At 43.2% G+C, this 102154-nt stretch overlaps 8 protein-coding genes and 3 non-coding genes across 29 annotated transcripts; 6 read left to right on the top strand and 5 right to left on the bottom strand.

The window, feature by feature from the left end:
- Window positions 1-6694: 6694 nt before the first annotated feature.
- Window positions 6695-34209, top strand: per2 (period circadian clock 2). 9 transcript variants are annotated; one of them, XM_047589236.1, is made up of 24 exons: window positions 6695-6839; window positions 12878-13438; window positions 19359-19451; window positions 19616-19770; window positions 20265-20386; window positions 20504-20705; window positions 21076-21127; window positions 21651-21793; window positions 21960-22038; window positions 22148-22254; window positions 22344-22497; window positions 22610-22721; window positions 22998-23135; window positions 23585-23675; window positions 23790-23970; window positions 24118-24242; window positions 24422-24628; window positions 25892-26155; window positions 27042-27955; window positions 28294-28410; window positions 30054-30291; window positions 30602-30809; window positions 32085-32235; window positions 32322-34209. In XM_047589236.1, the coding sequence occupies exons 2-24, from the start codon at window positions 12990-12992 to the stop codon at window positions 32526-32528; spliced, it is 4509 nt and encodes a 1502-aa protein (XP_047445192.1). In that variant the 5' UTR covers window positions 6695-6839; window positions 12878-12989; the 3' UTR covers window positions 32529-34209. The 9 variants fall into 9 exon arrangements, with proteins under 9 accessions (XP_047445192.1, XP_047445195.1, XP_047445193.1 ...); XM_047589239.1 differs by having other exon boundaries at window positions 23787-23970; window positions 30054-30285; window positions 30602-30728; XM_047589237.1 differs by having other exon boundaries at window positions 23787-23970; window positions 30054-30285.
- Window positions 34210-35758: 1549 nt separating this feature from the next.
- LOC125010809 (transcription cofactor HES-6-like) lies at window positions 35759-38019 on the bottom strand. The gene is made up of 4 exons (XM_047589645.1): window positions 37361-38019; window positions 37179-37265; window positions 36971-37052; window positions 35759-36643 (listed from the first exon to the last, which is right to left on the bottom strand). The coding sequence occupies exons 1-4, from the start codon at window positions 37433-37435 to the stop codon at window positions 36228-36230; spliced, it is 660 nt and encodes a 219-aa protein (XP_047445601.1). The 5' UTR covers window positions 37436-38019; the 3' UTR covers window positions 35759-36227.
- Window positions 38020-38866: 847 nt separating this feature from the next.
- On the top strand, window positions 38867-43498 carry itm2cb (integral membrane protein 2Cb). The gene is made up of 6 exons (XM_047590439.1): window positions 38867-39097; window positions 40749-40886; window positions 40993-41184; window positions 41282-41392; window positions 41554-41704; window positions 42335-43498. Exons 1-6 carry the CDS (start codon window positions 39011-39013, stop codon window positions 42424-42426), a joined length of 771 nt encoding a protein of 256 aa, XP_047446395.1. The 5' UTR covers window positions 38867-39010; the 3' UTR covers window positions 42427-43498.
- Window positions 43499-44012: 514 nt separating this feature from the next.
- LOC125011295 (G-protein coupled receptor 55) lies at window positions 44013-48730 on the bottom strand. The gene is made up of 3 exons (XM_047590438.1): window positions 48611-48730; window positions 47028-47760; window positions 44013-45962 (listed from the first exon to the last, which is right to left on the bottom strand). Exons 1-3 carry the CDS (start codon window positions 48622-48624, stop codon window positions 45762-45764), a joined length of 948 nt encoding a protein of 315 aa, XP_047446394.1. The 5' UTR covers window positions 48625-48730; the 3' UTR covers window positions 44013-45761.
- Window positions 48731-50614: 1884 nt separating this feature from the next.
- Window positions 50615-57617, bottom strand: snorc (secondary ossification center associated regulator of chondrocyte maturation). The gene is made up of 3 exons (XM_047588618.1): window positions 57071-57617; window positions 51695-51862; window positions 50615-51598 (listed from the first exon to the last, which is right to left on the bottom strand). Exons 1-3 carry the CDS (start codon window positions 57144-57146, stop codon window positions 51489-51491), a joined length of 354 nt encoding a protein of 117 aa, XP_047444574.1. The 5' UTR covers window positions 57147-57617; the 3' UTR covers window positions 50615-51488.
- A 2028-nt stretch (window positions 57618-59645) lies between these two features.
- On the bottom strand, window positions 59646-75232 carry gigyf2 (GRB10 interacting GYF protein 2). 8 transcript variants are annotated; one of them, XM_047590102.1, is made up of 30 exons: window positions 75111-75232; window positions 73178-73229; window positions 72838-72994; window positions 72656-72751; window positions 72334-72442; window positions 71561-71666; window positions 71413-71453; window positions 71284-71316; window positions 70964-71140; window positions 68797-69008; window positions 68520-68667; window positions 67417-67479; window positions 66243-66482; window positions 65980-66149; window positions 65546-65693; window positions 65281-65447; window positions 64963-65060; window positions 64711-64839; window positions 64445-64575; window positions 64239-64339; window positions 63935-64075; window positions 63677-63835; window positions 63349-63597; window positions 63137-63259; window positions 62776-63057; window positions 62287-62489; window positions 61963-62114; window positions 61639-61853; window positions 60325-60466; window positions 59646-60233 (listed from the first exon to the last, which is right to left on the bottom strand). In XM_047590102.1, exons 2-30 carry the CDS (start codon window positions 73213-73215, stop codon window positions 60166-60168), a joined length of 4098 nt encoding a protein of 1365 aa, XP_047446058.1. In that variant the 5' UTR covers window positions 73216-73229; window positions 75111-75232; the 3' UTR covers window positions 59646-60165. The 8 variants fall into 8 exon arrangements, with proteins under 8 accessions (XP_047446058.1, XP_047446056.1, XP_047446057.1 ...); XM_047590100.1 differs by having other exon boundaries at window positions 59647-60233; window positions 71284-71319; XM_047590101.1 differs by having other exon boundaries at window positions 59647-60233; window positions 64963-65057; window positions 71284-71319; window positions 75111-75231.
- An 891-nt stretch (window positions 75233-76123) lies between these two features.
- On the top strand, window positions 76124-76195 carry trnap-agg. The gene has a single exon. It is a non-coding gene; the product is annotated as a tRNA-Pro (tRNA).
- Window positions 76196-76641: 446 nt separating this feature from the next.
- trnaw-cca lies at window positions 76642-76713 on the bottom strand. Its single transcript has one exon. It is a non-coding gene; the product is annotated as a tRNA-Trp (tRNA).
- A 389-nt stretch (window positions 76714-77102) lies between these two features.
- On the top strand, window positions 77103-77174 carry trnag-ucc. The gene has a single exon. It is a non-coding gene; the product is annotated as a tRNA-Gly (tRNA).
- Window positions 77175-77664: 490 nt separating this feature from the next.
- Window positions 77665-83086, top strand: kncn (kinocilin). 4 transcript variants are annotated; one of them, XM_047590111.1, is made up of 6 exons: window positions 77665-78003; window positions 78124-78536; window positions 80089-80157; window positions 80244-80315; window positions 81680-81773; window positions 82802-83086. In XM_047590111.1, the coding sequence occupies exons 2-6, from the start codon at window positions 78383-78385 to the stop codon at window positions 82869-82871; spliced, it is 459 nt and encodes a 152-aa protein (XP_047446067.1). In that variant the 5' UTR covers window positions 77665-78003; window positions 78124-78382; the 3' UTR covers window positions 82872-83086. The 4 variants fall into 4 exon arrangements, with proteins under 4 accessions (XP_047446067.1, XP_047446066.1, XP_047446069.1 ...); XM_047590110.1 differs by having other exon boundaries at window positions 77665-78536; XM_047590112.1 differs by having other exon boundaries at window positions 77670-78530.
- A 1352-nt stretch (window positions 83087-84438) lies between these two features.
- On the top strand, window positions 84439-88666 carry tmem275a (transmembrane protein 275a). The gene is made up of 2 exons (XM_047589566.1): window positions 84439-85179; window positions 86085-88666. The coding sequence occupies exon 2, from the start codon at window positions 86118-86120 to the stop codon at window positions 86730-86732; it is 615 nt and encodes a 204-aa protein (XP_047445522.1). The 5' UTR covers window positions 84439-85179; window positions 86085-86117; the 3' UTR covers window positions 86733-88666.
- Window positions 88667-102154: the final 13488 nt, after the last annotated feature.

Below are 102154 nucleotides of genomic sequence, written 5' to 3'. Positions count from 1 at the left end.
TCTTTTGACATTTTGTCCTTCTGAAGTGTTTTCTCGGATTTAAGACTAGCTCGCTCATTTCCCTGTTGGGTTAATTTATGGTGTTTTTCCACATTCAAACGCGTTCTGTTCTGCTTTTACAGCCAGAAGTAATGACCCACAGTCCTGTTATATGTTCGGTATAATTAGTAAGTGAAGGTGAACTGAACGTCTCTGCCCCTGAGTGCCTTCAAGCGCTGTGATGCAGATCACAGTGTCATTCAGAATTACTTGAGCGTTGCTAGGGGAGAAACATTGTTTGGTGCGTTTGAGTCACATGTGACGTTATCGTACTTCCTCTTCTTTTTTTTTTGACAGCGGTGTATTTTAAACTTTGCCACTTCAAATCAAACAGTACTTTGGGAAGGGAAGAGTGTAAGGTATGTGTAGAATAACTCATAGTTGTCGTCTCAAATAATTAACAAAGCGTATACTACAGGCAACACAACCAAGTAATCTTGAACCTCTTCACTCTGATTATTGGGGGTTGTGCGTCTCCATTGCGCTCAAACCTGAGTTAATGTTTGTGTCTTCGCTTTTAATGCCCTCACGCGTCTGGTGATGAACGGCAATGAATCACTAGTGTCGCCACGTGTAATGTCAGTGTTATCGAAACTAGCAATAATGTAGAAATAATAATCGTCAGCTGATGTTTTTCTTCTAATATCTAGTATCTGGAGGACGCCTGAGATGGAAAACAAATATTGTGGGAGATGGAAGCATTCTATCCCATGGTGCTGCTAATACACCGTATGAGGCCCCGATGAGCCTCGTATCTCTGCTGGTGACGTTGTTCATTCTGCTACTACTGTAGAAATAGCACCACTTTATGTTACTGAGTGGGAGGAAGACTTCAGGCAATCTCTTCCTGTGGGAATGTAGTGTATGCTTCTTTCTCCCGAGGCACAACCTCAGCATCATTTTTTTTTTTTTTTTTTGGTGGAATAATAATTGAGTTTGACCACAAGCTATATAATTTGTGTTAAGATCACAATGTCCAGCATGCAGTTTATATGGCTGTGAACTGGGACACCAGTCCTCTGGTATTCTGCCTGGAAAAAGGAAGGACGCCTTTGCTTGTTTTTTCAGAAATGCCTCCAAAGTAATGTGAGTCAGAGGGGGACATGATTTCTCCATTTTGTCAGTTTAATAGCGGGACGCCCAGCAACCAGGCAGGTGATTGATGACCAAGATTATATCCACATATTGCCTTTTATTACGCCTTTATAGGGCAAGCAACCACATTTGGTGCCTTCGGCACACATTTTAAATTGCATCCCTGCGTCTCTGACTGAGGTCAAGAAGCATGTGGTTTTCATTCGGCCAATCAGAGAAGATCAAGGAAACATTCTCAGGTCAAATATAACTGCTTTATCAGGTGCTATGAAGAAGTGGCCTAATGTTGTCTGATGTGATAACGTGAATGTTGAGAAGTGCCTGATTCAGCACTTTTATTCTAATGGTCTAAATTCATGTTTACATTTGTTAATCACATAAGGTCAAGTATCCACATATGGCAAATTAATTCATCTTGATTGTCTACATGAAAATTTAAATATATATATATATTTAAATGAGTAAAGGTAAATAAGTTGTATTTTGCCCTACAAATACACTCTAGGGCAATTTGGTTGAATTTCCAAGTATTTTAGTGAGTGACCTTTGAAGGGTTAAGCGTATAAAACTCTATGTGATCATTCTCAACAATAGTAGCACTCAGACCAGAGGGTCTGCATGAAGACTGGCAGCCTTGATGTATGTTGGGTGGTGGATAAGATAAGATTTGTATTCCAACTTTAGAAAAACTAGTACATTTATCTTTCAACATAGTCCTCTCCAACAAGTCCAACATTTACACACTGTGTCTGGATCACAAGTATCCAAAAAGCCCATTGGTCACCATTGAGTATCATTCGTTACCCTAACCAGTGTCTCCAGTAACGTCCTCACACTGTCATAGTATGGACTTTTGACTATTATTGTGCCTTGATCTTGTGGTTTCAGTACATCTGAAATCCTGTTTGGTTTCTTTGTGTATCCTGTTTTTTTTTACTAAGCTTCTTCCCTGCTTTTCTTCCTGTGTCGTCCCCCTCTCATTAGTCTCCACCTGTGTCTTGTCACCCTCTCTGCCCATGTGTATATATATTGTCCTGCCTTTCCTTTTTTTGTTGTATTTTTCCCTGTGCTGTTACCTTTCCCCGTGGAGTTACCCCTGCTGTTGTTTTTTAAGCTTTTCAGTCCAGTAAGTGAGTTTTTATCTAGCTTTTGATTTTTAGTCCTCACTGGTTGTTTTTTTTAATCTGTTTTTTGGATTACCTTGTCATCCCTGCAGTGTCTTTTGTTCCTGCTCTTTCAAGTTGCAAATTTAATTTGCTTAGCTTTTCCTACATATTACGACACATCTCATCCCTCCTCGAGTGAGAAGTCCTAGAAGCAGAGGTAGCAGGCGTCTGCACTAAGAATCAAGTTCAGTTCCTCAGGTAGTGCTGACTTATGATTTTAATCACCCAAAAATACAAGTATCCCAGGACTTATTAGCTTGTACCTGCTTGCATAATAACTTAGCTACTTGGGCCCTCTATGTAACACTATCTCCATAGCTAATTTCCTCCATCTCTACCTTAGACCATGAACTTATCAGCCCTCGTATGTTTGCCCTTTGTGTGTGCTATCAAGTTTAATCAAAGCTTTTATTTGACAAGCTAACCAAAGCGGATGCAGTTTAGTACAACGGCCCTGCAATAAATCATAGTACTGACGAACTGTACTGCGTTGGACAAGACTTATGCCACATCTGCGCCACAGGAACTACTAACACATAGCCCACTGTGTGAAAAGCTGCAGTTGGTGAGAAAGGCATTTCTTTGTCCATGTCTCTCAGAGAAGAGACATGGACAAGAACAAGAACAGAAAACAGAAAATTCAGAAAAGAACAGAAAATTCTCCCTCCATCTGCCACCTACACACCATCAACTCAGACCTCCTCTCTCTTTTCTGCGTTGCAGGGATTGCAATAAAAGTAGAAGTAATTCCAACATTTTTTTTTTTCTCTCCAACATGTAGTGCTTCGTTTCAGTCGCCACTGAAACCACTTATTTTCCATAAATTCACGTGATCGTTACACCACTCAGTGCAAGCGACTTCTCCAGCCCTAATTGGCTCACTGATTACCGCCTTCAGCATGCAGAGTGGTACTAGTGATACTGATGGTCGTATGCGGGAGCTGTCTGTGACTCAATCCTCCCCCTCATACCGGGAATGCCCTTCTTTTCATGGGCCCTCAGGCCTTCATAACTACATGTATTTCGGAGCTGATTTGCGTCACTCTCACAATTTTGCTTTCAGGCACCAAATAAGGGAAGTGCTTATACCGCATCACGATGTCTCATCATTACCGTTTGTCGGCCATCAGTGGTTTACATGGATACTATTAATTCCCCTACAGTCGCATATCAGGATGCCTGCGTCAGTGATTGCGCAGAGATCAGTTTTTAGCCTTGTTACTCGTGGCACTGTCTATCTATCTATCTATCTATCTATCTATCTATCTATCTATCTATCTATGGATGTGGATATAATTTTGGTCATATCTGAATCCATCCATCCACTGAGGGAAAGTTCTTATGGCGCCATGTTGTCACAATATCTATCCACATATACAGTCACAGACCTGTCTATGCACATTTGAAGCTATACATATTCTTTTTTGTCACAAATCTATCTTTTGCTTTATCTTAATATTCCACATGAATGTGCGAACGTAGGGAAGAGGATATGACTGGGGTGTGTGGTGGGAATCTAAAAATATGTGCATCCCTCTCGTTTTTGAGGCTACGCATGTTTGGCATCCTCACCCGCTTTCTCACCCTTTCTCGCGTTGGCTCAGCCTGAAGCAGAGCATAAGACAAGCAGCACCAGTCAAGCCCGTCTAGGTGTTTCTGCCATCTGCTGCTCCGTTCTCTATGCTGGAAACTTTTCTTCCGCTTATCCTCGCTAGGTTTGCGGTGCTTGCTGGAGCCCATCCCAGCTGTCATCAAGCGAGAGGCGGCGTACACAAGTTTTTGTGAGATGTGTTTGTTAAAAAAGAAAAATATGTATATATATAAATACACTGACTGAGGCTTCAGGTGTTGTTCCTTGGATCTGTTGGAGCTACTCTCCCAGTTTGGGGGTCACTGTCCCCAGTGCTCCTACTACCATGGGGAACACGCTCGCCTTAACCTTCCACATCCGTTCCAACTGTTCTTTCAACCCTCTGTACTTCTCAACCTGTTTGTGTTCCTTCTTTCTGACGTTGGTGTCAGCTGGTTTCGCCACAGTTATCAACACCACCCTCTTCTGCTCTTTGTCCACCCCTGCTATGTCCGGTTGGTTAGCCAGGACCTGTTTGTGAGTCTGGAAGCTGAAGTCCCCTGTTGTTCTCAACCATCTTTTGTGGTGTGGCCCATTGGGACTTCTAGTCTGAACACTATCCCAGCCACTTGGTTGTTCCTCTCCATGATCCGGCTAGCATCTTACACCCTGCTACTACGTGCTGGACTCTCTCAGGGACATCTTTGCACAGCCTGCACCTTGGGTCAGAGCTACTTTCAGTCCAGTGTTTTCCAGCCCTTGGTAGATTTTCTTGATATCAGTCACTTCTTCTGGTTTTGAATTGAACAGAGAGGCCTGTCTGGATTGGGGTTAAGGGTGTCTCCCTGCATCTGTGTGGACTTCCACCAACTACTCCTGTTTTCTCACGGAAACAGGATAATTGGAGACATTTAATTGCCTATTCGATAAACCAACAACCTGTCCAGGTTGAGCTGGGCTATTCTCACAGGATAAGTGGGGTTTGAGTCACAATAGGCAGCGGTATTAACAGTATGTATCTTAATTTGTCATGAAGAACTATGGCCATGTTTACTTTGTTGCCCTGGAAATTCAAATATTGCATATCAGCAATAATCCCAGACCTACCAAAAAGTAGATTAGGACTGACCGTAAAGACGAAATGACAGAAATACGAATAAAGTCATTTCATCATATTTTGGTCTACTCTGTTCTGGGCTCAGTGTCAACTATGCAAGTATTTACTGAAGCATTCAGTTCAAGTGTCCACTTGAACCCTTGCACACACTCCCAGTAAATCAAAAAGCCCTTAAAAATGCTTGGTGACATTAAGAAGACGAGAGAAGTGCTCAAAGCAGATGTTCCCCACACAGCATTTAAAACGTTTTTGCAAATGTAGGACAGGAATAAACAGAAATCAGTCTGATCCAGTAAGGTTTATTGACCATATGTATATTCCACATACAAGGCTCTCTGCGTCTACCCCACCTAAGTGAGCACATTTGGAGCATTGCGTCGCCATGCAGGGGGTCCTGGGAGCAGATTGCATGGATTTAGGTAGTTCATTGAAATCAGTGGTCTCACAGTCCTAAAGCTGCTTCTCTAACCACTAGTCAACAGTTCAACCTAATAATATAATGCAAGCACACACCAAAACGATATTTGGCATATATCAAAATATTTAATTTTAGACTGTACTGTAATTCGAGTAAACTTGTCTTGAGCAACCAAGCCTTTGATGCCAAACAGTCATGTGTCTAAATCCAGCCACTAGGGGGACAGCCAGGCTTGTGGGAAATATCCCACTGCTGCAGGGACCGATGTTTCTGGAAACTGCGTAGAGTCTGTCCCATACAGCAGCTTGATGGCTTTCCTTCTGATTATCCATGACCATTCAGTATCTGTTCTTGTTTATTTTAAATGTGATTTTCGGCATTAATAGAAATTTCATTGGGAAAAAAAAAATGCAAAAGAAATGTAGATGCGCTTTAAATGTGCTCACGTGCTTTAACTTTATTGCTTCTTGTCCACACGTCACTCAGTGTCATCAGGAGACATAAAAGACAAATCACTGCAATAGACAGTGCAATAGACGTCAAACATCATAAAGACTTGTCTTTAATCATCAGCAAAATTAAGGGTCCTAAAAGAGATTAAGTGGTCCCCACCATCACCCAGTGTGGGATGTCACCCTGTAAGTAATGTAGAACTGAAGCTGAAACAACCTGCATGCAAAGTGCCAAGTACTGATTTACCCTTGCCTTTCTGCCTGACCTTGCATTTGGTGTATTACATCTTTTCGTAGCTTCTAAATGTCATTGCGACATCGCCGCACATATTTTATATAAGGGTGACTGGGTTACAAATATTAGATAACCGCCGTGATTAAAGACACCTTTGGTTATATCACTTTTTTTTTATGAGTTTCGCGCTCACACGAATGGCTGCGCACTAAAAGGTTCACCCACATTGGTCATACGCACACTTGTATAAGCGTTTAGATAAGAGCCTGCCGTGCCGAGCCGGGCCGAGCCAACCATCGTCGCTGCTTCATTCACCGGCAGCTGCGTCGTAGTGATTTGCTCTCGCCTCTCTCACGCCGGCAGTAGCCGTGGGTTTCCACGTGAAAGCCATGCCCTCCTTATGTAAAAGGATTGACAGCGTTGCGCGCCAACCACGGTGCGGAGCGGCGGTGTGTGTGTCCGCTCCGCGAACGCCATTGGCCCGGAGCGCCGTGACGTCGAGAACGACACCTCTCCGAGTCAATGGGCGCAGGGCAGGGGGCGTGGCTTGGGGAGGAGCTGGAAATGAGGGCACCGGCTGTGCTGGAGATCCAGGGTAGAGAGTACCTCTCTGAGTGAACGGGACAGAGCCGACTGTGGGACCAGAACCCAGCAGGGTGACATTCGTTTCACCGCGAACAGCTCCAGCAGCCACGTTTTGCTTCACGAAGACGCAGCGACCAGCGGAGGATCTTGCCTTTCTGTGAGGTCGGTACAGTTTAATTTTTTGTTGTTGTTGAGCCGTAACGCGCTGTACCCTTGTTGCATTTGATGAGTTAAATGAGTGTGTGATAACAAGCCATGCTCTACTTAATGTAAAAATACTACACGGTCAAGAGGCGTGAAAGTTGCGTAACTGTGGTACCGTGAGGGGTCTCTCGGTCCCAGTCAGCAGACTTTCCAGCCAGACATCGACCATGCCCACCGGACGGCTGCCCCACCAGCGAGGAAATAACCTCATTATCCCGTAACCTGACATACTACAGAGGACAGTGCGGCCAGGGGAACTTTATGTAAGGCGGGTTAATGCAGTGTAACCGATAGATGCGCAGCAGGGCTGAGCTGACAGTGCGCTCGGTGTGGATGTCAGAATCGCCCATTGTAGACGTGCTTTCTGGTCTCACTGTCACATGAAAACTCCGGCATACCGCCTTACATAAAGAGTGCACTGCAGCAGCAGCAGCAGCACATGGCTGAAGTTCACATGCCGTTCCTATTAGGGAATATGATGTGAGCTAAGGTTTTCTCCGAGGAGACCGTGGTCGTGTTGTGTAAGGATACTTGTCCTTGCTGAAGGGGGGGAAAACCGAAGCTTGTGAAAGATGATTTGCCTTTTGAAACCATTCACTGTAATGAGTGCTGTGTCTGCGAAACTATGGAAAGATCCCACACTCAGCTGCTTTTGTGCAGCTTTGTGATACTGATCTTTTTTCTTTTTTTTTTTTAATTCAAACAATGAGTGTTTGTTGGTAGTTAGGAGGCAATTTGATGAGATAATGAAGTGACTGCTGGCTTTGACTTTGTGTAAAAGAGAATTTAACTCAGCCATGAAATAAGTATTGAATTTAAAAAGTAATAAAATAAACATGGGGCTCGTATTGAGTATTTAATACTGAAGCGGGATCCAGTGTGTGAAAGACATGCAGCGTAGCAACTGCTAGTCTGATTGGACCATCCACATTCAGCCTGTCCAGTGAGACTGGAAAGGGAGGAGAAAGAATGACTGACGCACATACGGCTGCTATGGGAGGAATCATTAAGACCTGTTTATCTTACAGTTGAAATCAACCGAAAAGTTGGCATCTGTACAACTTTCCCTGCCCACATTGCAACATGGAAGAGTGGAAAAGCTAGCAAATGACTTGTTTCCTACTTAAAACTGGCCAAATGTGCATTCAGGGACTGGATTGCTGCTCTCAAGGCCTGTCACTTCACACAAGAGAGTCTAGCGCATTATGTACTTTCTAAAATTCTTAACAGCAGTATTTCAGCTTGTAAAGGTGCCAGAGCACTTAAGTTGTGTCTGGACACTCGCTCGAAGTATTTTTCCCCATTTTTCTGGTTGGACTCTGGTGATAAAGGAACTCAAGACAAAAATGAGTAGAGACTTAGATAGCCTTGGCAGGTGGAGTGTAGGGTGCAGCCATTACAGACGTTTAAAGTAATTGAGAACAGATGTAGGTCAGCGAATGAGGAAACGAGCCTGCAGAGCAACTTCAGTCAAGTCTGCACGCGAAAGGACTCCCCGCACGTAACTACTGCCCTCAGGGTTCGATTAAAGACAATGTTTGAGACGTGATAATCACGTTTTTGTATATAAAAAGTCTGCATATGTTCCATGGAGGAAAAATGTTTCAGAAAAGTAAAAAGTATTGTCTCGATTGCTAAGGAGATATCCAAGTTTTCTAACCGTACTTTTGTCAGTGTGCAAGTTTGCTGGTGAACAACATCTGCTTGCAGAAATGTGCAGAACTCATTCCTGTGGCAACACCATGGTGCCATGAGAACTTCCCCTCAGAACCGCTCCGTTCGCTCTGCAATCAGTGCTTTATTGTGTTAGTTTGTGTAAAATAATATTTCAACACGAATGCCTCCAACATGATGCGCTGTTATACAACTGCAGCTACACCAGCATAGTTGTATAAGATGTGCTGAGATGGTGTATTAGGTAACGTGATCAGAGCTCCGTTATGTGCATATTTTAACGTCATGTGAAGGACAATGAGAATGTTTTATAATGATGCGGTAGTAGCCTAAAGCATGAATGTGTAATTTCCTCTGGAAAAGATTAATCACATGAAGAGTGGAAAGAGTTGGTAGGACTTAGAACTTTTTGATTCCATAGACTTTGAATGGGATGTTAGAGACTAAAGGCTGGGAGTAATGAGTACTTTTATATATTGTCACATTCATTATTAATTATATTATTAATGTATTGTTCAGTTTGCAGTGAAAGCATCAGAAAGTTGGGCAACATTAACAAAGTAATTTAATGAGTTAATGTCCTATTTGGGGGAAAAAAAGCATGTCTAGTAGTAGCACTGATTGAGAAACACTTGAAAATGAGACAAAAGTCATTTGCAAATAAAACACAAGATGTACTTCCAGTCTAGTAAAACCGTGACAGTGAGTGCTTTTCACAGCAGACCTGGGGTGAAGCCCTAGGACACTGAACAAATGCAATCAGAGCTTAGTTTCCCACCTTGATTGCAACCTTGGCTGTAATGGCTTTAATCGACGTCCGAATGAAAAGGTGGCTCCTTTCAACATCCCCACCAATTCAGAAAGGCCAAGCAAGCACCATGTTCCCAATAGTGCAGAACAAACCTTTGATTGCGTTAAAATGACTGAAGTGGTTCATGAAGGATAAAATATATAACCTGTAATTGTGTTAGGTTTGCCATCGTGCCTTGTTAGCCACCTGCTCCTCCGAGTAGAATGTAACTGCTCCTGCTTCCCAGCCTCCAGGCCGTGTGCACTTTGGCAGGAATAGCCTGCGGTGTTTAAAGACCATGCAAAGTCAGTGAGGGTTTATAACTACGAATGCACAAATGTCACATGTGGGAGAAAAGTGTGCGTCAGTGTGCCTGGAAGTCAACTGTAGTTTTAAACGGAGACTGGCTTCTTTGTGGGAACACATGCAACCCGCACCACTCTCTCCAGTCAATGCAACAAGATGGAATAGATTTAGTTAATGGCAGGAAAAAGAATAATCTCGAAAGCTGAATTGCCCTCATGTGACCCTCGCTGCGTCTGGACATTTATAGACTCTTATCAGAGACAGTAAACGGGTGGTTTGCAGTGGATAAATGCTCACCGCACGCCACCGTCAGTGGCTTTCTTTGTGCTCTGTTTGTAGACCATTAAGCAAGTAAAAAAAAAATGAGTTCTCTATTTTGAGTACAAAAAAAAAAAGCATGATCTGGTAAACTTTTTGGTGTCGTTAGAGTCAATATTTGGACATCTCAGTGCTGGAACACCATCCAATGTGTACATTTCGAAACAGCCTACACACGTCTATTTTTGCCTCTTCTAATCTGTCCACCTCATCTCTTTTAAGGACATGTTTGACAGTGTGGAGCTGCTCTAATGATATAGGCGCATGCACTCATACCATTTATTTAAAGTATAATGCCAGCAGTGGCAGATTATTTGTCAGAGTAGAGGAGGACGTATAAATCTGTCTGCACCCACCCTGTCCCTCACCATCCACCTCTCTGTATATTTTACAACCCCATTTTCTGGTCAGAACTAGTTTTAATTTATTGGTCCAAGAGCTTTGGCGTGATAAGGATTGAAGAGGTGAATGCCCGGGAGGTTGTTGTAACTAGGGTGAACTCTTGGACTCATCAGACACATTGTCAATGGGCTCTTTAACTTTGTACCAGACTTTGAGTTGGCGGGTGTTGATTCTGCAGCACCACCTGCCAGAAAACTTGTCAGGTTTTTTTTTAATATATATATATACATATACTTCAAAAGAAATCTGAGCTGAGCTCACGTGCTGCTCTTTGAACAGAAGACGAGTCATTGCCAAACTCACCGGACAAGTATGGCTTACCTAACAAACTACAATACCCCCGTTGCTCGCCTCTTGATTGTCGGACTTATATGGCTATATGGTGACTGAGTTCCCACGTTGACGCTAAAAAGCAGCCCACCTTGCCGCTGGCTAGTGATAAGCAGAGACGAGACTGAGAACTCGTGGCTTTGTGCCATCTGAAGAAGCTAACCGTTTTGTGAATTATTAATGTAAATAGGTTACTGGGCTTCATTTTAGTTGGGTAAAGTAATTACTACGGCGTCATGTTACGTAAGTCAAAGGCCACTTTGATTTGGAGCTGAGACCGGTTATAGCTGGGTTTCTCACGTGTGTGTGCTGAAGGTTTCGGGTTCAGTGATAAGCCTTTTTTAATGCAAAGTCTGGACGTCAGAATTAATTTGTCACCCTGGACCCGGAGCCTCGTTCAGCTGCCCACTTTTGTACCCATTTCTAAAAATTTCTGCCTCTGTGAATCTTTTTATTCAGTTTATGTGTTTTGAGCTTAATCTCGCTCGAAAATAGCCAAGTGTCAGATCTGTCTGTGCCTGTTCAGTGATTGTTAGTTCAGTCTGCATAATTTGGCCATGTTCTTTTTTTGTATTTATAATGAGAAATGCTGAATGAGACAGTGAAAGGAAAGGTACGAGGTAAGAAGCTGTGCTGAACTTATTAGGAGCGCTGTAAAGAGAGTGAAAGTTGGGGCTGTATGACTGGACCAATATTAATGTGCATTACAATGCCTCAAAGTTTTCCTAATAAGGAGCGACAATTAATAAAAACATATAAGCATAAGTTCATCAAGCCCATTCTCTCTGCTGGCAAGTATCTGCTGCCTATCCTACTTGACATTCGTACACACCAAACACACGCAGTCTAATCCCAACACATCACCCGTAGATCCCTTGACAACGAACACAAGCGTCACTGAAGAGAATACCTACGCACATTAGCCCGTGCGTGCATAGACTTGACACCGAAAACTCGGCGAAGTGTGACACACCTCCTCCACAGAGCCCAGGTGAATTAGGGATGGCACAGAATTGGGTGTCTGAAGTAAATAGGCATTCTTCGTTGCATGGCTGAGTGAAAGCCTTGCCTGCTACCAGTCAATTTATCCCTGGAAAACAGACAGGCTGAAGGTATGTATCATACGTACAAAGTGCACAGGCCCCTGAAAGAGTTCAAAACATATTACCATGCTACAACAACCATAGCTTCATATTGTTATAGACCAAAGACGTACATACATTAGTTACTTAGGCATGCTTGTTGTATTTTCGAGCTTCTTTTCTCTGAGATCCCTTTGAGAAACAGTTCCTGAAATGTAAATCTCCATAGGTGGCCTCAGGAACTGTTTTAGCTTCTTTTCCTGAACCTGGTTACCTCCTAGTTTTCATTGTTTATTCCAAACACAGATACTGTTGGTGTATCTATTAAATGCAGAGGTGGTTCCACCCAACGTTGTTTTGGAATCTGGCATTCATATGCCATCATTACCTGAGGTGACGCTGGGTAAATGCAGGGCGAAGGCCGCATCACGTGCCTACTTCAAACCACAGAAAACTTGGCTTAGCTCCACACGGTTGGCTAGCAACCTACTGTGGCCTTCAGATAACACACAGCTAGTGTTTTATGTGCTCCAGGTTGAATGATCCTTTGATGAAGGGATGGAAGGCTCAGGTGGGACAGACCTGCTGCTCTTAAAGGCCTCAGCGTCTGTGCCAGAGAAGCTTTTTATTGTACATCAGAGAAGCATCAACAGGGCTCTTCAGAGGCCAGGGGTTAAACTCTGCAGTGTGCTCTGATATCACACCAGGCAAAAGACCAAAAGACATAAGGCAGCCTTTTGAAGATGGACTGGTGCAGCACTGATTCATGTCTATCAAAGATTTGTTTTCCAATCTGTGTGCATGTTGTGTGTGCGATTGTGTTTAGATGTGTTAAAGAATGACATTGATGTATTTGCATGCTTTACATATACTTTGCAATACTGCTTTTCCAGAAGTACAAGGGTAGTTTCCTGTCCTTCACGCCTGTCAAATTATCCCGCAGCCTTGGGGCAGCCAGCAGGGTGGCCGCCACGGCATGTGTCATATGTCTACCCAGTCATATTTTCCTAAATGTTTAAACCATGTTTATTTTTAGGGCTAGTAAAGAGCTACGATTATTTCATCACTAACATATATAATCTCCTTCTCCACAGATCAGCCTGCATCCTCTTTGATTCCCTCTGGCGTCACCCTTGTAAAATGGGGTGATTGTGTTCATTCATCTTTCAACTAATTTACCTGGAATAAGCCTAAGGTTCAACCCTGATGTCAGAAGATTCAGACTCCAAGCCCTACTGCTTCGCAGAGCTGGAGGACCAGAATGGAGCCTCGGGGTGCAGACCGTCCACCTCGTGCAGCTCCATCCCAAGGGGGGCCTCGGGGTGCAGCTCCATGGCACAGCTCCACCGGATGGGTGGCTACAGCCAAGGAGGGCCTGACCTAGGCCTGCCCTCCGAGGGCAGCGACAGCAGCGGCCAGGACCCTCCCGCCTCGTCGCACAAGCTTCGCAAGAATGCTCGCTCCAGATCGCTCCCTGAGGAGGATGTGGAGATGAAGAGCAGCGGGTCCAGTGGGAGTGGGACTGAATCACACGGCAACGAGAGCCACGGCAATGAGAGCCACGGAAATGAGAGTCACGGCCATGGGTCGTTGGGCAGCTCCAATGGCAACAGCAAAGACTCAGCACTCCTGGAATCATCAGAGAGCAACAAGAGGTCAGTGGTGCTTTTTAGTGGGTTGCCTTTTTTTTCAAACATTTCAAGTTCATTGAGGCAGACTGCAGATTTCCTGTGTAAATAATGAGATATCATGTCCTCAGCCACAATGTGGTTATAATGAATACAGCTAATTGAATGGATGTGTTTGTCATCATCGGATGCTGAGAGATGAATGCGCCAAGGTTTCACCGATGGTCATCAAGCTCTCGGCCAGATTTGAAATGCAAATGAACTTGCTTTGTCGGTTCTGTCCGGCCATGAGAGATTCAGCCCAAAATTAAAAATACGAGCGGAGAATGGGTGGAATAATAGCTTTTAAATATCGTTCAATAGCCGAGCACTTCCTGCAAGCATCGCCGAAGTGCACCTGTCCATCAGGCAAATTATGATTCACCGAACATCATTTGTTTTAACCTCAATCTTGTTATCACTCCCTAAACTAATTCTCATGCCAAATCAACATTACACAAGTGAGTCAGGTTGTGCTTCTGGTGGGAGCAGCTGGTTGGTTTTGGCTCTTGGTAACCTGCTGGAACAAACTGTTTGTGTCTTCATCTGGGTGGCAGTCTGAACATGATCCGATTTGTATGTAGGACAAATAAAACTTGTTTGGACTGTTGCGTTCATATTATCTGTTGGATCTCCGTGCTTCTAAAGGCATGGCAGACTTCAAAACAAAACCATATCACGCACTCACATGCTCTCAGATCTGAGTGGTTGCTGTTTGATATAAAGCAGTAGATATTTCGGCAGGAATGTCAAACACTTTTTGTTCAAACTCGAATGTAAGAGTCGCCTGCTTTTAATCATGCTATAGTCATGTCTTTTTGTTGATTTGACTATAATGGTCATTTTTTTTTGCTATTTTCTGAAATGTAATTGGAAAATGAAGTCAACCTTTACACAGAATGTATTTTACAGCGCCGGCATGTGACTGGCGGCGTATCTGTTGATCAGCATCACAGATTATCAGACATCATAAGACTCTATTCCGACTGCAGTCACTTACTGAGGAGATAAGGTGCCCTCACTTTTTACTCGAGTTAGAGTCGGTGGTGGGTTTTCTGTCCGTTTCTGACCTTAAACATTAACTGTAGTTCATGGAGCCAGATATTCGACTCTAGTACACTTGGATTACATCACATTGAGCCTGCTGTACAAATTTGTTTAGAGTTACTATGGACAGTATTTATAAAGTAAACCGCAGAGTGTTCCCAATGATCATTTGTCACGCCAGCATGTGAACTCTACCACAGAGGTACGAGCGTAAAACAATTCGAAAACCTCCACAAAGTGTCCCGACGTGCTTAAAGTACAACTAAAGTAGCTTCAGACAGCAATGCAGTCTGCCCAGGAAACGGCCTGAGTATAGGAAAAAGGCAAAAAAAGACTGCAGTTCCCATTAGAGAACCTGAATTGATGTCATCCGGAAGACTGGAGGCTTGACTCTCTAAATGCCAGACGGATGGTGTCATGCTCTCCACCTCCTTGTAATCGCCATGGCAATGCAATGTTTGGGCTCTGTTTATCAGTGGGTGGACCTAGAGTTGTGTGCTTTGACGTCATTCGCTCGGCTCTGCCCCACTTGATCTTTTCAGTCTGGATTTTTTTTTTTTGAACCACTCCTTCATCCTGTCTCTACTCTCACGCACACCAGCTCGCTCTCTCATTTGCTGACTGCGTGGCTTTAATTGCCTGTCCGTGTCCGCTCGCCTCTCTGCCCTCCCTCTATTCAGTTGAACTTCTAACCTTTTGTACTCACTTTTTTTTTTTATAAACCGCTCCCTTAGCACATCTGTTTCTCCGTCTTCCTTTCTCTCCGTTTTTTCTCCATTCTCTTCCAAATTTATGCCGAGACACTTGCCGTTTGTGATTCACCAACATATTAACATATTTAATTTTATCAAGCCACTTTACACTGCTTCCTCCTCTAGTAACGACTCCATTTCATTCATCTGCGGCTCTCGGTCGTGCATTTGTAAGTGGCGAGAGAATGTGGTTGCGTTAGCGTAAGAGCAATGTAGGCCAATGAAGCTCTCAAAGAAACAGTCCCACATTCTGAAGTGCGGTTGATTGCCCCCAGTTCTACAGTCACATGGGGAGATTTCTATCAGATTCTTTCTCTTGATAGTACAGAAAGAGGCTCGTGACCGCACTAAGATGAAGCTAGGAGGAAATGTCACGCTTTTACAACACTGACAATGTGGAAACGCTAGACAAATGCGTAGACACCGACCCAGAAAAAAAAAACATGAAGTAAAGTTTTAATTTGTTTAAAGTTCCAGCTGACATTTTGACTCTGCACCGCAGAAGGAACTGACCTACCTTACTGCTGTGCTGTTATGTCAATTACGTTCTTTTCCTGAACATGTCAAGTATGAAATATGTCCTTTGTTGCAGGTAAACCATTAATAATAATAATAAAAAAAAGGCTAAAGTTGAGCTGCTGCATTCTCACGTTTCCTGGACAATGCAACGTCGTAAACTTATAAACCGGTTTCCTCGTCAGTCAGTTTTATGGGAAGTGACAAGGTCATAGCCACTGTGTTAAACACACATTTTCCCTCTGTTTCCTTGAGAGGCCTAACTTGAGGAAACTGAATAAGGTTTGGAAGACGCTACCGCAGGTCCCCAGCTGTCACCAGACAATAACTCACGCCTGAGACTTGTCTTTGAGACCAGTTTTGTTGTTTTTACTGATTCTTTTTTGCACAATAATCTGTTTTTTTTTTCTATCTTGCACTAACTATCTCACCATCCACATCTACTATCTTAGCAGTTATATTCCAATTTTTTTAAGCATTTCTTTTATTCAAAGCCCACACTCTATATACTGACTGTGGTTATATTCAAGTTTGATATTGTCTTTTATTGTTTTTTGTACTTCTTACCTAATTCTGCACTACTGTGACAAGGTCATTTCCCATAAGTAGGATAAATAAACATTGTCTTATGTGTACTGGGTCAGTCCTATAAGCCTTATTTAGTTTCCTTAATTTAAGCTACTTAAAGAAAACAAGGAAAAGTGTGTGTTTAAGTATTAAAATGATGAAGCTACTTCTGGGTCAGCATTTGGTCGAGGGGGTTTTTGTTCTCCGATAAGACCAGATGTGAGCCATTTGACCTTCATGCTAAATGCCATCTTTGATGCAATCCAAACTCTGCATGAAATGAACGACAACATCCATACATGAAGCGTGCTGATTGCAGCATCATGCTGAGGGATCATTGCACCAGGTTCAGGAAACGCTGATTAATTAGTAAAATTACCTCAATCAAATCCTGCTGCAGTCTTAAAAAGAAGTTTGAGTCAGATGAGCATTTGTCGTCCGTCTCCATTTACCTAATATTAGATGAGACTTTGGCCTGACCTGAAAACCGCTGCTGTCCTCGGACAGTTTAAACTCTGAACGTTACATTGTGGAGTTGTGTCATGTAAACTGATAACTCGGCACATTTTACAGAATTAGGTCGTGTTTCGAGAGGAATTTGGGAAGGTTTTGTCTCTGGTCATTTAAGCCTATTATTTATAACAGCGTGTATCTGAAAGATGAGTCAGTGTTTTTTGAGTGCAGAGAGTGCTGAGTGTAGCTCGTAGGATGCATCGTGTACTCGCTAACTTGAGCTGAGCTGTGGATTTTTATGCAAGTCCGAGCGCTTAGTTACACTGCAGAGAGTGCGCACAATTGTGCAAAGTGACTTTTGATTAAAAAAACATTTATAGAGCTGTTGACCAAACTGAGTATTTGCATATCTTGTTAATTATTCACTTTCTCTTGGTTCACTGGCAGTTGTGCAGCTCATTCGTAGTCACCACGCAGAATGGAAAAACACACCAGATTTAAAGCCAGTTGGAGCTCTCCTCCGCCTCATCTATATCCAGTTAATTCCCGGCTATTCACATCCTCATTCATGTTATACGCAATGGGACACAGCCAGTTAGTGGAAGACTTCTAATTAAACAAGACCACCTTGCCCTGATCTTCACCTCGTGTCCCTGCTGCGCAGGATAGAAACTAAAAGAGAGACTCGTCTCTCCCGTCTGAGCGCTCTCTTTTCTTAACTTGTTTCCACGACTCACAGACTTACTACCTGCACTAACTAACCGAATTAGCCTACTCAAAACTAATACAGGTTTAGATGTCCAGGCTAAAACAAGACGTTGCATTCCTGTGTCCTGGATACTACTTTTTATAGAACTAGACACCTACTGGTGGTGGCTATATCTAAGGATGGTCTCTATTCTTAGCCTGGTAAGGAGGTTATACATAGTAACCTCAGTTGTAGCTCAGGTGATCCAGTTTCTCAGACAGCTGTTAATAGTCTTAAGGTAAGCTGGCCCTCTAACACAGTGCAGTGAAGTAGGGTCATACACTTAAGATTTCTAGTTCCTAGCTTGAAATTGAACGGGCAGGTTTTTTTTTTAATTAGTTATTTCCTGATGCCTAGATGAGCTCATCCTCAAAAAAATCTATTCTCCATTCTATGCAGAATATTAAAATCAGTCACCTGTTTGACTTGATCTTTCACTTTTAACTGAGTTTTTCTGTGCACTCAGATCTGAAACTCAGATTTCACCCCGTGTCACACAGCTTGGGGCTTTTCCAATTAAATTCAATTAAAAGCGTGTTTTCCTCAGTCCTCCCTATGTGCAATTTATTCCACATTCCCTAATAATTTACATCGACTAACTCAAAATCTGAGCAAATTCTGATATGATGATCACATCTCTGGTTTTGCTGTTGGACTCTAAATGTCAATAAAACCAGGATCTTGAGTGCATCTAGTATAAAACGAAGCTTGTGCCTCTAAAGGATGACTAAGTTAACCTGCTGTGATAAGCCGTTTCTAAGTGTCACACATTATTACATGCTCAGTCTGTCTAAAACCAGCTGTTGCAGTTTGGGGAACTGAGGGCTATGTTTAATGGAATTAGAGACCCACCTGTGCTTAGGGAGGCTATTTGTAAAGGTGCTTCCTATTCTCGGCCAGGTAAGCTTGTTATATATAGAGTAAGCCGTCTTGTAGTGAGTCACTTTTGTTGACTTCAGTGTATTAGTGCAATGTTAAGCTAGTAGGTTAACACCTTGGGTCACACACACACTACCTTGAGATATATGCGGGCCTTCCACATGAGGCGAACTAACTTCAGCGTGTTTCCACAGTCAAGTTAAAAATACTCACTCCAGGTCCGCTGAGTAGTTTTTTTTCCAGGACTATCTAAGTAATCGCTAAGCTTGGCAGGCAGAGGTGCTCTGTACCTAAGTTTGGGACAGTGGGTGGTTGTCATGGTGGTGGCCATCATAACATCGTAAGGTCATCATGGCAACTAAGCACAGTGAGGCTGACGGAGTCTGCGTTATATCAAATACAAGGTCAAACTACTGCGTTTAAAATAAACTCTACATGGACATATTATCTAAAATAAACATGTTCTCATTTATTTCTAGTATATTGACTTTAGATAAAATTGAGCAGCTCTCTCCAAAAGTGTATCATTGACTATACAGTAGATTTTATATTTGCTGTGTCACAGCACCAAAAAAGAAACTGTTTTAGTTACTGCAGCACCCAGTTGAGTTCTGGCCCTTTAATCCTTGCGTTTTTGTTGCTTTCCTGCTGCACACCCCTGGAGCAGCACATACTTGTTAAGTCTTCAGAGGGGTGAGACTGACCTCAGGTCAGGAGGACTGTGCCTTTTGTAGCCCTGCTCCCCATTTATTCCTACCCTTGAGCACCATGAATGAAAGATGTGAGAATTGTGCTTCAGATATAAAAGTTATTATTACTTGATGACGAAGGACCCTCATCCTTTGCTTTGTGTCCACTTTTGCCATAATTGAAGACTTCCTGTTGCTCGTGCTGTTTCGTTAATGTTCAATCAGTAATGTAAAACCGTTCTCCTTTTCCTTCACAGCTCCAACTCCCACAGCCCGTCTCCTCCGAGCAGCTCCAACGCCTTCAGTCTGCTCAGCTCCGAGCAGGACAACCCTTCAACCAGCGGCTGCAGGTTAGTGCCCTGGACGCCTTGCAGAATGACCCAAGTCTCGAAACATTGGCCCTCGTTCAAAATTAACTTTCTTTTACTTGAATTGCTTTTTGAGAGGTCGTCTCCTGGTTTTCCCTCCCGCACCGTCTGACTTTCTGCTGTGTGTGCGATTGTCCGACTTGCAGTAGTCAGGAATCAGCCAAAGCCAAGACCCAGAAGGAGGTGATTAAAACTCTGAAAGAGCTGAAGCTTCACCTGCCTGCTGAGAAGAAACACAATAACAAGGCTACCACATTGAACACCCTCAAGTACGCCCTGCGATGTGTGAAGCAGGTGGAAGGTGTGTAGAGCCCTTAAGCATCCGACTTCTCTGTGTGTCTCTTTTGTGTCGCTCCCAATTTCCTAAAAATGCGTTCTATTTTTGGGGTTTATTCTTTTTTTTGCCCCCTTTAAACGGTGCTTATTTTCACAATTCACTCTACATTCATGAGTAAATGTGTGACTTTAATTATTACTCCTTCATGAGAAGAAAGAAAAACATTCCTCTGAGCATGAGGGAACATTTTGTTGGCAGTTCTGTTGGTGATTGTGTGTAAATGCTTCATTCAATCCAGACTAAATGTTTACACATGGGAATGGGCGGGCAGAGGTCTAGACTCCTTTCTGTGGTTGTTAGAAAATGTGACGTATTTTAGCAAAGACTTAGAAAAATGTCTGTGACGTAAGTATAAATTTTATTGGAATGCTTACTCATCATTGTTGTTGTCATTAAAATGTCACTTTCCATCTGTTCTGTATGATATTTTGACAACATCACTATCTTCTTTCCTGCAGCCAATGAGGAGTATTACCAGCTGCTGATGATCAATGACAGCCAGCCTTCAGGCCTGGATGTATCTTCTTATACAATAGAGGAAATAGACAGCATCACTTCTGAATACACCCTTAAAAACAATGTAAGACGCTGGGTTGGCCTTAAAATAATACTGATATGTCACTTCTGTTCCTCCTTTTGTCAGAGTGGATGAAGGAAGGGTCTCAACAGCTGGGCTTTGTCTGTGTTTCTTCCACAGGACATTTTCGCAGTAGCGGTGTCTCTAATCACAGGGAGGATAGTCTACATTTCTGACCAGGCTGCCTCCATCCTCAACTGCAAAAGAGACGTGTTCAAGAACTCCAAGTTTGTGGAGTTCCTGACGCCGCAGGATGTCAGCGTGTTCTACAGCTTCACGACGCCTTATCGCCTGCCCTCATGGAGCATGTGCACAGGAGCAGGTACGCAACAAACCGCACGTGTTATTTGTCACACTTTTTCCCGAAATCAGTGGCGAGCTCCTTCGTTTTAGAGACGATGAGGTCGAGGAAACTTAAAAAACTGCAGCCTTCCAGGTATAGACTGAAAAGCAGCAGGGAAGGTGGACAACCTTGTGGGGAGACCAAGGTTTTAGACATAACAGCATTTACATTTACACAATTTACTACAACCTGCTGTGTCCTCTCAGTCGAGAAGTTTAAGAACGAGGCTAAAAGCTGGTCAAAATAAGAAGCGAGCCTCTCGATTAGATTATGAGGCTGCATTCTATTAAAAGCCGCTCGGCCGGATCGTGTTGCTTTTGAATTTTGAACATCTCTTTTCCCATTTCAGAGTCATCCCCGCCTGACTGCATACAGGAGAAGTCCTTCTTCTGCCGTATCAGGTGCGTGGGTGCCGGTTAAAATGCAGCGTTGGGCCATCTGCCGCTCGTACCTGTTTCTAGTTTGTATTCATGCTGTCATTCCAGCCTAGGTGCTTTTCAATTAGTTGGTGACATCACATGCGTATAAACTGTAATGAGATGCTTTTTCCAGGCCAGTGTTTTACATTTATACATGCAGACAAATTTACTCATTAAAACATATTGCATTAGTCAGACTGCTCGGTTGCATGTATTATTCTTTAGTTTGAATAAATCTCTTACGAGTCACCTGATGTAAAACAAACACATCTTCTCATCGTTACTCCTGATATACGCAACTCCACACAGAGCAACAGAAGTTTCATTCCACATGATCGTATACAGTCATTGTTGAACAGATATGGTTGGGAAAGTAGCTTCATAGCGCCCCCATGTGTTCAGAATCTGAAACCTAAAATCCACAGACTTTGAGAGTATTGCTGCATATTTGAATGAAATATGAATGAAATGGTTAATCTAATCTCTCCCTCTAACTGATATCCAGCGGTGGTAAGGACTGTGAGGGTGACCTGCAGTACTACCCGTTCCGCATGACGCCTTATCTGATGAAAGTCCAGGACACGGTGCATGCTGAGGACCAGTTCTGCTGCCTCCTCCTGGCTGAGAGGGTTCTCTCCGGTTATGACGGTAAGAGCGTGTTATGTTATGAATTTGGTTGTTTAACATCGCACCGGCTTGTTCAGTATAAGTTTCCAGTCTGTTGCTTATATTGGGGAAAAGATAAAGAATTTATAGTTTTATTTTGGACAACATTCAGCTGATTAATAATATTTTTACACTGAATTCCTCACAGCACCTAGAATTCCAACGGACAAGCGCATCTTCACGACCACGCACACTCCGAGTTGTGTGTTCCAGGATGTGGATGAGAGGTAAACCATTGATTTCATCTGCTACCGACTCTACTCTAGAATCTCTAAGGTCGATACAGCTGCTGTTGTTGTCCGTTGCTAACCTGCGGAGATGCTTTGTTTGACTCAGGGCGGTTCCTCTTCTGGGGTACCTCCCTCAGGACCTGATTGGTACCCCCGTTCTCCTCCACTTGCATCCCAATGACCGCCCCATCATGCTGGCCATCCACAGAAAGAGTGAGTCCACAGAACCACACGGATAAAAGATCAATGTCCTCAGCCGTCTGCCGTGATCTGACTGTTTTCTATTTGTGTGCTCTCTACAGTCCTTCAATATGCAGGGCAACCATTTGACCACTCGTCCATCCGCTTCTGCGCGCGAAACGGAGAGTACATCATCCTGGACACCAGCTGGTCCAGTTTCGTCAACCCGTGGAGCCGCAAGGTCTCCTTTGTTATTGGGAGACATAAAGTCCGAATGTGAGTATTGCTCTTTTAATGGCTAGTGTTTGACTGAATTCTATTCTTATTTTTTCGTAAGGTTGCAAAGCTGTTTGGTGGATCTTAATTTGCTGATGCGTTTGTCTACAAGGGGCCCTGTGAATGAGGACGTTTTTTCTCCGGCCTCCACTATCAGCGAGATGAAGACCATGGACTCTGACATCCAGGAGATTACTGAGCAGATACATCGACTCCTTCTGCAGGTGAGTGGGGATCAACAAAAAAAACAAATGCAGGATTTATTAAATCGGTTAAAGAAAAGATGCAAGGGATGGTTTGTACCGTTAAAACAACACAAGTGAACAAGCTAAGTAGGACAAAGCCACCTTGAGTCACTCGAGATTCAAACAAAACTGAAGATCTAACAAAGAAAGCAGAGCAAACCTTGGGTTGTTTTATTCAGTTCTTCTTCTCTGCCCTGTGACGACATCTCTTCATCGCCACATTTTTATCCTCTTTGTCTCTTTATCTGTGTCCAGCCGGTTCATAACAGCGGCTCCAGTGGCTACGGTAGCCTGAACAACGACCACCACCTGGGCATGACCTCCTCCAACGAGAGCCTCAACAACGGCAAAATGCAACAAGAGGAAGAGCAAGTCAGCCACAAGGCCAGACCTGTGAGTTAACACGAATACTTAGACCATGTTCATCATGGTATTGTGCACTACATGTAAATGTATCCATGACATGCCAGCGAAGATGCAAAGTGAATTACTAAGTGTTCGATGCTTCTGTTTTCCACTGACTGCTACGTGAGTGTTCATTATATAGAGATTGATCAATCTGTGTAGCTATGATTTACCTTACTTTGGATATTCTACTTCAGCCTCAGAGGCCTTGCTCAGACCTGGTTGTTTAAGCTTAAAGAACACGTGTGAACACAGCCAGGACACATTGAGGATACATTTGAGATGTTAGACCACACTTGGATGTGACCTGGGTCCTATTAGACCGTGACCTGGGCCACCTATTCAACAGATGAATTTTGCCTTGTTTGGTTTCATGTCACTTCAGATGTCAATAAAGTCAAGTCTTTGTTAACATTATACTGACTCTTGTTCCTCAGCGAACCTTCCAGGAAATCTGTAAGGGAATTCATCTCCAGAAGAGCCAGGAGCAGCAGATGGCTAAACTAGACAACAGAAAAAGCAGTGGCAGTAAGTCTGACTTATAATTATCAATGCGTGCATGGAAGAAGTAGTAAGACAGCTGACGTGTGACTAAATTATCTTCCTGCACTCGGACCCTAACTCATGACCTCTCTCCAGTAGAGTCTGCACAGAAGAGCCTAGCGGTGGTGAGGCCCAAAGACCCGGCCGCTCTTTTCAACTGGAAGGAGACCGGCTCCGCTGTAGAGAACAGTAGAGGCTCTTTCCAGGAGGAGCTGGGCGTCGGTGACCAGACTGGCTCGTACTCGTACCAGCAGATCAGTTGTCTGGACAGCGTTATCAGGTACACAGATAGAGGCTGAAATGATCAGGCACGGGGAAGAATCCACACTCATAACCGCTTCTATTTGAGTTTTTTTTCTACAGAATAACAATGTCTGGTCGTAAAATTGAAGGAAGTGATCAGTGATGTTACTGGTGATTCCCGTAGGTACTTGGAGAGCTGTAATGTTCCCATCACCATGAAGAGGAAGTGTCAGTCTTCCTCTAACACCACGTCCTCTAACTCCGACGAGGACAAGCAGAAAGGAGCCAGCAGCATGCAGGTCACTGAAGGTATGTGACATCTCTTCCCTTCTTACAATATAAGGACACTTGACTTACCTCACGGTCACGTTGTCGCACAGAGCTACGGCCGTCTAAGGCGCCTTCACAGTCTTCCAATCAAACTTCTCTCTCACACTCTAAAATGCCACTTCCTTGTCAGTAGCTCTTGTTCTCTGTTCTCTTGGCAGAACCAGCCTTGTTGAAGAATCAGTCTGGTCTCTCCGCTTTGGATGATCAAGGCAAAAAGTCCAGTGACGCGGCCACAGCGGTAGTGGGCACTTCGCTGCCCCTACCTGTACCAAACAAACCAGAAAGTGTGGTGTCCATAACCAGCCAGTGTAGCTACAGTAGCACCATAGTGCATGTTGGGGACAAGAAACCTCAGCCCGAGTCAGGTACAGTGACGTGAAAAAGTGTCTACCTCCAACCAGGTTGCCTCTATTATTGCGTATTTATTATACTGAACCTTGACACGTTTTCAGAACAATGGTATTATTTGTTATCCATTTAAATGTTGTTTAACATATGAGCAGAGGGCACCAGTTTAACAGCAACACATTCGTTAACTGTAACGTTTTCGTCTGTAAGCACAGGGTCAGGTTTCCTGTCATTTTCATCACTGCTACCTTTTTGTTGTCTCAAGCTACTCAGTGTGAAATATATCCAATAATAGAAGAAATCAGCAAAGAGGCAAATGTTTTCTCACAGCACCGTAAATGCAACCTACAGCCTGTGTTCACACTTCTTTCTGTGTGTCCGTGTGTGTCAGTGTATGTGGTCTGCCAGTGGGTGCCTGGCGGCATGTATCGCAAGCTCACAAAAAGTCCACTCTTGCCACCAAGTTTCAGTTTGACTCGGTGCGAGCAACCATTGACAATTTTCACAAGTCAAGCAACAAATAAAGTGAAGTGAAGTCTTATCTAAGGACTTTTCTGTCCATCCACTTCGCTAGAATACACTTATTTTAAAAATAACACAGCAAAGTTAATGGCTGCACGTACATTTGCAGATCAGATAAATAATAATCCAAATCTCACATAGCTGAATCTCATTTATTGCGTTGCCACGGCCCCATATCTGCATATTCATTGGCTAACATGACGTAGCTACTTGTTCTATTTAGTGAAGATCAAGGGAGCTCGATCAGTCGTGAAGAGTGACACTGACGCAGCGGCCCTTTCTACATTGGAGCATTTAAATTGTCTTGCAGATTTGCAGCACAGCATTTTGACAGGGGTGAACCCAAAACACGACAAACAGACGTAATTGCACATGAAATAGATACAAACAGAAGTACAACTTTGTTTTAGGGACAGCAATAATTGCTACATCTAGTGAGCGAGTCAGACTCCAGGCCATGTATACAACTCCATGTATAACTGTTGTAGTACAATGTCTAACAGTGCAATTGTTTCACAGTCTTACCTTTCAACCACTGGTGTTCCACAACTGGCCTTATCTTGTGTGACTCTTTGAAAGTTTCTTCCTTTTTATCTGTCAAACCATTTTTAATACAACCTGTCCATGTTGTGAGTCCCGACAGTGCTTAGTGTGCATTGCTTTTCCCATCTTCACTGCTAATGGTTAACAGTGTTTTAAATTAAACTCCTTTTGTGGGACTGTATGCTGACACTGTTTCCCCGCTGTCATTCATGCAGAGATCATAGAGGACGTGCCAGGCGCAGGGGAGACGGCGGAACCCAGCCAGATCCCCACAGCTCCTCCCAGTTCTGTTTCGCCTCCCAGTCAGGAGAGAGAGCCCTACAAAAGACTGGGGCTGACCAAGCAGGTTTTAGCAGCCCACACGCAGAAGGAGGAACAGGCCTTCCTGTGCCGCTTCAGGGAGCTCCGCGGACACTCGGCCCTCAAGGAAAACTGCTCTCAGTACTTGGAGCGCCAGCGAGAACAGTTCACCAGCGATGGTAATGCTAACTAGCTGCCACCGTAGCGACACATCGTAACAGTTATTATGATTTATAGCAACTGTAACTCTGGACTCATCAGGTGCATTTGTAAGATTTGGGGACGTGGCAATATAACCCAAAAAAGACGCAATCTGGGAAAACACAAAATGCCAGACATTTGTTTTTAATTAAAATTTTCAGTAAACACAAAACGTACTAAGGTTTTTATTTTAATATCAATGTAACAGTTTTACATCCAAATTTAAGAAGTTTAAATGAGTAATTTCTATTTTTTATGTTACTCCTTTTACACAGTTTGCAGCAAAACAATTCCCTCTAACGTTTTTATGCCATTTTGTTTTAACAAACGTTCCCTAGAGGGTTAGCGACCCCTATGGGCTCTGTGGGGGTATTGCAGGACATTTTTTTTTATATATATTTTTTAAAATTTTCCCCCTCAAGTTTACAACTATCCTAATGTTGCATGTTTGAAATAAGAAAAATAATATTTGAACCTATGTATTATTTAAACAGTTTAATATGGAATACAAAATGATGATGATGATGATCATAATAATATATATAGCATTAGGCCGAGTTTAATTCAGAACAAATATAGAAGGTAGGGGGTCCCAACTTAATCTCTAGATCAGTTTGGGGGTCCTGGGCCTGAAAAAAATTGAAGACCTAGAGGTTAAACTTATCCTGTTTTATTCAAGCAATTTTTCAGATTTTCAGAGTATCCCATTAACTTGTGGACCAATGCATGGTCCAGACTCCTAGTTTAGGATCCACCTGGTCAGATTTTGTTGTTTCAATGTTGCCTTGACTCCAGTTCCCTAAATAAGAACATTTTCAGATTGAAAAGTTAATCAATAGTTTTTTTTCCATCTTGAACCCCCAGGGACACCTGCTGCTCGACCCAGCAAACAGAGCGGACAGGGTGCGGAGCCGACCACGAGGCGAGGAACGCGGAATAGGAAGACCAAGTCAAAGCGAGTGAAGAAGATTGAGTCCTCAGACAGCACAGTGTCCCAACACAGACAGCAACAGCTGCGGCCTCCTCTTCTAAACCACGGCCTTAACCAGACATCCTGGTCTCCCTCTGAAACATCGCAATCCGCCTTTCCCATGGCTTATCCTGCCGTCATGTCAGGCTACCCCCTCCAGGTTTACCCCAGCCCCGCAGCCAGCTCCGTAGCTCCCCGCACAGACGCCACCCTGCAAAGCTTTCCTGACAACCAGTGTCCGCAAGCACCCGTCTGCCCCCCGCCCATCCAGGCACCTCCCTTCGGCGCCCCCATGGTCACCCCCGTTGTGGCTCTCGTGATGCCCAACTACCTGTACCCTCTGATGGGCCCAGGGCCACAACCACCACATCCTGTGTACCAGGCAGACACTGGGGGTTTCCCCACCCAAACCCAGCACTGTGCTCAGGCTACGTTTCCAGGCCTGGGACCCTTCGCCCCTTTACCCGCCTTCAACGGTCACAATCAGTTCAACGGCCAGAGCCACTTAATTCCTCAAGCAGGCTACTTGACTCCTTCTTTCTACTTTCCTCCAACCACGGAGACCCCGAAGGCCCCAGTGGAGGGCCAGTCCCGCTCCTCAACACCACAGTCTGGAATAGCTGGCGGCCAAGCGTCCCCGCCCTTGTTCCAGTCCCGCTGCAGCTCGCCTCTCAACCTGCTGGAGCTGGAGCTTTCCGTGGACAGACAGGACAGCACAGCGATGTCTTCGGTGGGACAAGGGAATAATACGACTGAGAGGGAGAAAGGAGCGAGTCTCAACCAGGCCAAGGAGAGGGAGCTGAAACAGGTAAACACACTTCTTTTGTTGGTGCTGTTTTTGTCCTCTCACGTCCTCCCCGAGTCTCCCACTGCCTCTGACCGATAAGCTTCACCTGTTGCCTTCTTAAAGTGTCTGCATAAAATGTCAATGCGTGAGAAGTGTGAACCGGCGTAGATGTAGGCGGCGGCCCTGGAGATGTCTCAACCTTCTGGGATTGCATCCAGAATATTCACAATACTCAACTGCTGCACTTGTTTGCTACTGTATTTCTATGCCATGTGTAAAATCAAGTCAGTCAAGACTCGTCAGATGAAATGTGGCCCGGGGTGTTAACACATGATGTTATTATCCCTTACACCCTTTAGCCATCTCTCAATCTCCTTGGTCCACCTGGACCCTTGTATTTCGAGGTCACGTCCTGTGTCTGTGAGCGTTTGTCTTGGGATAAAGTGTGCTCTAGGCTGAGGGCTTACACCAAAGAGGTAGGCGAATCATCCGAAAACCGCACTTTTCAAATCCCATTCCTCCCCGATACCATGTCGACTGTAACCGTTCCCTTTTGTTCCCTCTCATGACCTATGATTTATATTTTTTGTAACCTGCACTTTCTTTATCTATCAAGTAGAAAGTGTGACATTGATTTTAAGAAAGCACGAGACGTAGAAATTTTAAAAGCGATATAATGTGACAATGGAAACAAGTTACATGTCTAGTTGCTTAATTATTACAGCATGTGAGTATCCACACATGCAGTCACACATGTGGTCTTTGAATCACCCGATTTTCTGTGTTAATTGGTCATAAAAAATCATCTGATCTTCATCTAAGTCACAAGTACGGACTAACACAATGTTAAGATAATAATAAATAATCACAATCCTTCTAGTGTTTGCTGAATGCAACTTTTAAACATTCACAGTGCTAGAAGAAAAACTACGTGAAGCATTGGGTTCACACCTCCTTTTGCAACAGTAGCCTAAAACAACTGCTTTCTTCAGCTCGGCCAGATTCACAACATGTCCGGTGTAAGTGGCTCTCCGCGGTATCTTTGTTTATGGTTTGGACTCCGACTGGAACACAGAAGACTGAAGTTTTTCAAGCAGATTTAATTTGTTATTTAGCTTCCAGCTACCACTGAGCTTCAGCTGGACAGCCACCCTGATGTTATCCTGTAAGACACCACGATAAACGTTTTCTCCTCAGTGATGGCACGTTGTCCAGATCCAGATCCAGATCCAGATCCAGATCCAGATCCAGCCATACTTTCACGCCGGCACACAATGTTCCCTCAGTCCAACAAAGTAGTTTTAGCGTCCATGTGCTGTTGAGCACAGTTCAACCACACAGCAACGTGTCTGAGCAGCCTCCTGTCCCGTCATGGACACCGCTTCTCATCAGTGACCTGTGTTTAGTAAATGCTGAGTGTTTTTTTAAAGTCAAAGTAACTAACTCACATCTTGTTTGACTGACTGGTCTCTAGTTTGGTTTTGTGGATGTTCCACTACACTGTGAAGGTTTTAATGATGTCTTCAATATTACCTAGAAAATACGATGATTTGTCTCCTATTTAATAAAATAGATTGTGTTAGTTCATTAATGTAACTTAGGTGAAGATCTGACCATACGTTAAGAGAAATTTAGATTCATCAAAACATAAACTCACTTACTTCACTTTCTTATTTTGCCACGTCACGTACACGCTCACTCACTGATTTTGCATGCAGGACTGAAGCTTTGTTAGTAGACACATATTTTAGCGTCACATGTAGTGAAGTTGCCTTGGACTAAGATGTGACCAGGAGGAATTTGCAGCTCTCTCCTGTTGCACATAATGCTTGAAGTTTTAATCACTTGCACGAGGATTAGGATCGCTGTTGTGTATCTAATCCAGCCACAGTGGTCACGGTGCTTACGGGCCAGGTGATTGCTGAGATGGACCATTTTCATTATCAAGCACAAATACACTCCAAGCTGAGTGTGTAAATTCAGAAACAGTCGGTGATACACCTGCGCCTGACTGTCCCGTAAAGATGCAGCAGATGAAGGGCGTGCTACAGCGTGAGGGCCAGAGCTACGTAGTCAAGCTCCACTTTAATGGTGCCGCTTGATATTTGTGTTTTTGCAGACAAGCTCACGCGGTGACGGCAACAACAGCGATGCCAACTCCTCGTCCAGCGACATGTTGGACATTATCCTCCAGGAAGACTCCTGTTCAGGCACCGGCTCAGCCACCTCAGGGTCCATGGGCTCGGGGTCCAACGGCTGTGGAACTTCAGCCAGCGGGACGTCGAACAGCGGGACCTCTAAGAGCAGGACATCGGCCAGCGGGACATCAGCCAGCGGGACATCAGGAAGTGGTACAGGTCTGCACACAAAGCTTCAACATCTTATGGAGATCATTAGCTGTTGTGTTACAGTAGCTGTATGGGAAACTCGTGTGTCCATCTTAATATTTATATGTGTTGACGTTTAACAAGGTAGCACTTGTTTATAGTCACTGATGTACCAATGAAAAGCTCTGAATTGAAAGTGTCCATGTTGGATATTCACTACTGTACCATTTCACTATTTTTATTATTGTGATTGTACATAGAGATACTTATGTCTTCTACCATTTAAAATGTCTGTAGCTCCAGTAGTTAACTTATAATACTGTTCTCTGGCTCTCCTCAGGAAGCAACAACAGTAGTAACTACTTCGGCAGCGTGGACTCATCTCAGAACAGCCAGAAGGTCAAAGGTCACTTAAGCGGCAGTGACGAAAGGCCCGTGGAGATGGAGCAGAGTGAACACTTCATCAAGTATGTACTGCAGGACCCGCTGTGGCTGCTCATGGCCGACACAGATGACAAGGTCATGATGACCTATGAGCTGCCCTCGCGGTGAGTGGGAGGACCAGTGAGGAGTAGGGTAGTGGCCCTGTAGACATGTCGTTTGATAGTTTATCAACCTCCTGTTTGTTATGGAAGGTAAATGGTAAACGCTGCAGTCAGCCAAACTGTCCTCTACTCCTCAATATCAGACTGGTTTCCTGCTTGTAGTCAATAAAAGTGTGTGTGTGCAGCTAGATGACCGAAAACACAAATTGTATTCATTTTTTCTAAACCTCCTGAGACCCTACGTCCTCATATTGGGACATTAAATTTTAGGTTTTATTGCAGCTTATTCTGCTTAATTTGAACCCATTGTCCTCAGTAGTGGACACTTTAGTCTGCCATCTAGTGGTAGCAAAGAGTCAATGCACTACTCCGTAAAAACATGACAGCGATTCATTCTACACATGGTCACAGTAAAAGTAGACAAGGAAAAAAAAAACATTAAATTCTATGGTTAAAACGTATTTGTTTATGCTAGTTTGATATGACCCGCAAATTTTCAATAACAACGAGCTACAACCTCGTTAATTAGCAAGTACTCGTTTGAGGACGTTGGGACTTTTTGGGAATTGTTCACAATTCTGGTTTTGCTCAGTCGTGTACATGTTTTAAAATAAACTTTTTTATTTTTTGTCACACATTAGGTGACTTCATTATAACTAATCCCAATATAACTTCCTTCTTATGTCATGTCATCGAGTTGTCGTTACCTATAGGTTATTATTCTGTTGTGTCACTGGTCTCAAATGAGTTTGACACCTCTGGCCTTTCTGCCTCCTGGCTGCACAGACATCTAAAGCGTTTCAAAACTGTCTATGAGCTGCAGACATTGTTTGCTCGGCTAACTACACCAGTAAGCCCGGTTTACTTCTGTTACATGAGACCACCAGTAATTTCTGTAATGTGTAGCTACTGTCCAGTGAGATTTTGTTAAACTTTGTTTCCTTCCAGTTGTCTTGTCTCATCTGTGCTTTCGATTTTTATTTGCGCTCAATGTCTGTAAACAGGAATAAGTGTACCGTGCATGCTTGTAGTGAGGTGTGTATGGCCACTAGATGGCACACTCACATTAACACAGTGGGTTTGTGGAGCCTGCCACTGAAAGAAAATTACTTATACGACTCTAGAACAGCTGTAGTAACTTCAGCAGCTCAAGAAAACGAAAAGATTTAAAGTTTATCCAGTTATTTTATTTGCAAAAAAAAATGTAACATGATCACATTAGTCAGTTTAGACCATTTACTGACTGTGATGTGTCTGTGTGTTTGCTTGTTTCTGCAGTGACATCCAGAGGGTGCTCAGAGAGGACAAAGAGAAGCTGAGGCTGATGCAGAAGAACCAGCCACGCTTTTCAGAGGAGCAGAAGAAAGAGCTGATCGAGGTCCACCCCTGGATCAAGAAGGGAGGTTTACCCAAAGCCATAGACGTCAAGGTACGATGAAATGTCTATTTCAGCTGGACACATGCTGCTCCTTCTCCCACCCTGGAGCCTCATTTATACCTGTGTGTGTTTGCCAGGTGTGCTCCTGCTGTGACGGCGCGCCAGAAGCAGCAGCCGCGGCGGCGGCGGCAGCGGGTGAGGATCACCCAGACCTGAGCCTGGGTGATGCGGAGTCAGGAGTCAGCTGCCTGCAGAGGCCCAGAGAGGAGCAATCAAACGCTGGCGCCATCTCTTGTCACGGCTCTTCTCTTAGCTCCACCCAGATGCAACCAGCGAGGCAATAAACTCATTTTCATAGTGACTTTTGTACCCTGCTCTGCAGAACTCCGAGGAGCAACCTTTTGAAGAATGTGAATATATTTGGTGGACATCAAAAAACATTTTTATTTTATTGTTGTTGCTTGGGAATTGCTGGGCTCTGTGACTGTGTATGTTTGTTCATTTGGAGCATCTGGTAATGCGTGACACTTTTTTGAGTTTTATGCACTGACTGTAAAATGCTGAGCCCAACGAGAGAAGTACAGAAGGATGCACAGAAGAGGTCAAACAAACACCTGTGTGCTGCACACAGCTTTTTCACTTGCCAGGAAGTGGCTCAGTGGTGTACTAACTGTTGCGGTTAATGAATGAATTCAGTATTTGATGACGCTTCCTCAGTTACAACAACACTGAACTACGTCAGCATGTGGTGAGAACAGGTGGAAGTTGGCCTCTGTCGTTTTTACACACATCAAGCAAATGAGCACAAGTGCACTTTGTGGACTGTACTGGAAGAAAAGGAAGTTACATATGAAACTCCCTATTCACCGAAATTCATTTCAAGTGATGCAGAATAGTCACGGGGAGAAAAGCGACAACGGGTGAAGATTCCCACTGCCTAGATCACCATCTGTGAGGAGCACATCCAAATTACAACAATACTTCATCAAAGGCCCTGCATTCAAAATGTTATAATAAAGCATAATATATATGTATATATATTTATTATTGGGCCCATTTGCAGAGAGTTACTTGGAGAAAATGTGGAGAAAATGAAAGTATAATGTAGCACAAGAAAGAAGAATTCTTACAGATCCTTACATATGATGAGGGTGGTGAAAATACCTGAAGCTGCACAGAGCAAACGTTGATTTGAGAATATGTAACTTTTAAACTACCTTCTGTGTGTCATTTGGTGCTGTGTCTGACATTTTACCTTTATGTTTTTGGTTTGGTTTCTCACAAACTGCAGTGTTTGTTTCAGCTGTGAAACATTTATTTCTTAGATGCCTCGCGTTTAAAGACATTTTATTTACATATGTTTCATAGCTTGTTTTAATGCATGTAACAGTCATTGTGTCTGAGCATATATATATATATATATATAAATATAAATCTATTTTTACATAAAATAATTTAATAAATAAAAAAAACAGGCCACTTAATTTGTGGGAGGGAAATCTAGCTTAAAGGGGACCAAGAGACTTCATATTTGCTGTAAATACTATTTTGTGTAATTTTCTTTAATATATTTCTTACCACAGACTGGAGGATAGCAAAGCTCTGAGTCGATGGTGGTTGACGTTCTATGAAGTGAGGACAGTTTTGATGTTTCCCCCCATGGTTTAAAGTGTCCCACATTACACTCCACGTGGCCTGATGTTGCTCTCGTAAATATGGAGCATCCTGATCATCAGGACTGAAGCTCATTACCGTTCAGAACAAACGTGGTCACTTCAGACTGATTTTAGGGTTATTGCACTGGTATAAAGCAGCTCAGGCAGATGACAGGTGGCTGCGTGGAGAGATTTCCTTCACTTTGAAGTTCATGCTGTAATCTGAGAGGAAACAAGTCTGCGTCTCTTTATCATCTGCAGACACACACTGACGTAATGCACCTTTATTTTATTTTATTTTATTGTTCCCTTTTTTATTTTTAATGGAGGAGATTATTATTTTTCTCTAAATAAAATGTTGCCCACTCTACAGCGAAGCGTGCGTCTTCTTTGCCTGCAGGTTCTTTTTGGTTGCATGAGCGCGTGTGTTGCAGCTGCTGTCAGGTTCAGCGGGACTCCTCAGAGACTGCTGCGGTTTGATGTCTGACACATAGGAGTCGCGGTTTACTTTGCAGGATGAGCAAAAAAAATAAAAAATTTTTACATATGAGCTCTAGAGATGTTAAAAAAAATATATAATAATAATAAAAAAAATGGAGGTATAATAAGAGCCACTGCCGATGAAACACTCGTGACTTGATGCAAATAGCTGTCCGTCCGAGCCCTGGAGTCTTCTCTGCAGATCAAAGCGACTCTCTTCCCTCCGAAGATTAACACCTTCAGACTTTTTTTTTTTTTTTTTTTTTTTTTTTTTTTACAAGCTGATGTGTGAAATCTTACCAACTGCCCTCCTGGGGCGCCCATTTACACCTCTGGAGATCCGGTATAGTCACAGAGACCCGGACAGAGAGCGGACTGAATCAAGTTCAGCGTCTTCGATTCATTTACTTTTTCCTTTCCGTCTTTCTTTAGTAAAGTAACGCTACAACGTAAAATGTGCATAATGACCCCCCCTTTCAAGTTCGTATTGAAAGTTTATATGAATCATCACATGTAAACTGTATTTGGTTTCAATGTAAACTTTCCTTTTAAATTATAAGTATTGAGTAGCATATACATATATAATAGTCAATTTGGTCTTAATTGTATAAAGTAAATGTGAGGACATAGACTACTAAACTAGAAACGCCTACCTAATTAATTACTTTGTAATATTATACCTGTTAAATAGGAAGAATCTCTTCTTTAATCATGGGGTCTCTGTATTAATCTTTTTCTTGTCATTTCACCAGAGGTCTCTCTTTAAGTGGGGGGTGGAGGGGGTGTTAAGACTCTGGACAGTGTGAGAACTGACACTTGGGACATCACAGGAACACCAGAGGAGACATTTGACTATAGATGGATTAAGACTGGCTTCAGGATTGCTGTCTTTTCTCATTCATGACGGTGCAGAGGCAGAACCGTGTCTGTGGCTCTCACCAGGACCACAGAGGATGCGTCTGAGGACGCAGACGAAAGCTCAGACTGAGGCCACATCTGCTACTGTAAAGACTGCACGGATAAATCATAAACATACGTATACAGCCAGGAACACCACACTTTATGGCGAAATACTATAGATAGCTGATCTTTTTATACAAATCTAAACTACGGTGGCTTCATTTGTGAAGAGCCTTGAGTCATGACTGGGCAAGTTGTGTTCCATGTGTTATTTAAAAAGTACCATTATAAGAGCCATTTGTGGAGTTCTCTGGCAGGTCTATATAAGGAGTGAGCGGATTACTCATTTCACACCTCACACATGCCTACGATGTGTTAAGATCTTGGAGGGAGAGAGTGTACACAAATGGTCCACAAATGCAGAGTAATAAGTAATATCTTGGAAACAGCCGTAGGTGGGTGGTTAGTGGGTTCCTTGTGTGTGTGAAATGTGGCCTTTTTAAAGCGTCTGTTGCACAAATAGAATTTTAAAACAGGTAATTTGTTAAAAAGATATTTATTGAAAAGTTGAATACGATGAGGTAGCCTACTTATGGTCACTTGACATGTATAAATACAAAGATGTCCTAAATAGGAAATAATTTACACACAGCTTACATTGCATCTCTAGAGGGGCAGCTATTCTCTATGCAGCCCGGTTATATTCAACAAGTACATACAAGTACATATTTACATATGCATTTACTCCCTTCACTGAAGGCCAACACACTAACGACTGTAGACCGTGCAGGTCACTGACCTCTGCAAAAAAAGATTTAATTACAATTTTTTTATTTATTATTAAATAGTTCCAGGATATGTTTACAAAGAGCTTCTCAGAGGCCTTTCAACAAGTTTAAAGTTGTCATCTCAGCAGTGTTTTGTCATGTACTGAAAGGTCTATCCCACACACACATCCTAACACAAACCATCTACTAGTTTAAAACAGCCTACTCCCTTTGAAAGGCTCTACCACGGCCTCCACACTAACTTGGAGTAATTTAAACATGGCAGCACATCTTGGCTGTCTCCCTCCTCCGAAGAGAAAACCTGGCTCTGCTCCGAGTCTGTGTCATCCAGGTCAGAGCACAGGTCATCTGCGGAGGACGTGGTGGGCGCCGGGGACACCAGGGCCGTGTACATGCTCTCGGGAAGCGGCCAGGTGCTGCTACATCCGGGGTAGTCTGCCACCGTGTCCGGCAGCATCACCCGGAGCCGGTCCTCGTCGTTCAGGGGCATGCTCTCCAGGAGGTGGTTCAGCAGCTCCGCGGCCACCGTGGGGTCTATCCCCGGACAGCTGGACACAAACGTGTGCACGTCGTGCATACACTGGATGTAGCCGGCGGCGAATCGCTCACAGGCTTCACGGTTCACAGCGTCCACTTCTGAGGGAAGACACAACATGACACGACCGTTAGCCTGGACCTCCGTACACACGCCGGTCCCTCTGCTCTGATTGGCTGAGCCGCGGACGAACGACACCTGTGACCGCGGTGCAGCTGATCACAATATTAATATTAATCCGCAGTAAACAGTTATAAACAAACAATCGGTTTAAAAAGAACTATATTTCTGTGCGGAATAATGATTTTAGGAGTTGCCAATTAGAAAAACAGTTAACTTTTACTTTACTTTTGGTGAACAAGTCAAGTAAATACACAGTAAAGAGTTTGTAGTAGGTAGAGTGTAAAACGTTTATAAGTAGTATTTACCTTGAGCACGGTTTTGCAGGACGCTTTCCACTCGCTTCACTGTCATCTCCAGCACTTCAGCGTTCTCCATCTTTGATTGTAACTGCAGCGGGTGACCAGAGAAACAAATCCCCGAAAACGTGAGAAACGCGAGTTAATCTAAACACAGGCTAGCTAAAGTAAGCTACGTCGGCTTCAAGAGTAGCGTTAATTAAGCACAGCATCTTACTTCTGCGTCCGCGATGAGAACTCTGAGTTCTTGTAAACTTTCATTGATGCGAGCCCTCCTCTTCTTCTCCACCAGAGGTTTCCTCATCTGCCAGCCAAACAGTAAGGACAATGGAGTCACTGTGCCGTATAAGTGGGAACATGCCTAAACTCCGGCGTTGAGTGCTCCACCCGGGCTCTTACCTTTCTGTCAGACGTGACCCCGCTGCCGCTTTCGCCCCTGTCCAGTCCGTCGGTGTCGTTTGGGACGGGGGCCATGTTGAGGTTGAGGTTTATGTGTTTTAAGGTTGGTGTGTGATTTCCAGAGAGCCGTTACAGCCCGTCGGTGGGACAGATGGCCGGGCTGTTAATGCTCCTCCGAGGGGGCACGTACGGGGCTTTTAAATCGGCTCATTTACATGTCAATAGAAGGAGCTGGCCTGCAGACATCGAGAGCGCGCAATGCTCGCACCCCCTTAAACATCAGCGGGTTATAGGTTTGTTGCCTTCTGTCCCAATTTGTAGACTTGAGCCAAAATGGTGCCCGGATAATTTCACCTACTTCCATATTAATCAGTATAATAAGAGTGGATGCGATAAAACATTAATCCTGCCAGATACATAACACAGCCTTTTAAGAGAGTGCTCACCGCTACACACCAATTCTCACATTAGATCATTAGTTATTTGGGCCTATTTGTTGCTTGATTGTGAACCATCAGGCCACTGATCCATTCTTGTAAGACAAACTAATGTGAATTGGATGGTATGGGCCATTCGACAAGCACATCACTCTCAGGAGTAATGATTGTAAAGACTCTATGGGCTCCCATTATTTTGATTTTATTCTGTTGTAGTAAGATATTTTCAAAAAAGTGCTTATTTTATTATGTATTGTCCACTGAGGTGACCTCTGTTGTCTAAATATAACTCTGTAGGCTGTAGTGAGTCACATATGGACACTCTTATGATTCTTCACATATGGAGACCAGAGCTGTGTACAGTACATCTGTGGAAAACCCTCCTGTGTTGATTTGCATATATATAAATATATATATTCAGTAGGACACTGGTGATAGACTTGAGATGTAATTTCAGCATTTTATGCGTCACATTAGGCCAGTTTTGTGAAAGATACTTATGTCTGCAAATTTTAATTATAGCCCTAAAATGCCACTTTATATCGTCATATATATTTATTTAATATAGATAAATTACATGGTGTAACAATACAACTAATTGAATATCTGAATATTAACGTTATTATCATTATTATTAATATTATTACCATCAGAATTGTTATTATTTTTAACATAATTATTATTAGCATTATTATTATGTTACCTATTGATAACTTTATTGCAATATAATAGCTGGCTAAACATCACTACATTTCCGGATGATAGTGTTGGGAACATGGTGAAGAGAAGAGGAGATTCAGCTTTAAATAAAATACGGAAAACACTACCATATCGGGTGCTTGTCTTCAAAATAAGAGCTTCTTCTGTTCTAATAGTCACAAAAGGCGCATAATATTGCATGCTTTGAGGCTAAACGGCTTTACATATTTGATATATATTGTCTTTAAGCCAATCGCCGAACAAACGGTGGATCTTATTTTAGATTTAAGCGTTTTATCCCGTTATGGACTTTTACTTTGACAGCGGCGAGGCGGCTTTTCCCCTGGTCCCACACGGTGCTCGTTCGTCAGAGAAGACGCTCTTCTGAGGTCACCGAGCACCGGGGGCGACACTCATCCGCCGCTATATAATCTTCCCGGTGCGGTGGATGAGACCAGCTCACTGAACCAGACTCAGCAGAGACACAGCAAATACACACTCATCCAAAGCAAACATGGTGAAGATCACTTTTCAGCAAGTGTCGGCGCAGAAGCCCGAAAAAGACAAGGATGCGGACAAGATCATTATACCTCAGGCTCACGTGAGTTTGCACCTTTTGTCCTTCTTTTGTGTCATTTGTCTTGTGCTTCGGTGTAGCATGACCATACTATAATGTTGCACCGGGCTATAGATAAGAGTTTAGTTGTGATTTATTTGTGCACACATCGCCGTGTGATAAGATTTACTGTCCATTTGTTGATATGTATCTTTATATGTAAACAAAGGGTTGCACATGCAGTACTACACTGGTCTTGTGCTTATTATTACTACTACTGGGTGAAATCTTAAAGTTTATAGCCATGCTTTTGCATTTACTATAGAATATTATTTCTAAGCAGCTACAAATAATGTGCAGTAATTACATCATAGTAAGTCATAGAGCCAGTATCACAGCAGTCTGGAGGATGTTGACATTACGTCACCTTGTTTAGTTGCCCCTAGGACACGTAGTGCAGGTACCTTACAGTTTAGCACTTTAAACATTAAAGTGTGCACATGTACGCCAAACATTTTCACAATGTAGGTGCGCAAATACCCGCATCCCCCCCCCCCATATTTTTGTCTTTGATAAGAGACCAGTTGTCATGTAGGGTTACTGCACCAGTCAGCAACGTCACCGGGTGTTATACCACGTGAATCCTGCAGGGATTGTGTTGAAAGAGCTGTTTTTATGTGAAGGGCAGTTTAGCAGTGTCATGCTCTCTCAAGATGAGCTCGCAATAAGAGGATAGATAGATAGATAGATAGATAGATAGATAGATAGATAGATAGATAGATAGATAGATAGATAGATAGTCCATGTTATGTATGGGTTGGTTCTGAGAATTGCTGAGGATATCAGGTTTGTTGCTTTAAGTTTTCTAAGCCTATTTTGTGGGCTACATCCCAGGAGTTTAACATAATTAGGTATCTGGCACACACGCAGGGTGGTGTGTCTGAGCCCCATCCTTTTTTTTTACCCAGCTCACTGCACACAGTGAATACGCTTAATGACGCATCCAGCGCTTTCATCAGCACACAACTTCACCCGTTTTTTTTTTCTTCACGTCAACACAAGTGCAGCGCATGATGTCAAGGGCTGTGTGGATTTTGATTGGCTGCCAGGCTGGGCGTCAGAGCCAGCGCGTGTAGATCTATTAATACGTCCCCCTCTGCTGAGGGACTCCTGTTCCACGCAATTGTTCCTTTTTTTTGCCGCCCACCGTGTGGAGCTAAGACTTAATATCTGCAAATATGGAGCGTGGAGGTAAGCCCCTATTAATAGACTCAGACGGCCACGTGCCAGCGTCGTCGTCAGAGCCTGACACAATCTGTTCTCCCTGCTTCCGCTCTCCATGGCAACAGTAGTAGGGAGAGGCAGCAGATTGACTGAGAGACTGTGGGCGGGCATCTGGCTTGCCTCATTCCTCGTCCATCCTACGTCTACCAGATCTCCTCGCCTGACTAAAGACTTGGCAGACCTGTCCGAATTGATTCTTTTACAGTTTGTGCTTTCGAATAGGAAAAGTGTGACAGTATCAGGGGACATCGCGTCCACTGATGCTCCATTATGGAAACTAATGCTCACTTCCAGTTAACATTGAAGACCTTTTGAGTGTCCATTAACTTAGTAACCAGAGACGCATTAAAAGGTTTTGCAGCAGTGGACTGAACTGCTCTCTAACCAATGTTCTTTTCTTTTCTTTCTACAGGATCAGCTGGTTCATCCTGTCAGGCCCAAGAAGCCTTTTCCAGTGGGCCTGTGCTGCCTCACCTTCGGCCTGGTGGTTTTCATGTCAGGACTGGTGCTGGCCTCTATCTACGTCTATCGCTACTACTTTATACCTCAGGTTAGTCGACTTCACAACTCTTTTTCTTTTACCGCACGTGGTTGAAGATGAGGTGAAACCCGCAGAAACTGTCACACGCTAACTCGGCCCCGTTGCGTCACATTAGCAGATCCCAGAGGACAGCTTGTTCCATTGCCGGGTCATCTACGAGGACTCGGTGTACGCTCCTCTGAGGGGGCGGCAAGAGCTGGAGGAGAACGTTGGCATCTACCTCGATGACAACTACGAACAGATCAGCGTGCCCGTGCCTCATTTTGGAGGCAGCGACCCTGCTGATATCATCCACGACTTTCAGAGGGTAGGTTTTATGTGCTCATTGTTTCTCCTGAATTGTATTCTGCTTGTTAGAGTATTATTTCATTAGGGCTCAACACTATTCCTTTACGTTTCTCCAGGGCCTCACAGCGTACCACGACATTTCCTTGGACAAATGCTACATCACCGAGCTCAACACAACCCTGGTGATGCCTCCACGGAATCTGTGGGAGCTGCTCGTCAATGTCAAGGTGAGACACTCGACGTCACCGGTGCAACCGTGGCGAACGCATTGTGAGAGATGAATGGCTGTCTGAGAGAGTGAAGGACAGCGCGTTCCCATCTTCCCGTTGGCAGCGTTCCTCCCACAGACAGATCAGCCGAGTGATTCATTTGTGTGTCTTTGCCACAGAGAGGGACGTACCTTCCTCAGACTTACATCATCCAGGAGGAGATGGTGGTGACGGGGAGGGTGAGGAACATGAGGCAGCTGGGCCCCTTCATCCACCGGCTCTGTTACGGCAAAGAAACCTACCGCCTCAGACGCCGCAACCAGCGCCAACGTGAGTGATCGCACCCGCTTCCCTTTCGCAGCCAAATATAAAGTGATAATATGCTGGGTCACTTCCGCCTATCTGTCACGCTGTTTCACACCGACTCTTATGAGATGTTGAGTCATGTGACGTGTGCTGGGTCCGTGTGATCGCTCTCTCTCTCTGTTTCTGAGGAGGGAGCGGTTCCTCCAGTGAATCACAGGGAATCCAGTTTTTTTAGATTTGGCGTGTAGGAGCAAAGCGAGACTGACCATATAGAAAGTGATCAGGACCAAATAGGGCCTTCCTCGTCTGTAGTGTAAAATTCTCCCACAACAGAGTTTTTATGTCGGTGTGTGCGTGGGTAGTCTGGGAACTTCCTGCTGCGTGAGTCACTCGTAGTGCATCGGACACATCCACACACTGTGGAGGAGGCAGCGAAGCGCATCAGAGATATCGGCGCTGCCGCTGCCGATGATTGGTTAGAGAGCTTTAGAAATGATGCAACAAACTTCCCCCCCGTGTACATATAAGGGCGTGAGTTGCGGGGATCACCGCCGCTGATTCAAAATGGCAGCAGCAGCAGCAGATACGACTCAGCCTCCAGTTTCGGTATTGAACAGATTTTTTCTAAATGCATCCTCACTTCTTCTCTTCCAGGTATCGAGAGGCGTGAGACGAAGAAGTGCCACAGCATCCGTCACTTTGAGAACACATTTGTGGTCGAGACTGTCATCTGCGACAGGTTCTAAAATCTGAGGCGGAAATCACAGCCATCCAACACTGAAGCCAATTTCAAACCATACCTCTTGAATTCCTTAGGCGTTAAACTGCACTTTAAGAGCAAGTACTTGTCCAGCAGATTTAGTTTCTGTTTGTTTTTTCGTCCGAAACTTGCGAACGCTCTTTGATTGTTCTCGTCCTTTTTTATTCAAACTGTCTGTGTATTTAGACGTTCTAGATGTGTTGGGATATACCTGTAGCTTGTCACGTCGTGCAGAACATTTGTGTCAGTTCGTCACATTGACATCTGATGACTTGATTTAGAATTGTATTTATTTGTTTATTTATTTATTTATTAGTAAGTCAGTGCTCTGTGGTTGATTTTAAGGATACCTGGAAGCTGCTTGTGCCGTGCACACATGTTTGTCTCTTGTTTTTTTTTGATTTTAGTTTGAATGTCACAAAATGGCAAAACATACCTCATGTAGTTAAGACGTTTCTTTGCTGGTTTGTATCATTAATGAATGGTGTAAATATCTTTGATTGTTCCTAAGCAATATATAATGTAAATTCTTCTTAATTTCATATTGTTACATGCATAGATTTTTATCTAAAATCGACTTGTTTTGTGATCAGTCATTTCTTTACGGCTTGTTTCCTTTGGTATCACACTTTACTACTCCTTGGATTTAAACGGCTTTAGACTGTAACCAGTAGCAGTGCTTCAGAGGGACAGAAGGAACCAAAGTCTGCCGTCAGTGATGCTATGTGAAGAGTTATGGGTTTATAAAACATTCAGAACGAATGCCAGATCACTGTAGATGATATCAAAGGCGCCAACTCATTTTGTCCTGCTCTTCCTCCTCTTCATTCGGATTTGCCTGTTGTCTTTAGCTCTTGTCATTATGATCTATACAATGTTAATTCATTACAACTTAAGAGAAAAAGAAGAAGAAGAAGAAGAAGAGATAAATTTGCTGGGTTGTCTTTCTACTGGAGCAAACCGAGAGAGATCTCAGACGTGCTCATATTTCATTGTCCCGGATACTTCGCTGTACAGTCGATTTTTCTTGCTGCTTTAAGAATAAAGGATCAAACTTTTCTCGTCTTTTGCGTGCTCTTCGGTGTCAGATAAGCGTTCGCTAATCAGTCTGCAATTTATGGGTTAGATACATTTTCTAAACAGTTCTGTTGAGGAAACAAGACTTCCTGTGAACTTCCCCACAGACAGGATTAACATGACTGGAACAAATGGTTTCAGTCTTTATCAGTATCAGTGGATGACTTTTGTTTTAACAGAAAAAAAAATAAACTAAACTGCATGGTCATGACAAGTCACACGAGTCACAAGATGAGTTACGGTCTGTTTCAGTTTAAACCTGAGGAGGGAGATTTGTCAACAAAATTGATGTCATGCAGGTTTAGGCAGGTTGACAAAGCACAATGTGTAATTCTTTAAAATCCTACAGAAGTCGAACCGATCGACCCAAATACAGTAACAGTATCCTGCTGTGAAGGGATTTCCCCCCGATGAATGTGTGTTTGAATTATCTTGTTTTTGTCTTAACAGGAAAAAGCAGAACCTGCAAACCGTGTGAGTCAGACCAAGACGCTCTGCGGCTTCATACATTTAATTTAAAACATGGAATACTTCTACAGAAACGGAAGTAATGCAAAAAAACAAACAAACAACAACAAAAAAAAAACAAAAACAGGACTGAGCACACCAAAAACTAAAACCAAAAGAGGAGAGTAATTAATGCAGAAGGAAAGCTCTGAGACACAAGTAATGCAAGAAAATCAGGAAATGACAGTTTCACATCTTGATCCTGGATTTTAGAAAATAGCTTTTCAGTGAATCGATAAAATAATAAAAAACAACACAAATGTGCAGTATATCCCACAATGGAGCGACGGCCTGACAGACTCCCTCTCCTCTTACCACGAATAACCGTTCCACATGAGTAATATGAGGCCGTTGGCAGCCTACTTAACTTTCCATTCTGGGTTTATGTGTGACTGTATTCACACCAATCTAATGTCTCCTGTGAATATACTGATATCAGAACTGCCCCCGTGGCACACGAGCCCCCGGCCGGCCTCCATTAACAGCTTAATTCTGTTTTTAATACCGTTATTGCACATTTAAGGCTTAAAGTGAAAATTCACATTCACATATATCAGGGCCGACAACATGTCACTTATGTACACTGGAATAAAAGAAACGAACAAAATCATTTGATCAGTCCATTGGATCGGTAGGACTGTTAGCGGACATCACAGGAAAAGTATTGGAAAAATTTAAAGTATAATCCTCCTTCATGTTCACCTCGGAGTGAAAAATAAGAAGAAAATATTCAAAAGCTAAACAAGAAAACTATATATATATGTATGCATATAAAAATAAAAAAAACTAAATAACCTGTCAGAATACCCAGATGGGTTGGCTCATGTATAACTCAGTATTTACAGTTACTTATTAATCAGTGATAGAGTTACTTCTGTTACGAGAAAGTCAGCGCAACGGGCAGGCAAAAGATACGTCAATACCTCAGAATGAATAAATAAAAAATGTTTAACGCATCACTTAAGGTTTCTAAGCATCTGTTGTTAAGGTACAAATTGTGAATTATGAATTAGTAATTCTTTGACAGCATCCGTGAGCTTCGGCGTGCAGCTGGTCGCCGTGCGCGTGTTTTATCCGTGTACCGCATAAGGAACCATGGAAATTTATTTTTGAGTCAATATGAAAGTTGTGACATTATATACTTGCTCAAATTGTTTTCATCTGTTCATTAATTCCAAGTTGACTTTTTGTGTAAATGTGAGTCTTGTTCTATGTTAGAGTTATAATTAGCCTCAACTAACTCTTGGACTTATGTAAGGAGCTTGTGTGACGGTAAATGATCGTCTAATTTAATTCTTGACCTTTTTGTGATTATGAATGACTCGTAAGGTACCGTACCGCCTTGTCAGTTTCTTGCTCAGTGTAAATTTACAGGCCTGAACGACCTGCGAGCACTTGGAGCTAAATCTCCCTTATGTTACTTTAAAAACGTGTCACACTGTGGCTTGTCGGTGGAATTTTCTCGCAGCCTGCATGTTGGGTGTCAACTCTCTGAGGTTAAGCTGGTATCTACAGGCTTCCTGCAGCTGGACCAGATCAGGTACACTAGCAGTCTGCTCGGTGGTTAATTGAGTTTGCACTGTGGCCTGGTTTGTTTCCCCCTCTTTATCATCGCCTGCTCTGGCTCTACGTTTTGAGTGTCCTGCTAAAACAGGAAGACGGCACATTTTGTTTTCACCACCGCGGGGCCTCAGGGGACAAGTTATATCTTAACTAGAGCTGCCTTCATCCTGCAGATCACACCTCTGAGGTGCTGAACGTGGGTCTCCTCGTCAGTGACATCCTGATGTTGTTTCGGGTGTTCCTCACTTCTTTGGCGATGAAGTAGTAGCACAGGGCGTCCAGGCAGCAGGTGATGTTGGACAGGCACATAGTGACCTGTAAGAAGAGGCTGATGCTGGTGAGGGCGCTGCAGTTCTCAATCACACCCTGGTGCACCTGGAAGTCAAAAACCCGTCAACATGTATTAGAACAAGTCTGCTACCAGAGACAACAAGACAGCGTGCAGGTCCTTATCGGGCCTGCGGTGTGTGTTAGGTTTACATTTATGCCCTGTAATTCTGTATTTCTTCTAAAAACTAGACAAACCAGACATCTGACATCATATCCACTGGTGTCAGCACTATCAGTACCTACAGCGGAAGATAAGCCGTCTGACACCCTGCGTTGCTTTCACATGTGGTGACGAGCAGACGCCAGTGCATCTACTTGATATCAGTGGTTATTAAATTTTTTTTTGTATTCATCACCTCTGGCACGTCAAGCGTGCGTTTCAGTATTTCATTTACATTCGTGACTGAAACAAAGCAGCAGCGGCCACATTAAAATTAAAATGAAGTCATAAAACTTGAGGCTTCCTTCGCACGTATATTATATTACACATATATATATATATATTTATTTTGATTTTATTTATTTTTTTTAATGAGACCTGTGCAAAGAAATTCTAATAATTCTCATAAAATACTTTGAATATTTTGAGCCGTTGGTTTTTCATTCTTCTCACCGCAACCAGCTAATATACAAATATATCAGTATTTCATAAAATCCTGGTAATGGTCTGTCCCATTACGCAAGGAGTTATAAAAATTGAGCGATTTCTTTAGTTTAGAGCAAGGGGCTCTCATAAGAAATCACAGCTCACGCATTCATTTGAGCAAAGTGGTTCCTCGAGTTCTTGAGGAACCAGTTTTCGTTGTTATAGACTTCTAGTTGAACTGGAGTGATTTTCTTCTGTGGTAAATAGTTTGTTTGGTGTAGATTATATGTTGCTCATTTCAGACTGAATTACTTAATTAAAGTATTTGATCTTGAAGCGAAACTCAGTGGACGACGAGTAATTTAACCCGTCGACCCATATTTGCACGACTACCTTCGTCGTCGGCAGGAGATGATTTGATCTAAAGCCACATAATGGACCTTGGGGTGAGATGAATTTGTCACATACAGTTGCTGTTCACCCTTTCATTCTTTATGTGTAAAAGTTTACTGCATTCTTCTCACCAGGAACTGCAGGAAGATGGCAAAGTGGCTCGGGGTGAAAGGCACCAGGAAGGCGCTCAGACTGCTGTAGATGATCTTCGTGCAGGCCATGCTCTGTGGGCTGTGCCTCCCAGACTTTTGCAGCGCGTAGATGGTGTGAACGGAAAAGAAAATCACCATTAGTGCAGGCACCAAGAAGCCAAACACCTGCAGAGGGATGATCACCCCAGGTCTCCAGCCGTCCTTTGAAAACTCGTGGAAGCAGTGGAAGTCTTGCTGGGTGTCCCGCCCGACTCTGTTCATGATGAAGAAAACTACCGTGATCATCAGCACCCAGACCACGATGCAGGTCCCCAGAGCCGCTTTGACCGAACGTATCTGCTTGGCTCTGAACGGGTGACATATAGCCACCCACCTATCCCCAGCTATGCACATGATGGTGTAGATGCTGCCATAGATAGCCACAAAATACAGGCCTTCCAAGACCGAGCACAGCTGCTGCTTGTTGGCCGACCACTTGTGATTCGTGGCGTGCATTTTGAAGGGGAGAGGGAGGAGGAGAATCATATCCATAAGAGCTAAGCTGGTCATGTAGATGGTCGACTCAGTCCACTTTCGCAGAAAGAAGCAGAACACCAACAGCGCCGTGCCATTGAGAAACAGTCCAGCGCTGAAGATAGGAACGTAGATGATCAGCTCCATGTATCTCATGGTTTTGTCCACCATGTCAAACGAACAGTTTGTCATGTTGGCACTGCGGGGAGGGAAAAAAAAAACATTTTTTTTTTGATTGCAACAGCTCTGCCAAGATTTCAAAGTAAAGTTGCGAAAGTGTCTGTGAAATGAAAGCGCCTTTCCTGTCATTACTGTTCGTTCCCACACTATAATGTATGAATGTATGTATGAAACGTCACCGACACATGCCACCTGAAACCTCTCAGTCGTGTGGGAGACGAGAGCTTGTTATCGCTGCACAGGCCGCGAATACCATGAGAAAATTTGAAAATGACATATATATTACCTGAAAACTAAACCAGAAACACTTTTGTGACAGATTTGGCTCAATGCACCGAATGAGCCTTTTTCAGTCAAAGTGCTCTGCAGCCGTCAAATGTCAGCTTGTGAAAGAGAAACGAAGTTTGAGAGCGACTGCTATTTTTGAGGAGTGAAAAGTGTGCTAGGGCAAAGGCCTGAAAATATATCTGTGATGTCTGTGGCTGTGCAGTGAGAAGATTATCTACATCACGTTAAAAGCGAGATAACCTGCTGCTTTATCATCGCTGTAGAAGTGAGTCATGCTGGTGTTTAGGATCAAGACAGTTTCCCAATAAAGTAATCTCCCATGCTGCAAAAAGAATTGAATCATTTGCAAAACTTGTTTATTAAACTATGTTTATTCTGCAAGTATATCTTATAATTTTAAGGGTAAATCTCTCTGGTAATTTATTAATTTTAACCCAAATAAATAAATAAATAAACTCCAAACAACCCACATTTAACCGCAACACTTCATAAACTAAAACTTTATAAAATGTCCTCCTTGGCTCTGTTTTGTATCAGGTATCGTGTACAACGAAACATATAAAACGCTGCGTTGCTCTTACCTTGTGCCAGCCATGCTTTCAAATTTTCAGTGTATCCGTCTGACTGTCAGCACTGTGCCAGACGCAGTTCTGCTTTTGTACCTTTTGTTGTTTCATCACCACTTCCTGAGTCATGCCACACACCATGCATGTGTGTTCAGTTGTGCGTTGTAGCTTAAAATCAAAGCAAAGCTGAGCTTGCCCACCGGGTCTCAGCCTCCAACGCCCTCATGTAACAGTGAGAAACACGAGCATGAGCATCTCAAACTGAGGCTAAGTAATAATGTTTGTGAGTTCTGCTTCTTTAAAAAAAAAAAAAAAAAAAAAATGTGAAGAGAAATTCCAGTGAAATTAATGTGCTATTAATGCTCAAACGTGATCATCTTCCGTTTGTGTAATTGTAAACTGAGTCAACTGCTGCTTGGACCAAACAGGGTATTTAAAGATGCTCCTTTGACATTATCAGAGTCAGTTGCAGCTGCATTAATCTCAAGATAAATAAGAGAATAACTGCTTTTCTGAGTTAAGTCAGACATCATTATTCTTTAGCATGCTAGCAAATTAGCCATGCTCAGAGCGGTTAAAGCTGAGGGCGACGTCAGTAGTTGTTTGGTGGCACTAGATTAAAAACTTAATGAATGGACTGTCAGAGTGGTTCATCCCGAGGAGAACACGAACATCTTGGACGTACTGGTTTAGACTCACAGCTAACTGACTTCATGTCACCCTGAAGGGGGCATTAGAGGAAACGCGAGAGGACCTTCAGATTGACCATAATTTCTCCTTTGAACGCAACAGCCGTGTTGTGAAATAGCTCAGACTTAAACCAAGGCGGTGAACCAACCCACTGACCAACAGACCGATATTGTCCTCCCAGGCCCCGCGAGGCAGCGTTAGCTGGAAGCTAACGATATAAGGTAAATATCTAAATGATACACAACCCGGGTAAATATGAAATCCAGTCGAGGAATCTGCAGTGTTTTCTCACACCGCAAGTCTGTCAAGAGTGTTTGTGTTTGTGGTTTTTGTTTCCTCGGACTGGAATTTCCATCACTATAAAAACAACCAACAACATATAGACAGAGCTCTCACCGCAGCCGGCTAGGGCCTGCTTATTTTTTTTTAAATACAAATATAAAATAAAAAAAAAATAAAGGAGGACTGAGGTTGAAACAAATAACAGGCTGTGTGATTTTTATCTTTGTATCGACTTTCTACCTTTGACACCACCGACCAGTTTGTTTACAGCGTTGAACCACTTGCCAGGCATGACGAATCCAGTTCTGTGATTTCTGTACTTGGGCTGCTTCTTGTAGGAGTACCAGTTTGAGTCTCTATGAATCAAATAGAAAGACCGAACCAAGAGTTCAAAGAATGACTTTCTTTCAAGCCTGTGAGAAGTAGCAGAAGCTGATTTACACTGTGATTATGGCTGAGGATTTCCTGGTTTCAGCTGCTGAGATGGCTTCACTGAATTTAGAGTGTGAGAATGGGTACGGAGGTGAGATGAAAGCTTTAATTCGCTCTCAATAGCCCGTCAGACGAACTAATGGAAACCAATTGGAATTAATGAGAAAAGATCAAGGAGATGAAAAATGCTTTTTTTTGTGTGTGTGCTGCAAATACAAAGGAAGCTGCTCGGCACACTGCCACCTGCTGCTGGGAGAGAAGTGAGGCTGGAGGTCTGCATTGTACAGGTACAGCATGTCAAAATGCACCCTTTTACAAGCATTGTTTAGTTTTGTTCTTTACATTTCAGAGGCACGTCAGTAAAATAAATCGATTACAGTTCTGTTGTACAAATGTGGTTGTGATTTGATGTACTGTCAAGCTAGAGAGAGTGAAAGTTTTATTTTGTTCATACTTGGTGAAGTCGTGCCTTTGTTAATTTTATCTCCGAGTTTCGCACCACAGACCATGTAGCAGCTCTGTGCTAACTAGCAAAAACAACAAAGAGATGGTTATAGGAACACGGATACTCACCGTTAATTAGGTCATGCGCTCAAAAACACAACAGAGTCCAAGAAATTTGGCATCTGATTTATTTATTTGTTCAAATTGACATTGACCGTGGCAACTTCCAGCTGTAGGGCTGTGGACTCTGGGAGTGGGCAGAAAAAAAGCTGAATAATTCTGCTGAGATTTTCCTTACACACAAAAAAAAAAGAAATTAAAAAAAAATTACAAATACCGAATTGAGTGCAAACACACATTCATCCCAGGGTCTGCCTTCGTATTTGCTCTGCAGTTACAAACAGCTGCTGTTGACATTCTTTGAGGAAGCCTCTATACAAATGTTCTCTTCTTATTTTGACTCTACAAATGTTTGTTAATGGTGTGATACAAACTGGCACGGGGACGGCGCTGAGGGGCTGCTTCAGGGACGATTCTAGCGCCATGTGAAATCGTTTGTAAAAGACAGAGTGTACCTCTGTCGCTGGCACACACACACTTCCTGTAAAAGTAAAAGCAAAAGCATGTAGGATGGAAGAGAAGGTAGAGGGAAACAAACAGCCCACAAACAATTTTTTATAGCTCACATGACCTTAAAAGCAGACAGAAAAAAGCAGAGCAAAACTCAAATGGCATGCAGCGATTACACTGGAAGAGCCAGCCAGTTTCTAAGATTATTTCTTCTTTTTGACTTCTTTGAAAAGTTGAGCGACAATTCGAGCGTTTACACGAGTAAATCCGTAAAGAGTCAGTTGAGGGACCTGCCACAGTTTTCAGCATCTACAGCAAAGCAAAGAGACATGACTCATCTTTCAGGGATGAGGAGGAGGGGAGTTTGGATTTGACAGACTGAGATTAAAAGCTAAACACACACACACACATACACAATTCACACACATGCATACATACGCACATTCACACACACACACATTGAGGTGAATTCACTCTAGGAGGCGGTAAACTTCCTCAGTGTGATGACGATGAGGGCCAGGAGGACAGACGCCCCCAGGAAGACGGCTATAACTATGGCTGTGATGGCCCCCGGCCCCAGGACACCTGAGGACACACACACACACAAACACAATCGTTTAAGGATAGTTTTAATAAATGTATAGAACATTAGATGGTTCATAAGAGCTAGATGGTTTTTACCTTCCTCCTCGTCCAAGGGCTGGGAGTGTGTGGTGTCCTCGTAGTCGTAGGTGAAGGTTTGCTCCGTCGTGTCCGGGAAAGGCTCTTTGGTGGTGACTTCGCCGGGCGGCTCTCCGGACATGGTGTCCTGGTTGTCCCTCGTTGTCGAGACGGGGTCTCCAACTGTCTCTGTAGAAGAAGAAAATGAGTTTGTTTTTGGCCAACCTAGGAAGCACAGACATAAAACCCTTTCATCTGTGTAGTGGCTCCGAGTGCCTGTAGTTGGAGGATCGGCTTGCTTGTTTTCTCAGGGCGGTCATTTCGCCGAAGAGGCGCTTTGCTAATGGGCCTGTTTGTCTTTTCTCTGGACACTGAGGTCTTGAGGATGCGGAGCTGCAATGCAAAGGCCCTTCTGTAGCGACTCCAACAGCCTCTCTCTTGTCTCCCCAGCTCAGGTTCAAGCATAAGGACGTACTTGTGGGAGATGGACATTCTGTCCGTTCGAGCTGCTCATTTCTGTTTTCCACAAGTGTCCGAGCAAACTTCAATCGAGACAAACAGCGCGTAGGAGTGACCTCTCAGCTGCTTCATCATCTGTTCTCTTTCCAGCTCAAATTGTCCTCGTGCGACATTCCTCTCTCCACAGAGCATGAAGCTACCTTGAGACTTTTCACACCTCTGCAGTAGCCAGAGAAACTACATTTTTGTGTTTCCTGACTCAACTCTAGTCGACCCAGCCTCTGGAAAATGCTCAACGGAGGAGCCTAAACCGCCGTTAACGGCTGTGCAATTGCGGTCGCTGCCGCCTCTCTGGTGACTAAACAGCTGTACAGCTTTTCTTGAGGAATCAAGAGGAAAATTGATCGTCATCCCTCCTGAAAAAACAAACTCTTCATGCACAAGCCCACCCATTCAGGCGCTCACTGATTCACTTATCCTATCCTCAACTCGTCGCATACCAACAAAACCCTAATCCAAACATATTTACACACACGCTCATTTGACGCTACATACCTACTTTGTAGCCTCTCATTAACCCTATTTTCCATCCTTCTCCGCTTCTTCTGTGTCATTATCACGGAGAGTCGTCTTTGACCGAGATGAAAACACAACTGAATTACCGAAACCAACCCCTGTGAAGTCTTATGAACCCTTTGAACTTTGAAAAAACGGCAACATGTTGGTCTCCTAAACTCTGATATGCACTTCTGATGTATTTTGATACTCCTGTGTTGACTCAGAGTCGTGTGCAGCTTCCTGTCCTGTACCTGGCTGAAGGTTCGGAGGCCCGGGCCCGCGGCCAGCTCAGCCATCAATGAAGCCTTCAGCGAAGGGCACAAAAGGCAGCTTGTGCGGTCACGCAGGGCGACAGGCTGCAACCAGTAACAACCGGCCAGGCCCAAACCAGGCACCGGCTGGGCACTGGATGTCAAACAAACTTGTTTATTAAATAGTCCCTATGTGTAAAAGGTTGTGCCTTCTGGACAGCCTGATTTTATAAGAGGGCAAAAAATAATAACATGATGTTTTCCGTTGGTGTTTGTTTCCATGAGGAGGGGTTTATTTAAGCTGGTCATTTCTGTGCAATTGAATTAATATGACTGAATCATTAAATTTGTCCACTATGTCAGCGTCTTAATGTCTTTTGATCACAGCGCTATTGCATGAGCTCAGGGGTGTCTCTCCTTGGTTTTTATGAATAGATTACAAACTCTCCAAATTATACAAAAGGTAATAATTGTTAAATACACTGTCAGTATTTAGGTTGTTGTGGCTCAATTTGTATTGATGCAAGTAAAATGTTGGCGTTTGCACCATTTAAGCATTTTAGCTACAAATGTTAAAATTGCTGTTTATTTAAATTGTTTAACCGTTCCATTTTTATTTTATATATATTTTTTATATATATAATATAAAAATATATAATTTATATATTTAAACTATTTAATTGCTTCACTAATCAAGCTAAATGTGTATTCATATTTTTTTCCATTGTTTATACAAATAATCGAAGTGTGTATCATTTTGACAGCTGTTATTTGTTACTACTTTGATTTGCTAGCATTATTTTAGCTTTTTTCATTTTTTTTTTTTTACAGTTTTTTCAATTTGTTGGTTTAAGCTAATTATTTAATCTATTTATGAGCATAATAATAATCTCCATCCAGTATTATTTTTGCTTTCCCCTTTTAGCTACTGTAGCTTTTAGCTAACTATGTCAGTGGCTCTTTTGGTACTTTAAGCTAATCAGTTCAGCTAGACAGCTACAATGTTAGTGAACCATTTCCAATTGTTTACCCATTAATATTTTTTATTTTTGTTTGTTTTACGATTTATTGTTAGATTTTAAGGCAACTCACTAGTTAATTTATAACTTCTGACAAATTATCAATGATTTCCATTTCCTGTTTTTAACTCAACATTTCACCTGTTTTTCACATTTCCATTTTTTTTTTTTTTTTTTGCTCAGTTAGCTCTGATTTTTAGCAAACTATTTTAACTATTTGTCCATGAGCTATTTTAAGTAATTAGTAATTTCCACTGTTTTATTTCCTATTTTCAACTAAAATATTTCAAATGTTTATAATTTTTTCCCACCACTCAGTTAGCTCTGATTTAAGCTAACTATCTTAAATATTTACCTTTTAATGAATGTTAGGTACGACTTTAGCCTAGCAATTTAATAAACAAACATTTATTTATTTATTTTTGTGTTGGCATTTCAAGTAAGTGTTTGGGTAAGTATCTCAGCTGTTTATACATAACCTCTATTTAATTGTCATCCATCGCTTCCAGCTAACTATTTTAACCTGTTAGCTCTGACATTTTTCCCCCTAATTTAATTAATTAGCTGAGTTTAGTCATTTCCACTGTTTTATTTGCTGCTAAATATTTCAACTGTTAATCAGTTTTTGTTGGTAGCTTTTTTTTTAAACTAACTATAGTCATTTATAATTTAAGCTACAGTTTCCACTGTTATCCATTACATTTAACTTAATATTTCAACTAGCCAAAAGTTTAGCTAACAACATTAGCTATTTATGCACTTTATTACCTCAAGTAGTCGTCCATGATACTGTTTAAAAAAATACATCCTACATTGTCACTGTTTATAATCTTTCCAGCTTTTCATTTGCCAAATAGTGTTCTATAGTTATAGTTGCTACTCGAGATATGAATGTGATAAAATTGTGTCAAGTGAGGTCAGGGGAGCTCGTCGCTCGGTTATTGTAGATTCACGTCACTTAAATCCTGTTTGTATTCACATGTCTATGTTGAGGAGAAAACATGTTTTGTTCTTTCTGTTTGAGTTGTCGTCATCAGCAACATCAGCAGCACGTCTGGTTGGACATTGCGGCATGCTGAGCTTTTTAAAGGCTTACTGTAACTCCGTCAATCAGGAACCCTCTTTCTCTCTTACACCACATTGGTCTAGACTTATTAAAGCTTGGCAGACTGTAAGGGAGGCTGATTTCAGACACTAAAAAAAAACACAGAAGGCCATTTGTTGCTACCTCAAGCCTCCTCTGTAAGGATTTCACACCGGGCAGACAGATGACAAAGTACGCAGACAGCTGTGTGTGAGAAAAGCAACCTGGCAGAGCACTGAAACTAGTGCAGCCTGAGCACAACATCGGTGGTGTTGTGTGCCCTTTGTTCACCCACTTTAGCGACCACATTTTCCATTGTTAGATACCTGAAAGAAAGACTGGTTTGGACGCACGCACCCGTCTCTATTTACAAAACTAGTGACTCTCACACGACAGATCACGAGCCACTTCCAAGGAGAGTTCAAAGAAACTGTACGAGTGATTATCACACTTAGTTGCTTAAATTTCTCAGTTGGCACATCTCGGTTTGTTTTCCATGCTGAGTCAAGCGATGAGGCTTCATGTCATGCTGATTCAGTCAATGTTGTGGTCAAGACTGTTGTGGCACTGAAAACAGCGTAGTATACGTGATAGACATGTCACAACAAATGTCTGTAATATATATGGAGACACTCAACATACAGCAAAGCAGGTCACACGCCCTCATTGACAAATCTCTCCGCTGTTTGAACTCTTTGTGATTGTAAATGTTCCAGATTATTTTGTTCCAGACACCTTTGTGCACCGTTTTTTTCTGTTACACTTTGTGGTTTGTGCAAAAAGTGTTAGTTCTTCTTTTCTTTTTGTCCTTTCTTTCGAGGACAGGGAGAACACAGCCGTCCTTGTTGCACCGTTGTCGTCCCACTGCCCTCCTGACATCTACCCTGACCTCTACACCCGAACGGTGCCCTCTCTTGTCCAGATACTTTCTGAAGTGGATGTGAAAGATACCACTGAGAGGATCAGAGAAACACTGATGAGCGAAAGCGAAAGAAAAGCTATGTGATGGCAACGAGGCAAATCTTAAACGGAACACGTTCTGAGATTCAGTTGTAGCCCGGCTGCTCGCGCCAAAGCCCTGATAAACAGTTTCTAACGCCAGGTCATAAGACTCTAAAATAACATCTGAACACTGACCACATACCTCATCTACCAGTACGCTATAATGTGCAATATGACCGGCACTTACCCTTGTTATGTTCGTAAATATGCAGTAAATTCTGTAGTTTTCATGCTATCTAGTAAAAAATAATGAATTACCATTTCATGCTACTTACAACCAGTTCTCTCATCGACAAATTCTCATTGCACTGTTAACCCTGAGTTGTTAATCCTACACCTGAATCTCGATACAGCCACCACATGACGAAAACCTGGACGTCACTTCTTACTGCTTCTTGGCCCACATGCACCTGAGCGCCAAAGCAGAGCGACACTGACTCACTTTAGCTCCGCTCCGCTCAGACCCAGAGGGCAGCGGGTTTTTCTGAGTTTCATACGGACATCAGGCATTCGTGAAAGCAACTGAGTCATCCTGTTTGTCAAAGAGCAGCTTTCACAGCTTCCAGAGCTTTAACAACTGCATCATTTACACCAGGTCGCCGACACACACAGGCCTGAGGCTGTGTATGTGTGTGTGTGTGTGTGTGTGGGAAAGGAACACAAAGATGACAGAAACACATACCTTTCAGTTCGATACCTACAGAGGAAAGTTATAATATATATATTAAACTAATAAAATGTTTCACAGATTTAGGAACAAAGCAGCATAATATTTTAAAATATATATATATATATCTACAGCAAAATACTTTATTCTGAAGCACTCACGGTGTCTTAAAATGTTTGTCACTTGATCTTTCAAAAAGAAATTTCCCTCATACTTCACGTCTTGAGAGTGACAGCCAGATGTTTTCTTTAAATCAGAGAGCGGGCTTTTTACTGTCTCCTTGGAACCACCTTAATGAGTCAGGTACTTGTCACACGATGTAAAATAAATATCACCCGCACGCAGCTGAATGTTTACCTGTGTGTACGAAGGCTACCAAGAGGCTGAATAGCACCAGCAGGACCACTCTGCAGACACCGTTGCTGCGAACCATGGCGGCTGCGAAGGGATGAGCGTCTCCGGAAAAAACTCCTCGAGCAGCGACGGCTTTGAACGAATGGGTGACCCTGGGAGGAGAGCCGGGGGAAGAGTGCACGGGCGCCAAGGAGGGAGAAAGGTAGGCGGCCGAGGGGTTAGGGGAGGGGTGGGACTAGGTGTGCACAGGACCGTCTGGACAGTACAGACTTTGTCAGCACATCATCAGCGGGCCCACCCACTCCAAGACTCCCAGAGCCACATAGTTGGGTGTGAGGGGTAAACATTCGGTGACTGCCGACCGTGGCCAGGTCACATCACAAGACGTCTCTGCGGCACATTTTACTCTTTCACTCTCAAAGGAAACACTGTAAACAAGAACCATGTCGGGGATGGAAGGAGCACTGAGAAGTATTGGCAGTGAACTGCAAAATGGTTAGAAGACCTTTAGTCAGTGTGTTACATCACTGAATTGCAGCAAAAAAAAAACTAATTTAGTGCTGCACACCCAAAAAAAAAAAAAAAAAAAGAGTTGCTTCTCTGAGTCACTACACTCATCATCATCACCTCTTAGATTTGCATGTCATTTGTATGATGCATACCTAGCGTATCTGGGCCGCCAACATAATTTTCAGGTTACACAAGTGCTGTTGTAATAGATGCTGGGAACCTGTGACTCAATATTCATTTTGATCAACTTCTTGTGTTGCATCAAACTTTTCCACAAACGTGGTCACCTTTCCAATTGTTGTCTCTGTGCAGCTGACATTAAAAAAAAGACCATGTTCCCTCTTAATTACGCACGTTAATGGTGGAGGGTGAAAATGCTGACTCTCGTCCACGTCACCTCTGGATCAGAACACTTAAAAAAGTACCTAACCACTAAGTCATGGGATCTGACGCAATAACTGATGACACACAAGCCCCGCGTGTGTTATTTATAAAGGAAATAGGCCCATGAATATGAATATTCATTCCATTAGATTTGCATGTAATTATCTTAAGTTGACTTAACTGCCTCATGTGGCTCTGGTAGATTAAAGTAAAGCTTTCAGCTAAACAACACAATCTGCCATCTAGCTTGTGTTCCCTTTGCTCAACGTGACGGTCTCGTTCCACCCTTCTAGAAAAGGACCGGTCTCGGGCTCCATCGACTGGATTTTATTTAATGCCGTCAATGGTTCAGGCGAAGTTGTGTGTGTCAATTCTTTGTCTCCAAAATGATTTGTAGTACGAGCGGAGTATTTAGAACAATTAAGCTAATGCTAGGGTGCTGCAGCCTCACAGCAAGAAGGTTCAAACTCATCCCACCCTGTTCAAGGTGTAACCCTATGTCAGCGGGGACAGACTCCAACCCCCCTGCAACACTCCACAAGGTAAGTGGGAGAGAACAGATAAAGGATAGAAAAGGAGTTTTCTTGGTTGAATTACATGAGTAAATGTGCTTACTTACTTACTTACTTACTATGTGACAGAGTTTAACAGTTTAATTGTATTTGATCTGAGGCACATGAGTCACATGTTGACTGGTGTGTGACTAGATGACATTTTCGGAGCGATCATCACTTCCTGAAGTCTTGACACACCCAGCAGCGAATTCTTCTCACAAAAGGTTAAATGTAAATTTGAGGGTTTTTGCAACAGAGCGTTTCCAATTTTTTAGCATATTATCAACAATCAAAAATGCATGTCAATACATTGTTGTTTTTCACAAGAAAGAACTGGTGGGTTTCACTTCCTCCGTGTTCATTTAAATACAATGACTAACCCAACCTTATTTACACACCACAATGATGTGGTGGAATAGAGCAGATTTTACTTCCTGAAACTTCATCAGCTGATCCTGGCGGGACCTCGTGGTTTAACGGTTACGCCAATTTCTTGAAGTTGGGGGGGAAGAAAAACATGTTGCCACAAAGGAAAGTAAAAGTGTCAGCAAAATATTTGCAACACATAAACGGAAAAAAACAAGGTGGGGCGCAATAAATTTCAATTTGGTTACAAAACTGTCACAACTAGGGGGATTTTAGGGGGCTCTTAATAAATTCTGGTTTCCATCTACATTCATGTCTGTTCTAACACCTGGTAGTGACTAAACGTAATCTCCATGTCTCAGCACTTAGTAGGATGTGTGTATGATGTGATTTACTGTAGTGTGACCGGGTGACTGAATGCGGACCCAATGAATTTCGCACAGTTGGTTGTTTTTCTGAAGGGTTCAGACACAGGTGTGAACAGCCCACACAGACTGTTTTATTATCATTTCATACTGCAATAAAAAAGTATGACTCCAGCAGATCATTTTCATATATTATAATACAGATGCAGAATTGAAAGTTTATTCTTTAAACAGCCTAGTATTTTACAAGAAATAGATAACTACTTGGAACTTTTGAACATGTCCTTAAAACAGGACATAAGTGGGCACGAATCCTTGGGCTCTACTCTGCCGTCATTATCCATGAACACCCAGCCGAAAAGAAGGAGAGGGGAGGGGGGCGGGGGTTAAAGTGTAAGGGAAAACTTTCAATAAATAAAACAAAAATAATGGATATAATCTCTCAAACCATTCCCAAGCTACCCCACCCATATATCCACACTTTACAAAAAAAAAAAAAAAAAAAAGTCAAACAATGATGGCCAAATTTGAAACCTGTTGTCGCCTTGAGGTTTAAACATGGTTTGATTTTGGATCAGGCTTCAGGTGTCTCTAGACTTTCTCCAGACACTTGAGTTCGCTTGGCTGGTTGGATGTTTCACTCACCAGTTTGCTCCAGCTGATTTCTCTTTGAGGGTTTTGTCACATTATAGGTCCGTTTTGCAACAGGAAAACAAAAAACCAACACGCCCTGCTTCAGAGGTGAGGGTTCGTTTGAAATTTGGAATTTATGAGAAATGACCAGAGCGCGCCTGATAAAAATGGGAAATAAAGATGAAAGTGGTGGAAGCAGTCGGGGAGGGGGGGGGGATATGGGTTTGGGTAAACAGCTGCTGTTCAAACTGGATACAGTCAGTGGGGTTTGCTTTGCCGCAGTCCCTTAGAAGTCCTCCAACGTCTCAATCTCTCCCATATTGAGTCTCTCTGATGACGCATTCACAGAAAAACCTGCAGGTTGAAGAAATACAAGTTATAAGAGGCTTGCAGGGTATATAAAAATCTGATTTTTCTGATTTAGCGGGTGGATGTTTGAGCTCACCTAGAAGGCTGGGGTCTGCCCGGACCATCTTCTGCTTCTTTTTCTTCTTCCCTGAGGTGACTGTCTCAAAGCGCTGCTGCTGGCCGCTCGTATGGTTCGACTGGTAGAGCGACGAAGATCCTGTTCCACCCCATACAGAATCCTTGCGCAGGGGGGAAAGCAGACGGAGACTGATGTAAGACTTCTGGTCTTTCATGTTGCAAACTCAACATACTGTGTTACAGTGTTGTCTTTAGAAGTTGATTCAAAGAGGTGACTTAAGAAACGTCAAACCCGAAATGTAAATGACAGTGCTGGCTGTGGTTAGATCTAAACTAGATTGTTCTCTCGGTCTGATCTACGATACTGGTGCGTGGGCACCGTGGAGAGTTTCTATCTCCTATAAACATGTTTTATTAACTTAAAACTATGAAAACTAGAAACTGAACAGCCCATGTTGGAGCTAAAAAACATTGAAAAGCTGTTACTTCTACTGAAATCCATAACACAGAGACAAAGACAACACAAAGAGAAGATATCTGAGTAGATATAGTGGACGAGGCAGGAGGAGAGTGAATTTTCTGTTTCTCTCAGTGCGTTTACATGCACAGCTTAATCAAGCTATGCTCAAAATCTGAATTCCTGAATGCAGTTCTTGTCCCAGTTAACATGCAATGGAAAAAATCGAATAACTGACAGGAGCATATCCCCCTCCTCCTCACTAGGTGGCGATATGTGGAGTTGTCCCTGCAGCAGACAGGAATTTCCAACAACAAGATGGATAATAGTTCATCTTTTTTTTGTACGTAATCTTGTACGTAATGTGTGCACTACTTACGGTGCAGATAAGATGCGTGCTATTCCTCAGGTGGTTCTTCTATAGACTCTGTTTACCTTTCTTGGATGTTTTTGTTCTGGGGTCATACACCAGCACAGCAATTGTGGATCATGCGCACATGTGTTGTCTAGTTTAACTCACATTAAGGCATATACATGCCGGGAAAAGCCGAATTATCTGGGTGTCTTAATCGGACAAGGAGAACTCCGATAATAGTCGGAGTAACATGTTACAAGCACGCGCTTAAGTTTTCCACTTAAGAGTCCTATTAAAGCAATAATTTGTTTGTACTGTCGGACTACAGAGCAAAGAAACGCAACCAATCGCAGTTGTTCTGAGTCACTGCAACAAGTAGTTGCTTTTTTGGAGAGGTGCACATCAGCTTATGACATAGGGTAACAGAGCCATGGTGCACCTCAGGCACAGCTCGAATGTACAAGTCTAAATCTGTCTTTATTCTGAGCCTTTAAATAATGTGCCACTTCGGTATCGCTCACCTGCTGCTGCTGCTGCTGCTGCTGCTGCTGCTTGAGGGCTTGCTGTTGGTTCTGCGGTGCCTGTTTCTGTTGATTAGCGTTCTGTTTGGCACGTCGTTCCAGAAACTGCTTGGCAAAGTCCTTGGCCTCGGGAGTGTCCCCCAGGTAGGCCCTGACATAGTCATGTACCTCGTACGGCGAGTCCACTTCTTTCAAGAAGGATGCAAACGTAGGAACTGCAAGGGAGACGGACGTGGGAATATGTGTGAGTTTGGTTTCTAGAAAATGTCCATTAGTAGTTGTGTGTGGAGTGATTTTGGTAGAGATATTTTTTTAAAGACTCACCATCCAGATTGTTGGCTGTGTTCAGCGTGTGCAGGGTTTGCTCACACCACTGCATGAAGGTGTCCTGCTGGCTCTTATTGACCCCTTGGAACAACTTTAGCAGCTTCTCCTCTTCTTCCACCTTCTTATTGGCTCGCCCACTCACAGAGTTACTTCATGTGCACAAAAAAAAAAAGAAAAAAAAAAAAAGAGGGACAGACACAAAACAAATCATTAGGATCCGTGTATTAGTCATGTCCTTCCAGAAGACGAAGGAGAAGTCATACTTTTCACCAGAGGCTGTGACTCAGACATTTCTTTCTGTTTTGAGATTCTAAAAAATACCTGAGGTTGGCGTTGCCCTTGTTGTTCTTCTGCGTGTTGCCTTTTCTGGTTGGGGGAGGCTGCTGGACAGGCTCCTTCACAGCCTCATCCCAGAAGCCCATGTTCGAGTTGTGGGTGTCACCCCAGATACTACTGGAGTCTGAGCCCCAGTTAGTGCTGGTGCTGGTGTTAACAGACCCCCACACCGAGCTACTCAGAGACGCCTGTGACAAGAGTGAGACGCTGTCATTAAACAACACCTTAGTCACAGCAACGAGCATTTTTGCTACTGATTAACTGGGATATCATCATCATAGCTAAGAGCTGGTTGGTTCAATAAAGTACCATCATACGGTTAAAGGTAACTAAACAGATCCAAGACTTTCAGGTTATTTTGAGGACTTTGAGGTTACTTCAGTGACAAATACACTGGCAAATTTCTGAAATTAAATACTTAAGAATAAGATGAAGAAAAGTAATATTATCATTATGATGTTATGCGTCACATACAGCTCTATTTTGAGTGCGTGTCTGCTGGGGGACGATGGGATGCTGATGCTGTTGTTGTTGTTGCGGCGGCTGCTGCTGCTGCTGCTGCTGCTGCTGCGGCTGCTGCTCCTTCCGTTGTTTCATCTGCTGGGCTTCCTCCCTCTGAATCTCCAGTAAAGACTTGGTAATAGCTGGTTGTTTGGCCACATTGCCCCAACCAGACAGCTTGGCGTGGGACTGCTGAGTCTGTTGCAGAGCCTGCTGTTGCTGTAGCTTCAGTAGCTCTTGCTGCTGACGTCGCTGCTGTGAGGGTGAGAGAAGTATTAATATGCATAAGATTGGCATTTATTTCAAAGCTGATGAAATGGGGGTCCGTGTTTACCTCCTCCCGTGCCTGTCGTTCTCTTTCCTCTTCCAGTTTCTGGATCTCCGCCAATGACAGGGCGTTCTGAGTCTGGCTTATAGTGGTGGCTGACTGCTGTCCCCACTTTGATGAGGATGGAAGCTGTGTCGCAGGGCAAAATACAGGATCTAATCAAGCTGAGTTCATTTTGTGGTGTTTATGTTTGATGACTACCTCTTATTGGCCTTCACCTTCATTTGTGCAAGCTGCTGCTGCTGCTGCTGTTGTTGCTGCAGTCTCCTGAGGGCTTCTTGTTGCTGCTGCCGCTGTCTCTGCAGCTCCTGCTGTCTTTGGGCCTCCTGCTCTCTCCTTTTCTGCTCCTCTTGTTGTTGGGCCAGAGCAGCGGCCGCTGCTGCAGCTGCTGCCTCTTCCTCTGCTCGCTTCTCCTCTTCCCGCCTCCTCAATGCCTCAAGTTCCTCCTGCTTTCTGCGCTCCTCTTCCTGGTGAAGCAGAGAAGATGGCATTTAGTGAAACATTCTGGAAAAACTTCAGTATGTGGCATGTTTTGTTTTGACATACTTGTTTGCGAAGAAATTCTTCCCGCTTCTTTCTCTCTTCCTCTTCCCTCCGCCTCTCCTCTAATCTTCTGAGAGCTTCCTCCTGAGCAAGTCTCTCCTCTTCTTCTTTTTGCCTGCGCTGTGCCTCTTCTTGTTCCCTTTGTCGTCTCAGAGCCTCCTCCTGAAAATCCAGAACTCTTGGTCAGCGCCACCAAAGAAAAGTGACTAAGCGAAACTGTAACCTCAAGCACTGAGGCGAATGTTGTTAAACATAGCCAACCTGTTTTTGCCGTGCTAGTTCTTCCTCTTCCAAGCGTTTCCGTTCCTCCTCCTGTCGAGCCCTCAGGGCCTCCTCTAACCGTTTCCTCTCCTCTTCTTCCCTTTTGGCTCTCATTTCTGCCTCACGCCTTTCCAGCTCCAGCTGTTGAATGGCAACGTAAAAATACATTCAGTATCATGCACAGAATTATCAGCTTAGATTTTAGACTTCAGATTTTCATTGTAATCGGTATCATCTAGAAAAACTGATGAAATACCAGAGAACATAATGAGCACTCAGACATAATTTAAGAAATAAAATTTACCTTTGCAGACTTTGCTTTCTCCATTTGTTGCATTTGTTCGATAGTTGGAGCCTGCGCCACGGAGTCTATCGGTAAATCCCATACGCTGCTGCCGTCCCATGCTGCGGAAAATGATGAGATGAGAATATGATGCAACATATCTGCTGTAGCATAATAAAAACCTTCTCAATATGCAAGACGGCAGGAGATTTAAGCTAGAAACTCACTGCTTTGGGCAGCTGGTTGGAGGTTTGGTGTACAGGAAGCCTGAGAGGATGGGTTCTGCATTTCCCACACAGAACCAGAGTCTTGTACAGACAAGGATCGGGTAACAGGAGGTAGGAGGCTCTCAGATGCTCTGCGAAAATATAAAATAACATGTCAATACATGTAATGCTCCCTCTGTGAGCACCGCGAGGTAAACTTGAGTCAACAGGAGTAGTTTTAGAGGCAGGAAAATCGCTAAATATTTGTAAATTGGTGTGGTATGAACCTTAGCTTGAGAGCCTGGTATTGCTGTAGAAGCAGGTTGATCTGCTGTTGGTGCTGCTGCTGCTGCTGAAGAGGAGCTGAGCTCAGAGCTGCAGCTTTCTGCTGGGCCAGGGCCTGGGCATACTGCTGCCTGAAGGAGGGAAGACAAATGCACAAGAACAGTTTGAACGGATCGATCAGTTAGTAACTGAATTATGGGACATTTGAAACCAGAAGATAATTCTGGTTGTGACTTCAAAGATAAATGGCATACCTGAGGAGGTATTGATATTGGAGCTGCTGTAACTGGTAAAGGTTGAGAGCAGTGAGCTCCTGCTGCCTCTTCAACCTCTCTTGATCACCATCCCCCTGCAACACATAAGAAAGTCAAGACAGAACAAGTCAGGGAAGTCAAACATGAAACATGCTACATGAAAATAGTCCACAATATCCATAAAGTCCCAGGGCTCATGGGTTTCAAAGAGTGAGCTATAACACCACCTACAGGTCAGTGGCTGGTACTGGTACTAGTGCAGCTTCACAAAGTAAAACGCTGATGTAAGAAATGGAACAGACAACGCATTTTAAATACCTGTAGCGGAGGAGGTGCAGGGCCTGGAGTGAATGGTACTCTGGCCCAAATCTTCATAATCTCTCCCAGAGGCTGAAATACTTCATCACACCCTCTTTTGACTAACAGAGACATTGTGAAGTAACCAGCCTGAAACCACTCGGCCATCTCCTGGTTACTGAATGGACCTGGAGGAGCAGAAAAATACACAAGAGGAGATACAGATGAGGTTCAGGGTCCGTAATGGAGCAGCTTTAAAGATAAAACTACACTTTTTAAATCTTACCCTGTATCTCCCCCTGGGGATCTTTGTAAAACCATTTGAGAGCAGCTTCATGAGTGAGTGGCAGACCTGCAGGCTTGGGCTTCTCTGAAGTCTTCGCTGAGAGTCTGTCATCACTGTCCTGTAGATATGCTACCATTTTCTCTGCCTCCTGGATAGATATTTTTAAAAGACATTTCAAAACAGTGTTCACACACATTAACACAGCTTTTCTTTGCGGATTAACGAATGACCAAGTGGTTGCTGAGATTTTACTGGACTTCCTGTTATTTTACAGGAACGAATATAGTCTTCACACATTTATTTTAATACACATTTTAATATTCTCAACATGTTTTCCTCATCAACAACCACAATATTTTAATAGATTTTACTAATGCCTGCAAGAACTGCAGCGCTACTGACATGTTTTAATTCTCAAATTGCTACAAAGGTACCTGCTCAAAGTGTTTTAGTCCCTCGTCTTCATCAGTGTCTTGGGGCACAGTGGTGGGCCTGCCAATAGGTGCCATTATACTTGAGGGGAAGGGTAAAGGATTGTTCATCGCCACAGGAACATCTATGGGCTTTTGCTGTAGAAGCTGGACGGTGGGTGACGGGGCCGATACTTAGGAAAGAACAGATATCAGGTTTTTTTTTTAGGTTAGTTTTTGGAAAAATAATTTGTATTGTGCACAGAAACTGTAGACACGAGCCTCACCTGCAAGGGTGGTGGAAATGTGGGTCATGGGATGGGACTCCAGCATGCTATTGGACATGGAGACGTGCAGGGGGACTTTGCAGGGCTCTGGGGGGAGCTCCAGAGGTGGCTGCTGTTCACTTGGCTTGTCAGTCTGTTCCGTTCTGCAGGGATGGGCCGGGGATAAAGACTGGGCAGGAGCCTGGCTGTCTGAAGCTGCTGGAGCAACAGGTGAAGCCTCCTCTGATACTCTGGCCAGCTCTGAAAAACAAGATTGGATCATGACCACATAATCTGGTTTTCTGGTCTTAAAAAAAAAAGAAAAAGAAAAAAAAAAGACCCTTTGCATTTCTAGGATGATATAACAGTAATGGATGAACAATGGACCACAGCATCACAGTAATTTTCCCTTTCTTGGCCATGTTCATATCACATGCTTTCACAATTACCATAAATCTATTTCAAAATAGCTTGTTGGCATTTAAAGCAGGCAGCATCTGCAAAACAAAAAATTGTGTGTGTCCTTGACAACAATGACACAAAAAGGCTCAAAAAAGCTTTCCCCCGCCAAACTGTCTTTGCTCTGAAGGAATATTTAAAGCAGTGCAGCAGTAATCACACTACCAGTCAAAAGTTTGGACACAGCTTTTTGTTCAATGGTTCTTCTTTTATTATTTTAAGATAAGATAATGCTTTATTTATCCCACAGTAGATATAGTAGATTAATATTGAGGACATCAAAGCAATGATAGAACACATATGGAATTTATTAAATCAAAATGCCGAATAAATCTGAATATGTCATGATATATTACGTTATATTATAGATTCTTCAAAGCAGACACCTTTTACTTGGATGACAGCTTTGCCTTCCCTTGGCATTAAATCAGCTTTGTGAGGGAGTCACATGACCTGTATTCAATTAACCGTGTGCCCTGTCACAAGTGAATTTTGGGTATTTCTTACCACCTCGATGTGTTCGACCATCACCATCAGTTGTGTTGTGTGTAGATTAGGTTTAGTTCTCTCAAGTGAATAGCTCTATCTGACTGCTGTTCTTATCCATATTGTGTGAGAACCACTAAACTAAGTAACGATTAATGTCAGCCCATCACTACTTTAAGACATGAAGGGCAATCAGTCTGGAAATATTGTCTGTCCTTAAGTGTAGTTGCAATAACCACCACACACCCACCATGATAAAACTGGAATGAATGACCTCTGGTTTGGAGGTTAAGTTCAGTAGAGTTACCAGCCTCTGAAACCACAAATTAACAGATGTTCACATTCAGAGTTCACATGCCACATCTAAACATCAACTATTCAGAAGAGGCTGTGTGAATCAGGCCTTGATGGTTGAACTGAAGAACAACAAAGAGAGAATTATTTGAGCCAAGTAGCACAAGGAACAGACATTAAACCAGCAGCACTCTCTACTTTGTGTGTTTATGTGTGGTTCACACGGTGAAGCATGAAGGAGGTGGTATGGTGTGGTGATGTGGGAGGAGCTCTAAATGTGACACTGTAGGTCAAGGCAACCTTAAACAGCATGGCTACCACAGAACTAGTGCACAAGTGGAGTGACATCATCTATATTTTCAACAGCACAAGGATCCCAAACGCACACCCAGGCCTGTAAACCAAATTTAGATGACTTGCGACAGGTTGGACCACAGAGTGAAGGCACAGAAAGCCAACAAGTCCTAAAGTCCTTCAAGACTAGTGGAAAAACATCCCTAGGAACTTCTCATAAATAAATAAATGTATTGATATCCCTCTACCTTCTGGGTCAACACCTGCACTAAATTTGGCATCACCAGCAAACATGGGGGAGAGTAGGATGTCTCCCAGAGTGGCCTATGATGCATCTCTGGCAACTCTACACTAATGGGCATCAGTGAAAGTCATCAAGATGAAATTCCCAATTGACAATGTGCCTTTTTGTTTCACAGCTTAAAGGATTGTGTGCGAGATTTAACCCAGTTACCATCTTGCAGCCTGAGCTTGGTGTAACTGCGGTGACCTATGTATACACAACAAATCATACCTGCATCCCTCAAATATTATCATACGCAAAACCTAGATGAATTTGTAAGTCCTGCAGTGTATCATGTTGCCACATACGTCTTAAGCTGGTGATTTCTTTGATAAGTTGGATCCGAGATAAATGACAGGAAATATTTTAGTATCGCTTTTCTGTATTAGAACTTAAAATTGTGAGCATTAGTAAAAATTCTACCAAAGGGAAAATCATTTTAATTCTATAAACTGGTCTAAAACATCCAAACTGATCCAAACCTTTTCGGTCAGCTTCTCTTTTGGCCTCTTTTTCTGTCTCTTTGGTCTCCCTGGTGTGACTGTCCTCCTCCTCCAGGCCCTCGTCACACTCTTCCAAGGGTTTGAAGTCAAGCTCCGCCTCTTCCAGGATTGGTTCCTTGGAGGCTTTCTGATGACACATGAAAGAACACAATCATTCGACAATGCAGCACCGACATCGTGCCATGAAACGTCCAGTCTTATGTGAAGAAATCACTGGCATTTATTTCTATATTCGTTTTCACGTAAAATCCATCACCTTGAGTGAGAGGAAGGCTCCTGACGAGTCGAAGGTGCCTGCCTCCTCGTCCGCGTCCTCCAGACACCACTCTGGCAGGCTGTCCCTCTCGTCCTCCAGGCTGCCGCTGCCTGACCGCGGCCTCCTGTAGCCGCGCTCGTCTTCTCTCGCATCGAATGGGAAACGACGGCGTTGGTCTGGGAGTTCCCGCCACCCTGCTGACCGAGGTCCATCTGGGTAAAGATGGCAGAAGAGTTGGTGTTTCCAGACCTCGTGGTATATTTTAACAGTCAAGGTGTGCAGTAAAACTTTCCACCCACCAGTGAGTAAAGACATGAATATAACACATGATTAATACATGATTCTTGTACATGCATGAGGATGAAAAAACCAAGTAGTAAAGAAAGGAGTCACCAGTAAACAATGAGCTGTCCCTCTTACCTAAAATTGCTGTGCTTGACTGGTTGTTGTTATGCAACAACACACTGATGACCAACAAGCCACTACATAGAGATAAATGGGGTTGAAGTATTCCCCTTGGTTCAAGTTAGTTGTATTATCAAGTATACAGCAGGTAAAATAACAGGTTTTGAACACATCACAATTTTTCATAGTAAACATATTTCTAAAGGTGCTATTGACATGAAATTTTCACCAGGTGTTGGTAACAACCCATGTAATCCATACATAGAAAGAAACCAAAGCAAATAAATTCAGAAATTAAGTTATGTGTAATAATATACAATAACAGAGAAAAGGTATTGAACACACACAGAAAGGGAGGTGGAAAAAGGCACGGAGTGATCAGAAGTGATCAGTGATCAGAAAGCCATCCTGCCCCTTTGTCAGTGCAAATGAATATCAGCTGATTCAGTCCAAACCGATGGCCTATAGAAACGTTTGTCATTACCAAGGTGTCATACAAGGAACATGTCATTCTGATCTCATGATGGGTAAAAGCAAAGAACTCTCTCAAGACCTTCACAACTTTATTGTTGCGAAACATTCTGATGGCGCTGGTTACAGAAGGATTTCTAAACTTCTGAATGTTCCAGTGAGCACTGTTGGGGCCATAATCCGCAAGTGGAAAGAACATCATTCGACCATAAACCGGCCACGACCAGGTGCTCCTCGCAAGATTTCTGACAGAGGAGTGAAAAGAATTATCAGAAGAGTTGTCCAAGAGCCAAAGACCACTTAGTGGAGAGCTTCAGAAAGACCTGGAATTAGCAGGTACAATTGTTTCAAAGAAAAACAAAAAAGCAGTGCACTCAACAGCCATGGCCTGTACGCACACTCACCACGCAAGACTCAAGCTTGTTGAAGCTTGTTTCAAGTTTGCTGTACAACATTTGGACAAGCCTATAAAATACTGGGAGGACACAGTCAGATGAGAGCAAAATTGAACTCTTTGGATGCCACCATGATTGGAGGACAAAATGCACTGCACATCACCCCAAAAACACCACACTGACAGTGAAGTTTGCGGGCTGTTTTTCTGCATACGGTACCGGTAAACTTCATATGATTGAAGATTTACAGAGACATTCTTGAGAAAAATCTGCTGCTATCTACCAGAATGATGAAGATGAAACGAGGGTGGACATTTCAGGAAGACAATGATCCCAAACACAGAGCCAAGGAAACTCTCAACTGGCTTCAGAGAAAGAAAATAAAGCTGCTAGAGTGGCCCAGCCATGGCCCACGAAATGTTCAAGACTTGTGTGGAAGAATGGGCCAAAATCACACCTGAGCAATGAATGCGACTAGTTTCTCCATACAGGAGGCGTCTTGAAGCTGCCATTACCAACAAAGGCTTTGGTACAAAGTATTAAATAAATATCAGTAAGCATCTTCAATACTTGAACTGTTATTTTACATACATAACTTCATTTCTGAACTTTTGTTTTGGTTTCTATGTATGGATTACCAACATGTGGTGAAGGTGCTATTTCAAGTCAATAGCACCTTTAGAAATATGTTTACTATGCAAAAATTGCGATGTTTTCAATACTTATTTCACCCGCTGCATATTTTTCCTGCACACTACAATCAAAAGTAACCGTTCGCAGGTTGGGAGAAACATCTATTGTCGAATGGGCCACAAAACAAACACCATGGCAGTACACCTCAAATACATTTATCGAGCAGATAAATGTATTGACGATGTGGTCAGTGGATTGCCCACCTGGGCTCGGCGGGCACCACCGGTCACTGTCCCGTCGAGAACCTGCCAGGCGCCAACCCCCCTCATCATCCTCACCATTCTGATCATCACGAGAAGTACGCCAGTTCTCACTCTCCGAGCGCGTGAAGTCGTGCTTCCTCGGTAGTCCCGTTACACCGTCCTCATAGTTGCTTCGGACTGTAAAAAAAGTGTAGTTTTGTGAACAACCTCATATTTACCAAAAAAAATCTAAGCATAACAAAAGAAGTTGCATCTGTTAAGCCTTCAAATCACTGAATCACTTCAAATTACTGAACTTAAAAAAGAAAAAACACACTTACTGTGATTGATCTGAAAGTGTCCTGGAACAGCATCTGCTACATTCACAGAGAACAACAAGAAGTTAGACCAGCGCATACGCCAAAGAATATATCAAATATTAGGTATCTGAGCAAAGATGTAACACCAACCTGGGTCTTTTCGGCCTGGCTTTTCAAACCTTCTGTCTCCCCTGATGAGAAAAAAGTTACATAAATCATGACAAATTGGATGTTGAAACACCTGTATGATGTCTAAACAAGGTCAGATTTGTATGATGACAAACGTATCTATTAATACCTTTCTTCCCAGCTTTGGGAGCGATGCATCTCCCTCCCACCACGACCAAAGCCTTCCACGTCATCAAAACTTCTTTGGTAAAACCCTCCATCTCCTCTTCCCCGGCCTGAAAACAATCACAAGTTGACACGACTTCATATAACCTGATGAGATTCAGGTGATGATGACCATCAAAAGGAACAAATACGGTCTAAGGCTGTTCGGTAGAGTACAAAAAAAAAAAAACTTATTTATAACAATATTGTACACTACTGTCAACCTCCAGATACCTGCAGCTACTATTTATAAGAAAACTTTCCGTATGACTTGACTTTTTAACTTGTAAATGTTATGAGTGAAACCACCGTCCTACATGATCAATGTAGCAAACAACAGTTCATCTGAAGTACGCCCTAGTTTGTATATTTAACTTAATGGAACATGTCGGTGAGCGAAATCGGTGTGTTCAGCTTAGCAAACAAGTACACGTAACAAGTTCTTTTTTTGTGTTTTAGATGCGTAAATTACGAGTCCTAGCAGCTGATTTTTAAGTACGCTGAGCAGGCACAACACCTAGAGTCTGCTAATATTACACACTATGGGCAAACTGGTGCGTCTGCTAAGGCATCTAAAATATCTGCAGTTGTTGTGACTCTCCTGAAATAAGAGAACAGCTAAATTTGAGAGGGTCTTTGACCCTATTCATTACACAGCATGAACTTACTCCTGCACATAAATATTACTGAAATGATAAAAAGACAAATGTTCATGTATGACGTTGGAAACATTCTTACCTCTACCCCTTGAGGTACTTCGGCCTCGCGGTGCCCCTACTATCGGTCCGCCTCCTCGCCCTGTCAGTCTAAGTACAGCTGCACTGTTTACAGACATGGAAAAATTTCTCTGCAAATACAAACAGGGGGAGAAACAGTCAGCTCGCAGCTCTGTGTTATGCACCTGCTGTGTATTTGGTAGGCTAATGAGCAGAAAGTCCTGTGTATTCGAACAAACTACAATAAAACGCCACCTGAATCGAGGTCAGCATGACATATTGATTTGAGAACAGAAACAGTTCCTGACTTATCAGTGAAGTGATACTATGACAAGTACTCATACCTGTTCCTCCTCTGTAAAAGACACGAGTGCCAGAGGTGGCAAGGGCTCCTCTTGCAATATGGGCAGAAACTCCTTATCGTGTAGGTCTATAGGGATCTAGAGAAAAACACAGGTTTCAATGATATCACTGTTACAGAAAAGCAAATAATGAAATGACTGCAAGCCTTTAACAGCCTACCCACCTTGTTATCCTTTACATAAAGTGCTAACATTTCTTCTCTCCCGTAGCGATAGTCTGCAAGTTTATACTTTGGCAACGCAGGTGAGAGGGGTGGAGAGGCAACAGCATTGCTGCTTCCACCACCACCGCTGCCACCACCTCCAGACAGGGCACGGAGCCTGCACAGAGAGAAACTGTGGTAAGAGCAGAGAGGACAGAGGACAGACACCGACACTAAAACTGACGAGGCAACGGACATGTCGTAACATGCTCAAAACTCTGAGCCAATGGAGAAAACCAGTTCCACAAGCTAGAAATCACTTCCTGACACACTAATCATTAATTCATGCCAGTTCAATTACCATTCTGGTCCAAAGTTAAGTGTCTGGGTTTCGGCCATTCTTCCTTGAAGTTCTACAAACATACAAAGGGAGGAAAAGGATTAGCACCACACATTTTCTATCAACTTGTACAAATAAAGAAACTTCATTTGACAATATGCAGTCTATTGTGCTCATCACAAACCATTTTAATATTTTAATGGTTTTATTACATTTATTATAGATGCAAACATAAACCATATTAACCGCACCTCTTCAAAAATACTTTTGACTAGGATATTTAGTTACACTCATTCATTATTATTCAAGTGACATGTTTGAAAGTTGTCATTTCGTCTGCCATTGCATAATCTGGTCTTCATAAAAATATGGGCTTTAATGTCTTGCAGCTCCTTGGGATAGACGGTCCATCCCACTTGCTCACAAGCCGGGTACAGTTTCAATCTGCCCAAGCTATTTTAGGAAGTCTCTCAGCATGCAAAGAAGGAAAGGCCAACACCTGTAATTGACAACTAAAATACCCCACCCCACACAAAAAAAAAAAGAAGAAAAAACTAATCTATTCTTGCTCCCCAAAACAATTACAGGTTCAGCTACACGAATGCCTCCACTGCCAAGCCTTTCCTTAATATTCAAGCTTGAAAACAAGGTTTTATTAGGGGCCATGGCTTCCTCAAATTTCGGACACAGGAGGCCACAGTGGACTGACAATACCTCAGACCATATGGACGCCTAGGGAAGCCACGTGTGAGTTGCTGGTTACAGCAATAAATACAGCAACTCAACAGGAGTGGACGACGTTCATGGGAATGCGACAGCGCGTTCAACGCATTTATCAGTGCAAATAAAAAGCGAAACCTTTGGCTGGAACAGTTTATATAACCTTATAGCTTAATTAAATCCATTAAGGGGCGTAGATCACCAACGGTGTCCTCAACAACTTCTATAAGTTCGGTCAGACGTAGCATAACAATGCAACAAAGGTGGTATAGACTAGCAAAATAAATAAATATATATGTACATATAAATATATGTGGCAGAGCTTTAAATTTATTTATTTTTTAAAGCTTGTTACCTTGTGTGAGTTTAACGTTAAATGATACAGAAGAGATTAGCAAACGGTTAACGTTGGCTAACGTTAGTTAGATCGGATCATCCTAATGTTTTAAGATAAACTTATTAATCTTATTCATTGTTACTAACTGTTAAAAGCTGTCTCGTAATGCTAGCTACTATTACTACACATTAAGGCTGAGCTGTAATCGCCCACGGCTGCCAGCACTGCATTAGCTCATGTAGCAAGCTAACCAGTCAAACCAACAACTAACGTGAATACCTGAACAATTCATTGGACAGTAGATGATGACATTAGCCCACGCATTTTCATTCCTCTAAAACGTGTCAGTGGACACATGGTTGTGTTTGGATGTGGCAGCAGAGTTGTAGTTAAAGTGCCACTGTACTACATGCTGCTGACACACGACAGTATGTTCGCTAGGCAGGAAGGCGATAGCTAGCCAGCTAGCACAGTTCAATCTGCAGTAGTCTAAACTTATCATATACGAAGAAGTAATGATGTGTTGACATTTGTACTTATCATGACTGGAGATATGTTGTCATATACTTTACACTAGAAATGTAACACTGCTCTGGCGTAAGTTAGCCTCTAGTATCCTAAGCACTTGTAGCCAGCAGGCTAACAGGTGAGCTAAGTAGCTAGACGCGGCCTTCCGAGAAGCCTGGACCCACAGTAACACCTCGTCCCGCACTAAACACGCCTGGACACGCACACGCACGCACATTGGAGGCCGGTGCTGCAAGGCCACGTAAACATGGTGGTTTCACAACACTCAAAAAAGCCCCTCCAGCTCGTCGGACTAAGCCCCTCTGACATGTCACTTAAGTGAAATGTACGACTGTCCCTCGCTAGTGTATTAAACTTTGACTGTCTTACCTCTGCTTGTTCTGACAGCACAGGGTTTGTCTGCGAGTTGTGTGGCTCTCTCTCTCTCTCACTTCGTTTTCCACAAGATGGCTGAGTGTGGGTCACATGACACCAGATATAAACCCGTATGCCGGCGTGGACAAATTTGCTGACTGCTACGCATTGTCAAACAATAGTGAATGTTAACAACGTATTTATCAACTTTATCAGGGCCGTTCAGACACATCGATCACGTAACGTGAAAAAATGTTTGAATAGATCCGGTATTACTTTGTCTTTACACATCCAAACTGCTCAGTAAGGGATATGACACACACAGGCCTTGCATTCCACCTTAAGCCCCTGTAGTAAGCTCCTGTAAACAGTAGTATTTAAATGGTTGTTGCATAGATAACTGTCTTAAATTCTCAAACACAGGAGCCTGTGTCAGTTTGCTGACAGTCCAACACTGTCCAACAAGGAAAAATGACAACTGCTCCATGGCTGAATATTTGAGGGCATTGTTATGAGTGCATCTCTGGCAAGAAGCAAATCTCTGCTAATTTGAAACTACGTCATCAGGAAACCAGGTGAAGCTGTTACATCAGTCAAATGATGCCTAATCTCTGTCCAGGTAGACTCTGAGGAGCAAACTAATGGGTTTAGGTGCTCTCTGGGAGATTTTGCTTGTTACATTTATAGTATTAAGTGTCCAAAGAGCTGAAACAATGACGATATTTACCTGATATAAGTACACTCACTTTAATATTCTTGCGGAACTAGCTTTACACTCCAACTGGAGTCACGCTGTAACATTTCCACCAATTTGCTAGCAGTACTCTTGGAATAATGATGTTTTTGTTGTCACTCCACTTTTTTGAGAATCTCTTGCAAGTCCGCTGTGCTGCATCTGTAAGATTTTTGGTGAGTCTTTACGCAACTAAATCAATTATATAAATAATATATAAATTGTATCAATTATATGTAAACTCTGTTAGAATGGTAATATTCTGAACCTTTTCACCAAAACTCCGACGCAAGCTGGCTCGTTGGTCTAGGGGTATGATTCTCGCTTAGGGTGCGAGAGGTCCCGGGTTCAAATCCCGGACGAGCCCAATTTTTAGCTTATTGCCCCATGTCTATCTACACTCATATTTCTGTCTGATATAGTGTTGAATGAGGGACAGTGTAACATTATATCTTATGCCACTAAGCAAAGTTGATTCTTAGAAACCGTAGAGTAATGATAGACTGATCACACTACGATGCACTGCAGAGCGCCACAGGAAATTATTCCTGCCTGTGACCATCAGCCTGTACAACTCCTCACTCTGAGGGTGCATAACCCATATTTATACGGATATTGTGCAATAACTAACGTTTTAACATTTAACTTTTTTTTTCTTATATTGTTGTCTACTTACTCTTACTTATTCTTATTGCCTACATTGCACGTTGTTCGTAACACTGGTACACTTTGACTAGAAGCTACTGTAACGAAAAGTAATTTCACTCCTGGGATCAGAAAATAATGATAATTCTGAAAATATTATAAAAACAATGACCCCGACGTGATTTGAACACGCAACCTTCTGATCTGGAGTCAGACGCGCTACCGTTGCGCCACGAGGTCTGAGAAGAAGAAGCCGTAAAGGGCGTAGATAACGGCACAACTGGCAGACTGGGTCTGTAGGTACATGAGAGGGAGGTCTGTATATCATCTGTATATATATCGAGAGAGAGACTATATACAGTCTCTGCTTTGATAGTTAATTCTAAATATTAATAAATAATATCTATATAATAGTACATATATGTGTATATCAAGATCTCATGCATAATCCTCCATGCTCATAATGGAACATGGCATAACGACAGGAAAGTGAGCACTTCTAACCGGTTGGTTCAGTTAGAGAATGGAGCTAATGACGCCAAGGTCGCGTGTAGAAATAAACCGTAAAGGATGAGTCGGCTTCTTTGCTTACCCACTTAGACCACGAGTTTCAATATGTGCTTCAAGGGGCGTTGGTGGTATAGTGGTTAGCATAGCTGCCTTCCAAGCAGTTGACCCGGGTTCGATTCCCGGCCAACGCAACCGTTTTGCCCCTTTCATTTGCAGCTTCTTTTTAGAAGTAGGCCGAAAGAGTAAGGATAGGATCCTACCCGTAAACATATTTTTATGATTCTTACATACAACAGCAGTTTAGAAAAAAAATATTAATGTATATAAAAGCAGGTAAACAATTTCAAATGCATAGATTGGTAATTGTGCACTTATGCTCAATCAAATGAAAAATCTCTTCTGAGCACAAGGTCACAAAGTTTCATTTTACACCATTTTTGCATGGCAGTAATAACAATTCTATGCTCAAATAAATTTATTGGTTTGGGGTTCATTTCATTAACAATACGCCTGTTTCAAATAGGTGCACCATTTAATGTTAAGTTAGCATGGACTGAGCTACGAAATGATACATTATCACTTCTGCTATTATACATATAAATAAAGGTACACAACTTGGCAACTTTATTAACAATGCATATTTACTCTGACAGTCACGTCTACATCCACCATGGCCGGTTAAAAAAAAATCAAATAAAGTTTTCTGAATTATTCTGAGAGAATAAATAATAAAGCATGACCAGGGGTCACGAGTCACAGAAGTTATCTTAACTCCTTTAGTATTGACTGAGTACTTTCCCCTCCATCCTGTAAGTTCATTTGTTATCCTATTCACCGGTCTTAATCCTGCTTACCCTCTTTTTCCCTCTGTTGCCATGGATATGCTATTCCTATGGCAACTGCATGCCTTTGTGGATGGCCTCGGGCCCCCACCGTAGAGGACTCTCTGAACCTTTCATTACAAATTCCCTTCAAGCTCACTGACAAATCACGCAAGTAGCACATAGTCCAACTCCGTCGGTATAACTGTCCTTTTTTCCTTTTTCTCTCCACCCTTCACTTTCTTGTAGTCACTCTGCTGTGTTTTACCCAGAAGTCCTTGACATACTGTGTTCATTTTTTTTTTAAATTACCCCCCAGGTGCTGGATACTGGATGCCAGAGCTGGTAGGAAGAGGGCTGTGATCAGATTTTTTTAGCAGCATGCGTGTCACTGTCATAAGAGGCAGCGCCCCGAGCTTTCTAATTTCCAGCGGCAACAGAAACCAGAGCTCCATCTTTAAAGATGCATGAGACTTCTTGAGAAAAAAGGGAGAGTAAAAGGCAGGGAGGGGCGAGGCTTGTTCAGATCGTAGTCTACATGCCGGTGGCAGTGAGGGTGGGGGCTCTCCACCTGCTGAATGAACCCCGTCAGCATCGGGGAGTACCATGGGCTACGGGTGGGCTCGGCCCTGCTCAGCATCGTGGCGGGCTGCATCATCATCGGCGTGTCCAGGGAGTGTGACGCTGATGCCGTAGGAGGTATATTTCTGGGAGCTGGCGGCCTCGGTGAGTGTACGTGAGACACTGTAGGAACCAGTGACCCAGTTATTCAAAGACTTATTGTTGGAAGATTATAGAAGATTGAAGGAGAAGATGTGACTCTTCCTCCTCCCGGTACGATGTCTTGTTCAGGTGATGATGCGTTTAAAGAGGCCACTGTGGTATTACCTCTGACCACATCTGTAAAACATGACAAGTAATGATGTAAGAGCAAGTTTCTTTCACATGTGCGTGGCCACTTTTTGTTTTTATAACAGTTTGTTCAATGGCCTCTTAACTGAGTTCAAACATGGTGACAAACTTGACATGTAGGATATGAAACTTTTCTTTATGAATGAGTCCTTTGAAAAACATGATAATAAACATGCGGCCATCCATATCCCATGTAATGTTAAATATTTTCAAAACAAAACATATATTTTACAGCAGGATCTGTGAGGCCTCTGACAACGAGGAAGTAAATCCAATTAAAAAAGGGGGGAGAAAAATTAAAGATGTGAGAGACACGTTCTTATTTAATCTGCAAACTGCTCAGTATTTGTTTAAAAGAAATGTCAACAACTCAGGTGAAACATCTGCGGAATGTGACATTTTCCACCCAGTGTTCATCTGATACAACGGTGTAACTGGAACCAGCCGATAGTTCGAGGAACTGCGCCGCCGAGATAAAGAAGTGCCTTAACGGGAGGGAAAGCGCAAGGAGCAGGGCTTTTGATCTGACGAGAGCAACATCGGCGTGCATGCATAGTTAATGTGGAACACGTTCTCGCCGATGATTTGATCAGCTTTCAATAATTAATTTTTTTCTTTCAGCAGTATTTGGCAAATCAAAGAGGCGGCCTGCTGCAGCCTGTCACAGACGTTCGCTGTGGCAGCATTTGTGCGGCATCTAAATTTGTGTTTTCGGGGCTCGTGTGCCGCGATGCCTCCTCCAACACATAGGCTGACTAATGAGTATGAACAGAGTGTTCTCGGCAGATTGTTTTCACTCCTTCTGCAGTTTCATGACATTTTAAGCACAGACATGCATCACAGCCACCCTCAAGACCTGCCAGAGTTTAATGCCAGCCCTTCTGGCTTATAAGGGAAATCAATAACTGTGTTGAATTGGAGCGCAGTGCCACTGAGAGGCACGCAAGCCCCGAGGCTCAGATATTACTTTGAGCTGAACAGGAAGAAACATCACAGGCTGCATCTGGCATGATAATCTGAAGCCTTACGTCGAGGCCGTTACAGTTTGGGCATAGATATTTCATTAACCGGTTCATTTTTGTTGTTGTTTTTTTTTTGTTACCTGCTGTTTTGTCTCACGGGTGTTAGTAAAAAATATTGGAAAATGCTCATGATGAGATTTGTGTTTTTATATCACAGGGAAATTTCATGTCCCTAAATAATGAGGCTGTGGTACTAGATATTTCCCTCACCTTCCCTTACCGCCTTCATTTCGCCACACAGACATATCAGGACAAAGAATACACATCAGTTTTCACTGTTAACAGCAATTAATCCGTCATTATTTTCAAGCCATTTTTATAATTGATAAAAACAAATTATTGTTCTCCAGGCCTTCTCATTTCAATCTACCCCTTCATAAAAGCCTGGCTGAACATCAACCACATCCTCCCGTCCTTTGGTAAGCCGTTTGCTAATCTTTTGTTTCCGCGATGAAGTGATTTCTATCTTAAAGGAACACATTTGTGAAAAAAAATTTCTTATCAGGAAACTTCAGAGTGCACCCGACGCCCGCCAACCCCGCTCCCGAGCAACCGGCTGAGACACTGAGACGAGAAGGTGAGTGGGAAGAGAGGCGGGCAGCTAATTAACGCGGCTATCACGTAACGTTAGAAAGTAATTGAAACTGATCCATCAAGTCTGTGTGTTGATTAAAAAAAAAACTGTAATGCGTTAGCGGGCGATAAGAGAAGACATGTTGTGCCTGCAGCTATTAGACAGTTCACATTAAGAAATGAAAGGAAGGTCACGTGTCATATGTAAACTTAAGTTTATCCAAAAACAAAATGTGTAGTGGCATCATGCAGCAATGCAATGCAGTTACAGATGTATTAGTGCTGAAAGAAGCAAATAGAGCTATGGTAAATAAATATGCACAGTTCAGATGAAACACTGAATTTTCATTACATTTTATTGATTCATGTAACAAATAATTTACAGGAATCTATTTTAAATACTCAATCTTAATGCATAAAAATGGATGAAAGCATTTGCAGAGAATATTTTTTATTGTATTTTATACTGAAAATTGATTTTTACATTGATATGTCCTTTAACTCCCTTAGTATTTAGAGATTACACATCATGGCCCCACTAGGGTCAACTGACATGTTCTATAATAAAAAATCTTGCACTGAATCTCGGCTTCATGGAGATGATAGTATTCAACATTTATTTAAAATAACTGAGAGAGCTGTTGGAGGCTCTGGTTTGTAGAACTATATTATGCATTGTTGTACAGGCACATGTTCCTATTATTCAGACCACCTCATTTCAATCAGTGAAACACTAATGAGACAGAAACACATCTTTGAAAAAGATAATAGAGTTTAATTACCATATTTAAACATGTTTAAACTGCTTTGTCTGTAATGTCAAAAGAGCAAGACCGGTTACCGTAATAACTGTGGTCTGCGCGCAACGTTTTTTTCTCATTCATAATAAGCTTAAATTGGGGACATTTTTGGGGACAGCTTTAGCCGGGGGACAGGTCATCCAAAACGGGGCCTGTCCCCAGAAATTGGTGACATCTGGTCACCTTATAAATAAATAAATAAATAAAACAACTGACGAGGCATCTTTTTTTGGCACAAGCCCTCTCATTTTGCTGCTTCATTTTTCGGACCTTTCAATCTTCACGCCTCACAGTGACGCAGTTGCACCATTCCGATCCCTGTGTAATCAAATACACCGATATGCTGGTATATTAAAAATTCATATTATAACGGGAAAAAAATTAGCGCCCAGCCCCAACTGCCTCTAATAGTTTTTCTCGTTTTAAGAGGCGAAGGCAGATATTTAGGTCAGTGAAGGTGGTTGGTTTTCCCTCACTGCCAGTCTTCATTGCAGGATACAGCTCTGAGACCATGCAGGCCATAGAAACACGAGCTGTTACAGTCAATGTTTATTTGGTCCTTTTCCAGGAACCCAGAGTCAGTTGAATCTGGACCGCTCCAAGAGTCGCATGGGAACCTTCGTGGAGGGTGGGCCGACGGCTGAGACCAACCCGGACGAAGGGTATGGGCCCAACGCTGCCTGTGTCTTGCGAATCATGTTCATGTGCAACTAATGTGGGTTTGGGATGTAAACACAGGAGCAAAAAGTCAGCCGGTAAAAAGTAACGATGATCAAAATGGTGAAGTTGATGGCAGCACATAAGAGGCTCGGAAACACATTTATCTCTTGAATACATTATCAAGGGAGCAGCTCCAACCGCAAGTATATTAGATTGTGCCACATGGAAGATGTTGTAACAAAGAAAAAGATCAGTATTGTCTGAATACTGTGATATACTGTGATATACTACTATATACATTATTCTACTATATACATTAGTAGAAGCATATTTAAATGTTGTACTTTCATACTCTGAAAGAAACAAACCTCTCGTCTCTGCTGCACCTCAGTAGCTTGTGCTTGTGAATATCTGGGTGGGTAAGCAGTTTCTACTTTTTTATTGCAGCAAAACTGTAAGGATTGGAGGCAAAAGAACAAACAAAACAAAAAAAAAAAAAACACCTTACATCAGAACATGTGCTCTCTTTTGTTGGCTGACTCCAAGTAATTTGGAGGAGAAAAGTGGACTTTGCAAGCTATCACCTCCTTTTTGTAGCCGAGCAGTCACTCTGGGTGCTGTTGCTACGGTAACCCAGATAGACTGAATGGATTTCAATCATGTCAGATTAGATCATGCATCAACCACACACTCCATGCACCGACCTTTGTGATGCCAAACGCTGTACGCAGACTTTAAACAAAATCCAAAACCTTGAATGATATTTGTGACATAATAGTCCGTTTTAAGGCCTAATTCTTTTGAGAAACAGACAATCAAAGTCACTGAGGTCGGATTTAAGCTACAACAAGACATTGTTTGTGCAGTTCAGTAATTCTGTAGCCGAAATACAATGAGACCTCACATCATATCTTGGACTACTTGGGGGAATATAGATGCTTAAGCTCAGTTTCATCAACCTCGTTTCACCCAGACACACGCAGAACTTAACATTCCTCGCTTGCGTGACTCATGCGCTGGTCTGTTGCAGGACGTCCGCAGACATGCCAGATGTCTTATCCAGACGGAAACTCAAGCCTTCCGATCAAGACCTGCCGTGACGCCATCACCTGACATGACTGATCAATATAATTCAACCTCCTCCTCCTACTCCTCCTCCTCACCTTCTGCAGCAGACTTCTACACGTGTACGTCAAGAAATATTGATCTGAATCTTTCTGGACTTGTTTCGGTACAGTTAATAAGTTGGCGTCCTGTCTGTAAGTTGAGATCACCCCATCACGTTGAACTTGTGTGATCTAATAAACATACAAAGATTGCAGCGCGGTTATTAGTGGAGTGTTTTGTTATTTCCGAAGACTGAGAGGACTAAATTAAGCCCAACGGTCTCATCATCGCACAATGTTCTCCAATGTTCTCCAATTAAGAAATTATTATGGTCATTATGTGATTATACGACTTAAGTTCCTCCCGCTTGTATTCGCCATGAGCAACACAAAAGAACGTGCATGTGCGCGCGCACACACACAGATGCTGTAGCTACAGCTGTTGCGTGTACATGGTGACCTGCACCCCCACAGCGAGACATAATGCATTGATATTCAGGACAGCACACGCAGGATGGTTGCTGCATGAAAAGTGGGGACGAATGCTGTGGCCTGACAAAAAAGTGCAACACGCTGCGAGGCTGAATAAGTGCCTGGCAGTGTTGATGAATCTCAGCAACAGGAGCTCTGGGAGTCCGCAGCGCCTTGATGACAACCAGCAGCTTGATTGTCAGCTGTCAAATCACAATGACTCCACAATCTCCCCCACCCTCCCCTCCTGTCTGTGTGGAGTTAAACAGTGGAAGGACACAGAATGTATGCTTATCTACATTATCTGAAAACACGTGAATATGCAGCCATCAGGCATAACATTACGACCACCTTCCTCATATTGTGTAGGTCAGCCTCCAAGACAGTTCTGATTTGTAAGAGAATGGACATGGGCCTTGTGAGGGGGTCCTGTACTGTCTGGTTAGTGGGGGCCTTTGGGTCCTATGGGTTGAGGGGAGGGGCCTCTGTGGATCAGGCTTGTTCCAGTGCATCCCACAGATACTTGGTCAGTTTGGGATCTAGTGACCAGGTCAACACCCTGTGCTCTTTTTCATGTTTTTGTTTGAGTGCCTGTGTCAGGCGGCATCCTGCTGGGGATGGCTGCCCCCACCCCCATTCTTATGGGGTCTGGTCTAGGGGTGGTGGTACGTGTCCAAGTAACATCAACACAAAAGCCAGGTCTAAACGCTGCCCAGCAGAACACTGAATCGTCACAGGATGGTCAATGTTATTTACCCCTCCTACCAGTGGTCATAATGTTGTGGCTGATTGGTGCATATTCCTTAAAGAGCAAGGAATGAAAACAAAAATATGTGGAACATTTGATCAATAGGCCGTCATCAAGAAAACCATCCCCTTGAGTTAAGATCAAAATACTTCCAAAGTCAATAAATAAGTCAGACACGTATGGCCCCTTTATTACTCACTCAATAACGACCATCAATGGATCTGAAAGGATATTAAGAATCATATGATGTATTACCTATTAATTAGGCCAATATCTTCAACTGCTTGACCCTTTATCAAGCACACCTCGTTAGAAGGGGGTTGGCCATTAGTCACTTTCATCTCTGATCTACGTTTAACATTTAAAATTAAATTGCTGAAAGGACGTGAATTGTGATTTGAAGCAAATACCAGCAGACCGTTGACCTAGCCAAACCAAACCTCAACACGATTTAACCATCTGACCACGATAACTTAAAACAAGACCACACACACACACACGCACTCACACACAAACACACAAACACACACGCCGGTGAAGCCGGTGACGGATGGATGGTTGAGGAGGAGGCGAGAGTTACGCGTCCGCTGCTCCACAGAGGGTAGGGAGATGCTGTACGCGGCACATCAGATATGAACTAATGAAAAATGAAGACTTCACGCCGCCGACCGCCGAGCAGAGACGCGGCGCACGCACCGGCTGTCTCCCCTCCATTTCCGTCGCAGGGTGACCTGTCAGGTGCTCCACGCGCCTTTGTGTCCACGCCAGGAGCGGCGCGCGTCGGCTGCGCCTGAACTCAACGAGAAATGCCGTCTCACCTAAGTGATCTTCACTCTCCTGGCGGATTTTCTACTCCTCGGCAGGTCGGATCGCCTTCCCTCGCGTTTCCAGAGCCACTGATTGAATGGCTTTCGTGACTTGTGCCCTCAGGACTGTAAAAAAAAAAAAAAAAATACTCGAAAGCAGGATGAAAATCCCTCGTTTGGCGCTTATGCAACCTCTCAGCCTCTCAGTTATGACAGTAATTTGAATCACGGTTAAAATCCAAACAATGGGAAGACCTTCAGTGTATCAACATAAAGGGTAAGACCATTTTTTACGCTTTAATTTGACCGGGATGCAACACGTTAGCGCTGTGGATATTTAAATCTGAGCAGAATCCAGTTCTCACTTACTGTCTGTAATATATCCAGGGATGTATTGTCACACCTCCTCTTTTTCTTTTTTTCTTTTGCATTGCTCTTGAACGGGTGCATGCTGGAATGACAGGGCTGATTTGATTAAAACACTCAAATCCTCCAGTGGCCTGTAGCTGACATGAATGAAACAGCTGCACCGGCCATTGTACACATTTAACTTCACAAAAATTCAGGAGGGAATAAAAAGGAGACGTCTTCAGTTATTTAGAAGCAGAGAGGAGTTTTCATTTTAAGTGCTGATGCGGGAGTCACGGGGTACATGCATCTCGTTTGTGCCGAGGGTTAGATATCATTTAATTATGCATCACTGTGCTACAGTGGCTGTATACAGTCGAGTATGCCTCAGCTGTTGCGCTGCAGTGTTTATTTCAATCTGCTGTTCGTCAGCATGAACCACGCTGTATTTATCTCACAGCCTACCTCACATAGTTTAATTATAATTCAAATCATACAGCTTTCTATCCAGCAGTCCTACCAGGTCAGGCTGTGTGACAAACAGGTGTCACCGATAGACTGTTACAGCCACGCAGACTTCAACTGTACCACAGTGATTTCTGCTTGGACGACGTTCCATGTCTGTGCCCCCCCTCTCGATGTTTGTAATGTCAAGCGGCAGCAGAACAGAGTGATGTACGATCAGAGCTCACTGATGGATTACAGACTCTTTCAGAAAGGATGCTTCACTGTGCCCACAGACGTTATTAGATAACCGGTCAGGGCACAGAACAAGAGCAGTGTAATGACAACAAATGTTTCTTTTCTTGTGTGTTTTCATTAAAAAAAAAAAAGGTAAATAGAAGACAGAAGTCCGGAGGCGAAGCCATGGTCATCACCGATAGAAACACCGGCACCCCCTTGCCCAAAAAGGAGCCCCAGAAGAAGAGGAAGTCTCGCCCTCATGGACTGCCCTCCCCGGCCCTCTGCTGCGCCTGCGGCCTGTGCATCATGCTGGCTGGCCTCAACATCACCCTGGTGGGAGCGCTCGCCTTCAAGTCACTGGTGCCTTCTGCCAACCCTTCGATCATCATCGGACCCATCCTGCTGCTGGTGGCCTTTTCCTTTTTCGGGGCCTGCTGCGTGTGCAGCCGCCTCCCCCCTCCCAACAGCTCGCAGAGGTCGAAGGTGGGCGGCAGGGGCGCGGGGTTGATGGGACACGGCGGGCTGGCCGGCGGGGCGGCCTTTGAAATAGAGACCAGCGAGCACACGCTGCAGGACACCACCGCCGTGCAGCTCAGCCCGACATCCTCCCCCGGGTCGTCCCGGGCCTCCAGCCCAGAGAGAGAGACTCCGGACGCAGCCACGCCGGGACCTTGCAAGATCTTCACCATGGAGACCAACGGCCCTTCTTGTCTTTCCGCCACCGCCGTCTACTCAGCCTCCACGGCAGCGGGAGGGGAGGTGAGGATCAACCTGCCACGTGAAGAAGTGGTCATCTAGCAGGGTGGGAACTCTTCCAAGGACGGAGCAGTACTAGCAGTGTAAATATCTGTCCGAGTCGAGGGCTTGCTGGGTGTGATTGTGTCCTCTAGTTTACGTGATGCCATGTCTCTGGTCGTCGAGAACACGCTTTTGATTTCTCTTGCCGTGCCAACTGGTGATTAGCATGCAAAGTTAACGAAACATGCAAGTATTTGTGGATCAAAGAACCGAGAGGCGGGAATTCAAATTCCCACCTCTCTCCTGTGCTGTTTTTTCTTACAGATCTCCGTCTTAAACGTGGGGCATTATGACCAGTTTTCATGTGGAAATCAAAGCGTAAACATTTCCTTCTCATCCTCATTTTGGTTAGCGGGAGCCTCGCCCGTCTGTCAGCGGCGACTTCACGGGGCTCGCCGGAAAATTTTGACCATTTATTTGTTCTGAAATCTTCAAAGATTACACGCGAAAGGTCAGTCGTTGAACTGTGACATTTGCCATTTTGTGTGCCAACGCTGAACTTGTTGTGGGGGCACATTATGTTGTAGGTCACTGGGGTCCCAAAGCAATAGTCTCTTACCTGAGATTACGACATTGCAGCCGGCACATCTGCAGTATATCGACAAGTACGCAGCGGTGGGAGAATTACTCTCGTAGTTCGATGTAGCTTTCGTCACAACACCAACATTAACACTGTGAACGTTAAGTTTCTCCTCTCGTTTCGTTTTGATTTTTACTAAAGATATCATCACAGTTTTTATTTTCGTCCGTTCTTAGACACTGTAATGCAGTTTAGGTCAGGATCCAAGTAGAGCAGGGACTTTCTTCTTCTGTCATCTTGAACAATGGAAAGCCAAGAATTTAAATATCCAGATTACTTCTAAAGAAAAAAAAAAGAAAAAATCAGTTCACTCTCACTGTGATGTCTTCTTGTCGGTTATAAACCTGACTGATCAGAGGAGACATTCGATTTCCGCCTGATTTCCTTTGAAAGGAAAGTTGCCTTAGACTGAGATATCAGGATCAACACTAATGAGGGCTATATATATAAAAGTGCACAATAGTAGTTTTCTTCAGAAAGCTGGATTTCTATTCCATATTGTTAGAAAAGCCTCAAGAAGTTATTTATTTTGATTTTTCTGTGAGCGTTGAGAACGCATGCAAATGACTTAAATGTTCAATTTCAGAAATGTTTATGTGGCCGCAGGAGAGTGAAAAGATTCCCTTATACGCTTTTACCTGAAATTGTTTGTCATGCAGTTCCTTTATTTTTGTTCCCTGTCAAAGCTTTCTCTCTCTCTCTGTTGTGCCAAATTAGAGCGCTGAGCTAAAAATGTGCATGTTTGGAAAACTGAGTTAAGGAAATGCAAACACCCTGTTGTGAACCATTGGTGTTGTCTCTGTGTTTTCATCTGTGTACATTTAAAAACAAACCCATATTTTTGTGAAAAGGAATATAGTTTGAAGTAACCGCTCCAAATGTGAATCCTTCGTATGATATAACTAATAAAAAAAAAAAAGAAGGCTCTTTCTGTAGAACACAAGGTGGTTGATTATGTATGAGTGGCGCCGTTGTGTACTCGCTACATTGCATTTAGTGTCATCGTGGAGGGAAATGAATAAAAATGTCCAACTGGATTTGTTATGTGATAAAAATTCAAGCGAGAGTTCAGTGTAACGTTGCAGGGTAACAGTCGCTTTCAGGTTACGCTGCTCTCCGCATCTGTTATTTACTCCGAGATGGAGGCCGTAAAGAGCAGTTAGTGGGAAAACAACAGGACATAAAGTTACCAATGGTTTCCCAGATGGTCAGAAAGGTGGCGGTAAAACCTGCTCACCTCAAGAAAGTCTCCTTCCACAATTAATAATCACCTTATTACTGACGATCCTGCTCAATATTTTCCTGAACAGGTGTATAGTTTGTTAAATATCAGAAAAACAGAGAAGAAGACAGTTTCCTCCTTTTGTCCAGAACAGAAAGACTCTGACTTTACAACGATTTAAAACATCAGTAGCAGTTTTTTTTTTCTTGACATATCCCTCAAACTACAATTCATTGAATCGAGCTTGCTAATTTTATTTAGTCAGCTGAATGTTTCAGCTCTGCTGAGGTCACTTCTAGTGTTAAACTCCAAGGCAAATCTGGCGTGAAGGACACAAACTGTTGCCTCCTCTCTTCACACATTACGTCAAGATGGCCTTGAGTAAAGAACTCAATATGAGCTCCATCTGGCTCCTCTACCAAGTGTTTACACGTGAGGACACGGTGGTTTTCCACCAGAGGGCGCCACAGCCCCACAATTGAGTTTCGGCGCGGTTACATAAAAACGCGGCTGCTATTTCACAACAAGCCAGGAGATGTCAGTGGACAACAACGCCGGACTGTCGGAAAACCACTTTATCTTCATCTGTTCAATTGGGTAGACATAAAACTGTATGAAGGTTACTCAGTCACTGCAATTTGGAAAAAGATGTTCCCTTTCTATCAGGTTTAGGGAGGATATGTTATCGCTCTTTTACAGGGTGATTATCAAGGGCGCTTGGCAGCCTCACCTGATAGCACTAATTTCAGTAATATGATTCTGAATATCATGACGTTGATAAAGCTCCTCTGTGTAAATGAGATGACGAAAGCTCCAATCTCGGGCGACCTACTTTCTGAGGCAGCCTCAGATGATAAAATGATCTTTTTCTTAGGCTTTAAAAACTACAAACTCCCTTTGTCAGTTAAGGTTTAGGCCAAATATTACAGTGGCATTTTGAGAGGGGGTGAAAACCCCTCATCCGTATCTCTGCATTGCTCCGAGGGATTCCCGGTGCATCTTACACATACGTTTACAGCTAACGACGAGATAAAGGAGTGTTAAAGTTTGATGCGGCAGATGGTGATGGTTGAGGCCTGTTACTGGTACGGGGATGAGCCAAGCGGGGAACCCGGCCAAGACGCCGAGGCTGTCATGTATCGACCGCACATAATGGGATTTTCTGTGATTAAGCTTGCACCGGAACACTTAACGTTTTGGGGAAACATGGAAACTCCCGAGCCGCTGGTTCTTCTCCCCGCCTCTCCTCCTTTCATATCCTTCCATACTCATGCTGCGATGCGCCGAACATTTCCCATGGGGCTGGTGTCAGACTTGCATCTTCTTGCCTCTCGGCCGTGAGTTGAGTGAAGAGGCTTGTAAAACATATTAAATGTTTAGCCACAGATTTACTGCCTTCTGGAGGTGAACAGGTTTGCGGGTTGAGCTGCGAACTGAGCAGAATATTTACATGTTTATGCTCATGGGGAGCAAAGTTCAAGGAGAGGGGTCATGATTAACCGTTGCTGTTTAGCTTACCTGTCACACTAAAAAAAAAAAAAAAAAAAAAAAAAAGAGGCGGGAATGAATGCACATCACCCTTTGACCCTTGAACCGCTATGCTTCTCTGTGTTCCAGCATGTGTTATAAAATCCACGTAGTAAAGCTGCAACTTCTTCAAAATGCTAAGCACCATCCATTCCCTGCCGCTGACAATTTCACCCTATTCAGCGCTGCAGATTTCCTTATTGCCTGAAATCAAGTTACGATTCTTGAATAGCTTAATGATGGGTAATGATAAACGCTCCCAGCAGACACCCTGTTTGAGGCTTTGGCTTGGGTCTCTCCTTTTTTTTTTTTTATCACATCATTGCACCCTGTGATGTCAGACTGCTGACTTTTATTGTGGAGCACACAATAAGAAGAGGGCAGTGTGATTATATTTATGACTGCCGAACAAGGAAAAACTTTAAAAGGGAACAGACGGGCTGTAACCGGGAGGTAGTAAATGTTGACATAACCACCTCATAGTACTTCAGTTGCATCCATGTTGATGAATGGATTGCAAGAAGTCTTCCAGGTTTCCTTCACCGGCTACAAAAGCCACTGACTATATATCCAGTTGGCATGTCAGACATTTGGAGTGTACTGTCTGTCTCTGTTGACATGCTGCAGCCTCTTGTTCGGAGAGACACAGGGGTGCAGCGATGAGACTGAGATCGATCGATCGCTCGCGATGGCGAGGTTGGTGGGTTTGCGCGCGGCGGAGCGCCAGGTGCGCCACGTCTTCTTCGCTGTCATGGCAAAGATCGGGACAAAACAGCCGTCACACAACCGCGCACACACATGCACCTGCAGCCACGGACAGCATCCGATCCGCTCCAAACCGGAGCGCGGCGGATCCCGACGCCCTCTTCTGTTCATGCGCTCCTGTGGATGCGCAAGTTGTGTGAGAACACTCTCGGCTGAACTGAATGAGTCGGCAGAGGAGGGGGATGGACGGTGTAATCAAGCTGAAAAGATTAGGGGAAGACGAGCTGCTGAGGATCTATGAGATCAGACAGTGGTTATATAACCCTAACCCAGTTCATGCCGCTTCCAAAAGAAAGGAGGGATGAGGAGGAGGAGGAGGAGGAAGATTTACAGAACTGGGATGAATCTTTGTGTTTAGGCTAAAATGAGCCAGGCTGTTGCTTGTTTGCATGCAGGCTACTGTCCATTCAGACTACAATGGGTGTCCAATTTCGGTTCACACACTGCTTCTCCAGACCAGCAATGAGGTCACAGTTTCACAATTTCCCTGTTATTGACTTTCTATCCAACTTTGGTTGCTCCTACAGCAACACAGTCCAGGACTTCTGCAACCTTGCAAACGAGGTGTTTACTCAAGATTGGTCTCTGAGTACCTTTGAACACATGACTTGATAGAAAACATATCAGGCAAAGCTGGCTCCATTCTAAGCACTGATAGGGTTGTTTTGGTTCTCCGTGTGCCACGTATGGGCGGCCCTCGTGACTGCTTCACCATTTCTGTCAGCCTCTATGACTGGCGCAATGCGAGGGCGAGAAGAAAGCTCCTCACAGATCAGTGGTTGGGGGGTTAAGACACAATTGATTTTGATCAAAACCAACAAGGGTCCTAATAGTAAATCTGCATCTCTCTGCATACTAATGAACGCCAACAATGGGTCCCTTGCTGTCCTTAACTCCTCCATTCACCCTCAGTTAAATGGCAGCATATTCAAGCGGCCGGGCTGTTGCGTAACCTCGCTTTTCACAAAACTATATGTGGGCCCTACGAGACGGAAACATACACAGTGTCGCACAGATAAAAGACCCCAGTGCAGTTGTGGGAAATGCAAATAACACGGCGACCCCAGGGCCTCGGCTTCACGTGAAAGCGTCAGTCTGTCAAATCAATCACACATTCCCATATATCCAGCCATCAACGAAGCCGATCAATGCTGCTTTCAAGCTGCTTCAGTAATTCTCAGCTCCCGCGCAGCGGTTTCTCCGCTTGTTTCCATCTCTGTGTCTTTGACATGTTCTGTGAATCCTTTTGCGCGTGACCCTCTGTTTAACCAAACAGATCAATAGACAAACCCAAAATAGAACAGTGCTGTGCCAATATTTAAGGGTGACCACTGAACAAATACTCAACTCTCAAGTCCGGCCAAAGCACTCCGAGGTGAGTGGACTTTCCAGTAAACCTTAAAAATGCACATGATATCCAGAGCATCGTGGATGTTAAACCCTTTGCTGGGAGGCTGTGTGCAGCGAGTGTTTTATGGATTATGTTTGATGAGACAGCTGCGTGGTTGCAAAATAAAGATGAACTGAACTGAACACTGTGTTTGAGAAGTCCTGGGGTGTCGAGGGGCTTGTAAACAACATGTGGTACCGCTTGGTTCCAGCAGAGGCCCCTGTTTTTCAAAGAAATCTGGAGACAATGAATGAAAAACACAGGCAAGCAGACTGCTTCAGACCGGTTCCTGTGCTCCACATTTGAGAGAAGCTGTCACACTCTGAAAATCAACATTAGGACTAATGTCAGCTTTTTGCTTCTTCTTTTTTTTTTTTTTTTTTGCTGCGGCTGCACCGCAGTGATGAGGGCTGTTTATCTGCTGATCATTTATGAACTGAATTGCCTCTAATTGTTTTATGTGCACCACTTGAACTTGCCCGGAGGGAACTCCCTGAATGTGTTCGTGCAGTAAAGTCATGCTTACGGTATTACGACGGAGTGCAAACAGCCACTTGCACCTTTATCTCAGCACAGTTTTACGTCTGTTTGCGGCTTTCTAATGCTTTGATAACAACCTGTCTCGAGTGCCATTTTACAGGAGAAAGGATGAGAGGTAGTTTTCTGCTTACTCGTGCACTATCTAGTTCACCACTTAAATATATATTGCAATGAATAATAATGATTAGAACGGTAAGATGAGACAGCTCGGGGAATCTCAGTATCCTTAACGGCCACGTGTTCGGTACCAGGTCCTCTTTAAATAAATAATGTCAGGCTGATCTTTGGAGCACATGGCAGAGGACCCACCGTACCAACAGCCACTAAAGTAAGTGAAAGTCCTCTTCCTGCAGGAAGAAAAGGACTGATTTACTAGCGTCCTGGTAGACACTGGCCACCTGTGGAAGAGAGGAAGCCCTCCTCACCGAGCGACCCGACAGGCTGTTTTTTTTTTCTCGCAGAGAATCGGTTCGCCATGGCAGCGGCTCCCGGCACACACGGCACCGTGGGGGTGGCCGGTCCATGTCAGGGCTCATTACCATCCACCGCCTAGGAAGAGGTCTCTTCCAGGAGTCCTTTAGAAAGAAAGAAATGAGAGATGCTTTACACTTTAATGACTTTCCCACAGTGGCCATCCAAAAACAACAGCTCCCCTTTAAATTGCCGTGCACTGGCTGGGACTGGAGGAGAGTCCCCATCGCTCAACAGGGGAAGGGAAATACTGAGTGCACTGTCTGTCCACTGTGCGAGGCCAGCCAACAGGGGGTGGGATAATCAGATCTCTATGTGGCATGGGGCCTACAGCGGACAGCCTCGGTATTGTCCCCGCAGCCCTCCCCCTCATCCCGGTCTGATTGTTCCTCCGGATCCAACACATGGTCACGTTGAGACACCCCCACAAGCCAAACCAGTGTCTGTGCATCCACTTCCCCCAGCAGACTCCAAACAGCCAGTGAAGGTCCAGCTCAAAGCAAACATATGAAGCAATGTGTTCTCTCAAATGCAATTTAATTACAGCCTTTTTCCAGGTACTTGTTCTTGTTTGGATCTTCTGTTGGAACGTTTCTACGTGTAAATATTTTGAGCTGCGATTCGTAGGGATTACCACGGTCACATGGCCTCCGTCTTCTTCCAAAAACTCTTCGGTAAACGATGTTCTGTTTTATTGGAGCCGACTGTTGACAGAAGCAGGGGTGGACGACTGCCAAAGTGTGATAAAGCAAGTGTAATGCTGTACACATTTACTCTAGATGGAAACAGAACAGTGACATAAACATCAGTTGCTTCATATTTAACATTAAAAACAAAGTCCACATGTCAGCTTCACAAGATGAATGTGGATTTCAAAGTCGGGTCTGCATTATGTGTGCAGCCTTCCCCCGGGACTTTATGAAAATATATTTGCTGCTATAATTAGCTATTTAAAACTCTTAGATTTTTAGTTTAAAGTGCTGCACACAGTGCAAAACCTGATTAAGACATGGAAACATTTCCACATTTTCACTGATAGTGACTGACTCATCAGCATTTAATCAATCTGCAGACTCACAACTTCACAGGTTTCACGGGTTAACAATGCTAATTTTAGCCATGACTAAATAGTGAATAATTCTCAGTTTCAAGTTATCTGTCCTATCTGCATCATGTCAGCAAACAAGTCCTCTTAAAGTGGATTACAAGCGATGATGGCATGTGTAATAAAATGTAATCCCCCTGCAGCTGTAAATCCTCCATGAGCCGTCTTTGTTTCTCTATGTGTGTTACAACCAGCCATGTACGCGTCCTCTCTAACTCTCTCCATTCAGACAATGGGGTCATAAGGTGTGCAGTATAGCTGAACAGCTGACTAATAAAATGTTATACATATTGCTGCAGCCCCGCAGTAAGTAGGCCATTCGCGACGTGCTGTCAAACCTGTTATCTGAAAACCTGTGATGTATGTGATGTATAACTGACCTGAGTTACGTATTCTAGGGTCCAGCTCCGCTTTATCGTTCAATTAAAAGAACTGTACTATAGTTCACTTGGTGGCCGCTTTTAGTTGAGGGAGAGAGGTGTTAAATAATAAGTATATTCAACTAAACAATAAATTATTTTATGCATTTCCGCAACTTTAACAACGCTGTCACCCAAATGCAGACAGACCAAGATGTTAAGTCATTTTAGTGATGGAAATAAAAAGATGATGATTGTCATTAAAACAGGCTGAAGTTACAAAGTCCAAACAGAGGCAGTCAAAAGTCTATGGCTTTAATGAAAACTAGGCAAAAGGGTCAAGTTCAGGCCCGAACACAGGCTTGTGAGATAATGAGAGGCATGTGGGGATGACGAGGAAACGTGAACAGGTGATATGTGAATATGGTGGAGGGGGGGTGGGGGAGGGGTGGGGGTCAAGTGTCCAGGATCGGAGGGAAAGTCCAAGGCGACCGGTGGACAAGGGGCTCGTGGCAGTGACTGGACTAGGGATACATGTTTTATCAGGGGAAAAACAGATGTCACTAACAACGTTGACACTGGCTTCATGGACAACATGTCTCCAACTTGAGTCAAATCAGGCTGATCAGAGAGTCCGACTTAGATAAGGTGTACACTCACCTGCCAGTTCATTAGGTACACCGGTGGAAAAGAATACGTTCTAATATATAACAGCCCTGCAGCAAATCTTAGCTTCATGAAGGTTATGGCATTCAGCAGTTTTTAATATAATAGAGAGAGATTGATTGATTTTAACTGTGTTTTCATTTCGAATGCTGCAGTTTTTGCTACCATTGAAATGTATTCTGTTGTGCAGAATTTTTGACAACCCCATTTTGAGCTAGTGTAAAAACATTCATCCAGTCTGACAGCATCACAAACTACATCTTTCAAAATGATCATACAATTGAATCACCACCCAGGTAGGATTTATGTCAGTTTTTACTAGTGTACCTAATGAACTGGCAAGTGTGTTTACATGCTCATGAACATCAGTCAGAATGTACATATTTTTACAGAAGAAGAAGAAGCATTTTTATCCAAATGTGTTGACATGACTTAATTAACTGAGTCGGAGACGATGACCACGTTTGCCCACCTCCGGTTCTGCATTTCATATTGTTTGAACAACTGTTTTTTGTTTTCCTCCTGACATATTTCTGTCCATTCAAATACCCTTATCATGTCACACAACCTTTACCCCATTTGGGACAAACATGTGCAGAAAGGATGTATTTACTCCAACCGCACAGATTACAATTGGATTACACGGCCGTTAGGTTCTCATATGTTCCTAATCGGCATCTCAGTTACACATCCTTGTGTATGGTTTTTAGTTTCATGCGGTTCTTTATTCTTCCTTTACGATGGGATCGGTCTGCTCACTGTACCCGCCTGTGGGAGCATGGACAACAAATAACAGCGAATAAAAAAGGACACTGGAGGCCATAACGCGATGGGATTGTAGCAAACAACAAGTTGACTTCAAGACTAGTCCACCACTTTGACTGGGCCTTCACTTAGACCTCAGCTGTACATCTTCATGACTGCCTCTTTTGTGGCTTTGGCATTACTGTAGAGACAAACTACGTCCACAGACAGAGGGACAGACTCTAAACAGCCATTGTGGGAGTTCCTATTCGGGTCTCCAGGGCCATATCGTGACCACAGGCCTGAGGCTGTTCACAGAGAGTTGATAAGTTCAAATCTGAACAGCGGGCTGTGAAGTAAAGGCCTTTGTTCCTCTGGTCTCGTTTTCAATACGCGGTAGCAGGGCGCAGTTACCCACCTGAATGTGAACAAAACTCAGCTACACCTCTCCTCCTGATCTCATTACATGCATTCACTTGCTGCAGCGCAAACAAGAAGGAAATAAAGAATCACATGAAACTGGAAACCTTACACAAGGATGTGTAACTGAGACGCTGAACGAAAACAACCCAGACACACTATTTCAATTGTTAGAACTCCTGGTTGTGTAAATGCCAAGTAATGTATAAACAGTTTTTCTTCTTTCGGGGACATAATTATCTGTAAAAAAGCACCTGGTTTTATTCCTTAAATTACTATATGGTGGACAGCGTGTGCTTACTGCTTCATGACCGCAGTGAATGATTCACAGTGGAAATAAAAATATCAGGCGACCCAAGGAAGCAGCTGTTTCCCCTGTTCTTGACTTGTGGCGTCATCAGAGCTGACTCAGGACAAAGTAACCTGCGTCCATCATACGGACAAACTGCTTACTTAGAGGTCTGACACTGTGAAGTTACTGGAGGCTGTAATTTTCTTTTTCCCTTAGGCCAAGTTTGCATTTGAAAGAGGAAGGCTGAACTGGTGTCTGAATGAACTTTGTTTGAGTGCAGTTGTTTTTGCTGTGATTGTTAGACGTGCCATGACCAGGATAACTGAACGTCTGCACAGAGAACTTGAATATATTTTAGTGTGAACACAAAAATGTACATGTCAATCAACAAAAAAACTTAAATTTTCATTGACACTGTTGATGCTACTTTCTTTCATGTGTCGTCATTCTTTTATGTTTAGAGTGAAACGTTTGCTTCAGAGCAGCATCAGTCCACATGTTCAACAGATATAAGTACGATGGTGGGTTACGTGTTGTTAATCAAACATCAGCAGGCATGGGTGGCATTAACATTCAGTTTGGTTTCCATCACCTTTTCAAACTCAAACTCAAACTCAAACTCAAACTCAAACTCAAACTCAAACTTGTTGCACATTAAATGCATGTCATTAAAATCGAACAAGATATCAAATATCCCAAAAAGGGTCGATTAAATGGAAGCTAAAAAAAAAAAAAAAAAAAAAAACATATTGGGGAACTGAATATGTAGCTTCTGAACGATGCAACGGATCCTTGTGGCATCATATCCTGAAACCGGATTTAAAAATGCATTGACTTGTAATTTAATATGAGCTGTAATTGAGTCATTGACGATGGACGCAAAAATGGAATCTATTTTTTACCAAAAGCATCAAATGAAAACACGTCAATCTGCAAGTATCATCTTTTTTTTAAAAGCAACCTCTTCCCATTTTATCAGATTTATTCAACTTCTGGAAAGCCCCGCTGCTTGACCCTCGCTTTCCCTGTCAGCTGAGCTCAGAGGATTTGTGTGCCGCCAGGATAACTGTGCCTGGTGTCAGTGTCGCTTACCAAGCGATCGGCATATGGCTAGGCAAGTGACGCAGCCAGCATGACGGTGAGATCAGCGTAATCAAGAGGCAATAAAGAGACGCTACATTCACGCAGCTGATGAATGGGCCCTGTCAGTTCATCCTCAGATCTGTGGCTCAGCTCATAACAAACAAGGGGGCGCAGCCCGACAGCAATGTTTAAGGTGTTAGAGATTTATCTACCTTTTACAGTTAAGAGATCATGTCTGTGTACAAAGATTATGTTCACTTGTGACGTTACTTTGAACCACTGGGCTCTGCAGGTCAACACAGGGTGGAGGAGGCCTTTCAGGACAGGAGTGAGAACAGGAAGCTGTGGAAGGGGAAGAGCGCTTTCGTCCAGATTCCTCACTGGGCTAATCCTCAGCCAGCTCTCACTAAAACACATGGGGAGCCTGCAGTGACGTCTCCTGCGCGGTGTAACAGTAAATCTTCTGCAGTGTTCTCTTGTGTTGCAATGTGTAGCGAACTGCAGGATTTAAACACGCAGTTTACGGTGTTACTCCACCTGGTTCAGCGTCTGCTGGCGCTGAGAGTACAGTCAAAGAGGCTTATTGCCATCCGCTCTTAATGAGGCTTTGCACACTCGGGGGGCCCCCCTTGTCCAGAACAATAACCCAGCTGTGTGTGACCCTTTTCTTGCAACATACGGAAAGACTGTGCTGACAGGTCAGTGGAAATGTAATCAGCCCACGGCCATTTGTATGTATATTTCTGTTAGATGAAACATGACTGCACATTATTTATTGCACAAAGTGCATCTGGAGCTCAGAGTGCTCATGTGTTTCCCAGAGTGTCCATTAAAGGTAAAGGGGACTTGCGTAACACACAGAGCAGACAGCAGGCCTCATGCATTCAGAGTTTCTCATTGTTTCCCATGTAGAATAATCACATTTCCTTATAGATTTTTTTTTTTTTTTTTTTTTTCGGATCACCAGGCCGGTTTTCCTGAGCAGGAGGCTTCTTACGTTTGAAGTTTGAAAGAGGCTTTAACCACTCGCCTAATAATGGGGCCATTGAGATCTGATGGGGCTTTCGCGCTGAACTGAACTCGCAATGAATAAACAAGCCCCTCTTACATAAACAGCTAGCGAGGCCAACTCCAATTATCATACGGCCTCAAACAATGGGCTCCCCGACTGAATTTCATGGTGTCAGAACTGCTTCGGTCTTATTCTTATGACGGGCTTAGACATTAACTGACATCCCCCTGCGTGCCCCCGCGGCGTGACACAAGAAACATATGTGGGGGAAGTACGTATGCCCTCTCGGATGGCGCAAATGAGCAATAATAGGATTAAAAAGTATTGATCTGATTTCCAAGTATTTCCGCTTTCAGTGGATTTTAAACCACATACAGTACGTGCGCTTCTCTGCACGCCTCTATCACAAGCTCATAATTAATTTTGCTCCCCGGTGCACGACTAACATGGTCATTCCTCCTACAGGTAATGTTTAGTCCAGCGGTCCAAGAGCACAGTTATTGATTAGGTGTCCTATATGGCTGTCAACACTTTTCCATGTTGTTTGTGTTAACCTCCCCTTAACCCCAGTCAACCGAAGTGCATGCAGTCAGGTAAGGTTGAAGGTAGCTCAAAAGCAAAGAAAAAGGTCGCATTCACAGACATGTAAAAAACAAACTCAGTACAGTACGGCAAGATGGACCAAAATGATAAACTGGTGATTATGAAGTTTCTTCTGAAAAAAAACAAACAAAAGAATCTTTTCTGCCTCATTTCTGAATGACGGATACCTTTGGATTTGGTGTGTTCTTCTAGCAAAAGGAACAAAGACCGGGAGCGTGGTTTATATTTTCCTCGTTTGCAGACATTAAATGGACCAATACACCCAGCTTATTTATATGAAATAGTTGAAAGGGAGTGTTGCAGTCAAGCTATAATTATCCGTGAAAAAGAGTCAGAGATCATTAATTTCATGCTTTCATATAAATGGAGAAAAGCTGCACATTTCTGGGACTCCTGAACCACAGACTATCTGGCTTTTTTTTTTATTTTTGGTCATCGATTTGTTTTGGCTTATACGCAAGTCTTTCGTAATAATAATATTTGTTATCCTTGTCCATCACAGACTTTTGTTACACAAAGAGGAACAACCTGACCCAGTTAAAATGCTTCATTGCTATTTCCCGTAAACGTAATTATGATCATGTAGTGCTGACTGTCCTCTCCATAAAAGAGAAACTAAAAGCAAGGCTTGGTTTATGCACCTCATTTAGTCTCTTGTGTGATAAAATAATTCAGGGAGTGGTATTTCCAGTCAAGCAAAGGACTGGCTACAAGCCTGCTGAATCACCCAGCTCCTTCAAAGAAAACAGGTGTCATTGTAAACCGTCCAAGAGATTCTCACTCACAGCTCCGGAAACATAAAGAGGCCATTTGTTGTCTTTGTGCTCAAGTTTTAATTGAGACAGCAGCTAAGTGTCAGTGTGGCTGGGACGGTTGAATAATGGTGCCTTCAGTCTGCGCTCCGTGTCGTACCCCAGAGAGGAACAATCAGATGCTTCCAGCTTGACTCGGTTCAGGTCCAATCGGGTGATGTTACACGAACAGGATGCTCCGTGCCGGTTAAACGGATCGGGTCCCAAATGGGTCAAGGGACAATTCCTGTTTTATCCCTCTGTCCCTCTTGGCAGCTCCTGTGCCACAATGCACCGCTCTTTGCAGATACAGTTCCCACGGTACAGTGAGGAACCTGGGACACGCTTGTGTAAGACGGCACCAGTCTGCGCTTACCTGAGAGTCTGCACAGCGGCCTAGAGTGCAAAGGACTGATTAAATGAAAACAGGGATGTGGAAACTTTAAACGCAAAATGAAAAAAAAAAAAAAAAAAAGCTGACAATAACATATTTTTTAAAGACCACTGAGAGAGTTCAAATGACTTTTGATGCTTTTATACAACGGTAGAAGTAAATGACAGTTGTGCGTGCTATTGTGTAAACTGTCTTTGGGGAACCAGAATGACAAAGAAGATGTGAAAACGCTGCAGAGGAAGTTGCTCCAGACGCTGTGAAAGAGAGAAGGAGTGCATCCAGGTCAAGGTGTGTGTGTTTTCATTCCAGCCCATCTCTGAGTGAGGAATTTCCCTTTTGGCAACTTTATTTTGGTGGGATTTGTAAACCCCTCTCATGATGATTCATACAATATCTCCTCCTTTACCAGGCCCCAACACATCCAGTCAGTGTGTCCTTAGTTTAACCCACAAAACCCACTTGAATAAGTCAAACAATATTCACATGCAATTTCATTAAATGTTCAACTCACATCTGAGTCACATGAAAGTTTGAGCAACTCTTTTGTATTTTGTGGAAATTTAGACAAATAGATCCAGATGTGCGCAGTAAACGCTTACATGCTGCCAGTTTCTTTAATTGCTACACAGACGAAGACCAGACTGTCACTTGTTAGAGATGAAACACAAAACTAGAAAGTTTAAGTGAGCAATCAAATAATAAAGGTGAAATAAAGATAATGTTATTGCTATAATGTGTCCTGATTGTAGAGTTACGTGTGTTTACAACCTAATGCACATCTGTGCTTTCTCTTTGCGCTGCATGAATGATACTCGTGTCCTCTTTCTGCAAAAGCCCCTCTCCTCTCACCACTGGAGGGCAACCCCTAGCTTCAGAGTTCACACTGTTTCACAGGGCTTTGACACTTGACACGTCAAGCTTAGCACCTCCGAGTGCAGAGTCCGCCTCCACCAAACTGTCCCAACTTTAATTTATGTTTTCTAACCGGATTCTCATCAATCATTAGTTACTTTATTTAGAAAACATGTCATCGATGCTGCATGTGTTTGGTGTTCCCTAGAAAAATGTGCAACCTCCCAAATAAGATAAGATGAGATAAGATAAGGCAGGACTAAAAAAAATCCAGAGTTTTTTTTTTCTTTGTCACATTATTTGGGACAAAAAACACTTTTCCATCACATAAACTTTCCCTAAGGACTAGGAACCTGGGATCTGTGTTATAACACGTTACAGTGTGATTATTTTTACCACCTAAAAATCTCTTCACAGGCGGGGAGTACTCTTCAAAAATACTGTCAACATTTTTAGCTTACTTTGGCATACGAGCATTTTAAATCGATTACATTACCTCTCTTAACCTCTTTGCCAGCGCTGACTCAGTGACCCCATTTGTAAAGCAGTAAATCACAGTAAACAACAGCACAACAACTATATCCGCTTACGCTTACTTCAGTGTTG

Source organism: Mugil cephalus, chromosome 7 (assembly GCF_022458985.1).
Source record: "Mugil cephalus isolate CIBA_MC_2020 chromosome 7, CIBA_Mcephalus_1.1, whole genome shotgun sequence".
Taxonomy (NCBI): domain Eukaryota; kingdom Metazoa; phylum Chordata; class Actinopteri; order Mugiliformes; family Mugilidae; genus Mugil; species Mugil cephalus.
The sequence above is the reverse complement of the archived record's forward strand: the minus strand, read 5'-3'. Positions and strand labels throughout refer to the sequence as shown.

Excerpts from the sequence above, each read along its gene's own strand:
- LOC125011295 (XM_047590438.1), bottom strand. Across the intron at positions 45,963-47,027 it reads CCATCTTCCTGCAGTTCCTG|GTGCACCAGGGTGTGATTGA; the intron begins GTGAGAAGAATG and ends TTTGACTTCCAG.
- kncn (XM_047590111.1), top strand. The coding sequence starts at position 78,383 with ATGAACCCCGTCAGCATCGGGGAGTACCATGGGCTACGGGTGGGCTCG. Across the intron at positions 80,158-80,243 it reads CCACATCCTCCCGTCCTTTG|GAAACTTCAGAGTGCACCCG; the intron begins GTAAGCCGTTTG and ends ATTTCTTATCAG. Across the intron at positions 80,316-81,679 it reads TGAGACACTGAGACGAGAAG|GAACCCAGAGTCAGTTGAAT; the intron begins GTGAGTGGGAAG and ends GTCCTTTTCCAG.
- gigyf2 (XM_047590100.1), bottom strand. The coding sequence starts at position 73,215 with ATGGCCGAAACCCAGACACTTAACTTTGGACCAGAATG. Across the intron at positions 72,443-72,655 it reads CTTTTACAGAGGAGGAACAG|AGAAATTTTTCCATGTCTGT; the intron begins GTATGAGTACTT and ends TTGTATTTGCAG. Across the intron at positions 71,320-71,412 it reads GCCAGGCCGAAAAGACCCAG|CAGATGCTGTTCCAGGACAC; the intron begins GTTGGTGTTACA and ends CTGTGAATGTAG.
- per2 (XM_047589235.1), top strand. The coding sequence starts at position 12,990 with ATGTCAGAAGATTCAGACTCCAAGCCCTACTGCTTCGCAGAGCTGGAG. Across the intron at positions 22,722-22,997 it reads TACATCGACTCCTTCTGCAG|CCGGTTCATAACAGCGGCTC; the intron begins GTGAGTGGGGAT and ends ATCTGTGTCCAG. Across the intron at positions 30,810-32,084 it reads ACCTATGAGCTGCCCTCGCG|TGACATCCAGAGGGTGCTCA; the intron begins GTGAGTGGGAGG and ends TTGTTTCTGCAG.
- itm2cb (XM_047590439.1), top strand. The coding sequence starts at position 39,011 with ATGGTGAAGATCACTTTTCAGCAAGTGTCGGCGCAGAAGCCCGAAAAA. Across the intron at positions 39,098-40,748 it reads TCATTATACCTCAGGCTCAC|GATCAGCTGGTTCATCCTGT; the intron begins GTGAGTTTGCAC and ends TTCTTTCTACAG. Across the intron at positions 41,185-41,281 it reads TCATCCACGACTTTCAGAGG|GGCCTCACAGCGTACCACGA; the intron begins GTAGGTTTTATG and ends ACGTTTCTCCAG.
- LOC125010809 (XM_047589645.1), bottom strand. The coding sequence starts at position 37,435 with ATGGCCCCCGTCCCAAACGACACCGACGGACTGGACAGGGGCGAAAGC. Across the intron at positions 37,266-37,360 it reads GGGTCACGTCTGACAGAAAG|ATGAGGAAACCTCTGGTGGA; the intron begins GTAAGAGCCCGG and ends TTTGGCTGGCAG. Across the intron at positions 36,644-36,970 it reads CCTGCAAAACCGTGCTCAAG|AAGTGGACGCTGTGAACCGT; the intron begins GTAAATACTACT and ends GTCTTCCCTCAG.
- snorc (XM_047588618.1), bottom strand. The coding sequence starts at position 57,146 with ATGGTTCGCAGCAACGGTGTCTGCAGAGTGGTCCTGCTGGTGCTATTC. Across the intron at positions 51,863-57,070 it reads GGTAGCCTTCGTACACACAG|AGACAGTTGGAGACCCCGTC; the intron begins GTAAACATTCAG and ends CTTCTTCTACAG. Across the intron at positions 51,599-51,694 it reads GCCCTTGGACGAGGAGGAAG|GTGTCCTGGGGCCGGGGGCC; the intron begins GTAAAAACCATC and ends GTGTGTCCTCAG.
- tmem275a (XM_047589566.1), top strand. The coding sequence starts at position 86,118 with ATGGTCATCACCGATAGAAACACCGGCACCCCCTTGCCCAAAAAGGAG.